At 38.9% G+C, this 144,179-nt stretch overlaps 1 protein-coding gene across 2 annotated transcripts; it reads left to right on the forward strand.

Annotated features, from left to right (window-relative positions):
• The first annotated feature begins 49,424 nt into the window (after positions 1–49,424).
• LOC121443138 (tumor necrosis factor receptor superfamily member 27-like) lies at positions 49,425–95,830 on the forward strand. 2 transcript variants are annotated; one of them, XM_041644818.1, is made up of 8 exons: positions 49,425–49,517; positions 56,269–56,357; positions 69,289–69,385; positions 88,451–88,629; positions 89,141–89,226; positions 90,758–90,922; positions 93,795–94,169; positions 95,630–95,830. In XM_041644818.1, exons 3-7 carry the CDS (start codon positions 69,299–69,301, stop codon positions 94,157–94,159), a joined length of 882 nt encoding a protein of 293 aa, XP_041500752.1. In that variant the 5' UTR covers positions 49,425–49,517; positions 56,269–56,357; positions 69,289–69,298; the 3' UTR covers positions 94,160–94,169; positions 95,630–95,830. The 2 variants fall into 2 exon arrangements, with proteins under 2 accessions (XP_041500752.1, XP_041500750.1); XM_041644816.1 differs by having other exon boundaries at positions 49,432–49,525.
• Positions 95,831–144,179: the final 48,349 nt, after the last annotated feature.

Here is a 144,179-nt window from a genome sequence, read left to right on the forward strand (position 1 = left end):
CCTAGTTGAGTCTTATGCAGGCTCCTCAGCTGTCAGCCAGCAATCAGTGAGCTCCCACTCACTTTCTCGGGTCAGCTGTTTCTGTGGGTTTCCCCATCATGGTCTCGGCCCCTTTGTTCACAATATTGTTCCTCCCTCTCTATGACTGGACTCCTGGAGTTTTGCCCAGTGCTAGTTGTGGTTCTCTGCATCTGCTTCCTTCAGTTACTGAATGAAGGTTCTATGATAACAATTAAGGTAGTCATCAATCCGATCACAGAGAAAGGCAGTTTAGGCACCCTCTCCACTATTGCTTAGATTCTTAGCTGGGATCATCCTTGTGGATTCCTGAGAATTTTCCTAGTGCCTGGTATCTCACTAATCCTATAATGACTTCCTCTTTCAAGGTGTCTCTTTCCAAATTTGCAGGCAAATATAAGGAACAAGAAAAAAAAAACATCCTGAGTGAGGTAACCCAGATGCAGAAAAATATACACGGTATGTACTCACTCATAAGTGGATATTAGACATAAAGCAAAGGATAACCAGCCTACATTCCTCAACCCCGAAAAGCCAGGAAACAAGGAGGACCTTAAGAGAGAAATACATGGATCGCCCTGGGAAGGGGAAGTCGACAAGATCTCCTTAGTAAATTGTCAGCATGGGGAAATGGGGATAGTAAAGGAGTGAGGAGGGGACAAAGGGGGGATGGGGAGGAGAACATGAAGGCTAGGGAAGGTCGAGTTGGGTGAAGATCACCCTTTAAGGAGGAAATCTGTGACTTGTGTTGCAGCCATGTGTCACAAAGGGACCGCTATCTTTTCTTTTTGAACAATGACTTCTTCCTGCATGTTTCTCATCCAAGCTGCCTTTGTCAGGACATTTTATCACAGCAACAAGAAAGAAACTAAGATGATGTTTTAAGTAAATTTGTGAATAGCATTGGATCACTTTCAGAGCTACTCTGGGACACATCTGGGCCCCAGACCTTGGAATAGACATGCCTGATAGCATTTCAAGTCTCTACTAAATGATGAACCAATAATATGTGTTATGTCTATGATTATTATTCAACTGTAAAAAAATGAAGACATTGGGATGTATTACAATGTGTACAAACTTGAACAAAACCTGTTGAGTGAAGGAAGAAAACACAAGGAGCTTATGCTGTTTGATCCCAGTGATGTGAGACCCAGAACAGCAGGCTTCATGGTTACAAAAACTGACAGTTGTTGTCTAGAGCTAGGAAGGTACTGGAGAGAGATGATTTCTTACAGTCATTGTTTCTTTTGAATAGGATGAAAGTGTTCTAACTGGTGCAGTGATAGCTGGATAATCTATGAGTGTACTAAAAGTCATTGAATTGTAAGGTTTTTGTTTGTTTGATTGATTTTTTTTAAGACAAGGTCTCTTTGTGTCTTCCTGACTGTCAGGGAACTCACTTTGTAGACCAGGCTAGTCTCTGTCTCCAAACCCTGTCATTATAGGCACAGAACACCACATCTAGTCCAAATATAAGTTTTCAGTATGTGAGTCATTCAATGAAAATTATATGTCAACAATGACTTTTCAAAACAAGAAAGAAAAAATTTCTTGAATGGACTTTAGTGACAAGTTTGTTTTGCTTGCTAACTAAGTCATGCCAGAGATGGAAAAGTTTTCCTGTGTTATAATATAGAATATATTATTCGAGTAGGAGCTCTCTGAACATATTCCATGCTTTATTCTTATGTGTCTTTATATCTGTGATACAGCACTGTCTTTTCTGAATTATCTTACTTTTCTTTTCAATTTTTTTTCTTTTTTTTGAAAATTTCACAAATGTTTGCAATGTATCTTGGTTGTATATATCCCATAATTTCTGACTGCAGCTTCCACTGTCCACCTCACTATATCACTCATCTCTTTCCCAACTTCATGTCTTTTTTGTAACTCAATAAGAGTGTATTATACTCACGTGTACATGTTTATGTGTGCATGTGTGTATGTATGTGTGTGTTTGTGTGCGTGTGTGTGCGTGTCTGTGTTTGTGTGTGCAGTCCCCCACTGGGACATGAGAAACCTACCAATGACCACTCATGCCAGAAAAAAAGTATCTTATTCTCTCAGCAGTCACCAAGTGAAAATCTGAGTATAAGCTCATGCTCCTACAGGCAACTGATTCTTAAGAAAGTCACCAAAAAAATGCAATGAAGTAAAGACTATGTCTTCAGCTACTGTTACTAGAAAAACTAGATCTACATGCAGAAGAATGAAACTATACCCTTATCTTTCTCCTTGTACAAAACTCAGCTCTAAATTGGCCAAATACCTCAGAAACCCAGCATCTGTTGGAGGAGAAAATATTAAATATGCTTCAATTTATAGGTACAGGAAAGAATTTTTCATAAAGACTCCAGTAGCACAAAAATTGAGATCTAAAATTTATAAACAGAACTTGATGAAACTAAAAGCTTCTGCATAGCAAAAGATACCATCAGTTAATGATGAAGAGGCATCATACAGACTGGGAAAATATTTATCAGGTATATATACATGTTACAGTGATTGTATCTCAAATACACAAAGAACTAAAAATTATATAAAAACATCAATGAAAGAACACAATTAAAATTGGCACATATAACTAAGCAAAAAGCTTTCAAAAGGAAAAACACAAATGGCTGAGAAAAATTTTAAATGTTTAACAGCTCAGACATCAGCAAAATACAAATTAAAATCACATTGAAATTTCATCTTACTCCAGTCCCAATAGCTAAAATATATTACTACTACTACTAGTAATAATAATAATAATAATAACAACAACAACAACAACAATAATAACAACAACGATAAATGGCAGAAAATGCTAGCATGAATGTGGGTGCATGGGAATCCTTATTTGCTCTTAGTGACAGCACAAACACACAAACTTGGTGGAGCCAACATGAAAATCAGTGTGGAGGTTCCTTAAAAAACTGGGGATAGATTTATCACATGACTCAGCTATCATATTCCTGGGCACACACCTAAGATATCATATCATATATCAGATATTTGCTCATCTATGTTTATAGCTGCTTTCTAGTCACAGTCTTAAAGATATGAAAATAGCCTAGATGTCTGTCAAATGATGAATGAATAATGAAAATGGAATTTTATTAAGCTGTGAAGAAAATAAAATTAGGAGTCTTGAAGATAAATAGAGCTGAAAATAGTTATTATGAGTGAGGCCATCCAAACACAGAAATACAAACCCCACAGGATTTTTCTCATATGCATATAAGAGCTTTGAAACATTAGATATGTGTTAATTTCATTACTCATAAAAGTCAGGAAAATGGTAAGGCACTATGGGAGATTTTAAGGGAAGAAGGTGATAGATTAACATAGAGATCCACAACATGCATAGACTAAGAAAATATAGAATTCTCAAAGTGAAATGGGACATCTATACCACTCTCAGTGCCCCACAGTTTAGTGATTGTCATGAGATAGGCAGAGGAAAGTTTTTTAAGAGAAAGTGGTAGTATGGATTCTTGCAGAAAACAAGTTTTATTTCTGGACACGGAAAGCCTGTATACACAGACAAAATTAGACCTGTACAAGACTAAGCCAAACAAAGTCTCAGCCTGAATGGAGAATGGAGGTCACAACTGAGGGTCTATTGACAACAGTTGACTCCTGGGAGAGGACATGTCAGTTTTCTTCTGGGATATGACTTCTGAGTGGCTACACTTGCTGGAGAAGATGCTGTACACATACTAGAATCACTAAGAGGTCTTAGTTTAGCTTAGAAAGGTAAACAAAGAACACATAATATTAAACAGTAAAGTGATTGAGAGAGCAAGTTAGGAATTGGAGAGGTGGGAATTTGGAATGTATTTGACCAAAATTCATTATATTTGTTTATAAAATGATCAAAAAATAAAATTTTGTATATGTATATAATATGCCTTAGTTATATCCTTTACTCTCTCCCTCCCTTCAGTTCCTCTTGGTACCTCAACATATTTCACATCTCTCTCTAAGTTTTATATATTTTAAAATAGATTACTAAGTTGAGTCAAATTAATGCTGCCCATATCCATGTGAGGCTAAAGCATGTGTAATTTCTGCCCCTAAAAGAAAAGTACCTCTCCATTCTTCAATAGCCATAAATTGATATTAACTCCTCAACTATATGTGGAATATCAGCAACTACCTCCCCTTCCATGCTTGAATTTTTAGCACTTTTGATCTAGAAGGCTTATATGAAGAACTACAGCTTCTGTGGTCACACATGTATAACACCCATCTAGATAGAAATAGATTACTTCCATAAATTAGTATTCCACAATTGTACCAAAGGGCACATATTTTCTCGCAGGTCATGATTGAACCATGTAGAATCTAATACTCAGTAAGACCATTGAACTCCCCACCTCACCCCCAGTAATTTCTAGTATGATGAGGCTAGCTAGTAGGGGGAGAGTTTCCTTCTCAGTTAAAGATTTATTTCTCTTTTCTTTTCCTTGCAACCGAAGTTAGTGGTATCTTCAGGAACAGGATCTTACTATCTAGTTGTGATGTGCATCAGTACCAATGTGCAAGAATCTGTGTTGCTTTCTTGACTTCCTTTCTTACTTGTAATACATAGGAGGGTAACCTGTTTCAGGCACCTAGAATTTTATTTATTTTATGATGGGCACATGATAGGTAACCCATTTCTTCTGGAAGCATCATTGTTCACCCATGTGGGATAACTCTCTTTAAACTTTTTTAAACTGTGCCTTAATCAAACAGATGGATTACCAAAACTAAGTATGCATGAAGAAGACTTATGAGACCCCACTAGTATATAAATTAATTTATTTTTCTTTTTTTTAATTAATTAATTTATTTATTAAAGATTTCTGTCTCTTCCCCGCCACCGCCTCCCATTTCCCTCCCCCTCCCCCAATTAAGTCCCCCCCTTCTGCCCGAAAAGCAATCAGGGTTCCCTGTCCTGTGGGAAGTCCAAGGAACCCCCATCTCCATCCAGGTCTAGTAAGTTGAACATCCAAACTGCCTAGGCTCCCACAAAGCCAGTGCGTGCAGTAGGATCAGAAACCCATTGCCATTGTTCTTGAGTTCTCAGTAGTCCTCATTGTCCGCTATGTTCAGAGAGTCCGGTTTTATCCCAGGCTTTTCCAGACCCAGGCCAGCTGGTCTTGGTGAGTTCCCAGTAGAACATCCCCATTGTCTTAGTGTGTGGGTGCCCCCCTCGCGATCCTGAGTTCCTTGCTCGTGCTCTCTCTCCTTCTGCTCCTGATTTGGACCTTGGGGTTGCAGTCCGGTGCTTCAATGTGGGACTCTGTCTCTGTCTCCTTTCAACCTAGATGCCCTTCAATGGAAGAATGGATGAAGAAAGTATGGAATATATACATATTAGAGTACTACTCAGCAATAAAAAACAAGGACTTCTTGAATTTTGCAGGCAAATGGATGGAAATAGAAAACATTATCCTGAGTGAGGTAAGCCAGACCCAAAAAGAGGAACATGGGATGTACTCACTCATATTTGGTTTCTAGCCATAAACCAAGGACATTGAGCCTATAATTAGCAATCCTAGAGAAGCTAAATAAGGAGAACCCAAAGAAAAACATATAGGCATCCTCCAGAATATTAACCTTCAGCAAGCAATGAAATTAATTTATTTTTCAATGAACAGTGCTGAAGGTTGAACCAAGATCCTCATAAATGATCCTCATTAACAAGAAGCAAGAGCTCTACCACTGAACCACAGTCTTGGATTTCTTAGACAATGAAAGTTCTTGCCTAATAGGCCTATAGGATAGGATTAATTTCTTTTTTCCTGATGTTCTATCCCAGCAAGTTGACAGCAGGCAATCTTAGTTGCCTGGTAATAAGTGGAAGCTGAAATTTTTCAGTAATACTCCCGCACCTGAGTGTGCCTTGGCTGCATTTGTCTAAGATAGTTTAACTTCCTCATCCTGGAGTGCCATATCTTTGTTATAAAATGTCACTGGACTATAAACCCAGTGCAGTTATTAGTAGTTCTAGTTCTTGTAAGGGATAGCAGAACTCATCGGGAATTAGTTTGCTTAAAACTTGACTAACTACTGAGTACTGACTTAGAGACAGACACATGATCAAATGATCCAGTAAAACTTAAGGTTTTTCTTTGAACAATTGAGAAAGATACTTCCTGTTTTTGAACCAGAATCTGAGCAGATACAAAGCTCTTGTGTATAGGCATGCCTCTTGAAAGAAGCCTAAGAGTAAATTTTAAAAAGAGAGAAAATCAATCAGAAAATACAGAATCCTGATGATATAGCTCAAATCATTAGATGCAATCATGCACAAAGCCATATTTCCCAGACTACTTCTGTTATAATTTTAACAAACTTTTCCTGAATTCTTGTTTTTCAATTTTTATTAATTTTATTAGTTTATTAATATTATTTTATTATTTACTTATTTCTTCTAAAATTTAATTTAATTAGTGTGTGTTTGTCTGTTTGTGTGTGTGTTCATATACTTGCATGCCATGGTGTACGTGTGTGTGTGTGTGTGTGTGTGTGTGTGTGTGTGTGTATGTGTACTATTCTACCACTCCATTGATTTTATGGAGCAGACTTAGTTCATCGGCCTTTGTATTAGTTATCTTTAATTGATGAGCTATCTATCTCCATGTCCTAAGTACCTGTTTTGTTACAGATACATATACACACACATATTGTGAATTTAGGCTTCTTTCAAAAAGTGTGCCTAGTAGCAAGAGGTTTGTATATATGTATGTTCTGTAACAGGCATTGTTTTGTATATAGCAACAACACAATAAACAAGGTAGATATGGCTTCTTGACTCCATTATAAAGGTCAATAAATTCCTTTGTTTAAACCTATGAGTTTTTTTTTCTTACCTGAACTTAAATAGTCCTGACCAGCACAAAGAGTATGAGGAAGTTTTTAGTGTTAAAATGACATGATATTTGTTTACTTTGTTTTTATCACAATGAACAACATGTAGTAACAGCTAGTGGATGATTTTATTGTTCTCTATCTGTGCCACTTCTAATATACTGAAATGATTATAATAAATATTATTCTACTTCTTATGAATATATATAATATGCATTTCAGCACACCCACATTCCATACGAGATCCTTAATAATAAGTTATTTCAGAATATCTACAGAGGTAGTGCCAATGACGAAGGGCTGAGGAAAGAATACATGAAACGCTAGACACTTCCTTGTAAAAGATTCTGTTCCAAACACACTTCATGCTGGGTAGACAATTACTATCTTAAGGTAATATACAGCTGTAACATTCTTGCGATAAGCACAGATTATATTACGTTCATATACTTTGTATTTAAAAACGGTGACTTCAGTTTACTAGTATTATAGCAAACCTCTAAATTTCACTTCTTTAGCATGTAAAATGAGAATGAAAAGTCTCTTAATCCCTAGGGTTGTTGCCCATACTAAGTGAGAGAACAAATTTAAACTTTTCAAGAGTGTCTTGGTGATAAGAAGTGCTTAGAAGTTGTTATTGTTCATGTCACCTTTCAAGAGCGTTGGAGTAGAAAGTCTGAAAAGCTTCTGCTGTTCTGTGGTCTCCCATAATAAAGCTGTTAACTAAAGATGTGTCCAGCAAGTGTCCAGCAAGAACCATCAAAACATCTCCAAATCTATGCACTCCACTTTCATCTGAGCTTAGTGTGATCTATGGTTTTGGTCTTTTTGCTATGCCCCTGGTCTGGCCTCATATGTCATGTTGCATCCTCTCACACACTCTTTAAACATCTGTCTCCCTACACTCTCCTACACCATCTCAGTTGGGGAGAATGTCCTCCCACTTTATATCCTTCTCAGATTGCAAATGCTTTTCTTGCTTTTCCTTAATTACCTCCACAGTCTCTCCTGTGGCTCTCTGTTTTCATAGTAAGACTCACTGCAATCCAGTACACACTCTCACTATGCCTCTGAGAGAGTTCTGGTAGACATTATCAACTACCTCTTTAATGTTAGAAACTGGAAGTCTCTGCAGAAAACTTGCCGATTTGGCCCTTGTTCCAGCGAATTGAGTCTGTTTGCAGCTCTTTTCACTTTGGGCAAACATATCTTAAGCACCTCCTTTCATCATTTCTTCTCTATGTCTTATGTTTGTAGACTTCTCTTAATATACCCCAAAGATTACTTTTCCTAGTTGTTTTGCCTCCTTTTCCATTTATTAGTCTGTGCATAGAAATTGGACATTCCCATCTGTTGCCAACAACTTGCTTACACTAGTATGCAGATCCCAACTCAAGACTGCTGAGTTTAAATGGTTTCTTTGTCACTTGTAATGTGTTTAATCTCCTTTAATTCCTGGATTTTACCTTAGTAACCAAAGTACCAATATGCTTGCTAAATAATAAGATCTTTGTAAGAATTAAATAAGAAAATATTTTGAAGTGCTAAACATGTAATAATTTTTGAGTCAGTTTAATACTATGTCCACTCAGTGGGCTCTCCTCTAAGGCCTAGGACCTATTGAGCCATAGGTTCCTGCCACTAATACCTCTGCCAAATACAAGTTTCATCTGGTGGGCAAGGCCTGAAATCCATCGAAAGGTGGTTGACATTACCCATGATGTCTGTGTCAGTATTTCACCAGTATGCATCTCTTATATTTTTTTAAATTGTATTGCCTATGTGCATGTCTGTGAAAACTGTTCATGCCTGGGTACCATGAAAGCCAGAAGAAAGCATCATAACTCCTGGAACTAGAGTTACAGATGTTTGTGGGATGCCATGTGTAGACTAGGAGTCAAAACCAGGTAGATCCTCCAGAAGACCAGCACAGCTCTTAACTGCTGAACCATCTCTCAGAATTCATGGCTGGGTAATATCAGTGACTAATTTCCTATTCTGGTACTGTTCCTAGCTCCTTCCATTACAGTGAAAACTAGGTACTATGGATAGACCTTCCATCTGAGTGCATTGGTTTCTCCATATTCTATGACCCAAGTATATTGTATCATTACCAATGCAGTCTTATCATCAAGCTCTGTAGGGTAAACAACAACATTGGCAATAGCCCGAATTCCAGATCAGCAGTAGAGATCAGATCCTCAAAGAGATCATCCATGAAAATGCCTCCATACTGAGAGAGGATATATTCATAGAGATATAAGAAGTATACAGAACACCAAATAAAATAGAAAAGTTTTACAGCATGTCATAGTTAAAATACTATATATGCAGGGAAAAGATATCAAAAGTAACAAGAGAAAAAAGTCACATGTGCAAGAAAATCCATCAGAATAACAGTTGATTTCTTAATGGAAACATTGAGAGCCAGAAGAATGCATTTCAAGTTGTAAAATACCATGATTACTCCCCTAGACTACTGTGCCCAAGAAAATTATCTGCCATTGTTGAAAAAAGAAGATAAATTTTACATGATACCAATAGGCTAAAAGAGTTCATGTTCAGAACATGAGACCGACAGAGAATAGAAGTAATACTCTGGACTGAAGATAAGAATAAGAATAACCAAGAGACTGTAGAAAGAAAATACCTCAAGTTACAATACTGAAAAACAAACTACAAGTAAGAACAAAAACAGTAAATAAAGAAGAAAAGAAAAGAAAAAAAACACAAATGACTGTAATTACCACACACCTTTCAATCATAACTTTAAATTGCAATAACGTCAAGTCTCCAATCAAAATACACAGGCTATCTGAATGGATCAAGAAACATAATCCAACTTTGTTATCTGCAAGAAACTCCGTTTTAATGATAGGAATGGCCTTAAAAAAAGGATGGAGAAAGGTGTTCCAAACAAATAGAACCAAAAAGGAAGCAAGCTCTGCTCTCTTAATACAGGGTAAAGCTAAAATCAATCAGAAGTGATAAAGAATGGAACTTTAATCTTATCAAGAAGCAATTAGTAAAGAAGACATTGAAATCCTAAAGCTATATGTACATCTATGACAGATATTTTATTCTGGGAGGATACAAACTACACACGCACACATACACACATACACACACATGCATTCACACACACACACACACACACACACACACATCTCCTCACGTCAGATAGGGAACTCGGTCGGTACAGATCAGATTACAGATACCAATTTTATGAACCAATTCATTTTGCAGGGTTTACTTGCTGTAATATGAGTGAGGGGTTATTTACAGAAGCAGGAATTTTGAGAAAGACAGCATCAGCAATTCTTACCCCATGGGTAACAGCTAAACTCACAAAAGATGGAATCCTGGAGCACAATGCATACCTTACAGGCAACTTAACAGACTGGAGCATGTCCTTCTCATGGGGCCCAGATTGTCTGAGCCTCTTTCAGACAGATGATCTTTTTTTCTAGACATTCCAGCAGTCCCAGATTCTTTCAGGCTGATTTGCTAGTCTTTATTTCTTCCTCTACTGTTTATATAACCTTGGGAAAGAACGAACTTATTTGGTCAGTTTTAAGAACTTACTGGAACTGTTTTGAATTGTCTACCACGGAGCTTCCCTGCAGGATGACAAGTTTCACTTCCACGTCTTCTTGTCTTAATTATCCTTTTATTTTACGTACACTTTATATTCTGTATCTTAAGATTGAAAGACCCTACAGACCCCCTCCTCAAAACCCGCAGCTAGCATGCTCCCGGGGGAACGTCCTGTTCGTTTTAAAAAAAATTCTCCGGATCAGCAGCCAGCCTGCTCTCGTAAGAACATCCCATGTGCTTGAGAGAGCAGGATGTCTATGAGATAGGAAGACTGCAAGTCAGGATGTCAATAAGATAGGACATCAACAAAGCAGGTTGACTGCAAAACAGGATATCTATAAGATAGGCCAGACATCCATGCTGAGAGAGGAAACCATTCATGCCCCCGCCTCATTCCGATCGACCGATAACCACGCTTTTGCTTCTGTAAACTTGCTTTTTGCTCTTCCCTATAAAAAGACCTCCCCCCAGTCTGCAGGCGCGCAAGTCCTCCGAAAGACTTTGCTGCCCGCAGGTACCTGTGTTTACTCAATAAACCTCTTTCTAACTGCATCCTGTGGCCTGGTCTCGGTGTGGCCTGGTTCTGGGGTCTTCATCAGAGAGGAAAGGTCCTCTCTGAGGGTCTTTCAAGATGTTTCCCTCCAAATGAAAGGATTTAACCTCAGAGGAAACTGCTACATAACAACACCAAATTTGGGGACATTTCAGTTTCTGAAAAGCATAACACAACTGATAATTTTGGAAGATTTACTTTTGTATTTGAGAATTCTCCACAGTTATTTGTAGAGTAGCTAAATCAGTCTGCAATAGCATCAAAGGTGAATGAGTGTTCAATTTCCAGCATTTTTTGCTTGTTGTTTTGTTGATCATTACCATTCTGACTGAGGTAAAATAAAAAATCAAAGTTGTTTTGGTTTGAATTTCCCTAAATTAGTAAGTACAATGAATATTTTCTAGTTATTTCTTGGCTATTATTTTTCTTTTGAGAACTCTCTGTTTGGATGCCAGGCCCATTAAAAAAAATATTTTTATTGTTTTTCCGAAGTATATATTGTTCATGTTTTTCCCTTCTTCACTCCTCCAAAATCTTCCTGTAAGTGTTATAACTCTGAAGAAGAAGGATTTTCCAATTCAAATGTCTCTGATATAAAGAGAAAGGTATCCTGGAAGTTAGAAACCAAAGGAGGCAATCGGAAGACAAGGAATACCACAAAGTCACACTGCACAACAAACCTCACACAAGAAATTTATTGCATGACACAAGAGGGTGACTGCCTCTGCTTTAGAGGGAAGCAACAGAGAATCAAGTGGGAGGCAGGTATATACAGGAATAATTGAGGGTAGAGTTTTTCAGGGTGAGATTTCCAGGGTTAAGGATTGGTGAAATTTCAAGTCCTGATCTTGAGGAGAGGGCAAGCATTGGTGGTTTATGAGCTCAGGTATTGGTGTGTTTTCAAAACCGGGAAGTAAGCTCATACTTTCTACCCTACATCTCCCATTTCCCTACACACCCGAATTCATGATCTTTCTCCCTTCCAAAGCCCCCATCACTGTCTGTTTCTCTCTCTCCCTGAAAAACAAAAACCAGAAGTCTACTAAGATAAAAATCCAAATAAAACAAAATGAAAAAAATGGTTCACAAATAAACAACAGACATGGAATCAGTTTCGTGTTAGCCAACTACTCCTGGGCAAAGGGCTTGCCCTTTAGTGCGGTAAAGAGAAAATTATTTTCCATTTCTTAGCAGGTTCAATAGTAAATAAGTTCATAGTTATGAGTGCAATATTGTGTTCCCTCTTCTTTCTCAATGTTAGAGATTTATCTGGTTTGAAATTGTACAGACATTGTGCGTTGTGCCTGTTTCTGTGAACTCATATGTATATCAGTTCTGCTGTGTTTGAAAGACAGTGCTTCCTTGGAGGCACCCACTCCCTCATGCTCTCCCACCTACAAACCCTTTGATCTACAACATTGATTTTCTTAGGAGATACACTAGTGCAAATTTGGCACAAATGTTATGGGAATAACCAAGCACTTTTTTACATGATAAGTCATTTCATATATAATTTTCTGTAAGAAAGAGGTTGTATGGATAAAATATGAGCAAAGAAACATAAATTTTAAATGACATCTTACATAAAAGGAATATAACAGTTATCTACAGAATATTCCATATAAATACCAAAGGATATACATGCCATTCACCAGTCCATGGAATTTTCTCTAAAACATACAGCACCCTGGAAAACACACACACACACACACACACACACACACAAATCTTAGCCACTTTAAAAATAATCTAATAACACCATATATGCTACCTGAGTATAAGGCCATAAAACAAAAGCAAAAGCAATCAAATTTCCAGTAAGTGCACAAACTCATGAAGGTCATGGGATCCAATATTGAATGATAAAGTGAGTCATATAAATAATCAAGAAAAAATTCCTGGAACTGCTGAAACTGGTAATATAACACAATGAAACCTATAGGACAAATTCCAAGAAATCCTGCAAAAAAGGTTATTCAAAGGCCCAAACGTAAGTACATGTAATTTGAGGAAGATTCTAAAAACATAGATAGGAGAAAAGAAAGTATATCCACTAAATGGTGCTGGGGAAACTGAATGTCGACATGTAGAAGAATAAAATTAAACACATATCTTCTCAAAATAGCTCCATGTGGAGCAGAGACCTAAAAATTAAACATGAGCCCCTGACACTGGTACATGAAACAGTACCCTACATGATATAGGTGTAGAAAAGAAATTTCTGACTAGGATTTAATTTGCCCCAGAGTTCAGGTCAACATATGATAAGTAGGATTTAATAAAACTAAAAAAGCTTTTTGCACAGTTAAAGAAACAATCATTGGATAAAGAGGAAACCCACAAAATAGTAGAAACTCCTTGCCAACTATACATCTGACAAAAGATTAATATCCAGATAAACAAAAAAATCTAAACACAAAATCAAAAACAAATGACCCATGCAAAATATGGGTTTTGAACCTAAACAGTGAATTCTCAAAGAAAAATAATAGTGAAGAATTATCTCAAAAATTGTCCATCTTTCCTAGCAACTAGGAAAATGCCAATAAATTGTGAACTATTGTCTTAACATGATCAGAAACAAATATATAAAAAAAACCTGGCATCACATGCTGTAGGGAATGTGGGGATCAAATGAACTTTCATTTGCTATGGGTATGATTGCAAATTGGTCCAGCCATTCTGGGAATCAGTGTGGCGAATTGTTTCTTTGGCACATGTCTAAAGGAGCCGGCATCCTATTCTAGAGACACTTGCTCAGATATGTTCATTGCAACTCTATTCACAATACCTAGGAAATGGAAGCAATCTAAACGTCCTTCAATTGATGAATGGATAGCGGAAATGTGGCACATATGCACTATCGAATCCCATTCAGCTGTAAAGAAATATGAAATTAAGAACTTTCAAGGTAAATGAATAGAATTCAAAAAACATCACATTAAGTGATGTAACCAGGACCAGAAAGACAAACATATTGTGTACTTCATATGAGATTCCTAGCTCTGAATCATCATCAGATTTGGAATGTAATGCACACATCCTAGAATAACAGTAAAAATCAGAAAAGTGAAAAGGGACTGTTACTGGGGTAGGTAAGGGGTGGGGGATCAATAGAGAGATGAATAGCAGGAATCAAGTGATCTGATCAAAGAAATGGCAAAATAGAGGGCTGCAATTAGGGAGGGAAAGGAAAAAATACAGAAGACAGGGGAAAGAGAGTAAAATAACAGTAAGGATTGCTGTTAAAGGTAATATGCAATCATATTATTAATTATCTACCTAAAATGTGTATAACACATGTAAGTTTGTTATATGTGTGTGTGTATAAAGACATTTTCACATATGTATTAAAAGAAGTTTTCGCATATATTTTAAAAGTGGTTTAAAAGAAACTTTTTTTATCTTGACTGACAATGCTCCCTCCAAAAGCCAAGACTACCTAACAAAAGCCCCAACAGCAAGCAAGAGAAGCCCTCTTTTAAGTTGTTGGTCAGAGTTGTCTAAGAGACTCCTGCAGCTTTATAGGCTGTTTCTATTGTCCTTGGTTGAAAGGCCAGTCGTGATTGTTGGAGACACCATGCCCTTCAGACACAGGCTCAGCGGCCCATTGTTGAGGACCAGCCTCAACAAAAAAACACTTCTCACCAGAATAGAGACAGGGAAAATAATGACAAAAATCACAGGACAGCTTCAGGAGGAAGTTTCAGAGATTCTTTGGAATAACCCATGTTGATTTTTTCACAGCTTTTTCTATAATTGTAAACTGGGGAAGCAGATAACAAAAGGCTTCATTAACATTCTGTTGCCTAGGTATCGGGATGACTCAAGTCACATTTACAGGTCAACACTTGGTCCTGTCTTCATAAAAGACCTCCTCCCCAGGAGACCTGATAGTTAAAATGGAAGGAACAAAATCACCTTAGCATATCCTGACCACCTCAGTCAGGATGGCACCGAGTTTACTTAGCTTCAAAAAGGCCAGGTGACCACCTCCTGTGTGGAAGGTGCAAATTTAGCCTGTTAGTCTTGCACCAGACAATGGTGAAACATGGACCTACCTTTCTCTACTGGTACAGTCACTGAGGTGGAACTGACTAGAAATCCTTCTCCTTGCCGGGCAATGGTGGCGCACGCCTTTAATCCCAACATTCGGGAGGCAGAGGCAGGCGGATCTCTGTGAGTTCGAGACCAGCCTGGTCTACAGAGCTAGTTCCAGGATAGGCTCCAAAGCCACAGAGAAACCCTGTCTCGTAAAACCAAAAAAAAAAAAAAAAAAAAAAAAAAAAGGAAAGAAAGAAAGAAATCCTTCTCCTTGAAGACTAGCTTTCATGATACGAGAAGATGTCATGAAAACTTCCAAAGGAAAAAAGCAACCAACAATCCTATCCAGCTTTGACACGTATGAACGAAAACAAACTGCAGCCTGGCACTATACCCCAGCATAAGTTTGGGATGGGATGACCAACCACTTATCACTAGGTGGAAAATCATGTCTCATAATGGAAACCCAGCCAACTTCCAGGGTTAGTGATGTCATGGATCTTGGAGAAGAACCTAAAACCTCCACTTTACTAAATGGTTGTTTCCATTTTCTAGCTGTTGTGGTTAGAACAGCAATGAATGTGACTGAGCAAATATCTGTGGAGTAGAATGTCCAGTCCTTCCAATGTACTCCAAGGAGTGATTATACTGATCCAAATGCAGTACTGTGGAGCCCAGTCCCAGTGAATACATTTACAAAACTCAGCTTCCGGCTCTACAGATTCTTGCTCAACTGTATGTGGCTCTTCTATTCTCAAGAACTAAGAGATGGAAACTACACAATTGTAGCTTGTGGAAGAATAGATAATAAAAATGTGTCATATATACACCATCAATATTATTCATGTTGTTTCTTCCACAGAATCAGAAAAGAAACACGAGACACGACGATCCCACGTGGCTGAACTTTAATGGGGTGGAGGGACGTGATGACAGTGAGGAAGCAGGGATGAAAAGGAATAGGGTCATGGCGTCTTCGGCTTTTTAAAGGAGGCTAGGTACACCTGGGAAATGTGTGTCTTGCGCATGTGTGGCTTTTTTGTCAAATGCTGAGTGCTTCTGGGAAATGTGTTCTGGTGGGACGTTGTATTCTTTGTGCATATGTTGCCTTTTCATCGAACACTGAGCACTTATGGGAAATGTGGTCTTCCTGGGTTAGGCGCAAGGCTAGGGGCCTCCACAGCAGGGGCCTTTTGGGAGATGGGAACCCTCCCAAAAGAACAACATTCCATCCTTTTGGTTTTATTAAAAAATTGGGGGGGGGTGAGGATCTTAATGGGTAGGGAATGGGGACGTAGCCCGGTCTCTCATAACTGCTTCCTGCTGGCTTTGGGAGTCGAGGGGTCCAGGGAATATCCGATGTGTCCTGGTGATGTCCTGTTGATCATGTCCTGTTCGCTGACGTTCTGAGGTAGCTGATTGAAATCGCATCTGTCTGGCTTTTGAGTAGCTAGGTCATCGTAAGATGCTGGAAAACAAAAGTTGCACTAGTAGAGAGAAAAAAATTAAAGGGGAGATTTGGGGTGGGGGGGGACTTTAGGAGGTTTGGGAAATTAAAGGGGAGATTTGGGGTGGGGGGCTTTAGGAGGTTTGGGGTTAAGAATGGTAAAAAAATTGAATGGTACTCATTCCATTAATGATACTTGTTCCATTTGGGCCTGCTTCATTCAGGTGGGTCAGGCTGGCTTCTTGGAGCTTAAAGAAAATGTCTCAAAAGAAACAGATTTTAACCGTGCATACCTCAGCATGCAGGAAACACTGCTGCAGTCAGTGGCAAACCTGTTATGTCAAGGAACTTGTTAAGAATTTGCTTACCACCTGAACCTTTGGCTCTGTGTCTGATGGTGATTTCTGTAACGACACCTGAATGGTTATTTAGAAATTTAGAGGAGAAGGGAGGGTGTGTTAGCACAAGAGGATTAAGTGAAGGCTGGGACCACTATTTCCCTTAGACTGGAATAGAGGGGGCTGAACTTGGTGTCCTCTGGAACTTAAGAGAACAAGGTTCTCTCTGAGTTACTGTGTATGGAGGATTGTCTTGAGCCGTGGAAGTGAACAGTTTAAGATGTGACAGGTGAATCCAGTGAGGAATTCCCTCGAGCTTGGCAGCTGTGGGAGTTAAAAGAATTACTCTGAGGGGACTATGCCATGTAGGGGAAAAGGGTGAGGGACGTTGGCCTGGAGGTGAGAATAATACCTGATCTCCTATTTTAACTGGCGGTGGACATGTGTTAGCACATGGTTGAGGTAATGAGTGATCTGTGAAGTCCCACAGTAGCGAGCGTAAATGGGATAGTAGGGGAGTGAGCAGGTGGTCAGGAAGGGGAGAGGTTCCCGGTGGGAGGCCAGGAGTTAAAACCGGCCGCCCATACATGAGTTCGAAGGGTGAAATGAAAAGGGGGCCCTTTGGGAGAGCCCTAAGCCTGAGAAGAGCCAGAGGCAGGAGCCTTACCCAGTCAAGGTGAAGTTCCTGTAACATTTTAATGAGGGCGTCCTTCAAAGAGTGGTTAGTCCGTTCTACCTTACCTGAAGACTGAGGGTGGTACAGGATGTGGAAATTCCATAGGAATTCAAAGCCTTAGACAGGTTTTGAGAAATCTGAGAAGTAAACTCTAGACCATTATCTGACTGAAGAGAAGTTGGAAGTCCAAACCAGGGAATGATTTCTCAGAGAAGAACATCGGAGACTGTCTGAGCCCTCTTGTTGGTGGTGGGGAAGGCTTCAACCCACCCAGACATTGTATCCACCAAAACCAGGAGATATTTAACTCTTCTGACTGTGGGCATATGAGTAAAATCCAGCTGCCAGTCAGTTCCCGGGAAAGGAGCCCCTTGCCTGGTTAGTAGGGAAAGGGAAGCTATGGTATTTGGTACTGGGATCTGACTTTTGGCAGATCTGACAGGAGACAGTGATAGCCTTTAGGAACCTGATATCCTAAGGTGTGGGTTGAAGGTGAGACCTGACAAAATGAAGTAGAGCTTTGTTATTAGGATGAAAGAGCTGGTGTAGGTAGGACAGGATCTGTTGGGTGTCAGGAGGTGTCTGCGAGGCTGTGGGCTGTGCTGTAAGGACTCCCTGAGGTAACTGAGGCAGATATGGGCTCTGGAGTGCTGCTGTCTTAGCCGCTCTGTCAGCCTGATTATGTCCCTTGGAAACAATTGAACTGTCAGGCTGATGAGACTGACAGTGAATAATTCCTATAGCTTTAGGGAGATGGGAAGCTTTTAATAGGTCCATAATATGCTCTGAGTTAGTAATAGATCCTCCTTTTGTCATGAGAAGTCCGCGCTCCTTCCAGATAGCTGTGTGAGACAGCAGGATATGAAACGCATATTTAGAATCTGTGTAAACATTTAAAGATTGTCCCTCGGCTAACTGAAAGGCACAGGTGAGAGCTATCAGCTCAGCCTGCTAGTTAGTAGTATGAGCAGGGAGTGCCTTTGCCTCAACTATCTCCGTGTCTGATACTATGGCATAGCCTGCTCTGCAAGTCCCATCACATAGAAAGGAGCTACCATCTGTGTGCCAGGTATAAGTAGCCCGGGACAGTTTGCCCTCCTGTATATGTGAGGGGTGAGGCAGTAGGCCCTCTAGGACCTCAATGCAGGAGTGGGATGGGGAATCATTAACATTAGGTTGAGGTAGAAGATTTGAAATATTAAGGGGTGGGCAGCATTGAAATGTGAGACTGGCATCTTCCACCAGTGCCACCTGAAGGGAAAGAACTTGAGAAGGGGGTAGGGTCTGTAAGCCTTTGTAAGTTAAGAGGTTGGACAGGGTATGATGAGAGAAGACTGTGAGTGGTGCTCCGAAGGTTAGTTTCTTTGACTCACGAATAAGAAGTCCAGTAGCCGCCAAAGCATGTATGCAGGGTGCCCAGCCCCAAGTGGTCCATCTTCTTTCACAGGTAAGCTACAGGTGTGGAGGAAGGTCCCAATTGATGTCCTAAGACCCCCAGGGCATAGCCCTCCTTCTCTGCTACGTAAAGAGAAAAGGGGTAGGTTAAATCTGGAAGATGGAGAGCTGGGGCTTGGGTAAGGGCCTGTTGGAGTCTCCAAAAGGGTTTGGTAATGGGATGGAGAAGGAGCTCAGGCAGAGAGCCGAGAGCTGCTTCATATAGGGGGTGGGCAAGGAGGGAGAAGGAGGGGATCCAGGAATGCAGGAAACCAGCCACTCCCAGGAATGATAAAACCTCCTCTTTGGTGGAAGGAACTGTAAGAGATTGAGTTAGTTTTTTCCTGTCCAGAGTGATAGCCTTTTGGGTTGGGGTTATGGTTAACCCCAAATACGTTACCTGATTGGTAGACAATTGAGCCTTGGAAGGTGAGACTCTATAGCCCTCTTTGGATAAGAAATTTAATAAGGCAGCAGTATCAGTCCTGCTGATCTCCAAAGATGGGATACACAGCAGGATATCATCGACATAGAGTACCAGTTTTGATTTAAGGAGGGACAGTGAGAGCAGATCAGAGGCCAGAGCTTGGCCGAAGAGGTGTGGGTTGTCCCAGAATCCCTGGGGGAGAATGTTCCAGGTTAATGGGGGGAGGGACGTGATGACAGTGAGGAACGGGATAGGGTCATGGTGTCTTCAGCTTTTTAAAGGAGGCTAGGTACACCTGGGAAATGTGTGTCTTGCGAAGGTGTGGCTTTTTCATTGAACACTGAGTACTTCTGGGAAATGTGGTCCTGCGGGACACTGTACTCTTTGCGCATATGTGGCCTTTTCGTCAAACACTGAGCGCTTCTGGGAAATGTGGTCTCCTGGGTTAGGCACTGTTATTCTTAAAAATGATCCCCGGGCGGGCTATAGGAGCCCACCATGAGAAAAGCAGCTACAGCTTTCCACCAGCGGGAGGCTCCAGCAGATTACCAGAGGTGCTGGGTGCTGGCCCCAGAGTCCAGCACCCGAGCAGTGGCAAAGTTCCCATCAGCGGAAAGCCACCGGCAGAATTCCCAGTGCGCGGCAGCTGTGAGCAGACCCATGGACACAGAAAAGTAGACATAAAGGCAGCTGCTAGCTCCAAAGAGACGGTTGTCGGTCTCTGGGGCGGGCTGGTGGAGTCGCCATGCAACAAGCAGCTACAATTTCCCACCAGTGGGAGGGCACGCACCGAGTGGGCGGTGGCGGCATGTAACAGACACATAAACACAGGAAATAGCCATAAGTATTTATTAAGGAAGAGGGAGAGAGAAAGAGGGAGAGAAATAAAGAGAGAGAGGAGATAAAAGGTGAGAAAAGAGATAAAAGGAGAGAGAGACAGAGAAAACGCATGCGCACGTCAAGGAAGCAGAAAAGGAAGGGCCCAAGATGGCGGCGGGCAGGTCAGAGGTAATGAAAGTGGGCGTGGCTTGTCCCTTAAAGCGACAAGAAAGCACAACATTCCCAGGTCTTCCTTATAATAAAAAGCAGGAGACCAGGCACCACAGCCCAAAGGAACTGGGACAGCGTACTCTCAAGACTGCTTCCAGCTGATTATGGGTGTCATCTTTGGGGGGGCACGAGAGAAGGGTGGGTACTGGTCACATCCTCGTATAGCTGGTCTCTTTGTTTCTGACCGATGTCTGTGGCATGGAAATGTCTGGTATCTCTTATCCTGTTTAAGGTATTGGCAGAACAAAGAACAAAGTTAAATTAAGGGGAAAAAATTTTAGGACCAGGGGATTGAGGGGGATGTTTAGGACCAGGGGATTGAGGGGGATGTATCTGACCTGTTAAAGGTGGATTCTTTAATTCGGCTCCCTGGAACTCATGAGAACTCCTTGGCTTTGTGAAAACAGAAGTTTTAGACATGTAATGACTGTAGCATAAGAGATAAATTTGGTTTGAAATTTGTTTGGTGAGGTTACCTTGCAAAACTTCTCAGCTGTCAAACTGTCAGAGATCGTTGAGAAGGATAAGATTTTACTTAAGTTACTGATTAAAAAATGACAGAGAACTTACTTGGTTGGCACCCAGAGCTACTCTTTTTTGGGTCCTCCATGATCGTGGAAGGTTGCACTTGAGCTTTGCTGTTTAGTGCAGGGCCTGCCAGGCTCCAGAAGATCCTGTGGGCTAAGAAATCTGTAGGAAGACAGGCCTACCGTGAAAATGTTATTCTTTCTGCGGGGGAAGAGGGTGGGTAGAGACAAAACGTGAGACACATGGTGGTGCGGGGTTAGGAAGGAGACACAGACACGTGGTGGTCCCACGTGGGTGCACTTTAATGGGGGGGTAACAACAGGTAAGGGACGGGTGTGCAGAGATGGAAGGGAAGAGAGGGGGAGAGAGGGGAGGGCTCGTGGCAACCCCTGTTTTTAACGGGGAATGCAGGGGCGTCTGGGAGAAATGTCCTGCACCTGTGTACGCTGGTATCTGTAGTCCAAAGGAATGCTGGGAGCTGTAGTCTCCAAAAGGAACAACAGGCACGAGGCTATAGCCTCTACAGCAGGGGCCTTTTGGGAGATGGGAACCCTCCCAAAAGAACAACAATTCAGCTTTAAAGAAAAAAGAAATCATAAAATATTTATGTAAATTCATAAAACTAGAAAATATTTTATTGCGTGAGCTAACTCAGACCCAGAAAGAAAAACTACTGCATATTCTCCTTAAATTATTCCTCTTAGGTGCAAATCTTCAGATGTGAGTATATAATCTGGAATAACTGGAGAAATGAGGAAATGACAACAGAACTCTTGTGGGGTACTCTAAGGATGGTAACAGGGTAATATTAAGATGGAAAGCAAACAAAAAGGGAGAGAGACTTTAACTCAGGAGGACTGAGCAAGGAAAATAAAGCAGGAAAGAAAGGGAAACTGGATAAGTAACATCAATGATATTTTTAAAAGGTATACTGAATAAATCACATCATTTTATATTTGCCTATAATTATACAAATACATGCATATATATTCAACAAAATTAATTTGTGCCACATGGAGTGATATTTCCACCAAGAGAAATAGATTGCTTAATAAATCCTTAGTACCAGGCAGGAGAAGCTTCCTTTCATGTTTTTAGATTTAGAATAAAGGTTATTCCTATATTGATGTAATCTATGGCCTTTGCCTTTGGTTACCTCCTAGAAGTTGGAAGTGAGTCCCCATGGCTGGACAAAACACACATTGGACACAAGACTTAGAGAATTTGAGGTGACTCTGAGCCAAAAGACTTCTCTAAGAAGACAAGCTATCATAGTACTAGAAATTCCTACGTCATTTGTCAAGGGAGGAAAGCAATCAATACTCCTACCCGGACAAGATGCCTATGAATCACAGCAGCATTAGCACTAAGGATATCCTTAACAGCACAACAATAGAGCTTGTATCTTGGCAGTAGCTCCAGCTCTCTATTTGGTCATTAGGCCTGCTCACCAGGAGACAAATTGCATCTGGTACTATAAATCTAGACCATAAGCTGTGGCTAGTAGGGTCATGGATCATAGAGGAGAATCTACTACTACTAACTTAAACCAGTATAATTCCTAACTTCTTTCTACCATTACAACATTAGGTAAGTGTAGCTCTCACCCTTCATTTAAAAGTCCTTTTTTGCAGAAGTTGGAGACAATTGCAGAAAATCAAACTTCATTAAAACAGGAAGAACAACTGACCATGGTGTTCCCGGCCTTAGTTGATACATCTACAATGCAACCTCTACATTATTCTCAAGGAGAGGAGCTTTGCAGAAGAGAGGGTGGGCATATTGTCAGAGCCAGAGGACCAGGAAGACTGACATGAGATTGGCCTTCTGTATATCACTGTCAAATCTCAACAGTATGACTGGCTACATAAGAAATGAATAAATAAATTCCAGTAACAGTTGGCATGTCATGTTGATTTAAGCAGTCTTATGGTTCCAGATAATTAATGACTGCTTATAGAAAGAGAATTAATTTTTCCCAGGGATTAGTCCCCTTGTTGCTCATTAAATACCAAATAGCCAGTCCTAAAAGTACATACATATAAGCAACACATACAGTAACCCTGCATATTTTATTTATATTTATATATTTATTTGTATATATGTATGAGTGTGTGTGTGTGTATGCATGTGTATGAATGATGATAACAACTGGAGAAAAAGATGTGCTTGAGAGAGAGAGAGAGAGAGAGAGAGAGAGAGAGAGAACGCATGGGGATTGGAGAAAGAAGGAAGAGGATAAATACAATGGCATTTTAAATAAAAATAAAATTTTAAAGAGAAAACGTATTTCATGGTAAGCACTTAATGAAACAGCTAACAAATTTTACTTTCTGTATAGCCTTGTGTGTACTAATACATGAATTTTGCAGAATATTTTGCCTCTATTCTCAGTATCTCTATAAGATCAGGCAAAGTTTTAACATTCGTATTTGGACCATAGTAAAATTGGGGCTCAGAGAAAGCAGTGACTTACTAAACCAAAGGTCATGAAAAATTTAAGCCTTTCTTTGACCACTGGTTTGCCTCTTATGTTTAGCCGTTTTATTCATATATATGACAGAGTGAGGTGGGGTAGAGCATGGTGGAGACAGTAGAAGAAGGAAAACGCTGAGAAACAGCCAGAATTGCATTTAAGGTTTATTATTATTATTTTTATTGTGGACCACCTAGTCCTTAAAAGGTTATGTCCTGGCTGCTATGACTCAAGGAGGCACAACAGAGAAACACATAAAAACAGGATAAAAATCAGTTGGGAGAGATGACATAAAAACAGCCATGCCTCACCCTCATCAGTCATCAAGCCCAACAGAAAGTGTTGAAAGAGATGAATCAGCTTCCTGGGGAGAAAGGGGGAGCTTTCACACAATTATTAAGAACATCTGGCAAAAGTCTTTCTGATTGGCCAGCATAAGTTCTTAGGGTAAATCTTTGAGTTCAATGTTTTGTAGTTAATTCGTGGTTGTCACAGTGACATAAACATAGCAATAACTACTTTTTCCTCACTCAGATCCCAGCTCCAAGAAAAAAAACTACATTTTACCTTAGCCGATTTTATATTTCTTTTCACTTTTTCCTGGTTTTGTTTTTAGGATACTATCATAATTTTCTTCCCTCCCTGCTTCCAGTAAAGATATCTGACAGTCAAAACAAAGAAGCAGTCTCACTATTTCTTGCTGAATAATATTTCTGCTTAACTATCCACACACTACTCTCTCAGAAGCCTACACACACAGACACACACACACACACAGTCCTATTGCTGTCTCCCTAGATGGGCTGAAGTGGAATACTCAGATTTCACTAGAGGCATTGTTTGCAAACTTACAATGTTCACAGTGGCTTAGAAAGAAGATAAACATCAGGAAGCAGTAATCCCTACCACATACCGTGGAATGCACATTTTAAATAGTACTTCTTGTAACAAGCCTTGCCTAAAAGATTTTATTAATCTTCATCTTATGAATCAGCCAACTGAGGCTTGCAAATGGCAAGAGATATAAACTAGAAAACAATGCCAAGTATATCTGGCTCTAAAGTGACAGCTCTATGCAGTATATCCCATCATTATGAAAGAAACAAAATGTTAACAGGATAGGATGAACGCTAAACCAATGTCTGTCTTTTTTAATTCTCACAGTGCATCTGCTCACTAGTTGTTAACTCCCCTCTATAGATGAACAAAATGTTCATTTTGCAATGTATAAAGTAAGTTTATAGCAATGGATTATTAAGTAATTAAAGCAATATTATGTAAAAACTCCTAGAACCACATTTTGTACTAGTCAGAAACTGTAGTATTAGTTCCCTCCCCGACTTCAGTGAGAGAATTTAGCAGTGGGTTTGGAAAATTCTTGACATGTATTTAACTGGTTCTTGTTATTCTTAATATCATGCTCAGTTTCAAAATGACCCAGTCTTGGATCCCTATTTAGTAAGCTATATTCAGAAGTGAATCCAGCTTGAGGCATGTATTTCTGTGGCTCATAAGCTAAAAATGATTTAAACATATTTAATGGGTTGTAACAAAGAAGAGAAGAACATGAAGAGGAAGTAAAAACAACAGTATGTGGCCACAGGCTTAAAATGTTCCCTAATCCTTTTAAAAAGTTTGCCAAATTCTGCCTTATTCCCTAGTATAGTGGTAAAATCACAGCTGGTAACTAGGCAGAGATAGTTGTTTCCCTTTCAACCATACCTTTCTTATTCCTGTTTCTCCATTGGTAAGTTCTCTTCAAATTGTATGAATACATAATCCAAGACTGGCTAAACATAATACGGCATTTTTTTCTGACAATGATGATTGTTCTAGCTCAAACAAAGCCTATTTGGGTCTTTATCTGATATATGTAAACTCTAGAGGGAATGTTATTACTTTTTACTGAAATTACTAATCCAAGGTTCATAGCAGCAGTGTTTCCTGATGTAGACAAGAACTGTCTGAAATAAGAAGCAAGGGAGAAACTTGAATTCAGAAATGAAGATGAGAGATAAAATGAAAACAGAATCATGGCATTTTATAGTCCCTTGTTCTGATATTGAAATGTTTGTTCTTGTGGTTTTTACGTCAATTTCATGACTCACCTTAAGACTTCTTCCAAGGATATCTCACACTTTCTTCTTAAAGAAAGCCCGTGAATACTTTTGTTTATTTCATTTTTGCCCAATCTAGACTGTTGATTAAATAGCACAGCAATCAAAACAACAAGTCTTGCCCCAGTAGAGCAGTGGTTATAAATTTGTTATAATCGCTATCATGCAAACCTGACTGTGTGAATTTTAGAGATGTACCATATGCCATTAATGTCTGTTTCAACAGCTTAAATTTAGAATGATAAGACCTATGTAATCAAGCTTTATAAAAAGTACACAGGTAAGCTAAATGTATAAAATAGTCACGATAAAGGTGGCAATGTAGGCTCCTAAGTATATGAGTTCTTTTCTCCAACAGCAAGGTCTTACAGACCGGCTGATGTCCAGACAAGGGAAATGTTCATGACTCATAGCTGCCCAGCTGTTTCTTAGTGACTCTTGACTGTAATAAACCTGTCAAATCTCTACTCTATAAATCAAATCTTGAACTCAGCAGCTAGCATGACAGGTGTAGTTTAGTAGCGTAGGCTGAAGAAATCACTGAAACTTCTGATACAGCTTGAGTCAAGACAATTTCCTCTTGCCACACGTTATCTAGCTTTATAAATTGTATGCTTTGTAACCCTCTAGATTTTCTAGACATCTAAATAAGCATGTTCATTTTAAAGCAAGTCACATAATTGTGATGAAAATGTATTCTGGACTCTCTGAGTGGATCAAGAAGCAAGAATTCACGCATCCTTTTAGGAAGAATACTTTTATTATTTTAATAGACAGATTCGGGACTGGGGATATGGCTCATTTGGTGAAGTTCTTGCCATGCAGTCATGGAGACCTGGAGGAAACCTGGGTTACAATCCTCAGCTCTCATTTAAAGAGCTGGGCATAGTGATGCATTTTTGTCATCAAAACACTGTAGAGATGAAGACAAGAAGGTCCGTGGGAATTGCTAGTCAGCTTGTCTTTCAGAATCAGTGAACTCCAAGTTCAGTGATAGAACCTATTTCAAATAATCACAGGATACTTGACTTTGATGTGTATTCTACACACACTATACAGAGACAACTTCCTTAGTTTTAAGAGAAAATTGCTACAGACAGGGTAAGAAGTGAGCTTTAGATTTCATATTTGGACCAAGATAAATAATACACATTAGAAAAAAAAACACAGTCTTCCAATTATACACATCAGAAAAGGACTTGCTTAAAATGGAGCCATGTCTCAGAGCAGCAAATGCTGTCAAGTAACAAGAAACTTTGAGTGTGTGTGTGTGTGTGGGGGGGGTAACATAGCTAGACGTGGCAGCTTAATTTGGAAGATGATCTGGATGTCCAACCAGTAGAGAAGCCACAGATAACTCATGGATAAGACACTTCAACTCAAATAGTATCAGTATCCCAGCCTCCATTTTCCTGAGAAAATCAGATGATGTGGGAGTGATTTTTTATTAATAAGGAAACTACCTAGGCCCATTTGATAGGCCAACCCTTAGGTAGGTGGAGAAAACAGAACAGAATGCTGGGAGAAAGAAGCTGAATCAGTGAGGGGCCATGATTCTCCCACCCGACACAGCCGCAGGTTAAGATCTTTCCTGGTAAGCCAGTTCGTGCTGCTACACAGACTATTAGAAATGGGTTACATCAATATGTAAGGGCTAGCCAATAAAAGGCTGGAACTAATGGGCCAGGCAGTGTTCAAAATAATACAGTTTCTGCCGGGCGGTGGTGGCGCATGCCTTTAATCCCAGCACTCGGGAGGCAGAGACAGGCGGATCTCTGTGAGTTCGAGACCAGTCTGGTCTACAGAGCTAGTTCCAGGACAGGCTCCAAAACCACTGAGAAACCCTGTCTCAAAAAAACCAAAAAAAAAAAAAAAAGAAAAAAAAAGAATACAGTTTCCATGTAATTATTTCGGGGTAAAGCTAGTCTGGTGGTGGAACACAGCCCACCGCTCATCACTACAATCAGACAATAACATGGAGGACAAGTGTAAGTAAGGAGGGTTTTGTCCTTATTGTCTGTTCTCTTCTTGTCCTAAGACCAAAGTATTTAGGTCATGAAAAACATACAGCTCTGTAACTCTATGCCTCCCAACACACAAATATACATTTGTGAATACAAATCTAAAGTTCCAGAAAGGAAGGCAGAAAGGAATATTTTATGTATTTTTTTAAAAATATTCTGCTTCTTTAAGCTACAAACCTTGACTGTGACACTAAAGAGTAAGTTTTGAAAGTGATATAGTGTTACGATTTCAGAATGGGTCAACTTTTAATAAAAAGTTAGGAGTCCGATGAAAATACCTGTTAGAATCTCTCACTCAGCAAAAAGAAAAAAAAGAAAGAAAGGAAAAAATAATTAATCCTAGCACAATAAGCTATCAATGGAATTAAACTATTTCACACTGAGTTACACTGTTTGGCAAATCTGTTGCACATTCAGTTTCTTTGATTTCTTTAAGTGATTCCTATCTAGCTCAGTAAAAATTAAAACTTTACTAGCTAAGGAAAAGCCCAGGCTGATCTCTCAACTCTGTATCCACAATGTCATAACCACACTGACTTTTCTTGGCTTACTGAACACATGAATTATTCCCATGTTTGTGACTTTATTTCATTTATCTATAGCTTTCTTAACTAGATCTCATGGAACTAGCTCCTTTAAAATGCCAGCTTATATGCCACCACCTGTGTAGTGGTTTGAATAAGAATGACCCCCATAAACTCAGTTATTTGAATACTTATGGAGTGGCTTTGGGGGTGTGGCCTTGTTGAAGTGGATGTGGCCTTGTTGGGGTAGGTGTGGCCTTGTTGGAGGAAGTTTGTCACTGGGATTAGGCTTTGGGGTTTCAAGTGCTCAAGCCAGACCCAGCGATTTTCTTTTCCTGCTGCCTGCTGACCCAGATATAATAGTCTCAGCTACCTCTCCAGTACCATGTCTGCCAGCATATCACCATGCTTCCTAGTGTGATGATAATGGATTAAATCTCTGAATGTAACCTAGCCCGAGTTAACACTTTATTCTATAAGAGTTGCAGTGGCAGTGATATCTCTTCTCAGCAATAGAACATTGAATAAAGCAACCTGGGAGCCATACTTTCCATTTGAAATGACCCTCTCAAGACTAAGGGTGTCATACATTTAGCACAGTATTTGCCTATAGGAATCATTTGCAGAATTTAAAGAAATTGAACAGGTTTCTCCAAGATGAATTGGCCCTCTCTTTACATTCATGTATGGAATTTTCTTTATGATAGTTATTTGCTCACCGGTGTTTCCTCACTAATATACTAGTGCTGTGAGAATAAGTATCTTGGAGTTTTCTTTTAAAACATTAAAATATATTTATTGTATAAGATGACAGATTCCATAACTAAATTTTGATTCAAGTATATTATTTAGCATATCCATATCTACTGCCCTCTCCTGTTCTCCCCCTTCTCTAACATACCAATTATTGTTCTTTCCTTAAACATTTTCTGTCTACACTTATTACACACACACAAACACACACACATACACACACATATGCACAGAGAAAGAGAGAGAGAGAGAGAGAGAGAGAGAGAGAGAAGACACACCCCTAGGCTGCCACTGTGAATGCAAAAACCAGTAAAATTTGGGAGTATACTCATTTTGCCCATTGTGCAAGGTTGTAGGTAAGAAGCACTACGGCAGTGTACCTTGCTTCCTACAGATTTCAAAGAATGCATACGAAAGCCATTGGTCCTAGCGAGGGGGATTCTCTAGTATTGTATTCCCTAATGGAGTTAAAGAAGCAGAATATTCCAAGACTCCCAAGCTATAGCCTGAAATATCATTTTCGGAAACTTTCATGAAAAATAATCAAACCAGAGAGATCTGTAGTGTGTGGCGCTCTTGAAACCCTAAGGAATGCTTCCACTAGTCTTGGGGCCTAGTCTATACAAGAAGGCAGAAAGCACAAAGGTTATTCTCATTTCTCAACATTTATTGGTAGTTTTCGCTTACACTTTGTACTTCTTTTGGGATCTTTATTCCTTTTTACTGTGTTCCCAAGGTTCTATTGTTCAGACATTTTGCTTTGAGTGTCTCCTGTAAGTCCATGCAAACAAATGTCTTTATAAATGAAAGAGGCCCTAATGACCCCAGGAAATAACTCTCAAACCTGATAAACACTTTCAGCAAAGTGTCAGGATACAAAATTAGTATCCATAAATCAGAAGCCTTGTTTTATATTGGCAGCAAACTCAATGAAAAACATACCAAGAAAACAATTCTGTTCCCTAAAACCACAAAAATTACCTAAAAAGATATCTAACTAAGGAAATGAAAGACCTTGACAGTGAAAACCTCAAGACACTGAAGAAAGAAATTGAGGTATACACTCAAATATGTAAATTCATTCCATGCTTACTGATTGGAGGAATGAGTATGTGAAAATGCTCAACCAAAAACAGGCTCCAGACTGAATGAGATTCAACAAAAATATTAGTGCAATTCTTCACAGACATGAAACCAAACTGTAATGATCTGTCCTGTGTCTTTAAGAGAAAAGCCACGCCCACTCCCTCCCAGGTCCTCTGAGGCGGGCAGATCTTCCTTCCTGCTTGTCGCCTAAGTGTCTTCCTTTTCATTCTCTCCCCAAAAAGGCAGCTTCTGCCATGTTCCATTCTCTCCACCTCTCCCCTTCCCCCATTCTGTTTCTCTCCCTCCCTCCCTTCCTCCTTCCCTCCCTCCTCCCTATTTCTCTCTCTCTCTCTCTCTCTCTCTCTCTCTCTCTCTCTCCTTCTTCCTTCCTATCCATAACCCATTAAATATCCAACCTAACTCTGCATGGCGTGCTTATCCATGTCTCTGTCTCTTGCCTGCCACCACATGTCTCCTTCCTGGGACCAGCTGCCTTGGGAGACCTGCAGTGTGGTCTCGCCGGTGTGCCTATCTGTCTGTCTCTCCTCGTGGGACTGGCTTCCCCATCAAGGTCTCTCACCCACCATGCCACTTCCTGTCTGGGACTCGTGGTCTATTGCAACCACTCAGGGAACTGTACTCTCCCTTCCTGGGACTGGATGCTTTCAGACTCACTGTTTGCTACCTGCTGCCACATGGCCAACTGCTGCCCCTCAGGGACCAGTGCCAGTCCCTGTTTAGGACTGGCTGCTCTTGGGACCTGCTGCCCACTGCCGCTGCTCAGGGACCTGCAGCATTTCTGCCACCACAGTCACCAGGGATCCTGCAGTATTTTTAATTAATCGATTACACAAACAACCTCAAAATTTGTATGGCAGCACAAAAATATAAGGATAACCAAAGTAATCTTGGACAAAAAGCATACTTTGATGGGTATCCCCGTACTTGATTTAAAAATTATAGTACAGAGTCATAGTATTATAAACAGCATGATGCTAACACATAAACAGAAGTTAAGATACATATGTGTATGTTTGCGTGTGTGTGTGTGTGTGTGTGTGTGTGTGTGTGTGTGTAGTTTCAATGAAGTTATGCCACCTGGGATACCACCCCAAAAGCAACAGACATGCTAACAAAACTACAGCACCAATCATGAGGAATTCCATTTTAAATTCTTAGACAGAGGAGTCCAAATGTCTCCCAAAACATTATAGGCTCTTGTCTGAGTTTGTCTCCCAGAAATTGAAATTATGTCCATATTGCTAAAGACACCTTGCAACTAGGATACAAAATCCAGGAAATAAATGAATAAAAAAAATAAGTTCCAACAGAAAGCCTTCTACCTGAGTGAGGACTAATTTTCATACTACCTGAAGTTGCTATTCAAGCTTCTAACAAAGGAATTGACCAATGGTCCTTTTCAGTTTTGATGCTTATGAACCATAACAATGATCTAAATGACAAAATGTCCCTAAAGTCATAATATTGCGTGGTGGTAACCAACATCTGTTTGATTGGACATAAGTACTACTGACCAGGAGGGCAATCATGTTTTGTACTGTTAACCTTGTGAACTAGGTTAACTATGGGTAGCGATGTTGTGGATAATTGAGGAGAATACACTACACCACTTTTCCATTACAGTTTTTCATTATATTCTAAATGGTCATTCTTATATCCACAGGTAAATGTTAACTCTCAACCCTCATTACAGAAGCTTCTTTTTGCAGCAGTTAAAGACAAATACAGAAAGCTGTAACTATTTAAAATTGATAGAACAACTGATCATAGGGTTCCCAGCCCTTATTGATGCATCTATAACACAACCTCTATAAGTGTGACTCAGAGAAAATTTCAGAATAGGGGGTGGAGACTCTGTAAGAGTCAAAGTACCAGGATCTGATGTAAGACAATGTGTTATAATATGATAAAGAAGCTGCACTCATGGAATCTCAACAGTAAGGTCACTTACAATGACAATTCCAGTTAACATGAAAATGTGGATGGGAAAAATTTCATGGGACACCACCCCTAGATGAAGAGTTACAGTCAACTAATGACTATTGAGAGGAGAATTAGTCTTCCTAAAGGGGGAAACCTCTTAAATGGTTATCCAATACCAAGTAGTTGGGCCTAAAAACTGACTTGCAAGCAGCATTATATATGTATAATAATACTTTTAAAAAAGAGGCCATGAATTTGAAAGGCAGTAGATGGGGGTATAGGAAGCGTTAGAGGAAAAAGTAGATGGAAATGATGTAAATGTATTGTAATTAAATAAAAGTGTTGGTGTTGTTTGCTGTGAAGGAAATGAAAACTAATATTACTTTGTTGATTCGTTTACAACAGCCGGAATGGCCATGATCAGGAATTCAAATGACAATAAAGTTTAGTATGGGTATGAGTAAAGGTGAGCTATTACATTGTTGATGAGAACAGAAAGCAGGCCGGATGCTTCCCAAAAGTAGATGTAGAAATACCCTATGAACAAGCTATATTATTCCTGGGTTTATAAAGTCCCAAAAGAATTGATGTCTTGTTTTAGAGAAACCTAGACATCCATATTAATTGAGACTCAGTTTACAAAAGTAAGGAAATATAGTGAACCAAAATGTTCACCAACTGATGGATGGGTGAGAAAAATGTGATGCATATGCATAATGGTCTACCACACTACTACACATAATAGAAGAATTTATGAAAATTTCAGGTTAATGAATGAAATTGGTAAAAAAAAAATAAATTAGAAGAAGTGAGGTCATCCAAACCCAGAAAGACATGCTGAATGTTCTTTCTTACATCTGCATACTACCTTCAAACCATTTGCTTTGTATGTTTAACCTAGAATATATGTAGAAGCCAGAATACTAGAAACAAGTTGTTGGAGGGTGGATCCTATAAAGGAAGTATATATGGAAAGAACAGTAAAATGAAAGTAGAGAAGGAATTTACTTAGGAGAGAAATGTTTAAGCATGGAGAGGGCAAAAAATTGGAAATGAGGTATTGAGCAAAGGCTTAATTATTTTTTAAAAGCTGTGTTGAAACCTGTAATCTCCCAGCCCCAGAAAAACAGTTCAATTAGAAAGGTAGTGGAACAATGGCGAGAATAAAAGGAGGAAATACTCAGGGTTAAGGGTGTAAGTAGGTTTAGGATTGCAGAAACGAAAAAGGGAAAGGGAGGGTGTGGTGTCTTGAAAGAAAATGGTCCTCAAAGGGAGTGGCACTCTTGGGAGATGTGGCATTGTTAAGAGTAGGTGTGGTCTTTTTGGTAGAAGTGTGTCACTGTGGTGGAGGACTTTGAGGTCTCATATATGCTTAAGTCATACCCAGTGAGACAGACTACTTCTCGCCTATGAATCAAGATGTAAGAATTCTTAGCACACTCTCCTTCTCCATGTCTGCCTGCCTGCCACCATATTTCCAGCTACCATGCTCCCCTCTGTAATGACAATAGACAGAGCCTCTGAAATTGTAAGATGCCACCTCAATTAAATGGTCTCCTTATAATAGCTGCCATGATCATTGTGTCTCTTCACAGAACTAGAAACCTCAAAGAAGACAGAAGTTGGTACCAGTGCTTGGATATTGATGTAATAGACCTGACCATGCTTTTGTTTGAAGGATTATGGACCTGGGGTTTGTGGATGAGGAAAGCAGTACTGCTTAATGGGCCATCCTAGTAGGAACGTGGAAGACAGGACAGTGGTGCTAAGTGTGATTTGAACTCTGGGGTACTGACTCAAGAGATTTCAAGAAGAATTTTAGTATGTTGCCTAGAGATTGTTCTTTAGATATTTTGGTGAAGAATATGTCTGCCTTTTGCCTTTGTCAGAAGACACTGCCTGAAGCTAAAGTAGAGAGATTTGGATTAATTTGATTGATAAAGGAAATCTCTAAACAGCCTAGTATAGGCTCTGTCATGTGGTTATTAGTGTTAAGTCTAATAAAGATTGATAATGAAAAAGGAACAAGCTGAACAGGGAAGTTACAAAATGTAAAATCTGAGAAGAAAGGGAATACCAGAAAGTAGAATGGAGCTAAAGCCTGTGTTCAAGGAGATAAACAGATTAAGAAATAGAACAAAGGGAATGGTGAACTCAGCAAAATCCCACCCAGTTACATTTCCAACTTGTGAAAAGAAATTAAAGTGTAGAGTTGTGTGTGGTGGTGCAGCCCTTTAATCCCAATGCTGGGAAGGTAATAGCTAGTGGATCACTGGGTTTGAGGCCAGCCTGGTCTATAGAGAAAATTCTAGAACAGCCTACATTAGGTAGTAAAGGAAATCATTAAAAAATATTGGTGAAGATGTGATTGAACAAGTAAGCAACAGAATTTGGTCGCTTCAGCCACATGGTTCTACAGTTAAGGATACAAGAAAGGGGTTATGGAATCTCCCTCCATGACTAAGAAAAGCTGCTGAGGCCAGACACATGTCCCTGAATAGAGGCCTAGCAAGGCCATTGTGTGAAACTCTGGGGATAAAGCCTGGATTGCCTTGGAGGCCACAGGATGTTGGAAATGACAGAGTCATTGGATACTTGTCAAGGAAAGCTGCTAACAGGGAGTGGAACCATCTCAAGAATAGAGAGAGAGAGATGTGTTGCAATCAACAAAGCTGAAAGGAGTAAAAGATCTGAAGAGTGCTTGGCATCAGACATGGAGATGCAGAGTTTGGTGTTTGCACAGCTGGCTTTTGGTCTTACTTTGGTTCAGTATTTCTTCACTGTTAGGAAAAAAAAAATCTAAGAGGCGTGTTTCCACTGGCGCAGAGAAATCCAATTAGGTCAGATCTAACCAAACTAAAATGCCCATCGTTTTATTAAATATGGCGCTCTGGGGTGGCTGAGTGCTTGGCGGAGAGACAAGAAAGCAGGGAGCATATGCAAACCTGAAACCACAAGTTTCTCTTCTGGAAGCCCATTTAAAAACCCTGTGGGAGTGGTCCTGAACCCCCCTGGGAGGGGTCAGGACCTGGCATGTTGGGATTTGGTGTCCTGACTAATGCAACTCCCAGGCCAGGGGATGCTAGGATGAATGTCAGGGACAAGGGCTATGTTCGAGACTTAACATTCACTATGTTCCTTTCCCTGCATTTTTGAAGAGCAATGCATACTCTTACGCCATTATATGTTGGGAGTGTGTGATCTACTTTTTGAGTTTGATTTTACAGGGAATTCCGTGTAAGAGATTGCATGACTCTCAGAAGGGACTTGGAACTTTAGACTTTGAAATAAATTTGAGACTGTTTTATACTATGGGGTCTTTTGAAGTTGGACTGAATACATTTTTGCATTGTGATATGGCTATAAGCCTTGGTGATCCAGGTACCTGAAGGTGGTGGTTTGAAAGAAAATGGCCCACAAAGGGAGTGCACTATTAGGAGGTGTGATCTTGTTGGAGTAGTAGATGTGGTCTTATTGGACAAAGTATGTCACTGTGGAGACAGGCTTTGCCCAAGCCATGCCCCGTGAGACAGACCACTACCTGTTGGCTACAAGTTAAAATATAAGAATTCTCAGCAACTTTTCTAGCACCATGTCTGCTTGCATGCCACCATACTCCCAGCTGCCATGCTCCCTCACTCTGATAATAGACTGAACCTCTGAAATTGTAAACCATCATCTCAATTAAATATTTTCCTTATAAGAGTTGTCATGGTCATGATGTCTGTTGTAATTTAAAAAAAAATGACATGAGAGAGAAAGATGCCTTGTAACAGGGCTCACATGGAGGATTTTTTTGGTTGTTGGGGGAAAGAGAATGGGAAAAGGGGGAAAGGGAGAGAAAGACTGACCTCTGGTGACAGAAGTGGCAGAAGAGAGGAGAAGAGAAAACAAGAGAGATAAAAACAGAAAGACACACACACACACACACAAAGAGAGAGAGAGAGAGAGAGAGAGAGAGACAGAGACAGAGAGAGACAGAGACAGAGAGAGACAGAGAGAGAAGTGGTCAGGGCCCTTTTAAAAGGGAACATAGTGAGTGTGCACAGGAGGTGCTCTTAGTGGCTACCACTGAGAACATATTCTGTCAGACCCCAAGGGCAGACCAGTACAGATGCCTGAATGCTAACAGTGTCTCTACACAGAAACAGAAACCCTAACTAAAACAGAGGGTGAGCCAACGCTAATGGTACTAAACATGTCTTGCCTAAATCTACTAGTTTATAAACCAATTAAACTTGTGTGTGTGTGTGTGTGTGTGTATTGTTGGTTTTAATGATAAATTTCCCAATATTATCACATATTTGAATATTTATTTTTATTTAGTGGAAGTGTTTGGGAAGGATTCTTAGGTGTGGCCTTGGTGAAGGATGTTTATCACTTGGGGCAGGCTTTGAGGTTTCAAAAGCCCAGGCCAATCAGAGTTAGCTTTCTCTCTGCCTGTTGGTTGTGTCTCATTGTATAAATTCTCAGCTACTACTCTAAAGTCATGTCTGCGTGCTTGCCTCCTACCATGCTCACCACCATGATGGTAATGTGCTTTTTCCTTCTGAAACTGTCTAAGTTATCTTGGTCATGGTGTCTTATTACAGCAATGGAAAGGAACTAAGGCATATATATCTAAGAAGGGCGTGGAGGCAGAATTATCCTGCAAGGGTGGACAATGCTGACCCTGGAATATATGGGTTAGTTAACAAAAATCTCAGTGCCATCCCTGGAATATCTCCTTGTCAGTTAATGTTCAGGGATGTCCTAGAGGCACCCAAAATAACACAGGTTATTGTTATTGCCCTTAGTTTCTATCATAATCAGATAGTGAGTCCCTATTTGTGAAGACACTACTCATTTTGGATGCAGGTCTTGAAGAAATAAACCTCCAACTGACTAGGACACTCCCTAGTGGTTACCTTACATAAAGCCACAAGGTGGTAATCTATACTTCTGGGGAAAGACACCCTGACTTCTCCATACTACAACACTGACATGTTGGCAAGATGGGCCTATTAGTGTGTAATAATGGTATGATGATAATGGGGTATCTGACCACTTTCTGTTTGTATATTCGGCCAGATCCAACTGGAAAATTTTGTGCCTGATACTTTAAATAGGGTCAAAACTCCGTGATTGGAAAGACCATTAGCCCTAGGGGAAGCACATAGATTATTGTTTTTCTAAGTGTCTTACATTGTCAAATTGCATTCTAAACACTATGTTTACACAATAGATTTGTGCTGCCCTCAACTTCAGGAAAAGAAACTTCTTTGTTAGGTAAGTAATTGTAAAAATATCAAATACAAATAACTGAGTGTTCTGCTTCCAACCATCCAAGACTCGGGGAACTTTTCAGAAGAAGGGAAAAAGAGCATGATAGAGAGAATTTGGAGAAGACTTGTAAAATGCTAACTTCTGAACAGGACATATCTGTAGCAAACAACTCATAGCTGCTCTGATTACTTGCACAAGATCAAGCCACTGAAAATCTCATTATACATGAGTAATGCCTAATTCCACACTTCTATCAAAAGAGCTATAAGGAGTTGATGATTGCTGAGGGAGGAGGTTCCACTCTCCTTTGTAGATGTCACACAAGAGTGGATTGCTCATCTATCATTTAATATAGATGTATAATTATCTTCTCCAATTTAAAGATAAACTTTCAACAGCCATTTATTCCAACCATTCTGGCCAGTTATAATCCTCCACAGTAACCATTGCTAAGTATATAAAAGAAGCTTATGAGATTGAAACGGACAGAAGCAATAATACATGGACATAAATATAAATATTAAGAAGGCAATTTGACAAGTACACAATGCTCATCAATAAAACAAGAGCAGATGTTTCCCCATTGAGGCCTATGATCATTCCAGGCAAAGGATATTCTTGTATTATATTAGACACCGATCTCTTCATGCTGTGATCTTTTGTAAAACCTGGCGCTCACTTTAATCTCCTTCCTCCACATACATATACAGGGTATCTTTCCCCACAGCATATTGCCTGCACTTAGGGAAAGTATAATGTAGATAATGTAAATCTTCCTTTTCTATCATTTCCAAGGAGTTTTAATTTTGTGGTAAACTATAATCCCTCACATGGACACCTTAGTTTGTTTGTGAAGGTATTTTTATGTATGGATAGTTTCTACAAGAGAACAAGTACCAAAATGTCCTATTCCATTATGTTGCTGAAGTTGTTCCCACCTAGTATTTTACTTGTTCATTCTTTCCAGTTTTATACCTTTTAAATTTTTACTTGAAGTTTCTGTGTTAGTACCTGCATGTATGTATATGCACCATTTACATGCATAGTACCAGAGAAGGCCAGAAAACGACATGGAATGCCCTGAAACTAGAGTTGCATGTGGTTATGAGCTGTGCAATGTAGGTTCTGGGAACCAAATCAGAGTCTTCTGCACAATGTGAAAGCACTCTTAACCACAGTACTATCTATCCTGTTCTCTGTTTTCATTTTTAAAATGGAACCAATATTTGAAGTGGTGTAAAAGGCTGCATCTGTCTCTCTTGCTGTTGATGTTGCAGTAATAAAACATTTTGACCAAAAGCAACCTATAAGAGAAAGGATTATCTGACTTAGGGTTCCAGTAGGTTAGCATTCATGATGATGGGGAAGACATAGTGTCACAAGAAGGATGCTGAGCATTTACATCTCAACAGCACACAAGAAGCAAACAGCTAACGAAAATTTGGATGAGGCTGCAAACCTTCAAAACCTTCTTTGAAGGACTTACTTCATCCAGCAAAAGGGTTCCATAGTGTTTCCAAACAGCACCACCAATTAAGAACCAAGTAGTCAAATATATTAGCCTATTGTGGGGGCATTATTTTTTAAACTACAGCAAAGATTTAGTGAGATAACTTTTAAAAATCGCCTAGAACCAGTGTCAATATATAGTAAAATGTCTCACGGATGGCACTTCTGTCCTTTGCAACTGGTAAACTAGCATAATTATGACAAAGAATCTTTCCCGTCATATTAAAGTCAAATGACAGAGAAGAGCTATTTGCTTCCAAGTTACTTTAAAGTAAGATTATTAATAAGCATATATGCAGCAATATCTTTCTGGGCTTAAGCTTGCTAGTGTAGTCTGTAGAAGAAAACATTGGTTTGGCTGCTTGCCTCAGTCACAATTGTATTATTTCAGTCAGTGTTTGAGTAATGAAAGACAAATAAAACCAGGAAGTGTTGACAAGGAAGTAGATTAATAAGCAACGTTCTCAGCGAGGATGCGGAGAGCATGGTTAGTGGGCTATGAGGAACTTGGCAGTTAGGATGTCCACATAAGATTTATTGTTTGGTTATGCTCAGTTTATTCACACAAGCATTCCTTACAATACTATGCTATAATAAGGTTATGATAACCTTATGCAAGCGGGTGTCTCTCTAAGCAGGGAACTGTTGTTCAGGCAGAAACTTGCTATGTGGTTCCACTGAGGAATCCTTCCCTGTTAGAATGCTTCTTGCACGCCTAACTCACTTCTTTGTGAAGCTCTTCATCTGTGGTAGGCACTGTTGGACGTCCCAAAGGGTCCTTGAGAGTTAAGACACTGTTAGCACTGGCAGATAGGCATGTGTGAACTCAATGACCATACCAAAAACTCAATAGTCACTAAAGCCAGAGCCAAACAGAGAATGTTCTCAAAGTCTACTTGTGCATGGATATCAGTGTAGAGGCTTGAAATGCTATCTCAGGGCAGTTTTATACTAGAATTGCCTCCAAATTTCCAAATCTTTGTATTATTCTAACAGCGTTAATTTCATGCTATGGGACTTTCAGACTTTAGGGCTCTTTCACTATTATATCACTGCCACTTTGGGGCTGTTTAATTAATATATCAAAGCTTGTATTGGGTTTGTCTCATCTAGGGCTACCCTGTGGCTGTCTTCTGTCTCCTAGCTATTAATTATTCTAAATCAAACAACACAATTTCTGTTGCACAAATTGCTTCATTTACATTTCTAACAGAGTATCAGAAAATTACTTGGGTAAGGTATGCTTTAGTCCATTCTGGGTGGTAAAAAAAAAATCTCTTAACCTGGGTAGGTTATAAGCAACCTACTTTTCTCATTTTTTTTTATCAGTTTGGAATACAAGATTAAGATGTAGTCAGAGTCACCATTTGGTTCATGCCCAATTCCTTTATTGCTGTCCTCTTGTGCTTTCACATGATGGAGGGGGCAAGGAATACTTATGACCTATATGATTTTTTTCATAAGAATACTTATGATTTTCCTGAAAGTCTCTGCCCTCGCAGTCTAATCACTTTCTAATGGATCACCTACAAATCCCCTGTCATTAGAGTTTAGGCTTTGACATAGGAATTTTGGAAAGATATAAACTTTAAGACCATAGCAAGGGGAAAAGGTTTAGTAATATAATCACTGGTATTAGCAGGATCTAGTGGTGATAATTTCAGTTACTGAGGTCCTGTGTTTTGGATTCAGAGATGGGGTCTATAAATGCTTCCTTAATCTTCCTAAAAATCCTTGTTTTGTTCTCGTGTTAAGGATCTGGACATTCATGTTCAAAAAGGTTTAAGTACCTTCTTCTAAATCCTATGACATATAAGCCAGTGAAAGATGAAGAACTTCAACTTATATTCCAAACTCAATCTGTTGTTGAGTTATATATGTATATTTGTTTAAGAAGGACATGTTTGGAATCAGATTCTGGCTTTCATTCTGGCATGAGTTTGTGCTCCTTGCGTCCCTGGGCATTTCAGTCTATTTCTCTGATTTTGTGTTCCCTACTTTATAAAAGAATAAAAAGAATACATCCTTCAAAGGACTGCCTATAAGGTAGATGAATTCATGTGAATAAAATATTTTGAGAAGACTCACCTTAAAAATATCCATAGAGGCAAGACAAGAGAAAGATTTGTGACATGCTCTGAGAGGGAATATTTTGAGAAATAGAAGGAAATTTTTCTCCAGTGAAAAAAAATGTTTCTGAAAGAAAAGTGACCAACATTGGAAAAAGGTGTGAATAAAGAAGAAAATGAGAAAAAAAGTGTTCCCTAATATTTGGTGCTGCCGGGCGGTGTTGGCACACGCTTTTAATCCCAGCACTTGGGAGGCAGAGGCAGGCGGATCTCTGTGAGTTTGAGGTCAGCCTGGTCTACAAGAGCTAGTTCCAGGACAGGAACCAAAAGCTACGGAGAAACCCTGTCTCGAAAAAAAAAATCTTAATATTTGGTGCTAAAGTTGTCTCTTGTGGTCCGAAGAACAACACATGGGATAAGGAGCCTGATTACAATATATTATGCTGTTGATAGAAATGATTGCATGGAAACAGTAAGTGCAAAGTACTCTGATCAGAATTTTTAACATTATTTTATTAACATATATTAATTATATATTATGATAGGTTTCATTGCTACATTTTCACAAATATATTCAATATAATTTGATCGTACTTCCATTTCTCCTTATTCCCACTCCCTTTACCAGTAATCCTCCCTCTCTTCCCAACAAAGTCCTCTCCATTTTCATAGTGTGTGTGTGTGTGAGTGTGTGTGTGTGTGTGTGAGAGAGAGAGAGAGAGGGGGGGGAGATTCAGTGAGTTTCATTGATGTTGTTTATTTATAGGAGCATAGGTGAGCTGTTTTCAACAGGTCTGTGGGCAACTTATCAGTGGTTACACTGTGGAGAAAATGCCTGTCTCCTGCATCAATCAGTCACACTGTAAAAAATCCTTAGGCCAAATGCAGGATCATCTCATTTCATGAAAAATTGTTGACAGGCCCATTCTTGTGCAGATTTTAAACAGCTAACCATGGCTGTTGTGAGTTCAAGGGTGCAGTAGCCATGTTATGCTTGGAAAACTGTGGTCCACAAACTCCTACCCCTGCTTCCAGTTCTGACATTCTTTTTGACCATTTCTTGATATTTCCTGAGCTTTGTAGGTAGTAATTTAGATGTTCCATTTATGAAAGTACATTCAACAATTGCTCATTCTTTAGACTTTAAGTGGTATTATCTCTTTAGTTGCATTTTGTGTTGCAAAATGAAGCTTCTTTGATGGCCACTCACAATAGCACTAATCGGTATGCCTGAACATAGTTATTCAGAAGTGATTTGATTAGCACATTATGCCTATTTATAAAAAAAAGCAATGTCTTCCCCACTAGGACCTATGACCTCTCCAGCCTTGGGCTCTTGTCTGTATTTATGGTATCTGACTCATTATCTAGTCAGAACCTTAACTAAGAAAGGAGAAGAGATGAAGCTGCTCTTTAAAAAGAAGGCAGTGTAGATCTAGGTTCAAGTTAATTTTACAGTGGGAAGGGGACTCAAATGTGTTTGTGGGTAGAGGGCATGGACACAACAGAGAAGACAAATAATATGGAAACCAGTCAGGATGTGGATGATGGATGAAGCATGTCCACAACTGGCAGAAAGAAGAGGCTCATTTTAGAGGGAGGGGCAGAACAGATGAAGAAAGCATGACTATTATAGATTAAGTAAAGGAAGCAGAGGTATTAAATACTCTATACCCTCAGATGTCATGTGGAAAGTCCTTCTGTATATGTGTTACTTTTATTGGTTAATGAATAACGAAGCTGCTTTTGGCCAATAGCTTAACAGAATATAGCCAGGCTGGAAAAGATATAAAGAAAGAGTAGGGGGAGTCAGAAAGAATCCGTGGAGCTGCCAGAGGAAAAATACATGAGCTGCCAGCAAGGATCCTTGCTGGTAGGCCACAAGCCTTGTGGTAAAATATAAAATATTAGGAATGGGTTCATTTAAGTTGTAAGAGTTATCTAAAAATATGCTTGCATGGTTGGCCAAACAGTATTGCAATTAATTTAGATTTCTGTGTGATTATTTCTAGTTAATGTGGTCAGGAAATATACTAACAACCTCCCCCAACAAATTGGTGTCAACATGGGTGACTATATCCATAAAAACTGAGAGACTACTCTTTTTTCAGATGGTCTCTGTTTGCTTGCAGTGAGTAGGAGCACTGTGGTTCCTTTAAAAGAGGTCTTTCTGATTTAGTGGTATCAGAAAAAAAAAAGTGCAGTTTCAAAACCGCAGCTTCCTGGTCCATGCTGCCAACATGAACTCTGGCTCTTTCATGAGGCCAAGCACTTGAATGGGGTTTGTGGGTAGGTTACTTGGTGACATCATGGGCCAACTACTTACCAGAGTTGAGGTGGCAAGTATGGCTCCTATCTGGCAGTCTCAGAGGCAGTGAATGGACCTCTGCTATGTTGGACAGGGCAGAGCCAAAAAACAAAGCAGCCTTAGTTCTAGCCACGCCACGTTGCATCTTCAAAAGCAATCCTGGTCATCAAAGATTACAGATACACAATAAAGACAAATTCAGATGAAAAAACCTCTAAATTGGTCACAGTGTGTTTCAAAAATATATGTAGGCTTGGGAGAGAGCAGAAAAGGGTATAGTCATAAAAAGAAGTAAATGTTTTTTAAAAAACTAGAACAAAGTCTTTAAAGAGACAGAGTACAGACAGTCATAGATTAAAGGGGAAAAGAAAAAATAAGGCATGTAAAGATGGAATAAACACAGAGACTGGATTATGTATATTATTGTATTTTCTTTAAATTTTTTGACTGTGAAGGAGCTAAGTACAGAGAGACATTTCATTGTATGGGCTGCTAAGCTAAACCAAATATATACTTTAAGGGTATTTTGAATTCAAAATTTGGGTAAGGAGAAGTTGCTTTGGAAAAGAGGTTTTTTCTTTTGTTTCTACAGAAAAAGAGAACTTGTGGATTCCTTCCAGGCTAATGTGGTTTGATGGACCAAGAACACCTGAGAAGTCACTGTGAACACCCCTAAAAATTACTTCACCCAACAAAAAGAAGAAAAAAGTTTGGAGAGAACTCTGCCTAAATTCCCTAAAAGATTGTTTATAAATATTTGTTTACATTTAAAGGGGGATATGATATAGAGATCAATAATTTGTATTTTTATGAATCTTGTATTATTGATATAAATTTAGGATCAGTTTTGTTATATATATATATATATATTTCTGCACTTGATTAAGGTATTGTGTTTGTGCAGCTCATTTAAAAATGTAATATATAATTAAGAAATAAATGTTGAGCCGGGCGATGGTGGCGCACGCCTTTAATCCCAGCACTCGGGAGGCAGAGGCAGGCGGATCTCTGTGAGTTCGAGACCAGCCTGGTCTACAGAGCTAGTTCCAGGACAGGCTCCAAAAGCCACAGAGAAACCCTGTCTCGAAAAACCAAAAAAAAAAAAAAAAAAAAAAAAAAAGAAATATATGTTGATGGAGAGTCATCTGTAATAGTGAAGTTTGTCATCATGTTAGTTAGCTTTTCCAGATATATAGACACATATTTCAATTAGATTGGTATTCTTCAAATCTTTCAGAGACCTTCAGAATATGGCATTTCAAATATTTTAAAAATTTAGAACTTTTAATGACAGTGAGACACATCTGCTCCTAGCAGCATTAATCTACTTCAAGAGGATGATGGGCATTGGAGATGTTCCTCATGGAGTTTGTTAATCTTTTGGGCAGTGAACTGCTCGGCTGGACTTGCAGAACCCACAGTAAAATGCTGAACTTGCCTAAAGGTGAGATGGTCCTTCTGGGTTCCTGCTTCATGAAAGAGTCTGCCAGACACTCTTCAGGATAGAGAAGAAAGTGATTGACAAACTGTGAATATAGGTGGAACTGTCTTTGAAGTTTCCTGCTTCATGGAAAAGTTTGCTGGATACTATGGGCCTATAGGATGAAGATGGATGCTCCAATGATACAGAAGAACTTTGGGTGACTGTCCAGGCAATGAGACATCTTTGTCAATTCTAGAGTATTAGAAGTTGCTTACAATGGACTCCATGTTTACGTAGGTCATTGATGGAGTTGAAGAATAAATAGTTATAATTACAGTTTTCTTTAGTTATGATAAAAGATAAAGTAGAAATATTGTAACTGTAATTCTTGCTTGATACCCATTTTGTTGTATGTAATTTTACTACGTTCAAGTTAAAACTTTCCTTTTTATTTAAACAGAAAAGGTGAAATGGTGTGGGAGGTCCTTCTGTATATGTGCTGTTTTTATTGGTTAATGAATAAAGAAGCTGCGTTCGGCCAATGGCTTAACAGAATATAGCCAGGCTGTAAAAGATATATAAAGAGAGTAGGCAGAGTCAGGGAGAAACCATGGAGCCACCAGAGAAGAAGTGTCACACTGCCAGCTGAAACCTTGCAGGTAAGCCATGAGCCTCATGGTGAATTATAAAATAATAGGAATGGATTAATTCAAAATATAAGAGATAGCTAGCAATATGCTTAAATGAGTGGCCAAGCAGTGATTTAATTAGTATAGTTTCTGAGTAATTATTTCTGGTCTGGCAAGCTGGGAAATAAACAAGCAGTCTCTGACAACATGAATGTTCACAACAACAACAACAAAAGGGTCAAAGTCCATTTTTGAGACAAAAACTTCAGTACTGAGTAGGAAATTTAGGGAAACATTTGAAGCTCAGAATAGTTTTCCAGATAAGATAGGATGGTCTGTTTTGGAAAAGAATGAATGGGATATTTTTAATGTGGCAGTAAGTAAATCAGGGTCACTTATTTTTGAGAGTCCTGGGTTATTTGCCACTTGTGGCATTATGAAATATTACCTATCAATTCTGTCACTCAATTTTCTCAATTATAAAATGAAATCTTGTGTATAGAACATTGAACATAGGACCTAATGTGCAGAGTTGTTGAAGTGATAATAAATTTTTAGCTATCAGTACTTTTTATTATGTATTTCCAATGTTTGCTTTTGTTTAGTTGAGGAGGTATTGAAAATCTTGTGTAGTGGTCCTTGTGTGGCCTGGAAAACATGATTTAAAGTTTTTATCCTTTGTCCTTCCCATGCAGTCATGTGAGAATTAGTTTATTAATGACATACTAATAGATATAATAAAATTGGCCAAAACTATGCTCTTGGTACTAATTTGCAACTGGACATTAGTGAAATGACATGGTAGGTCCTTGACACACAGGTTCACACTCCACTTAAACAAGTTAGAGTCAGTTACGAGGATCAATGGGAGAAACTCTCAGATATTCCAACATGTGAGTTGTAAGTAGAGAAGAAGAATCCAGGGAAAAGTATAGAGGAAGGAATGAAAGCAAGAGCCATAATTTCCACAATCAAGGTAGAAGAAATGAAAAAAGGACTCATTAATTCTGGGTGTTCTAAGGAACTCAAGTAAGTAGAAAGAAAGAGTCTCTGTGTTTGACAGCAAGTAATCCATGAGTGGCCTTAAGGAAAGAAGAATATAGTGAGTTCAGAAATGAAGAGGTAGAGACAGATATAGTGGCTTTTTTCTTTAAAGCTTGCTTTAGAGATGCTATGGTGAGAGGATCATATAATCCTGTTCTGCTCAGGCTATATAAGCAGAGACTACTTTTAAAAAACCAAAACTACAAACAAAAAGAAATAAAGAAACAAAAAATGATCATATAAAACCAATTAGCATGGTAAATCCTTTGTCTAATTGGCTTCAACTAGAAAGAAGAAAAGAAGCAGAAGTGTTGAAGGGAAATGGCTACAAAGACCCATGAAAAGTAATAAGCATCAGACAATAGGAATGAATGCTGATAGATTCTTCTGAGACAGAAAGAAGCTAGTTCTTAAATAAGATAGAAGGATAAACTAAGGAAGTACAGGTCACTGTTTTTTATATTCTTTATAAAAAATGAAGTAGTTAGTTAGGCATTTTAGAGTTTTGACTAATATGAATGAACTTGAAATAGTCATTTTGGCAAATGAAAAGAAACATGATTCAGGATGAGAAAGAACACTAATTAACAAACCTCAGACTCAGTTGAAGTTTGAAAAATCACCAAGAAGACCCTCGTCATTACATGAGACAGCTATGGCCTAAGTTATTTCTGAATATTGCACATAGTGATTAACAGACCTAAGAAACTGATTGTGCAATTAAGGGTGATGCTAGTCATACTAGAATCCAAATCATACTCTGATTCATGAACTTTTGCTTTCATTTTCACTTATCAGTTTCTACAGATTGGAAAAGCCTTAGTCTAACTGAGTAGACAGCATTTTCTATTATAATAAATCACTTATCCTTGAATTCTATGCTATCCTGGCTTCTTTGAGAACTCACTAAGGCCAGTATTCCTAAGTGCTCTGTAAAATATCTGAAGCCTGGCAGTAGAGAGCCCCATATCTCTCTCTGTGATCCAAAAGGAACCCTTCTGCAACCAAAGATCTGCTTAAAGGAGGCTAGGTTTGTCTGTCCTCCAGTTAGGTACGTCATGCATGCTCTAGCAACATTTCAACCAGGATTATACTCTTTGGTATCATGAAGTAACTTCTGCCCAAGATAAAAGGAGGATTTGGGGGAGCCCCAAGAAGTAAAGTGACCCAACTCAGTTTTCACTGCCATTAGAACGGAATAGATGCTATATAGAGGAAAGAGTTGAGAGCCTTACTCTAGCCTAGTGCCACACTGTATCTCACATACTTGGAGCTAGTGCTGGGGAAAAGCTCATTTATCTGTTGGAATCTAAAATGCAGGGGCAATTCTTTATATTAGGGTATTCTTGACTGCAAAATGTAATTGTTAAAGGCAAAACAACACAATTTACAAGATTACAGATTGCTGTAGTTTCCATCTGAAATGTCTAGCAAGTATCTATTTGTCTATGGCTTGGACAATGTCCCATTGTACTTGTAGAAAATGCTAAAGCTTTTAAGAAGTGAGGGCTAGTGGGAGATATTTTGGTAAATAGGGGTATGTCTTTGAAGAAGAAAGTGAGACCCAGATTATTTGATAAGTCTCTCTTGTGAATTTTGGCCATCATGTAAACAGTTTTGTGCCACTTGGATAAGCTAGGTTGTCACAGAGCAAAAAATAACAAGGACAGCCAACCATGTGCTTAAATCTCCAAAACTATGAGCCCAAACAAGCTTGTTTTCTTCAAAAACTAATTGTTATTGTTATGGAGTGCTGGCTAATGCAAACATGAGTTGTTAATGTTGCTTCTGTCCACTGTCTAGACCTTTGCTATTTAATGTATTGTCTATAACTCAGAAGCAACTGCATCAAATGGGAATGTCGATAGAAAACCAGTCTCGGCCTCATTGCAGTGCTTCTAAGGCAGAATCTATGTGTTGTCAGAAAGCATATGTAACTGCATGTGCACACAAGCATGTGGGAAGACTCATCGTAGAATTTCAAGGCCTTCAGGAACAAGAATCTGTTCAAGTTTTAAATGCCAAAAGCAAGACTGAGAAAGATAATATGATTTTACAGATGAAGTTGGCTTGGGCAAGGGTACTAATGCCAAGATCAACATTCCTTTTATTAAAATAAGGTTTCAAAACTCAACTAGTTCAGGCACTATCATTTGAAGAAGATGGAGAAAATCAGAGGGCCCCTCTTTTAGAAAATATCGCCCTTTTTGGAAGAAAAGGCAGATTATTCCTCTATTGGTCCCTCCTCTTTATTAGAGACAAAATTAGCTATGTAGGGTAATAATATTCACTTTAATTTCAGAGATGATGTCAGATTGCCCCAAAAGTGTATGTATTTATTTTTTATGTCCAGTATACACTTGTATGCAACTATGTTCTAGTCATTATTCTAATCCAATTCTGATTATTTCCTCCAAATGATTTTCAGCTTCTGATACTTGATTATGAATTCCTGTTTATGGCTGTACCGTATCAATGGATGGATCATGCATAGAGACTCCCTGAGCAAACACATTAGAGTAAAGAACAGACACCCTGCCCAATAGCCGCCCCTCAGCCCCCAACCTGCATACCGCTCTCACAATAGGCGAAATCCTGAGAGATACTATGTATATGATATGAGTGTGTGTGTGTGTACATGTGTGTGTACCGTATATGTATGTGTAGTGAGACCCAGAGACCCATCAGAAGTAACAGGATGTCTTAAAATCAGAGTGACATGTTAGTATCCAGTTCTTCTTCTTCTTCTTCTTCTTCTTCTTCTTCTTCTTCTTCTTCTTCTTCTTCTTCTCCTTCTCCTTCTCCTTCTCCTTCTCCTTCTCCTTCTCCTTTTTTGTGGTCTTTCACCAGCTTCAGGTTTCCTGGTAAAAATCTTAATCTTTTGAGAGTACTAATATAAAACTGCAAAGCCAGAGCTGGGAAGTGCCTTTTCCTTGTGTCTGAGAATCCTAACTGTCCCAACATTTGGTTTTCTCTGGAACTCCAAGCCTGCTAAGCCATGCACAGAACTTTGAAAAACTGAGCTGCATTTAGCTGCCTCCTCCCTTCCTGCCCACAGATTCAGTTAGATCCAACTCTAGGCCCTTCCCCCCTCATGCCCCAGCTTCAGTTCCTGGAGCTTTAAAAACTCTTGCCATACTTGTGGCTTGGCCATTGTTTACCAGCCAGACTTGCAGCGGCCTTTCAGGGGCGGGGTTTATTTGCATAACCACTCCCAGACACATCAAATAGTCCAATAGTTGTCCCGCAGGCCTCACAGAGGAGAGGAGGGGGTATAGGCATAATATGAAAGAGAGGATGGATTTGATCTGTTGTTGCCACACGTGAAAGTGAAATGAATCCAGCAGAACACTGGTTGCAACGGATTTCGCCTATTGTGAGAGCGGTATGCAGGTTGGTGGCTGAGGGGAGGCTATTGGGCAGGGTGTCTGTTCTGTACTCTAATGTGTTTGCTCAGGGAGTCTCTATGTATGATCCATCCTTTGATCTTTACAGGTTAAGTGTGGAAACACTCTTTCATTTGGTAGCTAACTAGGGACGGAAATAGAGGACCAAATCAGATGTCCCTGTAAGGGTGCTACAAAGTCAGCCTGACTCGGGGAAAAGTATTCTCTAATCAGTCATTTCATCGTTTGAGCCCCGACAGCACTCTTTGAGATGTCAGAAACTTAGACTGTTATTCCTACAGCCTTGACTAGTCAGTTCCTGCCTGTGCAGGTTCGAACTGAAGCCAGATGGCCGCTGGGAATATGCCCGGACTTGTCCAACAACCTTGTGCATCTGGGATCCAGAGATGAGGAAGAGAGAGGAGGAGGGAATGGATTGGATATTCAGAGCATCCTGCAGAAAACTGAACTACTTAGCCCACCCACGTGGTGCTTGGGCAAGTCCGGGCCTGTGTAAAGAGCAATTTGGCAATGTGTGTGGGGGCTTTCAAATCCAGCCTTGTCACCAGTGACTGAGTTTCATTTGATCACTTGCTGCTGGAAGCCGAGCCCAGGACAGTGATATTTTGATCCGGCCTCACCCCAAACACTGACCAAGACCCAGACAGCTGCAAGAACTGGCGGGGTGCAGGGAGGAGAAGAGACCTGCCAGAGACTAGGCTGGGAAAACAGGCTGGAGGATCTCATTTTGACAGGTTTTGGCGGCAATGGCCAATATCATGTAGGGCAATGGGAGGTAGTAAATTGCGGAACTATTTAGGTACCTCTCCTGTCCCCTTCACATTTAATAAACATAAAATGCATAGTGAATAATATCCCTCTATCACCAAGTTTGAAGCACTAAGCTGTCTACGATAGAGAGGCTGCATCCCTTAGGACTTAACAGACTCATCCTGAGTGGAGGAACACAAATAATACTGTACAAGGCGAATTTTAAAAGTTCAGTGAAAATTCTCTCAAGTAGTCAAGTAAGGACCACATCAACTAAAGCCAGAGAAAAGCAGAAAAGCTGTTCTCTCTCTCTCTCTCTCTCTCTCTCTCTAACTTCTTCTTCTTTTTTTTAGTGTTTTGGGACTTGTTCTGGGTATCTTTAGGACCGGATAGTGTCCCAGGTAGATAAGGCTGGACTAAATGAAACTCTATGTAGCAAGGTGGCTCTTTAGTTCCTGATCCTCCTGCTGCCAACTCCTAAATGCTATAAGCACAGGTATGTGTTCATTAGGCCCAGCTGATTGATTTTCAGTCTTAACACCTTTGATGCTAGAGAATAAAACTATTTGTATTCAAATCTCATTCCACCAAATAGCAACTGTGTGCCTTTGATCGAAAGGCATACAAGGATCCTGAGATTCATTTTGCTCCAGGTAAAGGTTGAATTAACAGCACCAACATCATTGAGTTATTGTGATGAACTGATTTAATCCATGTAAAATGCTTGTACATGCTTAGCATGGTTCAAAATAAGCACTCAATAAATGTTAACCCTTATTATTGAAGGTAGAGTATGTACCACAGATAAGGTTTCAACAGGTGGAAAAAGGAGAGGAGGCATTTGAAGCAGAGAAAACATGAACAACTGCTTGATGGCAAAGAACTCAGAACATGTGAAAGGAACAATAGTCAAGTTGGATGCTTTAGTACAATTGGGAGAGAGTACCAGTCAGATTGGTGGGAAACTACCCGAGACTTTGGATACCTGAGTTTCTGTTTATTTGGCAGAGCATGGTACCGCCACCGTGAGTTTCTGAACTGAAGAAAGATCAGATGTACACTTTAGGAAGAATAGTTAGGTAAATGTGAATCAGCTGGGCACGAAAAAGAGCACACAGAAAAGTGAACAAACGGAAACTGAGGTGGTGGCTGAGTGAACAGAAGGAAGGCAATGTATGTATCAAGTAACACAAACTTGGAAATCCCTTCAGAGATTTGAAATCATGAATTACATGAGATTTGAAAAGGGAAGGATGGAGTTTATCTTTTGCGGTTAACTTACACTTTGAACCAGTACACATTTTCCTCCTACCTTTCTAGAGAGTACAATTTAGAACCTGTTGTTTGGAATCCTAAATGTGTTCATTGTATATTCAATATTTCCATGATGCGTCAGTATTAACTGGTTTCATGCAGTAAAGAGATGTTTCTTCCATCCACGATAGAATCATGAGGAAACCCAGTGAGAAAATCCAAACTTCCCTGTGTTTCTGTTTTCCTGAAAAATGAGAAATAGGTCCCACTGGTTGGAAGGATTAAAAATGATAATCTTCTAAAGGATCTATCCCAATGCTTGAAGAATAGTAGGCTTTTGTGAGTCATATGTTTCTTTTCTAACATTTGACTTCACCTTTAAACAGCCATCTCATCTCTGACAGCACTTCCAGAGGAAAAGTCTTCGCTGTTCTCTAAAAGAAGCCATTATCTGGCTGTGGGGAAATCCTTGACAGCTGAAAGTTTTTCCCTCTGGTTTCAGCCACATTTTCTTATGCCTCTGTTGTGTATTCAGTTGTTCAAGTGGTGCTTTCTGGGGCTACTTACCACACCCTTTTTTTTCTCTTCTGAAAGGTAGGAGCTCTGAAGACCAAAGACCAAATTTCCCTCCATCTTCTATCCCCTGGGAAATCAGCTTGGTTTCTTTCATTTCTCGTGTGATAGTATTAATTAAAATATTTGTCTGCGGTTTTGAATTATACAAAATGGAGGGGCAGCACCTTAAGAGAGATGTCAAGAACTGCAAGAGAAACATAATGGAAGAATGTGACAAATTATTCCTTTCAGTTCTTTCATTGCATCTTTTCTTCACTATAATATGCTTAGAAAGAACTGAGACTTGCTGGGGATCATCTGGTCTTTGTGTCTGAGCCATAACTGCCAGCCAGTTTTCTTCTAATTCACCTGTTTTTCTTCTTTTTTTTTTTTACAGCTGCTTGCATATAAGATGTTGGCTAGATAGATTAATTCTGGCACTAGAGAGGAAGAGAGGAAAATAGCTATTCAACTGCCTTGTGTCAGCTACATTGTCTTTGAAATTTTTCAGGAAGAGGAACCAGGGGCATAGAAACCTAAGACAGGCCACATAGCCTTCCTTTCGTTAGATGTCTTCTTGATCTGTTCCGCTTGAATGCCTTATGACGGGAGTAAGGCACACGTCATTATTGAGAGATGAAGCTTTTGAAGCAGCAGCTATTTTTTCTCTGTTTCCTTTAGAGGATTGGCTCCACCCATATATTCTCCCCTAAGGTGCTTAATGGGAAGAGTACTGGTCAGTTTTTATCATCAGTTTATATATGAGATGGACCATTATTAGAGACGTATGAGAGATGTTAGGATGGCTGTAGTCTGTCTTAGATTAGCATTAACTATATATTTTTCAGTGTTTCTCTAGACATGCTTTCTTGCAAATGATTGGCCTCTTCATTCTGGTTTGGTGGTTTTCTCTTTTGTGACAAAGCCTATCAGAATTTCTAGTGTGTAAAACAATTACCAGCTGAGATTTTAGTGACCGATTATCCATTTTGAAAGATTTACAGTTATTCTATATGTATCCCTAAGAACAACCTAGATGCCCTCAACTGAAGAATGGATAAAGAAAGTGTGGTACATACACAAAATGCAGTATTACTCAGCTGTAAAAACAGTGCCGTCATGAAATTTTCAGGCAAATGGATGGAACTAAGAAAAAAAATCATTCTGAGTGAGCTAACCTAGATCAAGAAAGAGAAACACAGTATGTACTCACTCATAAGTGGATATTAGATATAAAACAAAGGATAAAAAGGATAACTAGACCACAATCCACAGCTCCAGAGAAGCTAGGTTACAAGCAGGATCCTAAGAGGGACATATGAATCACCCTGGGAAGGGGAAATAGATGAGATCTCCTGAGTAAACGGGGGGGGGGGGGGTGAGAGGTGGTAAGTGGGAGGTAATAGGGATGAGAACATGAGGGAACAGGATGGTCCAGTTGGGGGAGGTATGGGGTGGAAGTTCAAGGAAAGATATCTTCATAGAGGGAGCCATTATGGGGCTGCAGAGAAACCTGATGCTAGGAAAATTCCCAGGAAACCACAAGCAAGACCCCTAGCAATAGTGGAGAAGATGCCTAAACTGGCCTTCCCTTGTCATCAGATTGGTGACTACCTTACCTGCCATCATAGAAACTTCATCCAGATACTGATGGAAGCAGATGTAGAGATCCATATGTAAGCACCAGACCAAGCAACGGGAGTCCAGTTGAAGAGAGGGAGGAGGGATTATATGATGAAATGGAGAGGGTCAAGATCATGACAGGGAATCCCACAGAGACAGTTAATCTGAACTGGAGCTCAAGGACTCTAGACCTACAGCTGGAGATTCCACATGGGACTTAACCAGGGTCACTGCATATGGGCGACAGCTGTGTAACCTGGTCTGTTCATGGTACCCCCGGCAGCGGGGCCAAGTTCTATCCCTGGTGCATGAGCTGCCTTTTTGGAGCCCATTCCCTAAAGTGGAATACCTTGATCAGCCTTGATACAGGAGGCAGGGGCTTCGTCCTGCCTCTACTGAATGGGCCAGGCTTTGTTGACTCCGCATCTTATCCTTTCTGAGGAGTGGGTGAGAGTGGGTTGGGGGAGGAAGGGGAGAGTAAAGGAGGGAGGGGAAACTGTGCTTGGTATGTAAAAATGAATAAAATATAAAGAAATAGCAACCCATCTAAAAAGTAAAGTAATTTCCATGTGATATTATGATGGAATCAAACAATAAGGTGTCATTATTTCCAGGAGGTTGTTAGTCACCATTGTGATTAAGCCAAAAAGAGTGGGCAGTACTCTTTCCCTTCCATGAGCCGCCTTTCCCTGACCCAGTATACCCTTTGGTATTTTTCTTGTTGAGAGATTACAAAGCCAATATTATGTTTTGAAGAAAAGAGAAGCTGGATCCTTGGTAACATGGTTAGTCGGCAGTCAGTCCTGAAGGTGGCCTGCCTCTTTGTTATGGGAAATAGACAAGGCAGTGAGCCCTGGGTAGAGACTTACATTATAGTCTGAACAAACTATGTAAATTTGAGGAAAATTGTATTTTTCCCTTGTAGCTCAAGTTTTCTGACTGGGATCATAAAGGTTGAGGTTATCTTGATAGATTCCTGTGGCATTTCATGCCTACATAGTCCCAATTAGTTGTATCTTAAATTTTAATCAGTTGTCAAAATGAAGAAAAAAAAATAAACCATAATGAAAACATATTGTCTTGTGAGTACTGAGCTGCCTGTTACTAAAGGAGTTCAAAGAAAGATGGATGACAGTTTTCTCTGATCAATAAAAACAGGAAGATAACATGACCTTTTGTGTGAGATTTTCAAAATCTAAAATGATTTCTGTAAATTATTTCACAAAAGCATAATTATATGTGAGGTAATAGGTTTATTTTACCACATATTTTTTATAATTCTAACCCTTTCAAGGCCTATGCTCTTTTCCTCTTTTTGAGCATTTTTTCACATAAATTTCTTTTTAAATTTTTTTTAGTTAGCATCCAATACATTAAGTTTCATTGTGACATTTTTGTAAATGTAGATCAGTCTTTCTTATTTATCTTTGCCTTCAATTACCCTTCCCATTTCATGGGCATGGCTTTTAAATGGAGGGTGGAACACCTTTGGCAACAGTATCTCCTTCTCTCTGAATGAGCCTCAACCTCTGGGCTGATTTTCCAAGTCTCATTGTGGAGGTTTTGCCTTGGGTTTTATTACATGTGCCTCCGGCTTTATCCCACAGTTTCTGTAGGATATTTCATTCCCTGGCCTTCTGAGGAAGAAATGTCATATTTGATTACTTTTGGGTAAAAAGGACTGAGGGATTCAGGGTGGTACAATTGGTCTAGATTGCTTAGTAATCTGAACAAAGCCAAAAGTAGTAAGGGAAACCAGAAATTAGAACAGACTTTCCGAGTCACACAGTTTCCAGCCATGTACATAAAGAAATCATATCATGATCTTGATTTCTTTCTGCGATACTCTGCCAAATTTCCTTGGGAAGCTAATGAATCTCCACTTCAAGCACTCTCTGGTAGGTAATTAATTATTTATTGTTCATAGCGAAATTTCATGCTGTCTTATGGTGGTCGATACACGAATCAGTGACTCACTTAGGCTTGAGTGACAGGGAAGCAAATCAGACTGAAATATTGACTCAACATTGCCATGACCTGTGGCTTGTCGCCAATGTCCTTTGCTCCTCTGTGCTGGGTGGGACAGTAACAATAGTCTTGCAGCTCTTCCCATGTGAAGCCCAGTCTGGAGTTTCCAGAGTGCTTTCACATACATTGTCTCATTCTTTCCCTTGAACATATTCCAGAGCAGTTTCTGGACTTGGCTTCTACTGGACATGACTATTTGAGGAGAAATCAAAAGGGTATGTTCCCTTTAAAATCAGCCTAGAATTGATTGACTTTAATTAATTTTATTAATTCTTTTGTTAATCATTTCTCTCTCATATATATGCATATATATGTATGTATGCATAGTTTGGGGGGTTGACCTTTTGTTCTGCTCAATGTATTGTCTTCGAAGTTGTATTTGTGTTCTTGAGAAGTTTATCTTTTTCTGAAGTAGCTATGTGTGCAGGCACACATTCTGAAACTTCACTCGTGTGATTACTGTTTGCCATTGGATGAGTAGAAGTGGCCCCATTTACTGACTAAATTCTACTTCTACAGTGACACCTGCCTTGAAAACAAACTCTATACTTGGGCCCACCTCGGATGAGATATAACCTCTCGCTTTGTGCACTGGAATAAAGGACAAGGTAAACACGTGAGTCACTCTTTAATTGTTTACAGCTCCTTTTTATTTTCCCCGAAGCTGTTATCATGCACAGAAGAAATTCTTAAGCCACTAGGAAAATAGAAAAAGGAGCCAATTAAAAACTATAATAAACACCTTTGTCTCTTAATTATTTCTATGCCAGGCATATGATTTAGCAAATTAAAGCATAAAAAGATAATTTACTTTTAAAATACGGCTTCTAAGGCTCAAATCCAATTCATCAAGCTTTTGTGACAAGCACAATTACCTACCCACTAAGCTATTTTGCTAACTTGCAATTTACTTTTACACAAATCAATATAAAAATTGCACGTCTTAACCCCTTTGTCCACCCCTGTACCATATCTGGCACTAACTCTCACTCCTTAGTTATTAACGTTTTATTATGCATTAGTGTTCCCAGAATCAACTTTTCTCCTGGGTTTCCTTTGTGTGCTGGTGGCTGCTATTTCCTTTCTAGCTTTAAATATGTGTGTCACTTAACATTTTGTTTGTGGCATCCTTCTTTATCCATCTAAGTCTATCCCACTATTTACCTAGTATAATGATTCTTAACCACCAGATGTTTTGATTTAGCCATGGGTGTAGGCATTTCACAAAACTTCCCCAGTAACCTTTTTATGAGGATTATTTAAAGAAAAATCAATTTAATGTTCAGAAAAGTTTTTTTTTCTTTTCACTGAAAATATCTCAAAAAGGAAAAAGATCAGTAAGGTTATGCACTCCTATTTTAGTAGAACCCTGCTTGGGAAGCATGATACACTTATGGATTCTAAACTGCCTTTGAGTCTTAGCTTTCTTCCTTTTTTAATTTTTTTTACTTTATTTTATTATTATTAAAAATTTACACCTCTTCCCCACCTCCCATTTCTCTCGCCCATCCCCCCACTTCCCCTCTCCCTTCCTCTTCCAGTCCAAAGAACAGTCAGGGTTCCCTGCCCTGTGTGAAGTCCAAGGTCCTCCCCCCTCTATCCAGGTCTAGGAAGGTGAACATCCCTTTTTTAACTTTTTAAAGTAAATTTTTTCATCTATTTATCTTACACCCTTCCCTCCAAGCCCCTCCCCCACTTCCTTTTCCACTCCCCAAACCTCTCCTGCTTCATCTCAGTCCAGAAAAAGGCAGATCTCCCATGAGTATCAATAGAACATGGCATATCAAGTTGTAGTAAGACTAAGCACCTCCCCATGTATTACGCCTGGGAAAGGCGTCCCAGTATGAGGAATAAGGTCCCAAAAAGCAAGCAAAAGAGTCAGAGGCAGCCCCTGCTCCCATATACAGAATTTGGCTTTCTTTCTTGCCATGTAAATGAACTTTAGGTAATTTCTCTCTGAGACTCATTTATTCTGTTTTGGTAAAATCTGTCTTAGCTCTCCCCTATGGTTATTGTGAAGATCAATAGAAGTAAGGGACTCTACAAACTATAAGGTTGTTACTATTATTCTGTAGAATCTCTTTTTACCATTTGGTCAAGTAATAAATACTTACATAGTGTCTACTGTGTGACAGGCACTGTTTTAAGTATATTGCATGGGGTAGTAAATATAATGGGTACAATGATATCATAGTTACTTCTCTTTAGAGGAACAATAGTATACATGTTAAGAAGAAACGCATAATGTCTAAGAAATTCATACATACAATGGAGAACAATGAAACAGGAGGAGAATAGGAGGATTAGGGGAATTCTGACTTTAAAATAGTGGCCAAAGAAACCCTATTAAGGGATGATATATTAATAAAGACCTAAAAATTTGAAAGATCCAGTAAAATGTGTATATTTAGGAGAAGATTCTTGGTTTGAGAAGGTATGAAAGCCTTTCACTGAAAATATCCCTGCTTAATTTGACGAATAGCAATGAGATCACTGGGGCTGAAGTGGATACAGTAAGGAGAATTGTAGCCCCCTTGGCTAAAGGTAGCAGAGGAAGTTTTAGGTAGCCAGATTCTATAAGATATCACCGGTCATTAAAAGGATTTCAGTATTTTTGCAAGTAAAAGGAAAAGCCGTTGAAAGAGTTGAGAATAATGTCATCTAACACGTTTTAAAGGATCTCTTCTATATTCTTCTTCTTTCTCCCTCAGTCTCACCCCAAAAAAGAAAAAAATGGGTACATTACCTCTGACTATGGAAGGATGGGAATTCTATTTTACTGATTGTGCTATATGTTCAAGCAATACCGAAAGTCAAAGCTAAAGGAACCCGTATAACTACCCCATTCTTTAGCATTGCTGTATCTGAGAATCAAGGGGTAAACTGTGTAAGTTCCAGAAGCTCAGTTCATACTTGGACGGATTATATCAGAACCTCAAGAGTAGTACCCAGATATCCATATACTTTGAAGCCTCAGAAATATAACTAAGAATGAGGACCGCTGTTCTGAAGTATTTAAAACTAATCAACCTTCTCATGATGACTGTTCAACTTGACTCAGCACTGAGTATCACTGTTACCTTTGGCAGAGCTGTCCCTGGGACCATTTACTCTAAATAAAATAAGAAATAAAAGAAAATGACAAATGGTGAGCAGGAAGAAGGTAAGATGCTTGATAATACAGAGATCTGACAAGAGGAAGCTCAGCTAGAAATGGATCTGGCCCAGATCAGAAAAGAGAACCATGAGAGGCATTGTCTAATCATTTACAACAACATCTGTCCTGCAGGCCAAACATCTGGAATTGATAAGGGCACTATCCAGACTAGAAGTTTGATTTCCAAGGAAAGAATGATTCTCAAGGCCAAGCTGTACCGCTGCTCTGATTTTTGACAGCCCCAAGCACACGGGTGGTGACTGGGCTTACATGAGAGGAATGGACAGGGAATGGGGCAGCTGCTATCTTCATCACCCTTCTTAAATCTCAGGACTTCTGCACTGCCCAGGCAAAACAAATAGCCTAAAGTCCTGAGTTCTTAATTTAGACTCGTCATCCTCCAAGTTCTAGCCATCCTAGATAGAGACCATGCTTCATGCGACAGGCATTTCTGCAAGTTGAGAAGACCAACAGCCACAAATGGTGGCCAGAGGCAGCTGCACACCCAGCCGTGTGACAACCTTACACTCAACAGAAACGTAGCCAGCATCATTTATTCAGGGCACAGTGAGCTAATGTTAGATTATTATTAATGCCAAGCTCGTTGCTTTTCTTTTTCCTGTATGCCTGCACTAACTCTCTTCTAGGTTATTTTCTGAGGAATTAGGACAATGGAAAAAGGCTCACAGATTATGCAGATAGTAGAGAGAGGACAAGGAAAGAATCACTACTCACTTTGCAGTCATGCCAGTCTTACTGGATAAATATTTCTGTGCACATGTTTAATAAGATATTCATTTAATAATATCATATTAAGTACATATACATGTGCAAACACATTGAATATAAAATTGGGGTGAAAAGTTGAATGAAATAAATCATTTGGACCAAGAGGATATTTGAGTATTTAACTTGAAAAAAATGAAGGTCACCTTTCTCCAAAAAACCTGAAGCATAATTCATATAACATAAAATTTACCATTTTCAATTATACAACTTCTTGCTTTATAATATATTACAAGGTTCTACTATGTAATTCCTGGTCATTTTCATTACACATTACATAGACACTGTCTCCTCCTCCTAGCACATGGCAAATGCTAAACCTACTTTTTGTCTCTGTGGATTGTGTATTTTGAATATCATATAAATGAAGTCACATTATTGTCCTTCCATGTCTAGCTATCTCACTTAAGTATAATATTTTAAAGACTGATTACACATTATAGCGTACATTATATATTTTATTCCTATGAATAATGCTTTGTTGTACAGACATCAAGCTCTGTATATCAACTTTGTTTATAAGTTGATGGACATTTGATTTTTTTATTGTCTGTTATTATGAACATGCCACCAGGAACATATATGTACCAGGTTGTGTGTGAACATGTGCTTTCACCTCTTATCATATATATTTAGGGGTCTATGTTTAGGAAGAATTGTTATATTATAGGACAATACTATGTTTCATATTTTTAAGAACCAATAAATCACTTTATATAAATGGTGCACTATTTAGACTCTCAACAACAGTGTATGGAATCCTAGTTGTTTACATCTTCCATGACAGTTGATTATTCATATTTAAGAAAAACATATAGCCACCTACTGCATATAATGAAATGTTTTCTTATAATTTGAATTTGGATTCTGACTGAGCACACATTCACGTGCTTGTCGGTCACTTGTCCTTTTTCAGAAGTGTCTGCTTAAAGGCTCAGCTTATTTTATGTTGTACTTTTTAAGATTTGAGTTGTAAGAATTCTAATTATATTCTAGGTACAAATATTTTTTAGTTATATAATTTGAAAATTTTAGTTGGTTGGTGGTGGTGCACGCCTTTAATCCCAGTACTTTGGAGGCAGAGGCAGGTGGATCTCTGTGAGTTGGGGGCCAGCCTGGTCTACAGAGTGAGTTTCAGGACAGTCATAGCTACACAGAGAAACCATGTCTCAAAAAACAAACAAACAAACAAACAAAAACCCCAAAACAAAAATGTTGTGAGCTTATTTTTTTATTTTATTAAACTTTCTTTTTATTTATTCTTTGTGTCTTTCAATTCATGCATGTCAATCCCTTTAGTTTCCCATCTCTTCATATCTGGCCTCTGCCTTTGCAACCTTAGCCTCAAAATATAAAATTTAAGAGAAAGAAGAAAAAAGGAGAAAAGGAAAAATCTTGTTATGGAAGTTGCAATGTGACACAGTGAGTCACACAGTAAACCCTTTTATCTATGTATCTTTATTTGTAAGTGTTCATCACAAAGAGTCATTGGTCTGATTCTACACTTCTTGTTTCTGCTACACGATTGATGCTGGACTCTCACTGGCACTCCTCTTAGATATCCTGTGGTTGCCCTGTGTCATGGCAATCCCGCAGACCAACCCCTTCATGTGCTGGGATGCATGCTGGGCTGGGCCCAACTCATAACCCTTATTCTGGGCCTGGGTAGTGGCATGGTTGGTCAATCCCTCCAGTTCTCCCTTGTTTTCACCACCAGGGTGAGCTCTCTAGCATTTCCCTGGCTAGTTCATCCCTTGCAATGATGAGCAAGAGCCAGGGCCATTTCTTCTACTCCCATGCCATAAGGGTCAGCTCTAGCACACTTACACCTTCAGGACCAGTTCTCTAGTGCTGCCCAGACGAGGTGTAGAGAGCACTCTGCCAAGTGCTGCAGCTCATGAGGGGCAGGGAGAGTTCTACCAATTTTATCCCTCAGGGTCAGATTTCTCACCTGCTACAGGCAGCAGGGTGTGGGGAGGCATGTCTCTCAATATGGTAGATGGTGGGCAGGGCCAGATCCCCCATGCTCATGTTCTTGGGCAGTTCACCCACCTCCCTGTCAATAGGGTCAGCTCTACTGTGCTGCCCAGGTTGGGTGCAGTGTCTATTTTCCCCTGAGTGTTGCCACCGGCAACTGGGGGAGTGTCATCTCCCTCACCCAGCACAGGTGTCAGGGGCAAGCAGGAGGGCATCTTTCCTCCACCCTCAGAGCTAGCTCACCAGTGTCTCTGCAAACAGGGTCAGCTCTACTATGCTGCTCAGACGAGCATCAGGGCCCACTTTCCTTAGTGTTGCAGCAGGTGATGGGGAGGGATAGCTCCCTCATCTACCGTAGGTGGTGAGGGGCAAGGGGTAAAGGTGGGCATCTCTCCGCCACCCACACTGCTTCATGACAGAAGAGTAGTGGGGATAGCTCTCCCATGATCACAACTTTGGGTGAGGGAGCTCACCCACAGCTCCACCAACAGGGTTGGCTCTGTTGTGCTGCCCAGGTGAAATGCAGGACCTGCTCTCCTGAGTGCTGCAGTTGATGGGACTTAGAGGCAGCTCTCCTACCTCTCCTTCACCTATACTGCCACATGGCAGACTAGGGGCGGGGCCAGATCTTCCAAGCTCACATTCTTGGGGCAGGCTCACCTGTGTCCCCATCACCAGGTCAACTCCCCTGTGCTCCCCAGATGAAGTGCAGGGCCAACTTTCCCAAATCTTGCTGCTGTTAAAGGGGAAGGTCAACTCCCTTGCCTGCTGGAGGATGTACAGGCAAGGGGGAGTGCATCTTTCCCTTGCCCCCACCACCACACAACACACAAGGGAAGCAGTATCAACTATGCCCCTCTCATGTCCTCAGGGCTGACTCTCCCATGTTCCGGTCTATAGGATCAACTCTACTGTGCTACCCAGGCAAGGGGCCGCAACCGGTGAGGTATTGGGCCAGATATCTGACCTGCTGAAGGTGCTGAATGGAGGAGGGCATCTTTCCTTCACCCACACCACCGCATGGCAGAGGAAAGGGGCATAACCTGTTCTAGCATTTTCACTCACGCCCCTGAGAACAAGGTCACCTCTATTTTGCTGCCCAGGTGAGGTATAGGACCCTGTCTCCTGGCTGCTTCCACCAGTGAGGGGCAAGACCAGTTCTCCCTAGGATTGCAGCCTGTGAGGTGCTCGGGCAACTCTGTACAGCCCTTTCCTCTCTGCCTTCAGTGGTATCAGGAGCCATGGAAATCAACACAGTCCTTGGTTGCATCAGGGTCATGAATCCAGACATGGGTCCAATAATCTTAGCTTATTTTAAATTGCGTTTTTAAAATTTTTAAGTTATAAGAACTCTCACTATACTCTAGGCAAAAATACCTTATTAGTTATATGATTTCTAATTTCTTATCTTTTGTGTGAATTATTGTCCATCTTTATTTTTAAAACATTTTAATCTTGATTAACATGTATTAATTTTTACATATTAATGAGGTTCAGAGTGTTATTTTAATATATTCACCCAATGAAAACCAATCACCTTAATTTGTTTCCTTCTCCTTCTTTCCTGATGTTTCTTTTAAAATTAATCTTAAAAAAATAACAAATATCAACTAATCGTTTATTGAGCGTGTTCAAAACCAAGATGTAGGAGTGTTAACATACAAGTGGGCCAGAGAAGAGTGAGCTGGTGCCAGGTGGTGTGTTTCCATGCTGGGTACTGCTTCACGACCAGCCTTGAAGTGCCAGATGTTGTCATTGGCTGCTTTGGAGATCTCCCCACAAAGCTATCATGTGGGAGAGAAAAAATACTACCCAACAATTCATGAGAGGGAAAAAAAGGCAGAATTTCTCTTCTTGATTCTCTCCTATCTCCCTTTATCTATTAGTCAAATTTTATCCCGGAGTATTACCTATCCCACAAGTCTGGGATTCTATGGCTATGAAGAATTTCAGATCCCATCTCCTACGGTAGGGAATTCCATTCGAGTCTAGTGGGAAGGTACAGAAACCCTACCTATGTGAATAGCCGTGCCAGAGAGAATCTAATGTGGTGCCTACACTATATTCATTGTAGCCTAAGACTCTTATTGTTATTTTCTAGAAGATGATGAAATAAAACATGGTGTTAAAAGACCTTTCCCTAGGTCATTTTTCAGTAAGCACTAGTTTTATTTTTTTAACATAAACCTGGTGCTGAAGACTGTGGAAGACCCAGGTAGAGATCCTGGACTTTATGGACCAAGTAAACAAGGGTCATTAAAGGGGTCTGAGGTGAAGAGTGGCAGAAGATAAGTTTTTTTAAGCCTTTATCTCTGTTCCATTTTCTCATCTGACTAAAAGTGTATAGTATGTGGCTTGGAGAGACAAGAGCATCAGACACTATTTTTGAAGGTTTTGAGGTATCCCTGGTGAGGTCAGCAGCTTTATTTGGGCTTTAATCCCACAGCCTAATACTCCTTCCTCTATTTAAACCTTTTCATATCAAAGGGATGAGCTAGTCTGAGGCAGTGAGGTCAGGGGTTAGAGAGCCATAGAAAGGAGAATATTACCTAAAGCTCCTGATTAGGTCTAAGAAGACCTTGGGTCTTTCTCCATTTGGCCCGAGGTTCTAGGCAAACTAAAATCCATTGATGAGTTCTCTGTTGCTACCTAGATGGTTACATGTCATGAACTGTAAGCTGCAGTCATTATGTCCATAAGGTCAGTATCTAGTGTATATTCACATAACATCCAAGCACATGAGGGCATGTGCAGTGTTTTATACATGTAGGGCTTCTTACCTGTATCTTTATTTCAAGACAGATAAGGTGAGAACATTTAGTATATACCTTTCCACAGCTGCCATACTGGCATAAAGAAAGACTTGAAACCCAGAGTTTCCTCTTGAGTGCCTTTTGGCTTTCTCTTTACTGTGTGGAGCTCCTGTGGGCTACTCAAACAAGAGAGGGCCTGCCTGGCAGGTGCATTGTGAAATTCAAAAGTAAACAGACTACTAATACCCAGCCACAGTAATTCAAAATTCATCGAGATTTCTGATAAATAGCATCTCATGAGTAGTAGAGGATGTAGCCCGGCCCAGTAGATGGCAGGCCTGATACTAGTACCATTTCATGTGTTGAAGAGGCTGTTTTAGAAGGGAACAAGCATCCTGCAGTATATGGGTTTTGGTGATGGATATGATTGAGATGCCACTGGAAGCCGAAACTGGAAGGCTCAGGCTCACTACAGGATATCATACTTTCCCTGAAGGTCATGGCCATTCCTGGAAGCCCAGGCCTTCCTCATGGCATTGTGTGGGACCCAATTGTAAATCACACTCCCTGGCTAAAAGGGAGCTGCTCCCTGAAGGGGTAAGAGTCTGCTGGGAGCAGTAGCCCACGTTATCCTTAGTGACATAGTGAATTATGATTACTTTTTACTCAGACTTTGCCTAAGTGACTCAACAGACCAAAAAAATGTGTGTGTGTGTGGGGGGGGGACTTCAATTTCTTCAGACTCTGAAAACAATGATGAATGCTTGATGACCCATGGTTGTAAGGGATGTGCATTCTTTTTCCAGAAAAGAAGCATATTCAGAACTAACAGCAACTTTTCCTTCTCTAGAGGTGTCTGCTGGACAGACCATCAGGATCTGAGTTCTTGAGCTGCCTACTCATGTTGTCCAGAATTCAGCTCCACTTTTGGACTCCAGGGTTCAGAGTCACTTCAGATCGGAGGGGAGGCTATTTCCTAGTTTCCTAATCACATTTTGAGACAAAAGCATTTTGGATTTTTAAGTACTAAAATATATAAAAACTTGTCTTCTCACCCTGCCCTTTGGTTGCTTCTGGTATTTTGCTAAAGCTTAAAAACATTATTATCTGAGCTCCCAAGAATTTAAGCCCATCTGATTTGATCAAAACAACTTTAAATTATACATTTTAATATTTCTTATGAAAAAAATCATATAAACAAGAAACAAAAAGGTGATTTCTATATTTAAATTTAGATGACATATAAATGGCAGTGAAAATATATAATGACAGAAACTATAATGACAGTCACCTGCAGGAAGGTGTCATGTTTCCTGGAAAAGGGGTACAAGTAGGCAATGTAACCTGAGTAGGCAATGTAAAGATTCTATATGTTTACATGGATAGTATTTCCTGTCACAAAGCTCAGAATTTGTCCTCTGCATTTGAGATTTCTTCAACGTTCATCTATTTTCTTGGACTATATTTTTCTTCCTGTTTTGTTGGGCAAGGTGGCGGCAGAAAGAATTTTTCAGTGTGACTTGTTTTGGTACAGTTGAGTGGATTTTGAACTTTGGCAGAAGCATAAAGAACCCCACCCAGCCTGTGTCATGCTCCAGGAGAGAAGACAAGAGAGGCCTGATACTTCCTTTCATTTCCCCCCTTTCCACTAATGGAATGAGATAAAAAGAACACAGTCCCACGTCAAAGATCAGCCAGAGCACTAGGATGTGACAATAAAAGTGATTGTTCGGTGGGAAATGACCTGCTACTCAGTAAAGTCCCTAACATCATCCCCCTCGCAGTTAATTTGTATATATTTTCTTTGCATTTCCATTTCAGAAGTAATTATCTCAGAAAACTTTCTAAGCCTTGTTCACTGTGTTCTTATATGGGAATATCCTGATGGAAAAATATTCAACGAACACTAATACAGTGTTCATTTTAGCCAAGGTGACTTAGATACTGCACACATTGAAGGGCACATGTGCTTAAGCATCATGTTGTTGGTGGGAGCAGTTACCAAGGAGGGATGTCTTCTGCAGACACCCGCTTCTTTGCTGTGACTTCCATGTTCCTGATGACATGGGCCATTGAAGTATTTTATGTGCTTCACCCTTTTTTTTCCTGCAAATGCCTGGAGTGATAAATGCAATTTCCCTTGAATTCTTTACACTTCTAAAAAAAAAATCTCTTGTAAACTAGGGGCAAATGTAAAGAGAAGTGTCTAATAACCATGTAGTAGCACTTGCACACAGCTCCATACTAGGTCCTATTTTTTTTTCTTTTTTTTTTGGCTTTTCGAGACAGGGTTTCTCTGTAGCTTTCGAGCCTGTCCTGGAACTAGCTCTTGTAGATCAGGCTAGCCTCGAACTCATAGAGATCCACATGCCTTGGCCTCCTGAGTGCTGGGATTAAAGGTGTGTGCCACCACCACGCGACCATAGTAGGTCCTTTAGCATAAGAACATCTAGTTCTTTATAAATTACCATGGAGGGTGTGTATTATTAAAATAAAAAAATTAAGGTTAAAATAAAAAAAAATTTAAAGGCTGGCACATGGCAGAGTTCTGATTCACATCCAAGTCTGCTTGGAATGGGTTTACAATGAATTGTCTGGAAAAGCACTATTGGAGAGAGAAATGATCTAAGTTTCTGAGACACATACATAATTAATCATAGATCAGGAAAGTAAGTGTGCTCACAAACTAACAAACAGCAAGCGCTGTTGGCTTACTATTTCTGTACTAACTTGGTGTTGGGCATTAAGATTCTTTACTAAAAAATTCATAGGTCTGACTGTGCATTGCTGACTTGTTCAAAACTACATCTTCTGTAACACTTAGGAGGAGGACAGAGTCAGTAATAGGATATTTAAGAATAGTTGTATTCACAATGTCTGATTATTCTTTCTTATTCTTACCATAAATTAACATCTGCTGTAGGACACTGCTATTCACAGGAAATAGTTTCATATAAGGCCTCACATTATTGATGGTGATGACCTTTATTAGTTATTAGGCAGTTTTATCAATATAACCAGGATACTTCAGAACAGTCTAGCATACAGATGGCTTTGTTTCTTTTCAAAGAAAATAGTTTTCAAACTCCAATTGACAATTTAATTTATGTTTTGGATAATTGTTTTTATTAAAATAACAAGAGGGACAAAAAAAAAAATCTGTGTTTATTTGCTATGTCTGGGTATGTGTGCAAAGCCTACCTAGACAGGAATCTCAAACTAGGGCTAAAGGGAGATACTATGTGTTCAGGCAATTTAATTTTTATTGGGTGAATTGGGCTTTGGAAACCAAAGTGAAAATAGGCCAGTAGCTTCCGTGAAAAATTTCAGGCGCTTTTGTTAAGAATTTATCTTCAAAGGAATTTTGCTTTGTGGATCCTGTCAATGTCTGTCTGTCTTTCTTTCTTTCTTTCTTTCTTTCTTTCTTTCTAAAGAAAACCACGCAGGAAAAGTTTTCTCTAGACAATCCATGCTGGATTTGTTACCATAATCCTGAATTCCATTGTTGTTGAGTGTTAAGAGACTACTAATAGTTTTTGTCCCCAATGAGAAGTATAGAGAATGAAGATGGGAAGCTTGCCTTCTGAGGCTGACAGTTGGAAACAATAGAGGAGAAAGTGTGTTCATTTTGTGCCAAAAGTGAATTTCATAGGACACCTTCCATTGAGTGAAGAAATTAGAAAGAAGAGTTATTGGGAAAAGTTATACTTCAACAAAAATGCCAGCTAACACATATATTTCTATTGGTGACCTTTGTGGAGATGATTGGTGGTCACACTGTCCTCTCTTATAATTAGAAGCATATATTAAGGTCTATCAGTATGTTGAGAACCCACCTGAAATACAGTCTTACAAGAGATTGGGAGTAACAAAAAATGTCCCATCATGAGTTTTATTTTAGAGAGAAGGGCACCATGTTATAAAAATTGTGTTTGTGCAAAGCCACCTATCTCCATATTAACACTGTTTTACTTGTATAGTTTTTCATGATTACTTAAGGAATTTAACACATTTAATCCTTTCAAAAAGCTGTCTGGTGTAAAAGACAGAAGCATGATGTTCATTTTCTTCAGTTTAAGTAACTGAGGTCATTAGTAATCCATCCAAGACTGCAAGTTGAAATGGAATGGGCCTGTCAGGGTAATCAGACAGTTTGGCAAAGAAGAATCATGTTTCATTTTTTTTTCATTCACAAATAAAGATATTTTTCACATTGCTTAAGTTAAAAAATATCAAAAGTATTTGCAAATATAACAAAATAAGTGTGAAAGTGATTTTTAAATTCTTAAGAGATTTTTACATATTTGTTTGTAGCCACGAGAAAGAATCCAACTAACCAAGCAGTGGTGGCACACACCTTTAATCTCAGCAGTTGGGAGGCAGAGGCAGGCAAATCTCTGTGAGTTCAAGGCCAGCCTGTTTTATAGAGCAAGTTCCAGGGCAGGTTCCAAAGCTACACAGAGAAACCCTGTCTCAAAAAGAAAAAGAAAGAAAAAAGAATCCAACAGTTTTACTTATTTATTCTTTTGCTTGCTTGTTTCTTTGTTTATTGACAGTGAGCTCCTGGTAGAGCTGAACATTTCTTTGTCCCTGTGCCTTTGTGATTTTTTTTTACTTGTAAAGTGGAATTTATAATAATTTGTGTCATTATTTTTTGAGAATCAAATATATTGCCACATAGGAAGCATTTAGAAGAGTTCTAGGCACACCATCTGTACTCTAAAAGTTTTACCTATATTAGTTTCCCTTCTTTGGCCATTCTCACTAAAAGCCACAGTTAAGAAGACACAGAAACAAGGTGTCAGGAAAGCCCCTGCTTGAAAATCTTCTGGTTTTCTCAGTAGCAATTGTTTTCTGTACCCATAGTTTCTTCATCATGGATTGTCAAGAAAATGAGTACCGGGACCAATGGGGGCACTGTGTCACCTGCCAGCAGTGTGGCCCTGGACAGGAGCTCTCCAAGGTAAACTCTTCTGATCAGTGCTTTTTTTTTTTTGTACATCTAAGAAACCAGGAAGTGTGTGTGTGTGTGTGTGTGTGTCTGTCTGTCTGTCTGTCTTGTGAAAGAAATAAAGAAACAAATGTTTAAGAAAAAAATTAAGAAAGAACAATATTAGAAGTTCCATCCATTCTTGGCTCTTATTATTTCAGTTCAGTTAAGCATATACAATGAAATACAAATCGTATGCAATAGTAGTCAGTGTTCAATCACGAAGTGAGGCTAGCAGACTCAGAGGCCAGGGAGAGCTTAATGCAATACTATGATACCTCATAAAGAGATATGTACATATCAAGGTTCAGAATTTTTGCATTCGAGATATCTGTTAAACAAAGCAAAGTACATTTAATTAGGTTTAGAAACAAAATACCAGGTTTGGGGAATGTGGAAGAATCAAGAAAGCTAATGTGGCCTCTGTTCTGAAGGGTCTGCTTTACTAAGAAAACTGTCTGAGAAAGGATTCGGCAATAGGAAACAGGTGAAGCATAGAATGGTCCAATTAAAGGTAAATTTTTGAATAAAAAGAAACGCAATGAAAACTGAGATCAAGGCAGGGACTCCTTAGTTTTTACTTACTTCACATCCCCTGTTGTTTCTTCAATTGGGGATGATATTAGAGTTTACTATAAAGGCTAGAAGAAGAAAGTCAGTAAAGTTTCTGTATGCTCGTGCTTGTTTTTGCACATTTATTCATTCATCAATTACTTACCTCACATTTGCAAAGTGGCCAGTATGATTGTAGGTATCTCTCTCTTCTCCCTCTGTCTCTGTCTCTCTCTGTGTCTCTCTCTGTGTCTCTCTCTGTGTCTCTCTCTCTCTCTCTCTCTCTCTCTCTCTCTCACACACACACACACACACACACACATTGAGGGCCCAGGAACAGAATTATGTTGATGTGATGCAGTGATGTGATTCAGAGTGGGAGCTGGGAAGAGCTCCCTGAGTAACTGCTTTCTGGGAATGACGCAGAGCTAATGCAGTCCCAAGTGAAGTACAAATTAGTATTGTTTCATGCATAAGAAGATTAACACGGCTGATTCATAAATAAAGAAAGGGGAAGGAAAATATAGGTCAGACAACTTGGGAACTTTGATGAGAAACATCTTTTTTTCTAAGGGCACTAAGAATCTTCTGGGGTTTTTAAGTAAATAGCATGTTCTATCGACTAAAAGAAATAAAAAAATATTTATCCTAATTCCTTCTTCCATTTATAAGTTAAAAAAATAAAAAGACTAAAGCCCAAGGCTATCAAAAGATAGTATTAACTCTAGTTTTAACATGTATTCTACAGAGGGATGCCCAAAGTGTTGTGGAGGAATTCCAAGGCCATGACAAGGCTACCACAGGATAGGTCATATTGGTTATTAGGACGAATCTAATGCAACAAATTTCTTGTCTTGACAAAAATATCTCTTTTAAGTACCACATCAGACTTCATGATAAATGGTTTATAAATGTTCCTCTCGTGTACATGGTTATTACCTTTAAAATCATCTGCATTGGCAAACCTGCACTTCTTTGAGGGAAAAAAGAGGTCTGTTAATCTGTCAAGCTGCTGTCATGAAATCCAGAAAAGGAAGACCATGATGAAAGTTCCGTTTGACTTAGTGCCTCTCTGACTGCCATTTACTTCCACACCACTTGAAAGTTCAGAAAAAAGCCACATATATGGCAATACTGCTTCTGGAAAACTTCTAACTATAAAGAATTTCTATTCATCTGGTCATCTCTACTTTGTAAAGAACTCTCTCAAGAACATTATTTTGTTTAGTTTTGTAACTGTCCTGCCAGGAAACTGTTGTGAACCTCATTTTACAGACTAGACAACCACAGTTCAGAAGAGTGTGTGCAACTTGTTCAGTGACCGTGAATGCCGAAGAAATACATTTGGAGTCAGGTACGACTGGGTCCCGTCTTTCTTTCAAATTAAGTAGGATGCATTAAATTGAAAGTAACATTTTCCAGAAGAAGACATACCAATAACCTACAGGGCCATGAAACCATGCTCTACCTCACTAACCAGGGAAAGACTTTTCAAACAACACGATTTTGAAAAGAAATAATACTGAAGATTTTGCTTTTAATGCTGGTAAGGATGTAGAAAAAGAACTCTTCCACACTGTCGTAAGAATAAAGTCGTATTGTAAAATAGCTTAGATGTTTCTCAAAAAAAAAATTAAAAATAGACATTTTTAGGGAAGTTGGCAGATTAGAGACCTCATGATGCAAGCCACTGAAAGAAAACAGGAGAGAACAGGGTCATCTTTATCCTTGCAAGAGACAGTAGCTCTAAATGGGCTTATTAAGCCAAGTGAGATCTCTGTGGGGAAGCAGACAAGAGTGGCTGTGAACTAGTGCCTAGCTGCACAAATTGGCTCTGGTGAGGTAATTGGAAACCACAGGGAAGCACTTTGCAGTACACACACTCAGCAGAGCTGCTGTAGCAGTTAGCTGAGAACCAAGGACTGGCTAGCAATTGGAGATGAGGCCTTGGAACTAAAGCTTTCCTTCTCACAGCAGGGTTCCAGTTGAGGTTAAGCGGGAATTGCGGGACCAAAGCTCATACCGCCTTCCCCTTTCTGAGTACCAGTACACTGTGGCAGAGCCTGAAGAAAGATCTGCCACAAAAACTGAGAGCTGGGTGGGTCCAGGGCCTGAAATGTGGTAGGGCAATTGACACACTCTCTTAAACCAAGTCTGTAGCGTTAGTCAGTGGGAACCCATGGCAACAGATCCCAACCTGTCTTCTCCAGAACAATGCTGCCAAAGCACAGAGAGTACCAAGGAGGGAACTGAGAACTGCACGGCTCACCTCACTGCGGCTGTGCCAAAAGCTCAATCCAAAGTGATACTAGCTAACCTCTATGAGACAATGCGTACACAAAATCAGGCTTTACAGATGTCTACTGGAATACCAAACCGATCGCAATGCTCCCATTAGTGCAGGAAGGGAAGAAAATTTTCAAAATACATTCCAGGATAAAAGAAATCTTGACTGACATGATGTTTTTAATCCAAAGTGCTTTTATTATACATTCTTGCTACTGTTGAAAGTTTTGTGAATTTTAATTTTTCTTTTTCTCTTTTAATCTTAACTCTTGAATAAATGCTTCATAATGGTTGGGCTTTAGGTCATACACTGCTCATTTTGTATGATTGTTGTGTTTGCTTTTAAACCATTGTACTATTATGTACTTTGTGATAATCTTCCTACATACAAACAATGTATTTTCTCACTCGTTCCTACTTCTTCTGATATTTTGTCTTTCCTGCCCCCACTTCTTTTTCTTATTAACTCTAGATCTCCAAAAATTTTTTAAAAAGGTTTAAACTATAGAAACTAACAACATCCCAATGCTCTGTTCCCAAAACTTTTCCTCATCTTAATTTCCTTCCAATTAATTTAACAGGAATCCCTATCCTTATCTAGACCACATCCCTCCTACTTAGAATCTTGGTAATACTCTACTATTCACCATACTACCCATATATATTATTCCTCCAATAGTTAATGGAGTTAAAAGGATCATGCTTACTAACTGGCTAAAAGGACACTTTCATAAAATTTTATCCAGCAATGTGGCTGATTCTACAGATAATATTCAAGTATTACTGTAAATCCCCATCTCCAGCCTCCATCTTTGGAGGCCTTGCCCCTGTGCCCCTTGAACCTTACCCCTCTCCAAGGAGGGTCAAAGTAGCCGACCAAACCTTGACACCTCCCCTAAAAAAGTCAAGACCACTCCCCAAGGCTATTTAAACTGCTCCCCCAAAAATCAGCACGTGGTTTTCCCTCTTTCCCATGTAGTCGCATTGGCAGCTTTCTGGTTTCTCTTGGGACCACGCGAGAGTGCAGGAGTCCAATTAAGCCTGGATTTCTTTCAATTTGGTTTGTTTTGATTTGGCTTGATTGGGATCTTGTGTCGGCAGAGAGCTCGTGTTAGAAAATATTCCTAACATTTACCAGGCACAATGAGTACATGACAGGGGTATTAATTCTAAACTATGCATATAAATTATATCAATTGAATACTGATAACATTTTGACTGCAATAGAACAACTGATAAACCCAATCGATGAATAACTCAGATGCATAGATCTCAATGGAATGGAACAAGGAAGAGAACAAATCAAGGAAATATGACCTTCTCCCCTTGGAAAATATCATAGTACTGGTCCACAATGAGACTGAGTGAGATAAAATCCCAGAAAAAAATATATTAAAGGTGCTAGAAGGAGGAAATGGAAGAGAGGAAATAATGCAGTTATGCTTCAATTTTATTAAATATAAGAGAGTCAAAAACAGTATATTCAATAAAACCATTATAAAAAGCTTTCAAAATTTAAACTAAGAGGATGGCTATCCAGGCTCAGGAGGCATATCAATCACAAAATGGCAAGGAACTGAAAAGATCTTGAAAAAAAGTTTCCTAAATCAGAGTAGTTAAAACCCTCTCTCTCTCTCTCTCTTTCTCTCTCTCTCTCTCTTTCTCTCTCTCTCTCTCTCTCTCTCTCTCTCTCTCTCTCTCTCTCCAGAGATAGATAGATAGATAGATATAGGTAGATATAGATATAAAACTGATGTATAAACTGATGACTTGACCTTTCCAAGGTATAGTTGAGGATGCGGTTTTATTGGAGCTATGAGGGAGAGCACATTTAGATGCATCTGGAAAAGTCCAGAGCAGGGAGAGAAAGTAGTACAATGAACATGGCCAGCATATTGAACCTGGCAATGAGAGGAAGGGTGGAGAGTAAGAGCAAGAAAGAAAGACAAAGAGTATGGGGAAAGGAAATCAAGAGAGTGTAAGAGAGAACTAAACTAAGATGTGTGTGTGTGTGTATGTGTGTGTGTGTGTGTGTGTGTGTGTGTGTGTGTGTGTGAGAGAGAGAGAGAGAGAGAGAGAGAGAGAGAGAGAGAGAGAGAGAATAGCAAAAAATAGCAAAGCTATAAGAAGAAATGAGAAGCTGGGGAGAGGGAGGCCAGTGAGCTGTAGACAGTTAAAGTAAGGAGCCTGATGGACTGCCAGGAGGGACTGAAATATGGAACAGGTACTTGTGATACTCAGGAAGCCTCAGGCCAGAATGCCCTTTGGTATGCTCATAGGTATCACAAATAGGAATTTGTTCCTTCTGAAAGTGATAAGGAAATGGTTCCTTTGTTAGAGGGGAACTAGCTTCACAAGTTCCTGAGGAAGGCTGGCTTTTGTCTAACCATCAGAACTTTCACCTGGCATCTATATCCAGAAAAGTTATATTGAGGAGATAGCTCATTTAATAAAGTATTTGCTATATACATGTGAGGACCAGAGTTTAGACCCCTTGCACCCATAAAAAAAAATCCATACCTGGCAAAATGTACCTATAATTTTATTCTAAAGAAAAATAGCTAAAAGGATATTTTTTAAAATTTATTTATTTATTAAAGATTTCTGCCTCCTCCCTGTCACTGCCTCCCATTTCCCTCCCCCTCTCCCAATCAAGTCCCCCTCCATCGTCAGCCCAAAGAGCAATCAGGGTTCCCTGCCCTGTGGAAAGTCCAAGGACCACCCTCCTCCTTCCAGGGCTAGTAAGGTTAGCATCCAAACTGCCTAGGCTCCCACATAGACAGTACATGCAGTAGGATCAAAAACCCAGTGCCATTGTTCTTGAGTTCTCAGTAGTCCTCATTGTCCGCTATGTTCAGCGAGTCCGGTTTTATCCCAGGCTTTTTCAGACCCAGGCCAGCTGGCCTTGGTGAGTTCCCGACAGAACATCCCCATTGTCTCAGAGTGTGGGTGCACCCCTCGCGGTCCTGAGTTCCTTGCTCGTGCTCTCTCTCCTTCTGCTCCTGATTTGGACCTTGGGATCTTTATAGTTTGGTTGCAAGCTAGTCTGTTTGGATTTGTGAGCTCCATACTCATTGAGAGGCTTTGTCTCAAAAAATTAGTTGAAGAAGATATGTGATTTGCATGTGATCTTGCATGCATGTATACACACAATCAGAGATTAAAAATAAATAATTTATTAATGTAACTTATGGCTTTGGAAGAACAAGTAAAGCCAAACCCTAAATCAATATAAAGAAAGAACCATTTTCCAGGAAGAAATTAAAAGAATGGAAAGAACAATCACAATAATAAAACAAAGCAGATAATTAATTAAACAAAGACTTGGTTCTTTGAAAAATAAAATCAAATTAATCCTTAACAAAACTTGTTAAGAGAAAAAGAAGGGAAACATGTTATTCTTTTTTTTTAAGATAAGGTTAGGGGAGGCTGGTCCCACAAGGGACTGTGGAGTCACTGGAGCCTTTAGAGGGGCCAAGGCAAGTAGAAAACCATGGCCAGGGAGACAGGCAGATAAGCCATGCAGAGAGAGTTTGGGTATAGAGTTTATTTAGTGGGTTATGGAGGGGAAAGGGAAGGAGGAAAAGAGAGATAGGGAGGTGGGGAGAAGGGAGAGGGGGAAGAGAGAGAGAGGCAGCAGTCACCGCTTCAGAAGAGGGAGGGACAAAAAGAGAGAGAAGGCAGGCTGGAGGAGGCAGGAGATCCGCTTGCCTGGGTGGAAGGGGAGGAATGGTTGGGATGTTAAAAGGTCTGGACACCCAGGTGACAGGCTAGCAGATCATAACAAAACTGAAATTGCCAAAATTGCAAGTGAAATGTCAGATTTTATAAAAGATATCAATGGCATTTAGGAAAAATCTTTTAAGACATTTTATAAAAATGTCTCCCACAAACTTAAGACATCTAAAAGAAATGAATGAACCACTAGACATGTGACTTACCAAAATTAAACCAAGATGAGGTAAACAACTTAATAAAATCAAAACTGAAGGATGTGATTGAAAGTACAACAATATTAATCTCACAATGAAAAAGGTTTAGGATGAGGAAGATTTACTGGTCAATCCTGACAATCCTTCAAGAAAGAATCAATGCCAGTATTTCTTAACTTCATAAAAGAAAAAGATAAAAAAATTTACAAAGTTACTTCTATGAATTTAGTATTACCTGATACTTAAACTAAGCAAACAAAACAAAATAAAATGCTAAAAGATAATTATAGACTAGTTTCCATGATAAACAGATAAAGCATTTTTCAATAGCATACATGTCTTAGTTGCTTTTCTATTGCTATAATAAAATGCCACAACCAACAAAACTTATGAAAAACTATTTAATTAGGCTTGCTGTTTCAAAGGCATGGTACCAGAAACAGCTGAGAGCTCACATCTTAAACTCCTGAGTGGGAAGAAGAGAGAGCACTGGGGATAATAAGAGGAAGGGTGAACCTCCAAGTATTCATGATCACATCGTTTTTATTCTAGAGATTTGGAAATGGTCAAGCATGTTTAAATCAATAAACATAATTTATGTAATAAATAGACTTAAAGATAGAAATTGCATAATTATTTAAATTGATTTATAAATGCTTTTGACAAATACAACATCCCTTCATGATAAAAGGAACGAAGAGGTTAGGAATCAAAAAAAATATCTCCTTTTAAAGGCTACATACAACAAAGCTACAAAAAACAACAAACTAAATTAAAAAATTTCCAGGCATTTCCACTAAGATTAGGAGCAAAGTAAGACTGAAGTGTCTCTCCACTCATACTCAGTGCTGGAAGAAGAAGACTTGAGAAGACAGTGTGCTGGTCAGTTTTATGTGAACTTGACATGAGTTAGAGTCATTTTAGAAGAGGGAACCACAAATGAGAAAATGCTCCCACAGAATTAGCTTTTGGGCAAGCTAGCAGTTCATTTTCTTGACTGATGATTGATGTGGGAAGCTTGAGTTCACTCTGGGAGATGTCACCCCTGGGTTGATACTACCAGGCACTATTAAAAAGCAGGTTAGGCAAGCCCCAAGGAGAGAACCAGCAGGCAGCATGCTTCAGTTTCTGCTTCCTGGTTCCTCCCCTGACTTCCTTGAACTATGATGTGGGACTCTAAGCTTGAAAGAAAGTCTTTCTTCCCCAAGTTGCTTTTGGTCATAGTGTTTTATCACAGTAATAAAAATCTAACTATTTTTAGAAAGTTAGACAGATAGAAAGACCATCAGTTCTCATGAATTAGAAAATAATATTCTGCAAACGACTCCACTGCCAAAACCAAAACTACATAGTCAATAGAATCCCTTTTGAATCTTGATGCCATTCTTCGCAGAAATAGAAATAAATAAATAAATCTATGAGGTAACACTAAAGACCCTGGATAGTGCCATCAATTCTGGAAAAAAAAAAGAGCAAAGAAAGGCATATACCCACCCATTATTTAAGTTGTACTCCAGAAACATAGCAATAAAAATAGCACTATATTGGCAAAAAGAGTTCATTTCTATGGATCAGTGTAACAGAACATAGGACCACAAAGGGCATGAAGCAGAAACAAAGCCAAAAGAGCTTTCCATCTACTAGGAAATAAATATTTCCCCATGTTTCCAAGTAGACTTTTCTTTATATATTATGATATGTAACTGGTCAATGCCTATCTATATACCAGGTAGGTTGACTGGGAAATTTGCATTTGGCAAAAAAGAGTAATATCACGATTGACTAAAGAAATTGAGAAATCAGTTTTAGCATGGTCATCATAGTATCTAGAATGAAATCAGCTATTGATTACTAAAGAATGCCCATGGTGTTTTGATAAGTAGCTAATGACAACATTTCTGTTCAGTTACCTTTATTTAATTTTATGTTTCACTCATGAATTATAAATAAATATCACTGAAAACAAACTATTGCAGAAAATTAACAGTACTTCCTCAGGATATTTTTCTAGAAGTATAATTTGTAAACTAAATATAATTTTAATATTCTTGAAATATATGAACAGATACCACTTTTGAATATTTTTTACTAATTTCCATTAGAATTGCATGAATTTTCAATAATGCATAAAGCTTACATGTCCCAGAAGTCAAACCCAAAAAATGAATAATGCATATTTCTATCATCTGTTAATTTTATGCTTTCTTCTGTAATGTTAAATTACTAATTTATGAAACTTTATGAGAGTTTTTGTTACTTTTTAAATATTTGATAGAGAAATATACTAACCTGTAAACTGTTTCTTAGTGCAATATTTACTGTTTGAATTCTAGTCATGTAAGGTACTTACGTAGACCAACATTGACAAAAAATATTTTTAGTCATTTGTAAATTAAACAAATACATTAAAATCAGAAAATATTTCAATTTATTTGTATTTCATTATTTTATATGTGCTTTTTCATATATTTTGTCTTTTTCATGTTAATTTGTTAATATAGTAATAGATTCTTAAAGTTAAAATGATGTATATTTGCAGATAAACCAAACCATTCTTGATTATGATTGTTAGCTAATTGTTCTCATATGTTACAAACAACTTTTGAAAAGAAATAACTCTACCTACTCCATGATGAGGATCAAAATTTTGTGTCAGCATCATCAAAGCATGTTAAAATTAAGATAAATGTTTCATGGTTATAAAACTGATTAGCAGCAAAAGCATTTAGGAATCTGAATCATTTAAAAACAAAATTCCCTTTGCCTCTTACCTATGAAAGATGATTCTCAACAAGAGTTTTAAATGATAATTTGCATCTTTTTAATTCTTAGGAAATGATTCATTCATCAGTGGAAGAAATGGCTACTGGGGGTAATTTGATAGCATCTGATTTTATCTACAGTGCTCATTTCTGCCTTTTAATTGCTTTGCTTAGATGATTTAAATTTAAGATTATCACTGATTGGCATTTTAGAGCTTAAGGCTACCATTTTAGTTTTGTGCTCTCCATTCCTATTCCTTTCGTTGTCTTTTCTTGCCTTCCTGCTGGTTACATAAAAGTATCTTTTAGGATTCCATCTTGATTTATTTGTGCCATTTTTATTGTATTTCTTTGTATTATTTACTTAGCCTTTCGAAGTACTAAAATACACACATGTAATTTTCAGGGTCTGCTGGTTTCAACTCTTTTTCAATTATGAATGTGGAAACATCACTTCCACTTAAGTGTCCACCATGACCATAGAAACTTTTATAAAAGACAGTGTTTTGTTGAGGCTTGCTTGTGTTTCAGAAATTTAGTTCAGCATTAGCATGGCAGGAAGCACAGCAGAATGCAGCTGATATGGCACTAGGAAAGGAACTTTAGAGTTCTATGCAGGCAGCAGGAAGAGAGAGAAAGACCTTGGAACTGGTTTGGGGTTTTGAAACCTCAAATCCCACTTACTCAGTGATGCAGTTTCTTTCACAAGGCCACATCTTCTCCAATAAGACAACACCTCTTATGCCTATTCAAATAGTGCCACTGTCTGACGACTAAACATTCAAATAAATGAGTCTATGGGCCTTTCTTATGCATACACCACACCCGCTATATATAATTGTTAATTGGTATCAGACATGATATTTTAGTATAATCACCAAACAGGATTTATAAAAGTTATGAAGAGAAAGGTTTTTTAAAAAACTATTTTTTTTTTAGTTTTTCAAATTAAAACCTGATTGCATCATTTTCTTCCTTCCTTTTCGTCCCTATTACCATTACTTAATAATTCCTCCTTGATACTGGTATCCTCTTCTTTGGGGAAAACTATTTCTCCCTCTCTGGGCATTCTTTAGTTGTTTGTGTATGGTTGAGGCCTCCTGGCTTTTCCCATTCACTTTAACATGTCTATGTTGTCCTTGTTCTGCTCATGTTTAGGCATTCACATTGGTTAAGACTACAGGTGTATTTCTGACATTACGAGAAATCAGTCTCATAGCAAACTTTTTTTTTTTGGTTTATTTTATTTTTTTTAGTTGTTGCAAAAAAAAATTTCCCATTTCCCTACCCCTCCTTGCACACATCGCCCCCTCCCCCTACTCCCCTCCCCCTCTCCCCCTCACCCCCCACTCCATTCCCCCTTCCTCTCGAGAAAGAAGAGCAGTCCAGATTCCCTGCCCTGCAGGAAGTCCAAGGTTCTCCCACTTCTATCCAGGACCAGGAAGGTGAGCATCCAAACAGGCTAGGCTCCCACAAAGCCAGTTCATGTATTAGGATCGAAACCTAGTGCCATTGTCCTTGGCTTCTCATCAGCCTTCATTGTCCGTCACGCTCAGAAAGTCCGGTTTCATCCCATGCTTATTCAGTCCCAGTCCCGCTGGCCTTGGTGAGCTCCCAATAGATCAGTTCAACTGTCACAGTGGGTGGGTGCACCCCTCGTGCTCCTGACTTCCTTGCTCATGTTCTCCCTCCTTCTGCTCCTCATTTGGATCTTAAGAGCTCAGTCAGGTGCTCCAATTTGGGTCTCTGTCTCTGTCTCGATCCATCGCCAGATGAAGGTTCTAAGGTGATATGCAAGATATTCATCAGTATGGCTATAGGATAGGGTTATTTCAGGTTCCCTCTCCTCAGTTGCTCAAGGTACTAGCTGGGGACATCTCCCTGGACACCTGTGATTCCCTCTAGAGTCCAGTCTCTTGCCAACCCTAAGATGGCTCCCTTAATTAGGCTATATATTTTTCTGCTCCCGTGTCCACCCTTCCTTTATCCCAGCCATCCCATTCCCCCAAGCTCCCCCCATTCTCCCCTTCTCAACGTTTCTCACCCCATTTCCCCTTAGCTCCATGCCACCTCATCCCCAAGTTCCCAGGTTTTGCCCTGTAATCTTGTCTACTTCCCATATCTAGGCAGATGACTATATGTTTTTCTTTGGGTTCACCTTCTTATTTAGCTTTTCTAGGATCACAACTTATATGCTCAATGTCCTTTATTTATGGCTAGAAATCAATTATGAGTGAGTACATCCCATGTTCATCTTTTTGGGACTGGGATACCTCACTCAGGATAGTGTTTTCTATTTCCATCCATTTGCATGCAAAATTCACGAAGTCATTGTTTTTTACCGCTGAATAGTACTCTAATATGTATATATTCCACACTTTCTTCATCCATTCGTCTATTGAAGGCCATCTAGGTTGTTTCCAGGTTCTGGCTATTACAAATAATGCTGCTATGAACATAGTTGAACAAATGCTTTTGTCATATGATAGGGCATTTCTTGGGTATATTCCCAAGAGTGGTATTACTGGATCTTGGGGTAGGTTGATCCCAAATTTCATGAGAAATCGCCACACTGATTTCCAAAGTGGTTGCACAAGTTTGCATTCCCACCAGCAATGGATGAGTGTTCCCCTTACTCCACAACCTCTCCAGCAAAGGCTATCATTGGTGTTTTTGATTTTAGCCATTCTGACAGGTGTAAGATGTTATCTCAAAATTGTTTTAATTTGCATTTCCCTGATCACCAAGGAGGATGAGCATGACCTTAAGTGTCTTTTGGCCATTTGAATTTCTCATAGCAAACTTCTTTATCCATAATATTCCATGAGTTTTAGATATAGAAGTTGTTTTGTAGGTGTTTCCATTGAGGCTGGGAACTACGACTCTGCATTATTATTTATGATCTCCTTTTGCAAAGATAAGTTTCCTTGATAAGAGGTTAGGACTACACTTATCTGTGGGTGTAAAGACAAATATTTAGAATGTGATTGAAGATATTGGTGGTTTAGTTAAGTGGCGGTTATAACTTCTTCAAGATCTCTGACTTCACTAGCACTAGGCAGTTGACAAGGTATCCTGTACCAGGCGTGATGTCCCTCTTGTTGAGGCAGTCTTAAATGAAATTAAAAAGCTCTTGGTTACCAGCAAGGTATATAAGCCACTGCTGTACCTGTTAGGTTTATTGTGTCATAGAAGTCACTGTTGTGTTTCATAGGTGTCATAACTGGGTTATGTTAGTTGTGTTCTTCCTTTGGAAGCTCTGGATGGCTCCATGATCTCTTCTGGAAACATGAAAGCTACTCCTCATTGAGGATACAGTCAAGTTAGTTCCAGCACAGGGGCATCTGAGCCCTGTGCCTAAAGTGCATACTGTCTTTAGCAACAGGGACTTACCTTCTACTTTTGAGGGCAATCAATGTCAACAGCAAAAGGCTGTTTTAGGAGTCTCTTGGACAACCCTGACCAAAAATTCAAAAAAAGGTTTCTTATGCCTGGTGTTGCGGGTTTTGTGTTAGGTTGCTTTTGGCTCTTGGAAAGAACATTGCCAACTGAGAGCATATGTTGATGTATTTTTATGTTAAATAAAAAGAAATTTTTATTTAACGTATGTACATATATTTATGCATAGAGTTACGTTTAATAAGATTTTTTGGTAAATAGTTAATAGTGTGATTCCTTGTGACTTTTTAAGACATGCTTACTGTTATTTTATCCTCATCCCCATTTCTTCTATATTTACCTCCTCCCTTCCATAATTATAGCCTCTTTGTCCCATTTCCCTGATCAGATCATTAATACCCGGCTTCTCCCTGCTTTTCTTATCTCAAGCCTATTTTTTTTTATTGAGAAAAGGAGAAAAAAAAAAACAAGTTTCCATCTCCTCCCAGCCTCCCATTTACAGTGACAGTGTCCTTTGCTTTACAGAAGCTTCTCAGTTTTAGTGGGTCCCATTTAGTCAATGTTGCCCTTAATGTCTGTGCTTCTGGCGTTATACATAGGAAGCGATCTCCTGTGCCCATCTCCTGTAGGGTATTTCCCACTTTCTCTTCTATCCTTTTCAGTGTGTTCGGGCTGATATTGAGGTCTTTAATCCATTTGGACTTGAGTTTTGTGCACGGTGAAAGATGTGGGTCTATTTTCATTCTTCTACAGGTTGACATCCAGTTGTGCCAGCACCATTTGTTGAAGATGCTTTCTTTCTTCCATTGTATACTTTTAGCTCCTTTATCAAAAATGAGGTGTTCATAGGTTTGTGGGTTAAAATCCGGGTCTTCTATATGATTCCATTGGTCGACTTCTCTGTTTTTATGCCAGTACCACACTGTTTTCATTACTGTAGCTCTGTAATAGAGTTTGAAGTCAGGGATGGTAATGCCTCCAGAAGATCCTTTATTGTATAGGATTGTTTTGGCTATCCTGGGTTTTTTGTTTTTCCATATAAAGTTGATTATTGTCCTCTCCAGATCTGTGAAGAATTTTGATGGGATCTTGATGGGGATTGCATTGAATCTATAAATTACCTTAGGTAGAATTGCCATTTTTACTATGTTGATCCTCCCAATCCAAGAGCAAGAGAGATCCATCCATTTTTTGGTATCCTCTTCAATTTCTTTCTTCAATGCCTTAAAGTTCTTGTCAAATAAATCTTTCACTTCCTTGGTTAGATTTACCCCAAGATATTTTATGCTGTTTGTGGCTATCGTGTGGATGGTGAAGCTTCTCTGATTTCCCTCTCTGCTTCCATATCCTTTGTGTATAAGAGGGCGACTGATTTTTTGGAGTTGATCTTGTATCCTGCCACATTACTAAAGCTGTTTATCAGCTGTAAAAGTTCTTTGGTGGAGTTTTGGGGGTCGCTTAAGTACACTATCATATCATCTGCGAATAACGAAAGTTTAACTTCTTCCTTTCCAATTCGAATCCCCTTGATCCCATTATGTTGTCTTATTGCTATTGCTAGAACTTCAAGCACTATATTGAAGGGGGGTGGTGGTGGAATCCAGGAGCGCGCAGGAAGCCTGGCGCCAGAGCTGAAGGTGCCCAGCTCCCTTACAGGGGACCCTGAGGCCTGCCCGGTAGGCAGGCACTCACCACTCTGGGTGGGTCGCCTTAGTTTAGGAGCTTAAAACTGTACTTGAGCACTGGTCCTAGCATACAGCAGGGGAGGGTTGGGGAGGGGTGCTGGGGTTGCTGGGTCGTGCCTCAAGCCTATTTTTTGAATGGTTTATTTGTGAATTGTTTTTGCTTTTGTCTGTTTGTTTTTTGAGTTCTTTACATTTTTTTATGTTAATCCTCTGCCAGATGCAGAGCTGGCAAAGATTCTCTCTCATCCTGTGGGAGTACTCTTCATGTGATCATTTCTTTAGCTAAACAGAAACTATTTAGTTTTATGAGATTCTACTTTATAATTTTGTGAAGTCAGTTGTTGACCTCAATTTCTGGGCAATTGGAATCCTATTTGGAAAGTCCATTCCTACACTCATTTCACATAATATACTTCATATATTTTTTCTCTCGACATTTGAGTTTTCACATTAATTCTTTGTTGTATTTGGAGTTAGATTTTGTGAAAGACGAGAGACACAGGTCTCAGATCTTTCTTCTACATGGGCACATAATATTTTCCTTACACCATTTGTTGAAGATGCTGTCTTTTCTCCAGTGTATGTTTTGGACATTTCTTTAGAATGTTAGATGGATGTGGTTATGCACTCTCAGGTTGGATCTTCAGGGTATTTTCCCCCAATTGTCATCATGTCCAATTTTGTGTCATTACCATATTGTTTTCACTACCGGACTGTAATAACCTATTTGTATGTGTATTTGTTTGAACTTATTCTATTCTAATTGATAGTCATATCTGGTTATTCTTTTTCTATATTTGTGAAAATTTCAGCCTTTGTTTCTTTGGTTGTTTTTTGACACAAATAATTTTGATTTTCCTTTCATATGTTGCTTGATTATAACCCCAAAGTTCTCCAGTTATTGTCTTCTTTTTGCCTATGCTAGTCTAATTTTCCTGCTGTTTGAACTGCATTCATTCTATTGTTTTATCTTCAGGTTCAGTGATTTTTCTAATTTCCTGTAATTAGCGCGCCCAGTGAATTTTGTTTATCTATTTAGTTATTTTTATAACTTCAATTTGGCTCTTTAAAAAATAATTTCTTTGAGCTGAATATTGTTAGTTCCAGCTCTCATGCCAGCATTCAGAAGACAGGAACAAAACAACTTCAAGCTTAAAGTCAGCTTGAGCACTTTGTCAAAAAACAAACTTGCCAATAAAAAAGTCATTTATTTGCTGTGGTGTTTTAATTTTCTCTCATATTTAAATGTAATTTGTAATTGCTTGTCAAAACAGTTTTTATGGGTGCTTTAAAATCCTTGTTAAGCAATTCCAATAATTGATTCATTTAACTGGTAGTGCCTGTTGATTGCCTTGTTTTCATTAATCTGATTTTCTTGATTCTTGTTATCAAAGATGTTTATAATATCTGATTATTTTTTCCAGGAGACTCAGAGTCTTACTAAAATCTTCCATTTTATCAGGCAGTTGTCTGTGTTAACATACATGCCTTCTTTGTAGATGTCAGTTTGAAAGACTAATTTTCTATATCCTGGGAACATACATTATTGCGTCTATATTCTTTTGGGAGGTACTACTGGGTCTTGCATTACTCTGCTAGACTACCTGATGATTGCAATGATGTCTTCTTCGAATTGTCTCATATTCTCATATTCAGGAATCTCATAAAATCTTTTAACCGAAAGCCATAATATATATGCAAAGACCTGTAGGGTAAAGAGAAAGCAAAAATATATAAATAAAGTAAAAATGAAAGTAAAAAATAAGATAAACTTTTAAAAAGGGAAAACCCTGACCTGGCATTATGAAATGAGAAATGTCCAAGGATACCATTGAGTTCATTTTTTATCAGCCATCTACTGCTGGGGGTACAGGCTACCCTTAAGAGTTGTTTGTTTCTCCAGTGACACTCACTTGGAGAAAACTAAATTTTCATTTGTAAGTGGCTATCAAATGAAAACAGTTTCTGAAATAGGTAGGAATGGGTACATTTGTCCCCTTCTCTTTTCAACTCAAGGGTAATATCTGGGCGGACTCATGTAGGACTTGTGTATGCTGCCTTAGTCTCTGTAAGTTCATGAGTGCTTTTGATCATGTTGATTTAGAGGGCCTTGTTTTCTTCATGTCCTCCATCCCCTCTGGCTCTTACACTCTTTCCAACTCCTCTTCTTCAGGGTTCCCCGATCCCTGAGAGGAAGGATTTGATGGAGGCATCCCATTTAAGGATGAGGGTTCCAAAATCACTGTCTGAGTAATGTTTGGCTTTAGGTTTCTATATTTTTTCCCATCTGCTGCAGCTGCACAAAGAAGCTTCTCTGATGATAACTGAAGAAGACACTGATCTATGAGTATAGAAATTGTCATTAGGAGTCGTTTTATTGCTACTCCTTTATTTAGGACAGCAGTATTTGGTCTTATCCTAGGTCACTGAGATATCTAGTCTCAGGCTTTTGGTCCCGCAAGCAGTGTTGGATATGGCTTCTCTCTCATGGAGTAGACCTTATATCAAATCAGTTATGATTGGTTACTCCCACAAGCTTTCTGCCACCATGGTCCTAGCATGTTTTGTAGGCAGGTGACCATTGTAGATCAAAGAGTTTATTCTTGGGTTAGTGTTTATGCTTCTCGTTTGTTTGTGTGCAGAGTACCATCTGGTACCAAGAACACTAGTCCGCATAGGTGAAGCGTCTAGGTAGGCAACTACTTGAATTCTCTGTCTTTAGTGAGTTGTGTAGGTTGTTGTCTTCAAAAATGGACACTTGAGGTCAGTTTGTGTAGAGTAACCTATACTCTTTGCAACAACCCGAGTTATTTGGGCATTCCCATGGGACCACATTGGCCAACAACTCAATTAGATATAACCCATTGCTTGGACTGATGGCGTCCACATTTTTGATAAGAAATGTCCAGTTGGGGTTCTGTCTCCCCCATTATTTGACAAATTCATTTAGAGTGCCTTCATATATGTGCATACTTTTGGAAATGTCTACTGCATCAAGTTTCCATACTAGTCCTAAAATGACCCTTAATTTTAGTTTTTTCCATATATTCCCTTTCTCATCTCCCTTTTTCCTCCCCCAGCCTACTTGATCATCCTATTCCAGTATTCCCACCTGTCCATAACTATCTATTCTAGTTCTTTTCTCTAGAGATGTCTATTCATCCCCTCTTTGGATTGTAACTTTATTATAATTGACTTAACTATTGGCATCAACATATAATGCATGCCATATTTGTCTTTTCTAGGGCCGATATTTTTTTCTGGTTCTATCCATTTACCTACTGATTCATTTTGTAACAGGAAAATAATGTTCCATTTATTCATCTGCTAAAGGACATCTAGGCTGTTTCTAATTTCTGGCTATTATTAATAGAACAGCAATGGGCACTGTTGAGCAAGTGTCTCTGTAGTATGATATAGCATCCTTTGGGTATATGTCCAAGAGTTGTATGGCGAGATCTTGAGGTAGACTGATTCCCGTATTTTTAAGGAACCACTAGACTGATTTCCAGAGAAGGAGAGCTAGAATAATCTTTACAGTATGTCTATTACAATCTCTTCAAGTTCTCAGTTATCTTATGCACAGAAAAAAATAGGTTGGGAATAATATTAATAGCATCATTGCATTGATACCTAACTTGAAGTAAAAGCCAGAATAAATCACTTATCCAGTGAATATTAAAACATTTTTATTATACAATAGTAAGATGTAATTTTTCATCATTATCCAGCATTTACTAATATGTGTTTTACCTGTGAAAGTTAATCAAAAAGATAGGTACTATCTTTTATGTCAGATATTTGCTAGTACCCGTCTTTTGACATACTGTAAAATTGTGCTTTCTTGTACTTTTTATACTTAATAATGATCAGTTGATTTGTGTGTCCTGTGCTGTATGATAAAACCAAAGTGTATTATTTCTGAGGACAAAATGTTCTCTTTTACCCGATGCTTCAGTCATGGTAGCACAAAAATGAAACCTTTCATGTATGCTCCATTGTGGCTAATGCAGGTCAGAACCCTCATTAAATCTCTAATAGACCGAGGGTGAGTAAGCCTAGTCTACAGAGCAAGTTCCAGGACAGCCAAGAATAGCTATGGCTACACAGAAAAACCCTGGCTCAAACAAACAAACACAAGAGAAATAACCTTTTGTTTTCACATAGCTAAAGTTTTCAGGTTCTTTTCCATAGTGTGATCTTGTTTGTTTTAATTGATGCACTTGGCTTTACTTCATTTTATATCACTATGCTGGTTATTTCCATTTCAATTTTCCATGTTGGTTACAACCTAGAAAATTGGTTCAGTGACCACTTAATATGGAGGGAACTTGTAGTTTGAAAAATATTGCTTTATACTATATTCATTTGAGTCCTAGCAGATACCCTCTTTGAGCTTTTCTCAATACTCCTATATTTCAGGATTGTGGTTATGGAGAAGGTGGAGATGCATACTGCACAGCCTGCCCTCCCCGAAAATATAAAAGCACATGGGGGCATCACAGGTGTCAGACTTGCATCACCTGCGCTGTCATCAATCGGGTCCAGAAAGCCAACTGCACGAATACCTCTAATGCTATCTGCGGAGACTGTATGCCCAGGTATGCCATTAAATGATATCAGTCTTTCTGGAACTTTTTAAAGCTATTTGATGTCGCTTATCATCCTACCACTTAGACCCTAGTAGAAGTATTCTAACTACCCATGTCATGATCTATTTAAGCTCTATGAATGGGAAGCCATATATTCCTAACTATATCCCTATATATAAAATACCTGGCAAATTATCAAACACAGATGAGTGCTTAAAAGCTTTCTAATCTCTCTGATAGTCTAAAATTTAAAGTAAAAATGTTGCTAGACAGATTGCACAGAAATCATGAAGAAGTTGGTCTCATGACTGTTAACTCCCCTTTTGGCTATAGAATGTGATGGCTTAAGAAAATGGTGGACTGAATCACACATGTCAGAGATCCCACAAGGGTAGGTACTGCGTGCCATGCAGGAAACATGAGGGAAAGACTCTTAGATATTCCCCACAACCTCAAGAAGGACTGTTACAAGTCAATTGCTCGTTTCATCCCTCCACATTCCTTTCTGCTCTGATCACAGGTTCTACCGAAAGACGCGCATTGGGGGCCTGCAGGACCAAGAATGCATCCCGTGTACAAAGCAGACTCCTTCTTCTGAGGTTCAGTGTGTGTATCTATTTTTCTCTGCTGTCTTCCCCCCAAACCTCTGTGTGTCAATGAAGTCAATAGACTTCTTTATTCCTGTAGAAGGAAAATACTCCTTAGTACTCCTTCTATTGCATTGTTGGTAAAGGCAGTCGCCCATGACTAAACCTCAACTTTGCAGCATTCAAACTGATTAAACATCATTTATTTCCCTTGTTTTGAAAATTGAATCTAAATGAGGAAATATTTTTATTCATGCTTTGTGAGCGACTTGGCTGGGTTTGGTGGCATAATGAATGTTATAATGTACTTTACATATAATAGCATTTCTACACTTATTAATTGCAATTATAGTCAATATTGCTATTAGAGTCGATACACATGGTATAAGGAAGTCCTTAGGTTTTAGACCACATTAATATCTGAAAAAATAACTAGAATATCGTCTATATCCATGTCACTTGTCATTTACTTGTTTGTCTGACTTCTATAATTTTTGTCTGTCTTCTAATATAGTCTTTAAATTATTGGTGTATCTCTAACAATCCCTAAAAATCATGATAAATAAAACAGAATTTGCTAAATACACATAAGTATAGAAATATAAAGTCCTAAATTAGCTGAGATTCCTAGATAATAAATCTTATTTTTTAAATATTTCCTTCAGCGTTTTAAAAGAACAGATATAATAACCTTCCCCTTTCGATCCTTTCTGAGTCCTCTTCATTCCTTCCCTCCACAGAAACAACCACTGTCGTGAAATTTTAAGCAGCTTTTTACCAGACTATCCTATGGCAATTAACAAATCCAATGTTTCCTTTCATAAGGCCAAAGCCTTCTTGTATCATGTGCCTATGATTGCTAGACTAGGTAGTGCCCAGTTCCTTGTCACAGAATGAAATGATTGAGATGTATCAGCTCTTTACTGACTCAGTCTAGAAATGCCATGCATTGTTTACACTCAAGGTGCATTGGCGACAAGTATGTTGATGTTTTTGCTGTAAGGGTGTAAAGAACATGAAGAGTGTGTTGTTAATTCATGGGCATATTCCTCTGCTACCTTCTCCACTACTGTTTAAATATTTTTATTACATTCTGTATATTCATATTCTTAGACAATAGTGCTAGTATTTTGTATTTTACAACATTTTTCTATAAAGGTCATCAAGCTATTCTTCACTTCGTTTTTCTCCACTGGGTTATTTATATTAATCAACAAAAGGTCTTTTATGACGTCTTAGGGGCTAAATCACGACTTACTGATCTAGTATTTACTGATGAGCATTTTAATTTGTTTCTATTTTTTTAGGTTCTATTACATGAATGAACCACAACAGCAGTGTCTTTTGGTTAGTCATGCTAATTTATATCGTGCCTGCAGCATATGAGTTTTGCTTTTTCATTATGATCTTACCTAATTTCAGATAAGAACATAGCAGTCCTGATAGAGATGACCTAAAGAAGATGTAGCCTAAGGATCTTTAGGGCCCTTTTCCGACTCTTAACTGCCCACATTGACAGACTCTCCTATTCTTTTGTTGTGGTTCCACAGGTACCTTCCAGTTGAGTTTAGTGAAGGTAGATGCACACACTGTTCCCGGTAAGGAAGCCACGCTTGTCGCACTGGTGGGCAGTCTGCTGGTAGTGTTTGCACTTGCCTTCCTTGGGCTCTTCTTCCTCTACTGCAAGCAGCTCTTTAATAGACATTGTCAATGTGATAAGTGTGTCTGCTTAACATTTCCCATGAAACAAAATTAAGACAAAATTTTTGGTAAAAGAGGAAGATTTTTGAGATTATAAGTCAAGGTGCCTTCCCTATCACATTAGAAAATCCCAGGCATCATGCTCTGTCATCATGTGGGAACTATCTGGCATAGCATCAAAAAATATGGAACATCAAAAGGGCTAGAGTTTACCTGGAAGTTTAGTAGACCAGTTTATTAGGCTTTAAGGGTTCGTGGAGAATCTCCCTTAATGGGAAATCACTTGGTAAAGAAACCCAGAGACCAATTATCTAACCTTTAAATCATAGTGTAACTCAAATTATATAGATTCTTTAGGTTTATTTATTTTTAATTTTCAAAATGATAGATGGAATGGAATAAGTTGTTTAAACTGTTTTCTCTATGTATGTATTAATAGATTCTGAAATATCAGAATTGGAGATTTAGATATACCTGAAACATGACTAATAAAAGTTAATGAGGTCTACAGTAAGTGCTGTCAATATAGGAGTTTCCCAAAACTGGATAACTGAAGGCATAGTGTTTAGTCAACATTCTTATGTTTTTCTGTCTTCCAAAATACTGCTGCTGAAGATCCGGCCAAAGCCATAGGAGATGGTGCATTAAAATCACGACAGATTGAGAACACTTTTACTTTTGTCAACTTCATCTATCAGTCAATGTAAGACAGAAAGTATAGTTCATCAGGGAGAGAATACAGAAGAGGTGGGATCATCAGGACTAAATAAGACATTAGAATCCCAGACATGAATACCAGTGTTCAATGCAGCTTTAGTGCAATTAACAGAAGCAAGAACTAAACAGGGACAATGAAAAATCTAACATAGCCTAATAAATAGACCCGTATTAGCAAAGGAAAGGATGGACTTTACTGGATACAAAAACTGTCAGGATTCAGTATCTAAATGGATACTGTAGCTGAAGCAGCACATTATTATAGCTGCATTCTGTTTGTGTTGGAAAATCCTTCTTAAATAGAACTTCCTTAGTCAGTTTGGCTCTAGAGTCTATCAGTGATTTACCTGTGCATACTCCATGTTTAAGCAAAGATGAATCTAGCATTTCATGAGATGTAGTTTTACCCTCTTGATTCTCAATGACCCTTCTTCAGCTTTACTTCAGTCTCCTTAAAGCTCCTGTGGTAGCTCTGACAGTTTAGACAATGGTGGACCACTGGATCTCTGTCTCATTGACCATTCAGTCTTTGGAAGGTAGTGTGTAATGTAAGAATTCTTGCCCAGTACTGAAACATGGGTAATGAAGTGTTTGGGTCACAGGTCTCAGCAAGGTGAATGTGATGAGACATCTAAGACCTGCCTGTATCCCTGTTCTTCCCTTGGGAGAGAGAACCCCCTTTCTATACTATTGCAGTATCTCCTTGGAAACATAAGGACAGGTAGCGTCCTTATGATTTCCTTAGGAAAAAATGTGCTTATTAGTACTCACTCACTTACAGACATTCCATGGCTTTGTAAGGGAGGGCAACCTGATGTGAATTAAATCCAATGCAGATGCAGGAAAGAGGAATAGGATTGTGACATACTAGAAGGACCATCTCCTCTCTAATCAAGAATCCATTACTCAGCCACATCCATTTGCTACCACTGTGAAACCTTCCAATTTTCAAATAGTCCAGACATTTGTAATTTTGTATGAAATTTTCTTATGCACTCACGTAATTTGAACAAACTGTGGAAACGCGGTCACAGTGGGGAAACATAAAGACACAGCAACTCAGTTTGTAACCTAGTATTGAGTCTGACTCATGCATGAATGATGAATTGCTTATCTTTATCATTGTTGTAACAAGTTGTCACATTTGATGGCTTGCCTCAGTTTCCACAGTTCGGAAGTTTAGCACGCTGTATGGAATCTTAACGAGGCCACAACCAAGAAATTGGCAGGACTGTGTTTCTTTCTGTCTGTCCGAGGGGAATCTGTTCCCTCATGAGTCTGTAGAACTGAAGTCTTATTTTCTTGGTGGCTGTGCGTAGAAGGTCACTCCCAGCTGCTAGAGCAGTGGTTCTCAGCCTGTGGGTCATGAACCCTCTGGGGGTCAAATGATGCTTTTACAGGGGTTGCCTAAGGCCATCAGAAAACACAGCTATTTATAATTCAAAACAGTGGCAAAATTGTACTTTTAAAGTGGCAATGTGAAGAACTGTATTAAAGGGTTGAAGCATTAAGAAGGGTGATAACCACTGCTCTAGAGGCTGCTCATATGTTTTGGCTCATGGCTCTCTTCTTTGTCTAAAACGAGCAATGGTATAATGAAGTTGTTTAGAGAGATGTTATGCCACATCTTTCTATATTAATGCTCGGTGTCATTTCTGCCTTCTGACACTTATCAGGATGCATCTAGCAACCTAGAGAAATGGAACTAAATTAAAATGTTCATCATTAATCACAGAATAAAAAAATCATGATTTATCTTAAGGATTTTCTGAACTCATATGCATAATTCAAGATAATCTTCCTATTTTAACATCCACTACCATAATTCTGATTGCATGGTTCCTTTCCCATGTAATATACCCAGATCATGGAAGAAAGAAGCACATTAAAATACCTTTCCTACAAAGCGTTTATCTCTAGCTGAAGAAATTTGTCTTCCCTAATCCAGCATCTAAAAGACTTAATGTAATACCCCAAGGAAAGCATGTCTCTGAAATGTGTCATTTTCACCTACTTCTAGATGCTCTGGTCCTTCAGGAAGAAAGAGGGAGTCTGGCTCCTAGACCCCCTCACCCCTCCTATAGTTGGTGCTCAGGAAGAGATACCCTGTTGAGAAGAGACCCTGATTTGAGGGGGGGTGACTCAGTGGCTTTCTGCTTTGAGTTGCAGGAGGTTCGTTGCAATATGAAGCTGAAAAGGCAGTGGAGGAGGATTCTCTTTTCCCCATACCACCTGGCCAGGAGACCAGTCCTGAATTTCCAGTGAATGAGATCAAGCCACTCAGCTCCATCTTGGATGACGACTGCAGTTCCACACGTAGCTTCCCCACGCAGGAGTCCTTTACCATGGCCTCCTGCGCCTCAGAGAGCCACTCTAAATGGGTCCATACCCCCATTGAATGTACAGAGCTGGTCCTGCAAAAGTTTTCCAGCTCTGTGCCCTGTACTGGAGCTGGAACCCTGAGGGAGAACACAGTTGAAAGCTCCGGAGACAGCCCGGAGCTCCAAGTACCTTTTCAAGTTCCCAGCCTTTGACTCTACTGAGGTGAGCTAGAAAAATGTGGTTAAAAGACCAGGAGGTGTGGGCCACTCTCAACAATTTTCCAGCCCCAGTTCTATTGTCTGATAGGGCTTGGGTGGAAGAATGGCAGGAAATGAGGCTGGTAGAGGTTGGAGAGGCAACAGTTGTGGCACTAAGTCTTTGAGCTAATTTTACATCAGATTTGGAAGCCAACAATTGTCTGGAGACCTGGCAGGCTGGCGTGATGCCAGCTTCTTCATCTGGACCCTACTCTTGACTAGTCATATTGTTTACTCCTTTCGTTTGTATAAACACAACACCATCATACAAATATGCAACTCTGTATTCAGATGAACCCTGGTTCCTGAACAGCCTTATGATCTTGAGGAAATCATTTTACCTCAGACAGTCTTCTGCTCATGAGTTAGTGTGAGGATTGAATGACAACATACGCAAGTGTCCTTTATAATGTCTTTATGAGAGGTGTTTGTACCATGATGGCATTTCCTTCCTTTCCCTGTGTTCTGTCACCAATTACAAATACCTTCTATATCCACTACATTTTTTTCTGAACTTCGTAACTTCATACCTTTGAGGTAGGCAAATGAGAAATATGCTAATCTCGTTTTAAATAGGCAGAAACTGAGCCACAGAGATGAGAAGCGGTTTGCTTAAAGACAGAGTAATCCATTCTCAGAACTAGGCTAGAGCCCAGGATTCGCAGCTCCATTACAGAGTTCATCTAACTCCATCATTGGATTTTGAAATCTATGTGTATGTTACCTCAATATATGTCACATATACGTATGTTGTATCCATGTATATGTACATGTGTGTGTATAAAAACATCATGGATAAAAAAACAGAACATACACAAAATTCATTTGTGCTTCATGTGCACTTTGCATACATAACCTGAAGGTACTTTCATGTGTTATTAGTACAAACTCATGTGTAAGCAAGTGTGCAATTTTTCACTTATGGTATCATGTCAAATAGGAATAAAATTTTGAGTATTTTGGATTTTGAATCTTTGAATTTTGCCCTAAGGACACCCAATCTATTTCTTCATCTAGAGGTTATGTAGTTCTTGTTCAAATATTCTAGTGAAAAGAGCTCACAGCTGCCCAATGTGTATTACACTTACAACTGACAAACTGGAGCTCAATATAAAAAGCATAATTGTATCTTGTACTCACTTATGGGTTCTAGTTCTTTCCCTGGGTCACACATCTGACTTCTCTGCCATATCAACCACTTTGGGTTTTTATTAAGTACATGGTACTAAAACTTAACCCAGTTTCAGGAAAAAATGTTTTTTCTAGTTTGAAATAGGATAGATTTGTTATCTCCATGGCTAGGTGAGAGATTTCAGCTATTGTGCCCTAAATCACTGGTCCAAACAGGAACTTTTAGAGAAAAGAAAGAGGAGGGTGGTGATTACACAGCATCACAGGATTCTAACTACTCCGCTCTTTTTCTAGGTCTCTTTCACTCTTGGCAACCTTGCCAGTGATTGTTCCTGGACTTTCCTGCTCTACTTCTATTCAACAGCTGTAGCATGGGCCTGGGGTATAGGCCCCACAATAATCAGTACTCTAAAAACGGGGTACACAGGGCCCATCCTACAAGAGAATTAAATCCCCACCATTTTCCCAAGACTGGCCTTGAACATTTTTTTGTTTTCTTCTGTTAGTCTGGGGACTCAGAATTCATAGCCATGAAAATGGCTATGGGCCAGTTAATTAATTATAGAGGTGGGGGGAATAACAACAAACAAGGTCAAATTTTCCTGCCTGTATATTTTTTCTTCTTATATTTTTTGTCAGGTAGATCTGAGAAAGGGTTTTACAGAATTCTGTTGACATCTATATACCACTTTAGAGAGAAAAATAAAGTGCTTTTCAATTTAGCTTTCTGCTTTGACTCTCTCCCCTAATACACACACACACACACACACACACACACACACACACACACTCATGCATACACATAAAATGGAAGGATATATATATATATATATCTATATATATATATATATATATATATATAGAGAGAGAGAGAGAGAGAGAGAGAGAGAGAGAGAGATCATGGGGGAGGCATGAACACACATGCACACACACAGAAAATGCATACACACACACAGAGAGAGAGAATGTTGGAGAATATATAAAAAGAGATATGATTGAGGTCTGAAGCCTTAATTTTACAATTCATGTCCTAGATTTCTGTGCCTGTGATTGCTCTGAAGTCAGAGTTTGCTAGAGTCTGCATTCTCAAAGATTAGGCTGCCAATAGTCTCTGCTAGGATTCAAATTAGTGTCTTTTAGATTTTAAAATTACCTTTTTCTTAAATGTCTTTCCATTTTTATTACTCTAATATTCTTACCCTTTTCCCTCCCAGTCCGGTCTTGACTGTCAAGTTTCTGAGGAGCAGGAGTAGAGCAGTAAGGAGCAAAGGGGACCATTTGGTGCTTTCTTGGCTTAGAGAATAGTCAGTCCATTTCTCTTAAGCTTAAACCTCCAGTTTCACATGCTTCTCAGTATGAACTGAAGCCTTTTCCTTCATGACCTTTCTGTGGAACATGGCAGATGTGACCCTCAGGACTTAGATGTGAGCATCCCATACTGGTTATAAGTATCACCTTATTCCAAAAAGAGCCACTAGTTTTCATGCCTATTCCCTCCTGGTGGTTCAGGTTTAGATGGGGGAAAGCGGTCAAGTGAGTACAGAATCTGGATCTTTTTGCTTGGGAGTTTTATATACACTCCACAATGCTGATGTGACTTAATTTATTACAAAAACTTAAAGATAAGCACAATCATTTTGGTCAAAGATGCTAAGATTTACTTCACATATGGTGCTTCCCTTTCTGTTATTCACATCAGAGCTGTCATCTCCGTAGTTCATTATACAGGCTTTGATAAAGGCAGTGAAGGGGTTACTCAGTGAAATAGGAGTGCATAACAAGGCTTGAATGTATTCAGTCTTTTCTCCTCATTGGAAGCTTCCTGATGGGTTTTCAAAGGTACAAGAATAGGGCTTGGATGCATGCAAGTAGTCTCTTAATATAAAGGAAGCAGAAGTACCAGCATTTTGAAGCAGATCTGCAGTGCACTGCAAGACTCTTTCTCAAAATCCCAAGGGATAGGGATTTAGTTAGTGATGGAGTACTTGCCTTTAGCATGAACAAGGACCTAGATTCCATCCTAGCAAACAGAAGAAAGAGATTGGTGGAGGAAAGAAGGAAAATATTGTAGTAAAGAAGAAACAAAAACATTTTTGCCACCAAATAATTCAATAGATCCCAGAATCTGCTAGTGCTACAGGAACTGTAGTGGAATTTTCCATTGGAAAATGTTACATGAGCTCATCTTAGGACCTTTTCTTGCATTTCCTACCACTAACTTTTAAATACAGTTTATAAGATTTTTTGACTTAATTCTTGGGTCCTTGGACTCATAGGATTCTGTGAGTCTGCCAGAAGGTCCAGCGGATAGTCAAAGAGCAATGGTCCTGAATTGAACCATTTAACACAGAAAGGAAGTTTCATATGGGTCTCCTGGGCCTTATCTATTTGAAATTCTATATCTCTCTAGCCCTAGCAGGAATTCAGACTGAAGTTTAATCTTTCAGGACTCTACAGAATATTTTTGAGTCAGTTTTTCCCTTTTTGATGTCTGGGCTTTCAATACAAGCATCCAGAAGGTGCTTCAATACAATTTCAATACAATAACCCCAACATATTTAGGGTTAGTTAAGTGAAAATGGGAAAGATGCCCCAAGGTATGGATGGGTATTGCTTTTGACATGTCAGTTTGATACCTAGTGTGCTGTCCATTTGGTTCTTTTTAAAGGTTCATTTTGCCTTTAGTTCTTCTCTATTCGTTTCATGAACAGAGAGAAACAAGATTTTCTGTGGAGATTATATTATTATTTATTATCTCAAAATCTTTCTGAATCTTTTATAGCTAGTTTCTATTCCTAAAGTGCTTGGTGGTTAAAAGAAAACATGAACTTCACCACCAGGTCTTACCACTAACAGAGATTATTCTCTACAAGATTTCTGTTTTGAAGATTCTGTTAAGTATATCTTTATTAACAACTCATCCACAACCACTGATTAAGGGCCTTAAGGTCAAACCACTGATAAGTGTGTTAAAAGCATGGGAGAAAAATGCTAAAAGGTCCCATTGTACTCGGCAGGGGATTAGAAGCAATGACTCACAAAACTGCATCAGGCAACCTGGTCTGATGTAAGCATTAGCAAATATGTGTGAGCCAAGGTTTAGGCCTTGGTCTTTGGGCACTCTGTACTTTTTTTCTGGGACAGTTTATTCTTATCTCTCTAACTTTAATTAGTCATATCTATACTTCTGATGGAGAAGAACTAACACCCAGTCTAAGGTAGACTGAACTTAAGTAGTTTCCAACTGTCGAAAGGTCACCATGTGCCTGGCACTGCTTCAAACTCAAGTTGGTCACTGCTTCTCAGTGAGAAGGATTGTGATGATAGCACAGCAAAAATGATGTGATTGAATGACCGAGGCATCCCACCACACTGTGCTTTTACAGAGCAAGGCCTTAGCCAGTATATGTATATGTATATATCATACTAAGAACCGTCTTGGTTCCAATTTTCTTAAATTTAACAGTTGGAGTTGGTAATTAGAATATGGAGAAGTTTTGTTTTTATTTGATTTCTAAGGTATCTCGGGTAAAAGGGAAGGGTGCTTTTTTTTCTTTATAATTGATATTTGGCCATGGCCAAATAAATAGTTGCATGTTTGCTCAAGAAGTGTCCTTATAAAGTGGGACAACTTTGAGTACTTTGCTTTTATGTGTCTTCTACTTGGGAGTATAAGTCAGTCGAAGACTTTATTAAACATGTATTCAACATAACTCTGAGCCTAGAAAGTATTCTAGTTTTACATATTTGATCTGGAAAAAGAAAGCTGATTTTTGTTTACATGGCAGAAGTAGGTGTTTAATGGAGGTGAGTCAGGTTTCAGTATTCAATTTTTTCCTCCATTTACAGTTTCACTGGAATTTTGAAAGGATGTAAGTAGTATGGAAGGTCAACTTTCTTCCTTAAGGGTCTTAATATTAGGTTAAGTAAAAATGTCAGTACTATACCACTCTCCCCAACAAACAGCCTTGCCACACTGAGATGTCACCCTCATACACCCCTCTCAATTTATTACCAAGGTCTTTGGTATTTTGTGTTTAATGTAGGTAGATTTTAATTATTGTTTTCCTTAAATGAGCTATTTATAAAGATTTTGTCAAATCTTGAGCCATATGCATGTGTGGATACTGACAAGTTGTGTTTGGATTATGAAAATCTGCAAACAATTCATATGAATCAATAAACAGATGTACATTCAAATGTCTTGTTTATTCCTCTGCTTTCAGGGAACTGTGGTGACTCATTTGGTTGTTTTCTGTGTCTGCTCAGTCAGTACAGGAAGAAATGTGTTTCTAATCATTGGGTGTAGCACCAGGGCTATGGAGATTCTGACTTGTAACTCAGGAGATCTGAGTTATAGTCTAAATTATCCTGCTTTTGAATTGTTTATGACATTTATAGTCTTGTCTGACTACAGATCTACAAGACAATTTTATGTTCTAAACTTATAATTCTTAAGAAGGTTTAGATATTCTTCAGACTGCATGCATATATTTGGAGGAAAGAACCAAATTCCTATTTGGTCACACTGTTTTAAAAATAGGGAAAAACACACATCACACACACACACACACACACACACACACAAACTACACCATCAGTAAGATTGCCTCTTGAGAGCATTACCTCCCATTGTTTGGACTGTATTTTTGTTTACAATGTTATTTGTTTCAAGGGACTGCTAAAGGACAAACATTTGATTTGAAATGTTCTTCACTCCTATAATTTTATTTTAAACCAGAACAATTAAATTTCTTCCTATCTCAAATATTGTCTAATCCTAATAAAATATATACTGACAAGGATGTGAAAAAAAGGAGAAAATCCATACATTGTTGGTGGGATTGGAAAATGGTATGACCATTTGAAACAGTCTGGTGGTTCCTGTAAAACTTACAGCTTCAGTTGTCATATATTCAATAATTCTACTCATCTATATATTCTGAAGGTAATTAAAAACTTGTACACATAATACCTTGACTAAACACTTTTATAAACATTGTTCATAATATTCAAACAATCCAAATTTCATAAATTGATGAATGAATAAACAAATTGTAATACAACATGTTATTAAACAACAATTAACTTAAATTCTTACAGATGACATGCCAGAGTTCAATCTCAAATTATACAACGTGAAAGGATCCAGGTACCAGAAAGCACATGTTACATAGTTACATTTATATTAAATGTTTGTGCAGTGTAAACTAGTGGTGACAGAAGGTAAATTATTGGTCTCTTGGTAACGGGTACAAGAGAAACAACTAAATGTTAATAGTCATATACGATCTTATCTAGAAGATAAAAATGCTATGGTGGTAGCTGTTCTTCTCAGGAAATTTATTTAAAGATGCAAACCAGCAGCCGTATGGTAATGGTGCACACACCTTTAATCCCAGGACACAGGACAAAGAGGCAGCTGGATCTTTGAGGTAGAAGCCAGCCTGATCTACAGAGCAAGTTCCAGGACAGCCAGGTCTACACAGAGAGACTCTGTCTTAATCCCCTCCCCCCAAATTGTGGAAGACACACTTGAAATGAATGAAGTTTATCATGTAAAATACTGTAAATTTAAGTACTTTCCATATATCTTCATTGTCAGGACTGAGTCTGTTCTCTCTCTCTCTCTCTCTCTCTCTCTCTCCTTTCTCTTGGTCTCTCTTCCCTTCCCTTCCCCTTTTCTTCTCTCTTTCATACACTACTTTGTTACTCAATTCAGAATAAAAAAAGAAAAGAGATGTGTTCAGTTCTATTCTTTTTTTTATTTTTTATTTTATTTTATTTTTTTATTGAGAAAAGAAAAAAAAAACAAATTTCCTCCTCCTCCCAGCCTCCCATTTCCCTCCCCCTCCTCCCACCCTTCTCCCCCTCCTCCCACCCTTCTCCCCCTCCTCCCACCCTTCTCCCCCTCCCCCTACTCCTCTCCCCCTCCCTCTCCAGTCCAAAGAGCAGTCAGATTTCCCTGCCCTGTGGTAAGTCCTAGGTCCTCCCCCCTCCGTCCATTTCTAGGAAGGTGAACATCCAAACTGGCTAGGCTCCCACAAAGCCAGCACATTACATAGGTTCAAAACCCCGTGCCATTGTCCTTGGGTTCTCATCAGCCCTCATTGTTCGCCATGCTCAGAGAGTCCAGTTTTATCCCATGCTTTTTCAGTCACAGTTCAGCTAGCCTTGGTGAGCTCCCAATAGGTCAGCTGCACTGTCTCAGTGGTTGGGTGCTCCCCTCGTGGTCCCGACTTCTTTGCTCATGTTCTCCCTCCTTCTGCTCCTCATCGGGACCTTGGGAGCTCAGTCCAGTGCTCCAGTGTGGGTCTCTGTCTCTGTCTCCATCCATCACCAGATGAAGGTTCTATGATGATATGCAAGATATTCGTCAGTATTGCTATTGGATAGGGTCATTTCAGGTTCCCCATCCTCAGCTGCCCAAGGAACTAACTGGGGACCTCGGCTTGGGCATCTGGAAGCCACTCTAGATTCAAGTCTCTTGCCAACCCTAAGGTGGCTCCCTTAACTAAGAACCGTGCTTCCGTGCTCCCCCATCCAACCTTCCTTCATCCCAATCCTCCCCCTTCCCCAAGCTCCCCCCATTCTCCCCCTCTCCCCCCTCTCTCCCCATCTCCCCTTACCCCCATCCCACCCCACCCCCAAGATCTCAATTTTCTCCCCGGCAATTTTGTCTACTTTCCATAGCCAAGAGGACAACTATATGCTTTTCCTTTGGTTCACCTTCTTACTTAGCTTCTTTGGGATCACCAATTGTAGACTCCGTGACCCTTGTTTATGGCTAGAAACCAATTATGAGTGAGTACATCCCATGTTCATCTTTTTGGGTCTGGGTTACCTCACTCAGGATAGTGTTTTCTATTTCCATCCATTTGCATGCAAAATTTGAGAAGTCATTGTTTTTTACCGCAGCATAGTACTCTAATGTGTAGATATTCCACACTTTCTTCATCCATTCTTCCATCGAAGGGCATCTAGGTTGTTTCCAGGTTCTGGCTATTACAAATAATACTGCTATGAACATAGTTGAACAAATGCTCTTGTCATATGATAGGGCATCTCTTGGGTATATTCCCAGGAGTGGTATTGCTGGGTCGGGTCCAGGGGTAAGTTGATCCCGAATTTCCTGAGAAACCGAAACACCGATTTTCTATTCTTTTTGAACTATCTACATAGCCAGGGAGAAAGAGAAAAATGAACTTAGAGGGAGGTTTAGGCACATGTCTCAGACCAAAGGAGGAAGATCAGGGGAAGTCACTACAGTTGTAGGATTGCACAAAGAAAACATATGTTAATCAAAAGAAGTACCAGTACAGTTCACAGTGAGGCATATTAACATTATCATTCCATAAAATATTGATTTCCTTGCAATTACTAGTTGTTGAGAGGCTGGGGACTGTGGCGAGACTGTCCTGTTTCTGGATGTAAAAACATGTAGGGTCTTATATTCTCACTTGATTAAAATTAGGAATGCTTCTGTAGCGAAGAGGATAAAATCCGCAAATATACACATAGAGATGGAGGCACAGAAATAGTTAATATGTGAGCAGTCACCTTGTCCACTCTGGAGTTGAGGTCACTGTGTGCCTGTGCTAGTCACAGGCCAATGAACTAACTCCTACTCTATGCTAGTATGACGTGGGGAAACTAGATCTCTGAACAGATGGATAAGAGCAGTAAAGTCATCAAAACATTAAACATGGAATTTTTAGATTGCTATTAATCTTTTTATTAGTTACTGGGAGCACTTACATTCTTCTGGACTAGTAACACTACTTATGTTCATAGTGTGACTGGTAGGTTTCTATATACTGAAAAGTTAGCCTTTTAAGGACTGAGAAATAATGTATACATGAATATTGGGATTTTAAGTGCTGTTTTTTTTTTCTGAACAAAATGGCATCTTAGGGAACTTGCTCAGCTGCAGAGCTATCATCCTCTAAGCTTTTATCCTTGTCACTTCTCATGGAAAAGCAGATTCCATTCCTTAATAGTTCCTTTGTAAGTAATAGCACAGTGACAATGAAGTGGAATGGAGTATTCGTATGTGGTAGTTAGTGTACTGATTAATTTTTTTGTCAGATTGAGACAATTTAGAATATCAGAGAATGAACCACAATTGAGGAAAAGACTCTCTCAGACTGGCCTATAGGCAAGCCTGCAGGACATTTTCTCCATTAACCCTTGATGTGGGAGAGGCTAGCTAACTATCTGTGATGCTACCCCTGGGCAAGTCGTCCTTGGCTGTACAAAAGGGAAAACTGCGTAAGGCAGGGAGGTCAGACGCATTCCTCCACAGCCTCTGCTTCGAATTTCTACATCCAGGTTCCAGTTATTGTTCCTGCCCTGACTTTCCTCAGTGGTGGATCTGGACATGTAAGCCAAACAAACCCTTTCTTCCTGGAGTTGCTTTTGGTCATGGTGTTTCTCAAAGACATTTAAAAATAAAACTAAAGGACACTCTTATGTGAGTTGACCCTACCTATTAATCAATACCTTATATTTCATTGAACCAAAACCTCATGATATAGATCGTACTTGCCCATGGAAATCTTCATTTTATAAAGAAGAAAACTGAAATTCTGACAGATTTAATGATTTTCTGATGGTTATATGACATTATTGAGGAAGAGACCTGGTCAGCTGTCCTAATCAACTTAGATCATGAAACCCAATATGGACAAATTCAACAGAATCGCAATATACGGGCTGCCTGTCCATGCATGCTTCAGCATTACCAGTGTATAAATTACATTTGATTTCAAATTTCATATGACATTAAATGATGTTCTGGAATTCTAGCTCATGTCTGTATGCCCCTTAGACTTAAGTGTGTTCTTCTATTCCACGGATGCCTCCCAGTTACAGGCATTAGGAAACACAATGTTTATTCAACTACCCCCCCCTCATATTGTGTATATGGTGAAGGATGGGGGGAAGGAAAGCCAACACACAAATTGCAATGATCACAGACTATCAAAGTTCTCAGAGAGAGTCTGTTTGCTTGTTTGTTTTTTTCAAGGCAAAATCTAAAACAAAGTGCAGCCTAGCCAAATGACATCACTGTCAGCAATATTTGTACTACTTACGCCAAATACAGAAAAATTGTTATTTTTTCCTACCCTTTCCAGTAAGTGAGTGTGATTGGGGGTCAAGGCATATTGTTAGATAGTAGCCTGGCAGGATGGAAAAGAATGACATATTTTTTTCCATCCTGCCAGGCTACTACCTAACAAGGCCAAATGCAGCATAGAGACTTTGTCAGTACCTGCATCTCACTAAGGTATCAGTGGAAGCCTAGCATGAGTCTGGGATTTCACCTTGCCATGTAGCTACAGAACTCTCCTCTCACTTCCAGCCCTGCTAGTAGTTGTTAGTGGCATTTATGTGAAAGCCTGAACAAAGTATCTTTCCATTTACAAGTGTCAGTGGTGGTCATCGAGGGAATAGTAATAGGTTACCGTCTTCTGACCAGATTAGTATTTACAAAAATTTCAGAAAGATTTTCAAACTTCCACGTTACCAAGAGTAAAGAGGGGTCTCTCACCTCAAGGGTATAATAGGAGGCTGAGTGAAACACTTTGACCCCAACAACAACCGGCAGTAATAACAGGGTGAGTTATGTCCTTCAGTTTTTGTGCCAAGCTCCTTGTAACCTTTCTTACTTTCATTTCTTCTACCTTTAGTCACTGTGACAACCACCCTGGTCACCGTTGCCTATTTATCAATCATCCCATAACACTGCAGAACCTTTGTGATTATTATTTCCTCTGTGTACCATAATTTACGACACTAATATTGTGTTTTAAGTTTCTTCTTAAATGTTACCATCTCAGCTAAGGCTTCCTGATTTTCTTAGGTCTCAACCAGTGCATATATATTCAAGTTCCCACTCAACACATTGCCCTTCCAGCATCTTGTTCCTTTCCTTTGCTTTTAGTTTTTATTTTTTAACCTATTTAAACCAAATAGCATTGCCCATATATGCATAAGTGTGGAGCCAGCCTACCAAGGCATGGCATCTTACCATTGAACATACTCCCAAGGAATGATGACTTCCATCTTCCAGCCCCTACCAACTGCTGAGAACTCCTTAATTAGGGATGGGCTCTTGTGAGCCTCTCTCCATTCCATGCGAGAATTTTAGCCGGCTTCATCTTAATCTTGGGTCTGTAACCCCAGCTGCTGTGAGTAAAATAGCCTTATCAAAAGCAGAAGATAATATTTCACAGCACTCCTCCATATTCTACAACTCTTAAACTCCTTCTGCCTTTTCTTCCATGATGTTCCCTGAACCTTGGGGTTTGATAATGATGTCACATTTAAGGATGAACACTCACAGTCAGTAATTGACAGCAATTTTACCAGTTGTGAGTCTTTGCATTGGCAATAAAACATTTCTCAATGCAAACAAGCTTGACAAATGCCGTTCTAGGTATAAATAAATTCCATGTCAAACCCTGAACTCCACTACCGTCATTTGTCTAGTGCCTTTCCTTTTGGCATCATCTCATTTATCCTTAAATCACATTTCATGTTTGATTTCTAACTGAAGAAGATGAGGGTAGAAATAACTGAATTCATTTTTAATTGGTTAGATCTAAAGCAGAATAGTTTAACAACCATTCCTAAGTCACATAGCATGGAAGTGGCAGAAGCAGAATGATACCACATGTTCATAACATCAAAGACTGCTGCCTACAATTAATCCTTTACCATGTTCTCCTCTACAATCTACCAGCAGCGCAAACTGTTTAATATTCAGGAGGCATTGAGGTGAGTAACTAAGGACACAGACTTGAGAAATCAATGGGCTCATTTTCAATCGTGTCCCCGGCTGCTATATATAAACCTGACTTTAAAACTCAAGTCAGTTTTCCTGTTTGTACCTTTATATTTCTTTAGTAAGGCAAAAAAAAATGTTCATAAGATGACTCACATCCCTGCACTTATTATAACAGTGGCATATTGTATATGTTCTATCGACATTTGCCATAATGAGAATGGATGACTAAGCTGGGGTCAGCTTGCAGTTGTGGCCTCAGGGTTGTTGTGTCTCCGTTGTCTCCAGGACCATAAGATCTAACTGTTGTCCTCCCCCACATAACTCAACAGGGTCCCGCTATGGAAGCAAGGACAGTGTTTAACTGGTGAACCGTCTGCCCTCCCTTACCAAGTACTAAAATTACAGACATGTTCTGCAGTGACAAGTAAGACTGGGTTATTAACTGACATCTTCAGACTGATCTCTCTCTTTTATATAAGTAAGTCTCACATTTCTTGCATTTTGTTTCTGTGAAAGATAATCATTTTCAAAATGTAGAATCACAAAAGACTGATGAGCCAAGTTAACTAGTGGACAGGTAAAGTAATTTTCAGAATTCCTCAAGGAAATTTTTTCTTTTTGCATTTTCTAGTATATGAGAACAACATATTCAATTTTAAATTTTTGAGTTAAAAATGTATACCCTAGATAAGATTCCTAGCAATGGAAGGTACAGAGCCTGAATGGGTCATCTCCTGTAAACAGGTGAAACTTCCAGTGGAGGGAATAGGACACCATCCCGGCCACAGAAACCTTCAACCTACAATTTGTCCTGCCCACAAGATGTGCTGGAGTATAAGCAGTGGTGCAGAAATTGTGGGAATGGCCAACCAATAACAGGTCCAGCCTGAGACCCATGACAGGAGAGGGAGGCCAGTCATAACACTACTTAGAGGGCCAGAACACACAAGTTAGACATTCCAGAGACCCAGGATAGAACCAAACATTACTGGCAAAAACAAAAATAAATGAAATTATTCCTAATAATACTCTGCTATATTCATAGATTGGTGCCTAGTCCAATGGTCATCAGAGAGGCTTCATTCAGCAACTGATGGAAACAGATATGGAGACCCAATATCAAAAAAAAGGTGGACTTTGGGAAATCCTGCAGAAGAGGGAGAGGAAGGATTGTAGGAGCCAAAGAGATTAAGAAAACCACAAGTAACATACAGAATCAGCTAACTTGGGCTCATAGGGCCTCATAGAGACTGAACAGACAACCAGGGAACCTGCATAAGACTGACCAAGTCCTCTGCATACATGTTATAGTTGTGTAGCGTGGCCTTCTTGTGAGACTACTAACAGTGGGAGCAGGGGCTGTCTCTGACTTTTTTCTAGCTTTTGGGACCCTTATCTCCATGCTAGGTTGTCTTGTTCAAGCTTCAACTTGATATAGAATGCCTGCCCACCTCTGAATAAAAATAAAAGGAGTAGATGAGGGCACAGGAGGAGGCATAAGGTACACGGGGGAGGACTGGGAGGAGAGAAAAGAGGGGAAACAGTGTCAGTTGTAAAATAAATAAGATTTCTCAAGGGTGATTATGAATCAAAAAATTAGAGTGTTTCTTACACTAAAAATTATGATAATGGTATGCAAATGCAGCTTAAAGAAAATTAAATTATAGACAGTGGCCAAAGTAATTAAATAAACATCAGGACAATGCAGAGAAATGAAGATTTCTGTTGTGGTTTCCATCTTTTGCCAAAAGTGGCTTTAATGGGGGTGAAAGCTACACGTATCTGTGTATATAAAAGTAAGTATTTAGAACCCAGTTACTATATTGGTGTAGGAACATAGCAGTAATAGGTTCTCCTCTAGGGTTTATGTCCTCTTTTTGCCACAGACACTTGACTAGGTTTACTGTACCAGGTATGAGTTCTCTCATATGAAGTAAGTAGACCATATTTATTAGACAGCTGTTGATAATGCTCAAGGTAAAAATGCCACTATTGCACCATGGAGATATCTTAGTAGACTAGTCATTGTTGTGGGTCATAATCTATACAGCTGGGTAGGATTGTTTTTCTACCTTGGCAGTTTGCACAGCAATTTTTGAAACTATGAGAGTTAGTCTTCAGAGAGGAAGCTTATGGTTAATTTTAGTTCAGTTCATTCAAGGTCTTTTGTCTGAACTGTTCTGTATCTTCAACAATAAGGACTTCAAGTTCTGGTTCTAAATAATAACAACACAACCTGATATGCCCATCTGTATTCCTTTAAAAAGGAAGCCGGTTTATATAACAATAATAACATAAAAAGAAAAGGTCATGAGCATGAGAGGGAGTGCGTGGAAAATGGGAGGAGTTGGATGGAGTGAGGAAGAATGGGATGGAAATGGTGTGAATATGGTACTTGCATATAAATTCTCAAAACTAATTTCTATTTTTATAATATTGAAAATGCTGTCTGGGATATAATTCTACCTTTGTATCTCTCGAGTTTGTGATCTTTGACAATTTTATTTTCTCTATTTCTAATGAATTTATATAATCATAAAATACTAATAATGATATCAATTTTACTGGGTTATGCTACTAATTAAGTAAAATAGGCTATGTGACAACTTTAGAATTATGTTGTAGTGGTTTGGACGAGAAATGTCCTTATAGGCGTAGGTATTGGAGTACTTGGCTCCTGGTTAGCACTATTTGGGGATGTGGTCTTACTACAGGAAGTTGATCTCTGGAGGCAGCCTTTGTGTGTTCATACATCCAGTTCATGCTTCCTGCTTCCTGCTTGAGACTGAAGATGTGAACTCTCAACTTCGTGCCCCTGCTGCAGTGCTTTCTACATGCTGCTATCCTTCCTGCCCTGATCAACTGTTCGCCCTCGGAAACCATAAACTAAAATAGTATTCCAGAAGTTGCTTTTGGCTAGTAACAAAAAAGTAACCAATACAAATGTGTGGCAGATTTTAAAACCTTAGTAAAAAATTATTATAATCATTATTGTTATCATCACTATTTTCTATTTTTTCACTATTCTTTAATTATATAATAGTACTTAGATCATAGTAAGTATTTAGTAAATGTTATTGATCATAATTCAATCATCATAATATTAGGCTGTTATTGCTGCTATAACAAACCCACATGAATTAATAACTTTAACAATGCAATTAAAAATTTAGTAAGGTTTATGATATTTCATTTCTACTTTTCAAACATCAGACAGATGTTATTAGGCTAAAATAAAATCATTTAGATTACATTACTGGCTTCAGGTTTGAGGGAAAAACAATTTCCTTAGGTTTTTGAGCTTCTAAAGGTTGCCAGCTTCCCTTTGCTTATGGCTTCTTACTGTATCTTAAAAGTCAGCAACAACAGGCAGAGACGATCTTCCATGCACAACAAGTCTGTGAGGATTGTTCTGATCATGAGAACTCAAGAACAATGGCACTGGGTTTTTGATCCTACTGCACGTACTGGCTTTGGGGGAGCCTAGGCAGTTTGGATGCTCACCTTACTAGACCTGGATGGAGGTGGGTGGTCCTTGGACTTCCCACAGGGCAGAGAACCCTGATTGCTCTTTGGACTGAAGAGGGAGGGGGACTTGATTGGGAGAGGGGGAGGGAAATGGGAGGCGGTGGCGGGGAGGAGGCAGAAATCTTTAATAAATAAATAAATAAATAAGTTATTAAAAAAAGTTTCAGTCCACTTTCACTGACACGTGTGTGTGTGTGTGTGTGTGTGTGTGTGTGTGTGTGTGTGTGTGTAAATGGTCCTAGGATAGTTTACGAATGCTGGGCTTGGGTCTAGAGAGATGACTCCACCGTTATGAGAGCAAACTAACTGCACTTGCAGAAGACCCAAGGTTGGTTCTCAGCACAGATTTCAGGTCACTCTCAAAGAATTCTATTGCCTGCTCCAGAGGCTCTGATGTCACCAGGCTCCACAAGTACTGGTATTCACATGCGCATACCCCCAGGCAGATATGCATAATTAAAAATACAATGATTCTTTAAATATGAAGACAGCTAGCAAAGCATTAGTATGTGAGAGAACTTGAAGGTAAGCATCAAGAAGCGTTCTGCCATGGTTTGCCAACCCAAACTCCTGCACTGAGTTCCTATCCTGACTTGTCTCAGCTGCTTTTCATCAATATGTTTTATCACAGCAACAGAAATCAAAGTAAAATAGAAATTTGTACCAGGAAACTGGACTGGTGCTGTGACAGACCTAATCATTTGGCTTTTTAATCCTTTGGACTATTTTCCAGGAGAACTGGGCGGTAAAAGCCACTGGTTTCTCAGAGTTTAATGAGCTATTGTGTGAGGGAATGTGAACTGCAGAGGTTTTGCTTGTGAGAGTTCAGAGGGAAGAAAAGACTTTATTAGGGCTATTTGTGTAATAGTTGAAATTAACAGTCCCTGATTGCTGATTAGCTGGAGCTAAAGAAGCAGCTGTCCCAACAAGAGATCAGTATCATTAAGGTGAAAGCTGTGCATCTTTCGGACAATGGACGCTGATCCACTAGGTTAGAAAATCTGCTTTGATTATAAGAGATCATCAGCATTGAGCTGAAATCTTCTGGGAAGTATTTTCTTAGGGTCAGCACACAGAAGCTGAAGAAGGCTAAGTACCTGTGGAGAAGTCTTTAAAAGCCATTGTTGGACTTGCATCCTCAGCTATAGTAGAGAACCCAGGATACTGGATATATCAGAATTCTGAGATGTACACCAAGAGAAGAAGCAAACGTGGAGTAGAACTGGTCTAAGCCATGAGACAACCATGTAGGCTTCAGATGGAAGAGCTCGAAAATTGGGATTGTCTAAGGCCTTTTGAGCCAAAACACGGTACACAGTGAGAACCAGATGCTCAACAATGAGCTCCAGGCTCCATAGCCACAGTGCTTGATTTTGATTTTGCTAAAGTCTAGTTACTTTATAATGCAAGGATTTTCTCATTTAGAATAAGAAAGGGTATAACTTAATTTTATTTTATAGAGCTTTGGATTTGTATTAGACGATAAACTTTCAAAACATGGGAAATTTTTATTAAACAAAACCTTTGGGAACTACAAAATTTTATAGTTTGTGATTTTTAATAGAGTATTTTTATACAGTGTATTTTTATCATTTGCAACCTCCCACTTCTCTAAGCAACTCTCTCCAATACACCCTAACCACCACCCTCATCCTAGCCTCTTATTTACTTTTCCCTCCCTTTCTCCTTCCTCCCTCCCTCCCTCCCTCCCTCCCTTCCTTCCTTTCTTCCTTCCTTTATTTCTTTCTTAATTTTTTAAAAGAAAGACTATATCACAGCAAATGTCCTGGTCCTCTAGCATTTTCAATTTTCCCTTCCCTCTTTAGTGACATTCCCTAAGCCTTAACTATAAGGGCTATGTATAAATTAATTAAATGTACTAATTACAGACTAGAACCCCATGGTCAGTTGATCTTTTTGTTTTGACCAGTTGTGGCTTCTTGTGATGATCCCCTGTCTATTGAAAAAAAGAAGAGGCTTCTTTGATGTAGGGAAGAGACCTACACATATCTGAGAATATAACAATAAGTATATAGGTGCAAAATTTAGAAAATACCCTGGTTTAGGAAACTGGCAATAGCTAAGTTCTCCTCTAGGGTCCATGGCATCACCATTTATGGGTAGCTGGTTAATTTTACACTGCCAAGAATGACTTTTTTCCTACTGAGTGGAATTTAAGCCCAATTAGATGACTGTTGGTTACCCCCAGAATTTCTGCTACCATCACACCTTTTGGAATATCTTGCTATGTTCCTCGCAGGTACAGATGGATAATACTATAGATTTCTTTTTCTCTTTTGGCAGCTTTAAGGTTCCAACAGATATTTCGAGACCTAGCCCTCAGTGAAGAGGCTCCCAGGTCAGACTTAGATCTATGTTTTCCAAGTCCTGTGTCCCAAGTGTGTGATGTCATTAACAATAGGGACTTTATCTTCTTTCCCTGGAAGGCACAAAAAGCAATGACAATACCCTAATTGTTTGGGGTCTCTTAGACTCTCCTGACATGAAAGGAAGCTTCACATTGCCAGTACTGGGTTTTTTGTTAGATAGTCTATGATTTTATGGAGGAGCACTGTTACCCCAATTAATATAACTTCATTTAAAAACACATTTTCATATGCATAAACATTATATATACTACATGTAATCTTTAGTAATAACAATACAATTCCTTTAGCTTGTTCTAAGATGAAGTGTTGTTTCCCCCTTTTCCTTCCTCTTCCCTCTATATTGACTTCCCTACTACCTCCCCATGTGAGTCTTCTCTCCATATCTTTCCTGTTTCACCCTTCATAATAATTGTGCTCAACTGTTCTCCCTTCTATTGATCCTGTCCTGTGCCCATAGCTCTATTTTATTTTCTTGGCATCTACAGCTGCTCCAAGATATATACTTCCATCTAAAAATTCAAAACTTGTATCCAAAACAAAAGAAAACATACTGATTATCTTTCTGGGTTGAGGTGACCTCAAAAAATAATATTTTTTTTAGATTTGGCCAGTTACTTTTAAACTTTATTATTTGATATTTTTATGAATCCATGACAGTAAGTATTCTTTCTGTCTTTTGGTGTCTTCTTCAGTCCCTTTCTTCAGAGTTTTAAAGTTTTCATTGTAGATCTTGCACTGCCCTGGTATCTCCTAGGCAGTTTATCTTTCTAAGGCTATTATAAATGGTGGTTTGTCCATGCTCACTTTCTCATTGTGTTTGTGTTGATATAAAGAACCTGAGTTTTGTAAGTCAATTTTGTATCCTGCAACTTGATGAAAACGGGTAATTTTTGGACATTTCATGCTGTAACTTTGGGAACCTCTCAGGAATAACACCATATTGTCTGCAAATAAGGAGAATTTGATTTCTTCTTTCTCTATTTGTATCCCTTTGTTTACCTTCTCATGTCTTGTTGTTCTAACCAGTGCTTTGACCACTTTACTGAGAAGGTAGTAAACAGCTCTGTCTCACTATTGATTTTAATGAGATTGCTTCAAGTTTTCTCTATTTAAGGTGTTGTTGGCTCTATGTTTGCAATATATAGCCTTTATTATGCTAAGGTATGCTCCTATCCAGTCCTATTCACTGTAGGACTTTTTTTTTTCATGAAGTAATGTTGAGGTTTTTTTTTTTTTGCTTTATTTTTCATTTATTTACTTTTTTATTTATAAGCAATCATTTTTTTTCATTTTACCAATCCCAGTTCACCTACCTCCCCTCTTCCCCTTCCCTTCACCTTCCCCCCAATCCCACCTCCATTCATTCCTCAGAAAGAGTAAGACCTCCATGGGGAGCCAACAAAGTCACATCAAGATGAGGCAGGACCAAGCTCCCCTGCAACCCCATATCAAAGCCAGTTCATGAACTAGAAATAAATAATGAACCCACTTCCAGTAACCCCACAAACTGCCCAAGCTACGCAACTGTCATCCACATTCAGAGGGCCTAGTTTAGTCCTATTCAGGTTCCCAGCTATTTTGGATTTTGACAAAGACATTTGCTGATTCTCTTGAGATGATCAAGTGATTGTCTTTAAGACCATTTATATGATTCATTGCATTTATCATTTGACCTGTATTGAACCAACCCTTCAGCTAAGTTCCGAGATAAGTCCCACATGTTCATCATGGATATCAGTCTTGTCTTTTTTTTATTGAATTTTTACAAGCTTTTGCTATTAAAGTAACACTGGCTTTGTGAAAGAGTTTAGAAGAGGTAGTTCTCCCTCCCTCCCTTCCTTCGTTCCTTCTTTCCTTCCTTCCTTCCTTTTTTTTCAAAACTAAAAACCACCATCACCAGCAGTGACAATTTGAGTCTTGATTGTAGATCTTCCTTGGAAATCTGAGAGAAATTTTCTGAGAAGTGAATCTATCGGAGGCTGGGCTTTCCTTGGTCTTGGTCTGGTACCTTTTTTTTTTTTTAAGTTTCAATCTATTTTTTATATGGTGTCTTTAAATTGTTACTTCTTCTTTACTTATTCTTTTTGGTTTGGATGAGTTCAGAAATTTAAACATTTCTTTTAGGCTTTCTAACTTAATGAGGTATAGGTTTTGAAAGTATTCCCTCATAATATTCTGAATTTTTCCATGACTTTTGTAAGATTTATCATTTCTGATCATGTTTATTTGGATTAGCTTCTTCTTTCTTTTGGCTAATTTTGCCAAGGGTCTACTGATCTTGTTTATCTTCTCAAAGAACTATATCTTAGAAGAAGTTATTGTTTTCTTTGTTTATATTTCATCTATCTATCTATCTATCTATCTATCTATTTTGCCATTTACTGGATTTGGGTTAAGTTTGTTATCCCTTTTCTGAACACTTGAGTTACAGCATTAAGTAATTTATTTGTATTTTTTCTACTTTTTGTATAGGCACAAAAAACTATAAATGTCCCTATTAGGACCATTTTTATTGTATTTCAAAGGTTTTGTTGTGTTGTGTTTTCATTCCCATTTAGTTTTAACATTTTTAACCTTTTTGATTTCTTCTTTAATTCTAATAGTTCATGAAATCGGGTACATCAGAATTTGGTGTGTATATATTTAGGATTGTGATGTATTCTTGATTAATTTTCCCTCAGTTAGAATGAAGTGTCGTTCATTATCTCATTTCATTTGTTTTAGTTTGAAATCCATTTTGTCAGATAGTAAGATAGTGACACCTCGTGCTTCCCAGGCCAGTATGCTTGGGATATTTTTTTTCTTTCTATCTTTTCACTTGAAGGTGGTCCCTGTCTTTAAAGCTAAACTGAGTTACTTGTATTCATCAAATAAATATATTTTTGTTTCTTAATCTATTCAATTAACTGTGTCTTTTGATTAGGGAATTGAGTTCATTGGTATCTATGGTGTTTGTTAAAAGGTGTGCGTTGTGTGAAGTCATTTTTGGAGGGTAAGATTTTTGCTTTTGTTTTCCTGGTTTGTGTTCATAGTTGTAGTTTAAATTTCAATAATTATGAGCTTGTTTTTTATACAGTGTCTTGACTATACTTACTCCTCACTTCCATCTGACTTATTGCTTTCAATATTCTCTGTAGGGTTGTTTGACTACCATAAATTCTTTCAGCTTGTTTTTATGATGGAAACTTTTTCTTTCTCCTTCCACTATGACTGATAATTTTCCTGGGCAGTGTAGTCTAGGTTGGGATTTGTGATCTTTTAGAACTTGGAGTGTGTTGCTCCAACCCGTTTTACCTTTTAATGTTTTTATTGGAAAATCAGCTATTATGTTGATGGGTTTTTCTTTATATTTGACTTTTCTGTTATTCTCTTACTGCTTCTTATTTTTTGTCTTTGGTTTGTGTGTTTAGTGTAATTAGTATAATATGTCTTGGGGAATTTCTTTTCTGGTCTAGCCTATTGGTATTATGTGTGCATCTTGTATCAGTATAGTTATGTCTTTTCTTAATTTAGGGATGTTTTATTTTATGTTCTTATTGAAGATCTGATCTATTACATTGAACTTGATTTCTTTGCCTTTGTCAATACCTATAATTCAAGGATTTACTCTTTTCATATTGCATCATATTTTTCTATTGTTTAAGTGTATTTATCAAATGTATTCTTTGTTTCAGTGCTCCAATTCTGCTATATCATCTTCAACTCCTAATATTCAATATTCTAATGGTCATGCTCTACTTATAATGATTTTCCATGTGTTTTCTAGTTGGGTTAGTGAGTTTTTCAATTACTTCCTATTTTCAACTTGAGTTCTTTTCAATATTTCTACGTTTCTACTAAACACCTGTTTCAAATTCTGAAATGTCTTCTTTATTTTATTCAACTATGTTATTTCTGTGTTCTTGTAAACTATTCGAGTATTCTTTCTCTTCTGTTTAATTTCAATGAATTGTACACGTCTTCTTTATACTCTTTGAATACTTTGATAAAATTTTATTGCTCTTTTAAATACTCTATCCTGAAGTTCATCTGGGCAATTCTCATTAGAGAACATGTTTATATTACTAGTGGAGTTGATGGAAGTTTTGCTATCATGATATTTCATATAGTTTTTTTTTAAATGATCTGGGCATGTGGACTGCGTTGGTTGTGTATCTGATATGAGCTTGTCTTAGGTTAGGCCAGTGAAGGAGGTGCATAATAGGAGTTAGGACCTAGAAAGCAGGTGCAAGAGCTGCTTGATTGGTCCTAGGCTAGGCCAAGTTTGTCCATGAACCCTATGTTGAGAGCTAGGCCTGAAGATGAAGGCAGATGTGAATGGCAGTTGGAGGAGAAACTCACTTGACAATGCTGGTTCAAGATTGTTTTATAATATTAGCATGTCTTAGACACGGAATGAAGAAGAATGATCTGAAGTCATGTGTTTGTATATCTAGTTGACAAGATATAAAACATTTTTTAACATTAACTGTCAACTTTCCAGAGTATTTAACCATCTGAAGAAAGTCTCAACTTTATTAGGTTGGTCCATGAAAACACCTCTGAAGAGTATATTGGTTGTCTTAATTTATATAGTAAGGCTCAACCCACTTTGATCCCGGCAAGTTCCTGACAAGGTAATTTTGGAGTATATAAGAAAACTATCTAAGCATGAACCTGTGAATGATCCAGAGAATAAACCATCAAGCAGCATTCCTCCATGGTTCCTGACTTGAGTTCCCGCCTTGAATTTTCTTAATGCTGGATTATAACATAGAAGTGCAAGCCAAGTAAATATTTTCTCTTTCAGTTTCTTTTTTCTAAAGCACTTTGTGGTAGTGGCATAAGGAAACTAGTGCTCCATTTCAATAATTTTAAATGTACAGTTTAGTCATATCAAGTATGTACACATTGTTGTTCAATTATTACCACTATACATCACAATACTTTTCTGACTCCTCAAACACAGTTTGTATCAAATAAACTATGCATTTGGAGTACAGATCAATTTTTTAGAGTACTAACTTGGTATGTGTAAGGCCCTGGGGAATTCAATCAGTATTACTACAAGCAGAACAAAGCAAATAAACAACAAAATCCTTAAAACTTTCATCGCTATTACTACAAACAGAACAAAACAAACACCAAGATCCTGAACCTTAAATCCTTAAAATTTTTAAATTACCTTTTCCGATTAGAATTCGTTTAAATACAGCCATCCTAAGATTGCAGGCTTCCTGTCTCCTGCTGGGCTACTTCCCTTTGGTTCTTGCTTGATACCAACTCCATTTTCTACACAACTCCCAGCACCTGCATTGTTTAGTAGAGTTGCAATTGTTATCCTGCTACATAAAAATCTGAAGGCACAAACTATTCTTTGGCTTCATTGACTTTTCTTTCTCCCAAACTTTCCTCAGACCCTAAGTTCTACAAACAATTTCTTTCCTTTGTATGTTTTGTTGTTTCATCCATTTATTTTAATATTATTATACTGTTGTCCTGGTAAATGATCACTTAGCTTTAAAGCCAATAATTGTATTTTAGCTCAAATTTGAATGTTTGGAGGCTGAGAAAGGTCCTAGCACACACAAGGATTGATTAAATAATAACTACAAAATCTAAAAGAACAATCATACAATGCTGATGTTGTTTTATTTTTGACATCAGAAAGCAGCTCTTCAAATATCCTCTAGGCCTTCCGTGCCCCACTGGCGCTACTAAGGCGTGGCAAATACTATGGATCAACTGTCAATGTTCCTCAAATTTGATCACTTCCTCAGATTTCTATGTAAACTCTCTCAGAAATTGCCTAAATATTACAACTTTTTCTGTGGCAGAGTCTCAGACTGCACAAAGTCCCTACTTCTTGTCTTGTAAGGCCTTTCATAATTATGCCCTGCTAAAGACTAATGAGCTGCCTTTCTGGATGTGCTCTTTCTTTGCTAGAAGAAATCAATAATTCTTTCTTTGATTTCAATTCGGTGATAGCGCCTGGGTTGAAGGGCAAGTCTGTGGGGATCTGCAAACTCCAGCATCGTACACCGAGGGCTCCAGTGAGGCTGTGGTTCTGGGAACAGGGTTGGAAACTGTCCAGGGGGAAAGCTATGTATGGGTAGGAGGAAATTTTAGTTGCCCTTTTCCTGGATCTATCTGTTCTTTATATCTCTGATTTTATTCAGGATAAGTTATTTTCTCACACTTTTAAAAAGGAGAATGATAAGCATCAAGGCATTTTCTAAACTCAAATACAACAGTGCTGTTTTGCAGACATTTTATTTATTCCAAACAAAAGTAAAATGTTTTATGCCACTGTCACATAAATGGGAAGGTGAATGTTGTCAGTGCAAATTTCAAAAATTCATGTTCCTAGCCTCATTTATATCACTTATTATGCAGGTGAAATTGGATAGAGTACCTTCTTAACCTGCAACAGGGAGATAGTGTTAGCCATCATCAGAGAGTTGAGGTACAGAATCACATAAGATAATTATATAATGCATATAAATATGCTAGCACTAGTGAAAATACAAATATGAGTTCTTGTTACTTTTACCTTTTTTATTCCTATCAATCAGAAGTAAAATAAATTTTTATGTCATTTTGACACAAGCTAGGGTCATCAGAGAGTAAGGAATCTCAATTCAGAAAATGTCTCCATAGTATTGAACTGTAGGAAATCCTACCGGGAATTCTCTTAACTGGTGTTTGATGGAGATGGGACCAGTCAATTGTGGGTGGAGCCATGCCCCTCTAAGTTGGTGGTCCTAATTTCTATAAGAAACCAGGATAATCAGCTTATGAGGAGCAAGCTAGTAAGAAACACTCCCCCATGACCTCTGTCTCCTACATCCAGGTTCCTGCCAGGTTTGAGTTTCTGTCCTGCCATCCCTTAATTGTCTGTGACTTGATATACGTAAGACTAGCTAACACTTTCTTTCCCAAGTTGTTTTTGCTCATGGTATTCCTCACAGCAATAGCAACCCTAGCTAAGACATATATACAGACAGAAAGCACTTTCTTTCCCAAGTTGTTTTTGCTCATGGTATTCCTCACAGCAATAGCAACCCTAGCTAAGACATATATACAGACAGAAAGACCATTATAATGAACATAGTCATGAAGTAAACCAGTGCATATGCTAACTAGTAGGCTGTCTCAGTAACTTAGCTGACTGGTTACTTTTGTGGTCCAGGCTTCATGGATATGTTCTGGGGTAAGGGCATGTGTTGCAGGGTAGAGTAGATTAGAAAAATTAGATAAGAATAAATCCTGGTCCCACTGCCAGTGGCCCCACAGACTACCCAAGCTACTTGAACTGATGTTTTGGAGTCCATTCTTTTTGGAGGGATACCTTGCTCAGCCTAGATATAGGGAGGAGGGCCTCGGTCTTGCCTCAAAGTGATGTCAGACTGTGTTGACTCCACTTGAAAAGGCTTAACCTCTTTGAGGAGTAGATTGGGGGTGGGGAGAAGATAGGGGGAGCAGGAGAAAGGGAGGGAGTGGAAAATGAGATAGGTATATAAAATGAGAAAAGATTATTTTGAAAAAATAAATTTAATAATAAAAAAGGTAAATTAGGTAGGAGAAATAAAGATATGAAAGAAATACAGAGATGTAGGATAGTACCAGGAGGGCAACTCAGTGAATGCTGAATCCTGAATACTGAATGTGCCCATATTTATTTTCCATGCGCTTATATACCCCAATCCAAAAAGGGGGGAAGAAGGCAAAAGACTGCTTTAACATGAGACAAGGGACACACAGAACAATTACTTGCTTCAGTACTTGAGACATCAAGTCTCTATTTCCTGAGTTAAACATTATGCTATTTAAGGCAAGCAACGCAGGGACCACACCTTAGACCAAGCATCCTGTAGGCAGCCACTCCCTGGCTCAAATCCCCTGTCTTAGCCTTGAAGGAGCAGGAATAGGCTTGAATTCTCTGACCTTTGGTTAAGGTAGAAGGGATCCACCTCTGTGGGCCCTCTTAATATCCAAAACACCAAGTAACCATACATTAGGTGAGGATATCTTGTTTGTAGCCATGCCTTCAGTTAAACTTCTCCTCAATAACTCTGAAAGAGCAAGAGTAGGCTTAAGCTTTCTGACCTTCAGTCAAGGTGGAGTGGACACACTTCTGTGGGTACCCACAGGTTATGCTGAAATCTACAATAAATTTAAAGAAGAGATGCCAGAAGGGAGGAAATCTCCCTTCAGGCTGGCTGACTAATAGAATGCCCACAATACAATCTCTACTTTCATTATAATCTCATCCATAGGATAATAATCTCATCCAGTACCATAACAGTTGGCCATTTCCACGACCACAACAGGAGAAAAAATATCTGAATGGTGCCACCTGAATTATTAGATGAGCAACCCATTCCCAGAAAAGACAAGTATTCCACAACCTTTTTAGCCTGTACCTCACCAGAATTTCTTCGGTTTGTGGCTTCTTAAAACTTATAGGCAGACAAACTGAGTTGTAAGTTTTTCTCCTTTCTTTTTCTGCCATATAAATTATTGGTTCTGTAATTCTGAAAGAAAGAAAGGAGTCGATTATGGGTCACAATTGATTACATATCCTCCACAGTCAGCCGCTTTTCAAAAACAACACTAAGATTATGTACTGAAGAAAAGACATTTGCAATAAAATACAGAAAACTTTTGATATCTATATGCAAAAGAGTAGAACCAACCCTTGCTACTAGTTATAAAAATAAACTAAAAATATTTTGGTGAGCTCTTCCCCTTCCCCTTCTTCTCCTTCCTCTTCTTCCCCTTCCCCTTCTTCCCCTTCTTCCCCTTCCCCTATCGGGAAAGGCTGAGACCCAGCACCCAGGCTACCCTGTGGCCACCGTTGCCTCAGATCCAGTCTGGCCCTGCGTCCGGAGAACCCAGGCCGCATCCAGAGCGATTACTCCTGATAGTGACATCATACCCACGCCTTGGCCATGAAACTTGTCACTAGGCTCAGTTGGAGAATAGCCAACAAGATGGGATCCTTGGAGCATTTCCTGAGTGGCACTGAGTGGAGGCATCAGGGGGTTGGAACCTTGTAAACAGGGAACCTGCCCCCACCACCTGGAAGGGGTTGAACTCAGGTCACCGGGATTGTATATCAAGCACCTTTAGCTCACCAGCCCCATCTTACGTGAGGTAATGGAGACGAAACCTAGGCAAGCTAAGCGAACAATCACTGAGCTCCATCTCCAGTCTTGAGCAGCTTTATTTTCTGTTCTTGAACCAGGCTACTTCAAAAAAAGTAAAGCAGTGGTGGCACACGCCTTTAATCCCAGCACTCGGGAGGCAGAGGCAGGCAGATCTACAACAGCTAGTTCCAGGGCAGGCAACAAAGTGACACAAAGAAACTGTCTAGAAAAATCAAAAAAAAAAAAAAAAAAAAAAGCTTTCCCTCCTCACAATGTTGGTTTCAAGGATTAAACTCAGGTCATCAGGCTGAGCACCAGACACTTTCATGACCTGAGCCACTCCCCAGCGCTATGAACATCATTGTAAAGGCTGCTTCTGTAAAGACGGACCCACGGTGCACACAGTTTATACCTTGCGTTTCCATGTTGCGGGACAGTGGCACAGCTCTGGAGCCGGTCTGCCTGGCTTTGATTGAATCTGGTTTGACCACCAGTTTGTCCTGTGATTCCGGACAAACTTTTTAAGTTCTGTGCCTCTGTTACTCATTAAAACGTGAATAATGATACTGTCTACATCAGAGTTGTCTAGGATTAGTTAATAGGCTAAAAGTGCTTAAAATCATGACAGATACATAGTAAAGTTCAAGAAATGTTGGCTTTGTCATTCATCAGTACGAATAAAACATGATCATTCTGTTTGCTCTTTGAGACCCTTCTCTTCTCCCAAAACAAACAAATCCCAAGCCATTATCACTGTAGGAAAGGTAGGGCAAAAAAACAATAAAACACGAGTTTCATTAATTGCAATAAAGTGCATGGTGACTTTTCCTTGATCCCTGCCAGGGTCAGGTTACAGTCCCTTCGCAGCCCCCTCCTCATTTGGTGCCATGGTATAAAGCCAGTCAGCCAGCCAATAAAGAGAGAAACTGTTCCACTCAAAAAAAAAAAACAAAAAACAAAAAAAAACCCAAAAAAACCCCAATAAAACAAATGTCAGTGAAGTTTTCTAACATTTAATATTACTATTGTGTGCATATATGACATATATATTAAAAATTATGTAATTTAAAAAAATGTTTTGATGATTTAAGAGATGTGAAACTAAGGGGGAAGCAAGATAAATTAAAACATTGAAAAGGCAGTTATACCTGGTGGTACAGGTCTGTAATCTCAATCTAGGAAGCTGAAGCAGGAGTATTATAAGCTTAATGCCAGCCTACGAAAATTATTGATACCTTATCTCAAGATTTTAAATAAAAATAAATGAGGGCTGGGGTTACAACTCAGTTCTTTAACACTTACCTATTATATGCTAGGTTAAATCCTTAGTACGACATGTGCCATGGAGTGATGGTGCATACACACACACAGACACACAGACACACACAGACACAGAAACAGACACACACACACACAGACACACACACACACACACAGACACACACAGACACACACACACACACACACAGAGAGAGAGAGAGAGAGAGAGAGAGAGAGAGAGAGAGAGAGAAAGAGAAGACATTGGAATGAATAAATATGTTTTGTAGAAGATCTGTAAAACATGAGACACTAAAACATTACACAATAGAACATATACAAAAAGACAAAAGTTTTATAAATGCTCATTGCTACAAATCACCATGAAAATGAAAATCAAGACCATGATGAAATAATACCTTAACCTAGGCCAGAGACAACAAGAGCTGGTATAAATGTAGAAAAAGCTTCAATAATTGGATATTGCTGCTGGGTAGAAAAACGTTAAAGTTGAACTCCCCACGTGTCCTTCTATTCTGTTGCTGAAAATATGTCTAAACTAAATAAAATCTATATATGAATTTATACTCATAAATATGAAAACACCCCTTTTAATTTTAATACTCATTTTTTTAAAATGGACACAAATGGAAATAACCTAACTGACCATAAACAACATGTAATACATATGCAAAATGAACTACTATTCAACTATTAAAAGAAGGAAACCATAAATATAATCCCTTCATTCTTATTCTCGGTCCTGTAGCAGACAAAATGCAGAGTCCTGATCTCTGACCCTACCTGCATTCCTTGGGTACTCCACTAAACCTTGTGGTGAACTCAGCTTTCCTTTCCACCTCCATCACTTTACATGAGCTGCACATACATAGCAACAGTCTCTACCTGGAATCCCAGTGGTGACACTGCCTGGGAATCCGGTAGGCAGTTTTCTCTCTTTCTCCTGTCCACATTTACAATTTTTTAATTACATTCCCCAGCCCTGTAACATACTGTTTGTAGGAGTCAGCTCTTCCATCCTACTTCCAGTTCCTGTGGACTGCATAAAACCTCATATCCTCCTTCCTTACTTCACTTTGTTTCAGCCATGGAAACCTAGAAACAGCAAAGTGTTACTAACAGGTGCCCCTCCTCCCATTTCAACATTTTTCACTGGAGATTATAACTCTTGGTCCAAATCTAGGGTCCCTCTAGCCTTCTCATCTTTCTCCATTGAGATAATGCTTTGCCTTCCTGAAACCTACTTGCGGGTTCATCCCACTACACCTCAAGCTCTCTAAAGATCTTCTTTCTACTTTCCTAAAGCCCCTTTAAACCTTTTCACATAGCCTACCTCTATCTCTCTTTACCACCCACTAACCTGCACAAGCACTCCCTACCAGGCAGCTCAGAGTCACCACACTTTCTTAAGATCCTGATAAGGCAATAAAAACCAAGAAAAAGAATACCTACCCAACAAGGGCAAGAATATATATCAACACCTAGAAACACAATTATCTAAAACCCCAGATGATCAGATACAAGGACAAAACCACTGTCATTAACAGTCATGGCAATGTATCTCCAACAGAACCCAGTAATGCTATCTAGTGTAGGCCCAGGAAAATATAACATAGTAGAAGCACGAGACAAGGACTTCAAAATTGCTATCATGAGTATGTTCAAGGTCCTTTAAAAGAATATGAATAAATCCCTTAAAACTGTCTATAAAAACACAAACAAGCAGTAGAATGAAATGATGAAAGCCATTCAGGAAATGAAAATAAAAATAATAGAAAGTAGATAGAGTATCATTAAAGAAAACTGAAATAGAGATAAAAGTGGAAATAAATAAAAATTAGGAACTGAAAACAAAAAATCAGAGGTGATCCTCACTAACAGAGAACAACACAGGAAAGAGAGAATCTCAGGCAAGGAAGACAAGACAGGAGAAATGGATACCTCAGTCAAAAAAAAAAAAGTTAAATCTAAAAGAAAAAATCTAGGACCAAAATCTTCAGGAAAATTGGGACACTGTAAAAACACCAAATCTATGAGTAATAGGAATAGAGGAAAGAGAAGAAATTCATATCAAAAGGCACAGAAAATATTTAACAAAATCATAGAAAAAAAAATTTTCTAACTTAAAGAAGGAGGAGCCTAACAAGAAACCAACTATAAAACATCAAATAAACTGGAAAAGAAAAGAAAACCTCTACAACACATTATAATAAAATTTATAAATTTATAAAATATATAAAAATTATAATTTACGGAACAAAGGAGGAATATGAAAATCTGCAAGGGAAAAAGACCAAGTAAGATATAAAGGAAGGTTCATTAGAATGATGCTTGAGGGGGCTGGAGAGATGGCTCAGTGGTTAAGAGCATTGCCTGCTCTTCCAAAGGTCCTGAGTTCAATTCCCGGCAACCACATGGTGGCTCACAACCATCTGTAAAGAGGTCTGGTGCCCTCTTCTGGCCTGCAGACATACACACAGACAGAATATTGTATACTTAATAAATAAATAAATTAAATAAATAAATAAAAAAGAATGATGCTTGACTTTTCAATAGAAACTCTAAAAGAAAGAAGTCCTGGACTGATGTCCTACAAATTCTGAGAAACCACAGATATCAACCCAGATTATTATAATTTACAAAGCTATCAATCACAATTGAGGGAGAAAGAAAAATACTTCATTATAAAACTAAGTTTAGACAACACTTATCTATAAATCCAGTTCTATAGAAGGTGCTAAAAGGGAAAGTTCAATCTGAAACAATGAACCACATTCATGAAAATACAAGGAGTCAACAGTAATCAGTAAATCCTACTTCTTGATACCACTCAACGCCGATTGCATTGATTCTCCAGTAAAAAGATAGACCAATAGATTGGCATCGAAAACAGGATCCATCTTTCTGCTAAATACAAGAAACACAACATAATATCAAGGATAAACATTACCTCATGGTAAAAGCATGGAAAAAGATATTTCAAGCAAATGCACCTAAGAAGCAAGCAAATACAATAATTTTAATATATAACAAAATATACTTCTAACTAAAATTAATTCAAAATATATTAAAGGACACTATATACTCATCAAAGAGAAAAATCCACCAAGAGGACATTGCCGTTCTTAAGATCTTTGTACCAAACACCAGGGTAGCCAAGTTCATAAAAGAAACACTACTGTAGCTTAAATTATGTATTGACTCTCACAAAGTGATATTGAAAGTCTTCAATGTCACATTTTCATCAATTGGCAGGCCATTAAGATTAATACTAAATGCAGAAATACTGGAGTCCAATAACATCATAAATCAAATGGATATAATAGATATTTACTGAACATTTTATCTAAACAAAAAAACAATACCAGTCATAGAATTTTCTCAAAAATTGATCAAATATGTGGGCACAAAGTCATTCTAAAAATGTTCTCTAGGGGGCAGTTTAAATACCCTGTAGGAGTGGTCTTGAGTCTCTCTGGGGAGGGGGTCACCATTTGGCAGACTTTTCCAGAGGTGGAGTCTGGACTGAGGCAACTCACAGAGGAGGGGGCCTAGAATGGAACCTTTCACCCAAACATTTCAGACTCTCTGGACACATGGATGCCAGGGACCGGAGTGAAGCCCCAACCCAAACACTCATATGTACAATAAAAATCTTCTCCTAAATGATACCTTAGAATGGTCATATTCTCACTTGAAACATCTGAAGCTGAAACATCTGGGTAGGGCATAAATAGACCACATACAAGGTACCTGATCTCTCCTAAGTGAATCAACTGCTGATTTGACTCCTCTAAGAATGTATGGATTATTTGTTTCTCCTGGCTTCTACAAGCCACCACAGTTAACTTCAAACTGTAGAGTCTACTTCAGTCACTCACACTCTCTCTCTGTGCTTCTATGCATTTCCACAGTGATTCCATGTGTCTGGCCACTAGAGCCACTTATTCCTTCCTAAGAACTATAACATGTAAAGGCTCTGTCTCTCCCTCTACATGCTCTCTCTCTACTGGATAAGGGTCATCCTGGAGCATCCATGTGGCTGGCAGTTGTCTTTACTAAGGTTAAAAGAGTTCATGCCATGTAATTTCACCAACACCTTGATTAAGATGACCTCATGATATAAGCAGTATATGGAGCAGTAAACATAAAACATCTTAGTCCTATTGAACTCTCTGCTTGTCATTGAATCTCCCTTTTAGACGAAAGAGGCAACAATATGTCTTTAAGATATTTTGGACTAGGATGGATTTTTGCATGATGATTATCATCCTAAGAGTAAAAATTTTAGATAAGGAACAATATATGTTGGATAAAAAAAGTATGTTTAGCAAATAAGATTTTTAAATTCCTGAGGTTATAAAAGCGTATTCAGGTTAACATAAACCGTCTTAGAGATGTATGACTAACCATTTATGTCTTTGCTGTGTTTGACACCAGCCTTCGAGAAATTTTTAAATAAGGAACAACATATATTTGAAAAATATGGTATGTTTGATAAATAAGTATTATAGATCCCTAAGGTCAATACAGACTAAAAGAAGCTGACTATAAGCTATATGTCTAAACTTTTTGCCTTCTCTAATTTTTTTCTTTTTATTGAGAAAAGGAAAAAAATAAGTTTCTGCCACCTCCCAGCCTCCCATTTGCCTCCCCCTCCTCCCACCCTTCTCCCCCTCCCTTTACTCCTCTCCCCCTCCCTCTCCAGTCCAAAGAGCAGTCAGGGTTCCCTGCCCTGTGGAAAGTCAAAGGTCCTCCCCCCTCCGTCCATATCTAGGAAGGTGAACATCCAAACTGGCTAGGCTCCCACAAAGCCAGCACATTACGTAGGATCAAAACCCCGTGCCATTGTCCCTGGCTTCTCATCAGCCCTCATTGTTCGCCATGTTCAGAGAGTCTGGTTTTACCCCATGCTTTTTCAGTCACAGTCCAGCTGGCCTTGGTGAGCTCCCAATAGATCAGCCCCACTGTCTCAGGGGGTGGGTGCACCCCTCATGTTCCTGACTTCCTTGCTCATGTTCTCCCTCCTTCTGTTCCTCATTGGGACCTTGGGAGTGCAGTCCAGTGCTCCAGTGTAGGTCTCTGTCTCTATCTCTATCCATCACCAGATGAAGGTTCTATGGTGATATGCAAGATATTCATAAGTATTGCTATAGGATAGGGTCATTTCAGGTTCCCTATCCTCAGCTGCCCAAGGAAAGACTGGGGACATCGTCTTGGGCTCCTGGGAGCCACTCTAGGTTCAAGTCTCTTGCCAACCCTAAGGTGGCTCCCTTAACTAAGAATTGTGCTTCCATGCTCCCCTATCCAACCTTCCTTTATCCCAATCCTCCTTTTTCCCCAAGTTCCCCCCATCCTCGCCTTCTCCCTTTCTCTCCCCATCTCCCCTTACCCCAATCCCATCCCAACCCCAAGATCCCAATTTTCTCCCCGGCCATATTGTCTACTTCCCATAGCCAAGAGGATAACTATATGTTTTTCCTTGGGTTCACCTTCTTACTTGGCTTCTTTAGGTTCACCAATTGTAGACTCCGTGAACCTTATTTATGGCTAGAAACGAATTATGAGTGAGTACATCCCATGTTCATCTCTTTGGGTCAGGGTTACCTCACTCAGGATCGTATTTTCTATTTCCATCCATTTGCATGCAAAATTCGAGAAGTCATTGTTTTTTACCGCAGCGTAGTACTCTAATGTGTAGATATTCCACACCTTCTTCATCCATTCTTCCATTGAAGGGCATCTAGGTTGTTTCCAGGTTCTGGCTATTACAAATAATAGCATTTGAAGTCAGGGATGGTAATGCGTCCAGACAATCCTTTATTGTATAGGATTGTTTTGGCTATCCTGGGTTTTTTGTTTTTCCATATAAAGTTGATTATTGTCCTCTCAAGATCTGTGAAGAATTTTGATGGGACCTTGATGGGGATTGCATTGAATCTATAAATTGCCCTTGGAAGAATTGCCATTTTTACTATGTTGATCCTCCCAATCCACGAGCAAGGGAGGTCCTTCCCTTTTCTGGTATCCTCCTTAATTTCTTTCTTCAATGCCTTAAAATTCTTATCAAATAGAACTTTCACTTCCTTGGTTAGAGTTACCCCAAGATATTTTATGCTTTTTGTGGCTATCGTGAAAGGTGAAGCTTCTCTGATTTCCCTCTCTGCTTCCATACCCTTTTACTAAAGGTGTTTATCAGCTGTAAAAGTTCTTTGGTGGAGTTTTGGGGGTTGCTTATGTACACTATCATATCATCTGCAAATAATGAAAGTTTAACTTCTTCCTTTCCAATTCGAATCCCCTTGATCCCATTATGTTGTCTTATTGCTATTGCTAGAACTTCAAGCACTATATTGAAGAGGTATGGCGAGAGTGGACAGCCTTGTCGTGTTCCTGAGTTTAGTGGGATGGCTTTGAATTTCTCTCTGTTTAATTTAATGTTAGCTGTCGGCTTGCTGTATATAGATTTTATTATATTTAGGTCTGACCCTTGTATCCCTAATCTCTCCAATACTTTTAACATAAAGGGATGTTGAATTATGTCGAATGCTTTTTCAGCATCTATTGAAATGATCATATGGTTTTTTCTTTCAGTTTATTTATATGATGAATTACATTGATAGATTTTCGTATGTTGAACCAGGCCTGAATCTCTGGGATGAAACCTACTTGATCACAATGGATAATTTTTCTATTGTGTTCTTGGATTCGGTTTGCCATTATTTTGTTGAGGATTTTTGCGTTGATGTTCATGAGTGATATTGGCCTATAATTCTCTTTCTTGGTTGAGTCTTTGTGCGGTTTTGGTATCAGAGTAACTGTAGCTTCATAAAAGGAATTTGGCAATGACTCTTCTGTTTCTATATTGTGAAATACATTAAGGAGTGTAGGTATTAAGTCTTTTTGGAAGTTCTGGTAGAATTCCGCATTGAAACCATCTAGTCCTGGGCTTTTTTTGGTAAGGAGGTTTTTGATAACTGCTTCTAATTTTTCGCGACTAACAGGTCTATTTAGATTGTTCACCTGGTCCTGGTTTAACTTTGGTATTTGGTATTTATCTAAAAAAGTGTCCATTTCCTTTACATTTTCCAGTTTTGTGTTATACAGGCTTTTGTAGTAAGATCTAATTATTCTCTGAATTTCCTCCTTGTCTGTGGTTATGTCCCCCTTTTCATTTCTGAACTTATTAATTTGCGTATTCTCTCTCTGCCGTTTGATTAGTTTGGATAGGGGTTTGTCAATCTTGTTGATTTTCTCCAGGAACCAGCTTTTTGTTTCATTGATTCTTTGTATTGTTTTCCGTGTTTCTATTTTGTTGATTTCAGCCCTCAGTTTGATTATTTCTAGTCTTCTACTCCTCCTAGGTGAGTCTGCTTTTTTTTTTCTAGAGCTTTCAGGTGGGCTTTCAAGTCTCCAATGTGAGCTTTCTCTGTTTTCTTTAAGTGGGCACTTAGTGCTATGAACTTTCCTCTTAGGACTGCTTTTATAGTGTCCCATAAGTTTGAGTATGTTGTTTCTTTATTTTCATTGAATTCCAGGAAGACTTTAATTTCTTTCTTTATTTCTTCCTTAATCCAGGTATGGTTCAGTAGTTGACTGTTCAGTTTCCATGAATTTTTAGGCTTTCTGGGGATAGCATTGTTGTTGAATTCTAACTTTAATCCATGGTGATCTGATAAGACACAGGTGGTTACTAATATTTTTTTGTAACTGTGGATGTTTGCTTTGTTACCGACTATGTGGTCGATTTTCAAGAAGGTTCCATGAGCTGCAGAGAAGAAGGTATATTCTTTCTTATTTGTGTGGAATGTTCTATAGATGTCTGTTAAGTTCATTTGCTTTATTATCTCCATTAATTCTCTTATTTCTCTGTTAGGTTTCTGTCTGACTGACCTGTCCATTGGTGAGAGAGGAGTGTTGAAGTCTCCTACTATTAGTTTGTGCGGTTTGATGGCTGCCTTGAGTTTTAGCAGTGTTTCTTTTATTTACGTGGGTGCTTTTATATTTAGCGTATAGATATTCAGGATTGAGACTTCATCCTGATGAACTCTTCCTGTTATGAGTATAAAATGCCCCTCTCCATCTCTTCTGATTGATTTAAGTTTGAAGTCAACTTTGTTAGAGATTAGTATGGCCACACCTGCTTGTTTCTTAGGTCCATTTGCTTGATAAGCCTTTTCCTAGCCCTTTACTCTGAGTAGGTGCCTGTCTTTGTGGTTGAGGTGTGTTTCTTGTAAACAGCAGAATGTTGGATCCTGTTTTCTTATCCAATCTTTTAGCCTGTGCCGTTTTATAGGTGAGTTGAGTCCATTGACATTAAGTGATATTAATGACCAGTGGTTGTTAACTCTGGTCACTTTTTTAGTCGTAGAGTTTGTGTGTTTCCCTTTTTTGAGTTGTGTTGGTGAAGGGCTTCTAGATGTCTGAGTTATTGTGGTCATTGTTGGACTCCTTGGTTAGTGATTTTCCTTCTATTACTTTCTGTAAGGCTGGATTTGTGACTACGTATTGTTTATATTTGTTTTTATCCTGGAAAATTTTATTTTCTCCATTTATAGTGAACAAAAGCTTCCCTGGGTATAGTAGTCTGGGCTTGCATCCATGGTCTCTCAGTTTCTGCAGTACATCAATCCAGGACCTTCTGGCTTTCATGGTTTCCATGGAGAAGTCAGGTGTAAGTCTGATAGGTTTACCTTTACAAGTAACATGGCCTTTTTCCTTTGCTGCTCTTAATATTCTTTCTTTATTCTGTATGCTTTGTGTTTTGATTATTATATGGCGAGGGGATTTTTTTTTTTGATCCAGCCTATTCGGTGTTCTGTATGCTTCTTGAACCTTCATAGGTATATCTTTCTTTAGGTTGGGAAAGTTTTCTTCTATAATTTTATTAAGTATATTTTCTGGACCATGGAGGTGCACTTCTTCTCCTTCTTCTACTCCATTTATTCTTAGGTTTGTTCTTTTTATTGTGTCCCATATTTCCTGAATGTTTTGTGATGTTATTTTGTTGGACTTGCTGTTTTCTTTGATCAGTGTGTTTATTTTCTCTATGGTATCTTCAGAATCTGAGATTCTTTCTTCTAACTCTTGTATTCTGTTGGTTATGCTTGTTTCTGTAGTCTCTGTTTGTTTACTTAAATTTCCCATGTCCAGCCGGCCCTCTGCTTGTGTTTTCTTCTTTGCCTCCATTTCACTTTTCAAGTCTTGAACTGTTTCCATTATCTGCTTGATTGTTTTTCCTTGGTTTTCTAGAGTATCATTCACTGATTTATTCAATTCTTCAAACTTTCTGTTATATTTCTCATCCATTTCAATAAGGGCATTATTTACATGCCGTTTAAGGGTGTCAATCACTTTCATGAAGTCAATCTTTTCTACTTCTTCTTGATTAAGGTGTTCATGTCCTCCTGTTATGAGGTTGCTGGTTTCTGGTGGCTTCATGTTGCTTTTCAGATTGTTGGGTGAATTCTTGCATTGGCGCCTGCCCATCTCTTCCTCCGAATGCTCCCCTATGGATATTCATTTACATTATCAGGTCTCCTTGCCTACTGATGTACCTTCACAGTGATGGCTCTCCCCAGTGATTGCTCTCCTGGTGCCAAGATCAGGTCTCCATGCTGGTTGGGTAGCTCGCAAACAAAGCACCTACCTTGCTTGGTGCAGTCAGGCTATTGAAACAAAGGAACTCCCGCCCGCTTGGTTGCCTTGAGGATTTGGACCCAGCGCCCAGACAGGCTGAGCTGTTTGATGTTATATGCCCAAAGAGGGCGGGGGGCCAAAGTGGGGATGGTTTTGGATGCAAGCTGGGTGGGATAGGAAGACAGAAGCAGTATGCAGGGAGTAGTGGCCCTGCAGAGAGCCCAAGAAGGATAGGGGGTTGAGGAACTTCTGCGTTCCCTGTCCCGGGCTAGCACCGTGGGGTCAGAAACTCAATCCAATATTGGCTCTCCTGGCGCCAAAATCAGGTCTCCCGCCTTCTCTAAATTTTTTAAGCTATAGCTATTTGGGAAAACCAAGTCATACAAGAAACTGTGATATTCTATAAAGATACAGTATAAAAGAATCAGGAAAATAAGGTTTCTAATCCCTTGTTTGACTGTCTTAATAGTCTTATAAAGTTCCCAGTCTCCCTATGGACTATATTTATGGTTGAAAGTTTTATTTTAATGACAAAAGATCTTCAATTAAATTGCCAATTCAATTTTTAAGGCTTAAACTTAACAGTGATAAAACTGTAAAATACAAATCTTCTAAAAACTATGAACATCTAAACTATTAAAGATAATTTAAACATGCCAGCTAATAGTAAGTTACCTTATAAATAATTAAATTCCTTAATGTGCTTAGAACTATTCTTGGAGTCTTTCTATGAATAAATGTAATTCACATACAGGGACAAGCTTTGTTTAGCCTTCTATATATGTTTTAGGGTTAAACCTGAAATAAGTATATAAAAACAAGTGATGGTTATCTAAAATTAGATAGACTTAATAGAATATGGCCCTCAAAATCTCTCAGAGATCTGCTGAATATAACATTATAGTGCTTAGTGAAGAATGCTTCCTGTGATAGACAAATGCCCACTACTAGTGGCCCTAAAATCTCCTTCAAAGAAGACAGGGCACAAATGAACCCCATTCCACTTTTGCTTGCTTAATTCAAATGTGGCAAACTTGACTGCTGGGCAAAGAACTGTCCAATGCCATGCCCACCACCAGGGCCTTGCCTAAATTGAACACTGTTGTGGTAAACATTCTATTCTGCCTCACGAATATATATCAGTTTCACCAAGTTCCTCATCTCTCAGATCTTGTTGGTGTGACAGCTGAAGGCTAAAGTTACAGTGTTTGGCAGCTAAGGATTTAATACTGACCTGTTTGATAGCCAAAGATTGATGTCTCTAACCCCACACCATCAAGATCACTGTAGAAGAGCCTAGGGTCACCTTCTGGTTAGCAGGTGAATCTATATCATTTTAATTGACAAAGCAAGCATTTTGGGTTATACTTCTTACTCTAATTTAATCCTTCTCAGATCACTTCAGCAAGGGCCCACCTCCTCCCCCAATGGCCACAGCTGCCTAACCAGTTCATGTCATATGTAAAAATCAGCCATTTATTTTTTTCTAGAGCCACCAGATTTCCTGCTGAGAAAGGCAAACTAAAAGAGATCAACTCCCAAAACAGCTTTTAATGCAATATTTTTACTATTCCTTTATTTTAAAAAAACTTTCTTTTTTTTTCTTTTCATATTTTTATAAAATTATTTTTCATTTTATATGCCAACACCAGTTCACCCATCCTCCAATTCTCCCACCCTCATCTCCTCCCTTCCCATACTCCATCCACTTCTCAGAAAGGGTAAGGCCTTCCTTGGGGAGTCAACAAGGTCTGACATACCAACTTGAGGCGGGACAAGTCCCTCCCCACTGTGTCAAAGCTGAGCAAGGAAGGTATCCTACCATAGGGAATGGGCCTGAAAATGCCAGTTCATGCATCTGGGATAGGTCCTGGTGTGACTACCAGGGCTCCTTTCCAAAAGATCTACCCTCATAACTGTTACCCACATTCAGAGGGTCTAGTTCAGTCTCATGCAGGTCCCCTGATATCAGTCCATAGTCAGAAACTTGCTTTTCAATGACAGCTCTCAATAATCAGCCACCTGTGTCTCATGAAAAATGATTGGATGCAAAAAAGATTCAAAGTTTATGTAAGTTGTAAGAGTCTAAGAAAGTATTTTAAGGTGTATAAATTCAAAGTATAAAGAACAAAGGATGCAAAAGTTTAAGTAAATTGCAAAGGTCTAAGAAACTGATTTCAGATTTAAGGTATATAAATACAAGTCGTAAACGTCAAGAAAGTGATGTAATGTATATGAAATATGAAAAGTGTTTCAGTGTTTCAGATTCCTTTCCCTCTAACTATGCTACTGCTGTATCAAGACTTCAGAAGTTCAGAGTATTAAAATTAATCAATGGAGTTTTGATAAGTTATTAATTTACCACTAGTAAAGTACTGACTACAATTATGATAATTACAAGGTCAAAATTTTAAATTCCTTCTGGTTGTCTTCTAAATAGAGATTTAATGTGCTTCTCGGTGCCCTCTGGATGAAGAAAAGAGTATAAGTCGACTTCAGCTGTTTACAGACACTTAACTACATTTTCTGCAATGAGGATTTCAGTACAGATTCCAAACAGTGATAATACTAACATATAAAACTTTTACGCATTTTTGTAAACTTAAGAAATTCAAGAAAGCTTCAAGGAGTCATAGCTAAGAGTCTCTTGTCACAGGTCAAAGGGATTGCAGATGAATACTTCAGTCAACAGCTTAAGATTCTCTGTTTCTCCCCAAAGATAAGATCTGTCCCTCCTTTTCCTCTTCTTAGAACTCTTCATTTTTGTTTTTGTTTTTTCACAACTACAAGGACAATAGGGCTTATGTTTCAAGTGTACATCCAAGGTAAAGATTTTTCCCTAAGCTCCTTAACTTTATCTTGTGCTCCTAGCCTATATCTGTCCTAGCAGATTCACAGTCAACTGCACGCAATAACCATCTCAAAAATTGCCTGCAATGTGCCAGCTCCATGTGGCTCTTCAGAATCATTGAATTCTGGGAATACTGAAAGATGATGTGCACTGCTTCTGATAGAATTTTAGAATTTCCAACTGACCTGAATTCTCTTCTCCTTCCCAGACTTTGACCAGCATTGAGAATTCCTGGGCCCAGACAACTATATCCTAGTTTCAGCTAAGAAACCATTACAGAAGAAATTAAGTTACCCTTTATCACCAACAAAAGGCTGGAATGTCAAATTCTAAAGGCACATCTAACAAATGACTATCTGTGGTGCCTATTAGCATACCAAAGTGCATGGTGGTATCCTGTTTTCCTCATTTTCACAGCTACCTACAGCTCTTTTCAACTCTTCTCACTTTACTCTCCCACCATAAACTTAAAAAGCTCATGGGCTTCTCTCCACCAGCTTTTCATTCTCTTAGAACCCTTCTATTTTTGGCTATGTGCCATCTTGGTCCTCCTCTCTTTAGTCCTCCTCTTTTGGCCCCCTGTTTCTTACCTGTGCCTATACTCTTCCTCATATTTATAAAAAAAGGAACCTTCCCTTCAATTATACCATGGAGAAAATGCATACTCACTTTATGCAGAAATCACAAAGAAAACCCTTAAAAGTAGACTGCATCAAGAAGAAAATAGAATACTTATATTCAAAGGTAGAGGATCTAGACCAAATAAGCAAGGAATATGAAAAAAGTAAACACATATGTATGCACTTTGAGAGGAAAGGACTATATAGGAAAAGTGGGAGATGATGAAAAGAACTAAACATTTGAATAATAAGTATAGTGAGGAAGAAGAATCACAAGTAAATAGCAAATAGCATAAACCATCTGTTCAAAAAGAATATAAATGAAAACTTCCACAAACTAAGTAAAACATCATACCCATACAGATGCAAGGAGTACACAGAACACCAAATAGACAAGTAAATTCCCATGCCATGATGTGGGATTCCCCTCTGTATGCTGTGAATACCATTGGCTAATAAAGAATCTGTCTTGGGCCTGGCAGGGCAGACGGGAGGTAGGTGGAGAAAACTAAGCTGAATTTTGGGAGAAAAAGGAGGAGTCAGACATAAGCCATGCAGCCCCGCCAGAGACAGACACCAGATGGAACCTTGCTGGTAAGCCACAGCCATTGGGCAATACACAGATTAATAGAAATGGGTTAAATTAAGTCATCAGACAAATGCAAATCAAAACAATTCTGAGATTCCATCTTCACCTATAATAATGGCCAAGATCAAAACCACTGATGACAACGTATGCTGGAGAGGTTGTGAGGTAAAGGGAACACTTCTACATTGCTGGTGGGAATGCAAGCTGGTACAATCCCTTTGGATGTCAGTGTGACGATTTCTTAGAAAATTAGGAAACATCCTTCATCTAGACCCAGTAATACCTCTTTTGGGTATATATCCAAAGGATGCTCAATCGTGCCACAAGGACATGTGCTCAACTATGTTCATAGCAGCATTGTTTGTCAATAGCCAGAACCTAGAAACAACCTAAATGCCCCTCGACCAAAGAATAGATAAGGCAAATGTGGTACATTTACACAATGGAGTACCACACAGCAGAAAAAATAAAGACATCTTGAAATTTGCAGGAAAATGGATGGAACTAGAAAACATCATATTGAGTGAGGTAATCCAGATCCAGAAAGACAACTCTTCTATGTACTCAATCTTAAGTGGTTTTTAAACATAAAGCAAAGAAAACAGCCTACAAATCACAATCTCAGAGAACCTAGACAGCAATGAGGACCCTAAGATAGACATACATGGATCTAATCTACATAGGAAGTAGAAAAAGTCAAGATATCCTAATTAAATTGGGAACATTGGGGACCATGGAAGAGGCCTGAAAGAAAAGGGAAGAATAAGGGAGGGGAGCAGAGAAAAATTTATAGCTCAATAAAATCATAAAAAGATGTAAGAGCTAGCCAATAAGAAACTAGAGCTGATAGCCCAGTTTCTGTATGATTATTTTTGTTCTGGACAGCCGGGAACAAACACTTAGACTTCATAAAACAAATTGGAACTCCAACATGGTTGACTATATCTGCTCAAAAGTTGACAAAGCTTAAAGATCAATTCTAGACACAAAAGAACAGAGTTAAGTAAGTCTTAACACTATTGGCTCCTTTAAGAGAGGTTTCCTTAATTAGGTGGTAGCAGAAAAAAAAGTGTGGTTTCTAAATGGTGGCTTCCTAGGCCATTCTGCCAGCATGAATTCTGACTCTTTCAGGAGGTCCAGCTATAAAGTATTTAAATGGGGTTTGTGAACAGAGTGTTACAACTTGCTTCATGGCAACACAGACCTGCTGTGACCTGAACCTGGATCTGCAGTGGAGAGAATGGCTCTCAGAGGCATTGAATCGGCATCAGACATGTTGGACTGGGCAGAGGCAAAAGGCAAAGCAGCCTTAGTCCTAGTAATGTTGCCTATCATTTTAAGAAGCTCTCCTTGGCAGAAAAGGGTTTCAGGTACAAAATAGGACAGATTCAGACATAAAGGATTTCTAAATGAGATGCAGCATGTTTAAAGAAATGTATGTAGGCTTGGGAGAGAGAAGAAAAAGAGATGGTAAATGTAATATAAAAGAGTATAGACAATCATAGATTAAAGGAAGAAAAATAATAAAATAAATATTAAACTTGTAGAAAAGTAAGAGTGTAAGAAAAATAATCCATGTAAAGATGGAGTATATGCAGAGAGTCTGGATTATGTATATATTGTGTTTTCTTTGAACTTTTTGACTGTGAAGGAGCTAAGTACAGAGAGACATTTCATTGTATGGGCTACTAAGCTAAACCAACTTATATATTTTAAAGGTATCTTGATTTCAAAATTTGGGTCTACAGATATGTTGTTTTAGTAAAGAGGTTCAACTTTTGTTTACACAGAAGATAAGAATGTGTGGATTCCTTTCAGACTAATGTGGTTTGATGGACTATGACCCCCTGAAAGTTCTCCACAAGCACAGCACCACCAAAAAATTATTTTGCCCCACAAAAAGCAGGAAGCAGTTTGGAGAAAACTATACCCATATTCCCAAATATTGTCTATAAATTATTGTTTACTTTTAAAGGGGAATATGCTATAGAGATTTGCATTGGTATGGGTCTCGATCTATTGATACATTTTTAATTTCAATTTTGATATATATTTCTGCTCTTAATTAAGGTATTGTGTTTATGCAGCTCATTTAAAATGCAATGTATATAATAGTCAAGCTTGTAGCCACATTAGTTAGGTTTTCTAGATATATATAGATATAATTCAGTTAAATAGGTATTCTTCAAATCTTTCAGAGACTTTCAGAATATGGCATTTCAAATGTTTAAAGAGCTTAAGACTTTACATCTCAATGAGACACATCTGCCTCTGGCAGCACCAATTACTTCAAGAAGATGATGGGCATCAAAGAGGCTCCCCATGGAGTTTCTTAGCCATTTAGGTAAGAAACTGCTCTTGCCTGGCCTGATTGATGATGAACTGGACATGCAGGTCCCTCAGAGAAATGACAGCTGAACCTGTCTAAAAGTGAAATAATCCTTCGGGTTCCTACTTCATGAAAGAGTCTATCAGACATTCTGCAGGACACAGAAAAAAGTGACTGACAACCTGCTAATATAGGCAGAACTATCTTTAAAATTTCCTGCTTAATGGAAAAGTTTGCTGGATACTATGAACTTGTGGGGTGAAGGTGGGTCCTCCAATCTTACAGAAGAACTTTGGGTGACTGTCCAGGCAGTGAGATGTCTCTGTCAATTATAGAGTTTTAAAGTTGCTTACAGTGCACTCCCTGTTTACTTAGGTAATATTATACCCTTTGGAATCTTTGATGGAGTTTAAGATTAGTTACTTATAGTTTTTATTAGTTTTGATAAAAGTTAAAGTAGATCAAATATTGTAACTATAATTATTGCTTGATATCTGTTTTGTCATATGTAAATTTACTATGTTAAAGTTAAAACCTACATTTTTATTTAAACAGAAAAGGAGAGGTGATGTGGGATTCCCCTCTGTATGCTGTGAATACCATTGGTTAATAAAGAATTTGTCTTGGGCCTGGTAGGGCAGAATAGAGGTAGGTGGAGAAAACTAAACTAAATGCTGGGAGAAAGAAGGCAGAGCCAGGCAGAAGCCATGTAGCCCTGCCAGAGACAGACACCAGATGGAAACTTGCTGGTAAGTCACAGCCATTGGGCAATACACAGATTAATAGAAATTGGTTAAATTAACACGTAAGAGCTAGCCAATAAGAAGCTAGAGCTAATAGGCCAAGCAGTGATTTAATTAATACAGTTTCTGTGTGGTTATTTTGAGGCTGAGCAGCTGGAACAAACAAGCAGCCTCTTACTACAATGTCATATCATAGTTTAAATATTAAGCATACAGAGCATCGAGTATATACTAAAAGCTTCAAGAGAAGCACAAATACACACAAACACATAGTATATTTTTAAAAAAAGTCCAACAGATTAGCAGCAGAATTCTCAATGGAATGTATGAAAGCCAGGAAAGCCTGGGACACTGAATTTCAAGTCCTGTAGAACCATGAGAGCCGGGCGGTGGTGGCACACGCCTTTAATCCCAGCACTTGGAAGGCAGAGGCAGGCGGATCTCTGTGAGTTCGAGGCCAGCCTGGTCTACAAGAGCTAGTTCCAGGACAGGAACCAAAAGTTACGGAGAAACCCTGTCTCGAAAATCAAAAAAAAAAAAATAATAAAGCACAATTCTTAGTTAAGGGAGCCACCTTAGGGTTGGCAAGAGACTTGAACCTAGTGGGGCTCCCAGGAGCCCAAGGCGATGTCCCCAGTTAGTTCCTTGGGCAGCTGAGGATAGGGAACCTGAAATGACCCTATCCTATAGCAATACTGACGAATATCTTGTAGATCTTCATAGAGCCTTCATCTGGTGATGGATGGAGATAGAGACAGAGACCCACACTGGAGCACTGGACTGAGCTCCCAAGGTCCCAATGAGGAGCAGAAGGAGGGAGAACATGAGCAAGGAAGTCAGGACCACGAGGGGTGCACCCACCCACTGAGACAGTGGGGCTGATCTATTGGGAGCTCACCAAGGCCAGCTGGACTGTGACTGAAAAAGCATGGGATAAAACTGGACTCTCTGAACATGGCGAACAATGAGGGCTGATGAGAAGCCAGGGACAATGGCACGGGGTTTTGATCCTACTTAATGTTCTGGCTTTGTGGGAGCCTAGCCAGTTTGGATGTTCACCTTCCTAGATATGGTCGGAGCGGGGAGGACCTTGGACTTTCCACAGGGCAGGGAACCCTGACTGCTCTTTGGACTGGAGAGGGAGGGGGAGAAGAGTGGAGGGAGGGGGAGAAGGGTGGGAGGAGGGGGAGGGAAATCGGAGGCTGGGAGGAGGCGGATACTTTTTTTTCCTTTTCTCAATAAAAAAAAGAAAAAAAGAAATCAAATAAACAAATACTTACAAATTATGAAAAAAAGGAATAGAAACTCTATCCTAAAATTCTTATGGAACCATAAAATAACTCTGATATCCCCCCACCAAATCCTGAGCCAAAACATGCTGAAGAGATTGTAATTTCAGAATTTAAGACTTATTATAACGCCCTAGGAATTAAAAACAATGTGTTACCAGCACATAACCAGATACTCAGACCAATGAAACAAAATTGAATATCTCAAAATGATTACATGTAACTTTAACAATTTATTATTTGACAAAAATGCCCAAAATGCTTGCTTGAGAAAAAAAAAAGCATCTTCAACTAATGGTATTAGTAAAGGTTGATGTCCATAGGTAAAGGAATTAAATTGGACCCATGATCCATGTACATCCACAAACACTAACTTCAAATGAATCAAGACCAAAATGTGATACCTAAACACTGAAATTGCTAGAAGAAAGCATATCGGTGGTAACCTACACAATATAGATGTAGGAATGAGTTTCTGAAATGGACTGCAGCTGTCTAAGTTTGAAGGTCAACAATAGATAAGTGGGACTTCATAAAACTATAAAGATTCTGCACAGCTAAAGAAACAAACGCTTGAATAGGAAAATGTCCTTGTCAGCTGAACATCTAACTGAGGATGCATATACAGATTCTATAAAGAACTAAAAGATTCAAAAGAATAAATGACACATTAAAAATGGGCCTGGCCCTATATCTAGCATGGGTTCCCAGCACTTATCCTGGGCAGCAATACAGAGTGAACCTTGTTGGCACAGGTGTGGGTTAGCCAGCCCCGAAGTTGTAAGTATGGGAGAGCTCTCCCCATTACTTATCCATCTTGTGACGGTATGGGTAGGGGAAAGATGCCTCCTTCTCCTGCCCAGCAATGTCTAAGGCAGGTGTGAGAACTGACCCTGCGGTCACAAGAGTGGGAGAAATATCCCTGCCTCCACTAGCTGCAACACTTGGGAAAACAGGCCCTGCACTTCACCTGGGTGAACATTGTTGACAGAGGAATGGGTGAGTCAAGCCTGAAGTTGTAAGCACGGGAGAGCTATCCCCACTACTCATATTCATGTGGTGGCGTGGGAGGGTGAGAGATGCCCTCCCTTGCCCCTTGCTCCTTACTACCTACAACAGATAAGACCCTTCCTCTTATCAGATGCAGCCTTCAGGAAACAAGCCCTGCCCCTCACTTAGGCGACACAGCAGAGTTGCCTGGTGGTCAGAAGTGAAGGAGACCAAACCCCAATGTTATGAGAAAGGAAAAGCTGATCCATCGCTCATCTGACATGTGGCAGCATGGGTAGGGAGTCGATGCCCTTCCCTCCACCTCCTGCCTATCAGTGCCTGAGACAGTTAGAGGAGGTGGCCCCATGGTCTAAGAGTTGGAGGGCTGTCCCTGTCCCTACCATTTACCAGCTGCAACACTTGGTAGAAGTGCCCCTGTACCTTACCTAAGCAACAAAATAGAGCTGACCCTAATGGGGTAGGTATGGGAGAGCCAATGCTGAGAGTGTGGAAGTAGGAGAACTGGCCTCATCCCTTGTTCATTGCTGCAAGAGGTGACTTAGCAAGGGACCATGTTGAGTGCTCATTCTGGTGGTAAGGACAGGGAAGAACCAGTGGGAAGGTCAACACTGCAGCTGCCCAGGCACAGTATCAGGGTTATGACTTAGCCTGCCCCAACATCCACCCTATCTATGATCTGCAGGAGCATGGGAAGGGACCGGACCCACAGAACCAAAGCTTCAGAATCTCCACAACATAGGGCAACAAAAGCATATCCAAGAAGAGTCCTAGTGAGGGCCAAGCATTGATAGTGTAGTAGAAAGCAGAGTTTTCGAACCAGACCAATGCCTCTAAGCAATGATAACTTGCAAATAAAGATATATGGATAAAGGCATTTACTGCCTAACTCACTGTGTCACACTGCAGCTTCCATGATGAGATTTTTAATTTTTTTCCCTTTTTTTCTCTTACCTTTTGTTTTATTTGGGGGATGGGATGCAGGGGCAGAGGGAGGATGCAAAAGGATGGGGGAAATAAATGGGATAAAGATACATGATATAAAAGATACATAAAATAAATGGAAAGAAATTAAAGAAAACTGTGCCCGGGAACTGAATAGAGAGTTCCCCCCCCCCCCCGCAAAAAAAAGGAGAATGGTTAAGAAATCTATCAAAAATATTCATTATCCATAGCAATAATAGAAATGCAAATCAAAACAAATTTGTGATTTCATCTTACTCTATTCAGAATAGCCAAAATCACCAAAACAACTGATAACACTTGCTGCCCAGGTTATGGAGAAAAATCAATTTCTCATTCACTGTTGGAGTTACAAACTGGTCCAGCCTCTCTGGATACCAATGTTAAATTTTTTAAAAACCTAAAATTAAATCTACCCTATGACTCACCTATACCACTCCTATGCTATCCATCTATACCAAGTATAGGCCCAAAGGACTCAGCATTGTTGTTTACAGATGCTTTCTCAGCCATGTTCACTATGTGTCGATTCACATTTGCTAGGAAATGTAAACAACCTATTTGTTTTTTCAAAATTGACAAATGGATAATGGAAGTATGGTACATGTACATTATGTAATAGTATTCTGCTGCAAAGTAAAATGACAACATAAAATTTCAGGTAAGCAGATGGAACTAGAAAATGTCATATTAAATGAGGTATCCCATAACCAGAAACACAAACATCAAATGTTCGCTTTCATGTGGGGTTCCCAGCCCTATATGTGATTTCATATACTGTAGTAAATGTAGAAACAAGGAAAGTAAAACAGAACCATTGTAGGAATAGGATTAGGAGAGCAATAGAGAAGGAAACAAGTTACAAGTAATCTGATGAGAAGATATTGAAAAATATGGCAGAGTTTGTAATTAGAAAACAGGAGGAAAACAAATACAGTAGAGGGAGGAAGGGGTGTAAAACAACAGGTTGGAAAAAGTCATAAGGAAGCATACTCTTAACTATCTATGTAAAATTTCTATGATACACATAAGACCATGCATAAATATATGTATATACCTATTTTCCATGTTGAATGTTGTCTTCAAGAACAAAAGACAATTTAACAAAACTCCAACACCAGGCATGAAAATCTGTCAGTTGAATTATTGCTCAAGGTTGTTCAAGAAACTCCCCAAACCTTACAGGCTACCACTATTGCCCCTTGGTGACTTTCAGAGGTGGAAGGTGATCTATTATTGCTGGATAAACCATTCACATTATACACAGGACCCAGAGGCCCCTGAACTGAAACTGACCTGAGAGCTTCCTCCCTGTAGACTAGCTTTCATGCTTCCAAGAAGTGTCATACAAGGTTCCGATGGAGAAAGTAAACAAGTCTTACCCAATTATGTTGCCTGTGAATCACAAGACTAATCACCATTTCATTATAACTCTAAGGGTGCAATAATAGCATGCACAACTTGATGGTAATAAACTGCTCTCTAATTGGATATAAGACCCACTCAATAAGAAAGAATTCATTCCCGAAGCTGCAAACTTAGGAAATAGCCATAAATCATGAAAGAGAACCTATAACTGCTACTCTATTAAACCAAAATAATCCCTAACCAAATTCTAAATATTTGTCCTCCCACAGATAAGTGCAGTTCTTATCCCTCATCAAGGAAATTTCTATTTGCAATAGATGAGCACC

The sequence above is a fragment of the Microtus oregoni genome, unplaced genomic scaffold (genome assembly GCF_018167655.1).
Source record: "Microtus oregoni isolate MIOR12 unplaced genomic scaffold, Mior012 000100F_ref0000014, whole genome shotgun sequence".
NCBI classification, from domain to species: Eukaryota; Metazoa; Chordata; class Mammalia; order Rodentia; family Cricetidae; genus Microtus; species Microtus oregoni.

Bases quoted from the DNA above. Each gene is read 5' to 3' on its own strand.
- LOC121443138 (XM_041644818.1), top strand. From the start codon at position 69,299: ATGGATTGTCAAGAAAATGAGTACCGGGACCAATGGGGGCACTGTGTC. The intron at 69,386-88,450 runs GTAAACTCTTCT...CCTATATTTCAG, and splicing joins CTGGACAGGAGCTCTCCAAG to GATTGTGGTTATGGAGAAGG. The intron at 89,227-90,757 runs GTGTGTATCTAT...GTGGTTCCACAG, and splicing joins TCCTTCTTCTGAGGTTCAGT to GTACCTTCCAGTTGAGTTTA.